The sequence below is a fragment of the Hemiscyllium ocellatum genome, chromosome 33 (genome assembly GCF_020745735.1).
Source record: "Hemiscyllium ocellatum isolate sHemOce1 chromosome 33, sHemOce1.pat.X.cur, whole genome shotgun sequence".
Lineage (NCBI taxonomy): Eukaryota > Metazoa > Chordata > Chondrichthyes > Orectolobiformes > Hemiscylliidae > Hemiscyllium > Hemiscyllium ocellatum.
Genome location: NC_083433.1, coordinates 13,522,788 through 13,653,467, shown reverse-complemented (window position 1 = coordinate 13,653,467; position 130,680 = coordinate 13,522,788). Strand labels below are relative to the sequence as shown.

The window sequence follows — 130,680 nt, the reverse complement described above, 5'->3', positions numbered from 1 at the left end:
TACCGTGATAGTGCAAACTTCAAAACTCTAATAGCTGTTCGTAGATTGAAAGTAGCTGCAATATCTCTGTCTGGAATAAACCTTGAAAGGACAAGCTTAAATGGGAACTGAAAGCAATTAGCAACATCTGGGGAAAAGAGTTGAAGCTGCATGAATAAAACAGTTTTGGCATCTGCTTGATAACTGACTGTTTCATTACCGCAAGGACAACAGATTGCCCTGCAAAAGAATCGAAGGAGTTAATCACAGGAACGTTGTGTCATCAAACAGACAGACAATGCCAGATGTAACAAGGAACAGAGAAGCTGCTTCTGATAAGAAGGCAGGCAGCAGATTTGCAATATTTTGGATAAAAGTTTCTAAAACATCACCAATAATGTCACCCCATTAACCTGAAGGACAAGAATTCAGTTTCAGGATTCCTCAACAGCAGCACTTCAAAGACCAACACTGCCCAAGGATCGAACCCTGACACTTCCAGAGACAGACGCTGTTGGGTGGAATCGTAGCTAAATTCCACCATTAATCAGGTAAAGCCAAGCTGAGTTGTGAGGCTTAACTTGCTCACTTGAGGGGTCTTATTTTGGTTACTACATTCAATAAAGTGTAAATCACTGTTTCAGTACTTGATTGTCAAGGAGATTTCGGAATAAATAGCTGAATTAAAGGTAACTTGTCATGATTTTTAAAATTCATTCACGGGATGAGGAGATCACTAGCTACGCCAGCATTTATTACCCATCCCTACTTGCCTAGAGGGCTGTTAAGTGTAAACCCCATTGCTGTGAGCCTGGAGTCACATGTCGGCCAGACCAGGTAAAGATGGCGCATTCCTCCCTTCAAGGACATTAGTGAAACTGATGTGCTTTTATCAACAAACAACAACAGATACACGGCCATCATTAAGCTCTTAATTCGAAATCTTTATTGAATTCAAATTCCACCATCTGCCGTGGTGGGATTCACACCCAGGTCCCCAGAACATTAGTTGAGTTTCTAGATTAATAGTTTGGCAATAATGCCACTAGGCAGTCACGTCCCTCAGGATTACCCAGTCTGGCCTTCGCGTGACTCCGGACATACAGCAATTTGGTTGACTTTAACTACCCTCTGGGCAGTTAGGGGTGTTTAATAAATGCCTATAGTCAGGGTAAATGTGGGGAATGGGCCTGGGTGGATTGCTCTTTGGGGAGTCAGTTAGGGCTTGTTGTGCCGAAGGGCCTGTTGCCACACTGTGGGGAATCTAATTTTAATTCTATGTAGCCACTCCTATGAAATAACTCCACAGAGGCCGGTATCCCGTTACCAAGTAACTCTTTATTTACATATGCACCGTACTTGACACTGATCCAGCTCCCTCAGAACCAGCTCTCAGAGTGAACAGAACCTCTGACACTCCTGCTTATTGTTTTTCTTTTTCTTTTTTTTTCTTCTTTTCTTCTTTTTTTAATATAATTAACCCCCACACTACCATCGAACTGTGGTAGTGCTTATTTTTCCCCAGCGCCCATGGTGTGTGTGTGCAGGTGTGAGACACAGTGAGAGACACAAAGTGCATGAATCTTTATTCAGTTTCCACCACCAGGAAGATAGGAAAACACCCGGTTGGCCAGTGACAAGCAGTGCCCTTCACATCAAAGGGCAATGCTGTGTGATCAAACAGTGAAGGGGAGGGCAGGGACTAAATCAAAATAGAGTTGGAGGGGGAGACATTCCTGTTTATATGTCAGCCAGGGGTCCCTGATTTGACCAGATTAACAACCCCAGTTGGGGAACTTTTGTCTATGAGTCCAGCTGACAGATCTTGTAACAATCCCTAACAGCTTACATCTCATGAACAAATATTGAAAAACAAACCTAACAAGAGACACCCCAGGTTTGAGAGCCACCAGGAAAATCATTTGGAACTGAGAAGCAACATCTTCCACCCGCAGTAAGGTGGGAATGTGGAACTAGCTGCCATAGAATTCTGAAGAACAGTTGCTGAACCCGAAATGTAAGGTTGGTTTTTGCTTGATAATCACAGAGGTAGTGAAGAGAAGTATTTAAGGGGAAGGTGGATTAAAATATGAGGGAGAAGGGATCACTGGCTGAAAAAGGGATTTTTTTTCTTGTGAAATTCAAAGTTCATTTCTTTCTAACTCTGGAACAGTGGGGGGAAAGGTGCATCGTCGCTGTTGCTACCTCAGTTATGATTATCTATTTTAGTACAGAGCAGGGCACAGATGTATTATGCTGGGTAATGCCCTTACTTAATATAAATCATAATGAGATAACAATAAGAAAAGTATTTTACAATTTTATTCAGTTTTAAAAGTTATTTGCTGATGACAGCAATGGATGGAAAAAAGGAAACGTTTAATTCTCCAAACACGATTCTGGTGAAATCTTCAACAACCACCAGAAACCATACTCAGAATGAATATCTAAAGCTGCAGAGATTCTTTTTATTTCAAAAAATACTTTATTTATAAAAATATTTTTATTTGCAAAGCAAGGCACTAAAACAGTTCCGTTCTGTACTGCAGTATTGAAGAAACAGACAAACATTGGAGTTTGACTTGATCCAACAAACAAACCAAAAGCATTTCTTATTTGTACAAGATCATATTTACACATATTTAAGGCATCATGAGGATCCGATCACTGAACAGACTCCCTTATGCCTTCAGCAGGAAGACTTCAGATGGTGGTCTTTCCCCATCGCGCCTTAGCGGCAGCTGCCCCAAGCTTCAGTGCATCCCTCAGCAGGTAGTCCCGGAATGTGTCAGTCTGTCAGGGTCAACTTCTTCCTCTGGAAGACCCACAAGTTTCGGTCAGACCAAAGGGGACCTTTCAATGCGTTGATGGTCATCCAGTCGATGAGAAAACTCAAAAAGGGATCATGCTATAAGGTTGAGTGAAAAAGAAGTTGATGGGAAGGGTGAGGGGAGTAACAAATTAAAAATACTATATATGAACACACGAAGCATTAGAAATAAGATGGATGAGCTTGAGGCTCTTTTGGAAATTCGCAGATACGATATTGTGGGAATAGCTGAGACATGGCTTCAAGTGGACAGGGCCTGGGAAATGAATATTCAAGGGTACATGTGCTATCATAAGGACAGACTGACGGGCAAAGGGGGTGGGGTGGCCATGTTGGTAAGGGATGATATTCAGTCCCTTGTGCAGGGGAACCTAGAATCAGGGGATGTAGAGTCAGTATGGATAGAGCTGAGAAATTCTAAGGGTAAAAAGACTCTCTTGGGAGTTATCTATAGGCCCCCAAACAGTAGTATGGATGTTGGATGAAAGTTGAATCAGGAGCTGAAATTGGCCTGTCACAAAGGTGTTACTACAGTTGTTATGGGGGATTTCAACATGCAGATAGACTGGGAGAATCAGGATGGTATTGAACCTCAACAAAGAGACTTTGTGGAGTGTCTCCGAGATGGATTCTTAGAATAGCTGGTGCTGGAGCCCACCAGGGAGAAGGCAATTCTGGATCTGGTATTGTGCAACGAACCAGAATTGATCAGGGACCTCGAAGTGAAGGAGCCATTGGGAAGTAGTGACCATAATATAATAAGCTTCAATCTGCAATTTGAGAGGGAGAGGGTACAAATGGAAGTGACAATATTTCTGTTGAATAAAGGGAACTATGGAGCTATGAGGGAGGACCTGGCCAAAGTTCAATGGTACAATACCTTAGCATGGATGACAGTGGAGGAACAATGGCAGATATATCTGCAGAAGATGCAGGATCAGTTCATTCCAAAAAGGAAAAAAGATCCTAGGAGGAGGCATGGGTGGCCGTAGCTGATGAGGGAAGTTAAGAAACATATAAAGTTAAAAGAGAAAAAGTATAACATAGCAAAGATAACTGGGAAGCTTTTAAAGAACAACAGAGGATTACTAAGAAGGAACTATACAGAGAAAAAATTAGGTATGAAGGTAAACTGGCCAAAAATATAAAGGAGGGTAGTAACAGCTTTTTTAGTTTTGTGAAAGGCAAAAAAATGGTTAAGACTAAAATTGGGCCCTTGAAGACAGAAACAGGGGAATATATTGCAGGGAACAAAGAAATGGCAGAAGAATTGAATTGGTACTTCAGATCTGTGTTCACTGGGAAAGACACAAGCAATCTCCCTGAGGTAACAGTGGCTGAAGGACCTGAACTTAAGGGAATTTATATTTGCCAGGAATTGGTGTTGGAGAGACTGTTAGGTCTGAAGGTTGATAAGTCCCCGGGGTCTGATGGTTTACATCCCAGGGTACTGAAGGAGGTGGCTCGAGAAATCATGAATGCGTTGGTGATTATTTTCCAGAGTTCGATAGATTCGGGATCAGTTCCTGCGGATTGGAGGGTGGCTAACGTTGCACCACTTTTTAAGAAAGGTGGGAGAGAGAAAGCAGGAAATTATAGACCAGTTAGTCTGACCTCAGTGGTGGGAAAAATGCTGGAGTGTATTATAAAGGATGAAATTACGACACATCTGGATAGTAGTAACAGAATAGATCAGAGTCAGCATGGATTTATGAAGGGGAAATCATGCTTGACTAATCTTCTGGAATTTTTTGAGGATGTAACTCTGAAGATGGACAAGGGAGATCCAGTAGATGTAGTGTACCTGGACTTTCAGAAAGCTTTTGATAAAGTCCCACATAGGAGGTTAGTGAGCAACATTAAGGCGCATGGTATTGGGGGCAAAGTACTGACTTGGATTGAAAGTTGGTTGGCTGACAGGAAACAAAGAGTAGTGATAAACGGCTCCATTTCAGAATGGCAGGCAGTGACCAGTGGGGTACCACAGGGATCAGTGCTGGGACCGCAGCTTTTTACAATATATATTAATGATATAGAAGATGGTATTAGTAATAACATTAGCAAATTTGCTGATGATACTAAGCTGGGTGGCAGGGTGAAATGTGAAGAGGATGTTAGGAGATTACAGGGTGAACTGGACAGCTTAGGTGAGTGGTCAGATGCATGGCAGATGCAGTTTAATGTGAATAAATGTATGGTTATCCACTGGTGGCAAGAACAGGGAGGCAGATAACTACCTAAATGGAATCAATTTAGGTAAAGGGGCAGTACAGAGAGATCTGGGTGTTCCTGTATACCAGTCAATGAAGGTAAGCATGCAGGTACAGCAGGTAGTGAAGAAGGCTAATAGCATGCTGACCTTCATAACAAGAGGGATTAGGTATAGAAACAAAGACTTGCTTCTGCAGCTGTATAGGGCCAAGGTGAGACCACACCTGGAGTATTGTGTGCAGTTCTGGTCTCCAAATTTGAGGAAAGACATTCTGGCTATTGAGGGAGTGCAGCGTAGGTTCACGGGGTCAAATCCTGGAATGGCGGGACTACCTTACGCTGAAAGACTGGAGCGACTGGGCTTGTATACCCTTGAGTTTAGAAGACTGAGAGGGAATCTGATTGAGATATATAAGATTATTAAAGGATTGGACCCTCTGGAGGCAGGAAACATGTTTCCGCTGATGGGTGAGTGCCGAACCAGAGGACACAGCTTAAAAATACAGGGTAGACCATTTAGGACAGAGATGAGGAGAAACTTCTTCACTCAGAGAGTGGTGGCTGTGTGGAATGCTCTGCCCCAAAGGGCAGTGGAGGCCCAGTCTCTGCATTCATTTAAGAAAGAGTTGGATAGAGCTCTCAAGGATAGTGGAATCAAGGGTTATGGAGATAAGGCAGGAACAAGATACTGATTAAGGATGATCAACCATGATCATATTGAGTGGTGGTGCAGGCTCGAAGGGCAGAATGGCCTACTCCTTCACCTATTGTCTATTGTCTATTGTCCCAGGGAACAGACCATTGAGCACAGAGTCCCATGTCATGGAGCTGCAGAGGAAATTTCAGTGAGAAAGTGGCATAATTTATCTGAGAGCCACTCAATACACACAGGCACTGACAACAGTATTTCATCCTGAAAGGAACAGTTCCACCAACTGACTGATGATTATATACACGTGTTGAGTCGCTAACATTACGTTTGAGGTAAGACTCAGTTGGTAGCAGTGTTGCCACAAAGTCAGACATTTGTGGTTCAAATATGATGGAGGTGCCAACCTGTTGCAACTGCCACCTTCAGATAAATTAATAACCAGATGCCCCATCTCCCCTCTTAGGGAGCTAGAAAAAATCCCATGCTATGATTGCAAACGAGAGCAGGAGTGTTAACTCAAGTGTTTTGGTAAATATTTATCTTTCATTGAACGGCAATGATGCCGATCATGTTGTAATCTCTTTAGCATCACAGGTTAAGAGCAGTTATGCCCACAGCTAGGGTACATGATCAGTATTGTCAACTGATGTTCACCTGGAACTTGACGCAGGTTCTTTTATTGACTGATATCTCTGTAAAGAGTAAAACAATCTTAACTGGTGTGAACAAACATCCTCATCTTTTGGAAGTATCCAGAACCCCAATTTTGCAATCACTAATTTGTTGCTTGTGAGAGTTTGCTGTGCACACATTGTCTGCTTGAGTTTCCTATATTGCAACAGCGACTGTGCCTTGAAAGGTATTTCATTGGTTGTAAGGGACTTTGAGGCATCCAAGTCTTGTGAAAGGCACTGCATAACTCACGGGGGGGATGCGGGTGCCGCTGGCTGGGCCTGCATTCATTGCCTGTCCTTAGTTGGTATTGAGAAGGTGCTTTCTCGATCCACTGCAGTTCCTTTGGTATGGCTACATCCACAATGTCGTTAAGGAGGGAATTCCAGGATTCTGACTCAAAGGAATGGCGATATATTTCCAAGTCAGGATGGTGAGTGGCTTGGAGGGGGGACAGTACGTATCTGCTGCCCTTGTCCTTCTCGCTAATGATTAGTTGTGTGTATTGAAGGTTGGTTGTGTCACCGTAGTGAGGAAGTTAGAAAGTCACAAGGGATCACATCCACTTTTACTTCTCCTTCAAGGTGCATGGGGACTCAACGGTTAAATATTTCACTGCTAAAAAGACTCACTACAGTCTCCATTGGAAGCCCTGTCCTGTTACAATATGGACAGAATATCTCAGTAGGGGGGAGGCTGACTGTATCACGGTAGAGGAGCCTATTTGAGCCACAGATGTGGATTCCCCTGTAGCCTCAGACAGAAGTATTTGCCCTTCCCAGACAAGCCTAATTCCCTTGGCCACAACCCTGTTAAACTGCCTCCTGCTCCCATTGTCTTATTTCCCCTTCGTATTAGCATAGGTCTATGAATCCCCCACATACAGCAGGCAAAGCCCTTCTGTCGTAATCTCTTCCCATCAACATATAATCATGGAAGAATATGATAATCAGTTCCTGTATCCATTCACACGTCATCATGGGACATTGACATTCATCTGGCTTTGTAAATTCATAACTGCTTACTTTAAACTATGTAATGACAATCGACCATGTGACTGATAAAACTTTTGTTTAATCCCTATAAAAAAATACTGTCTTTGTGTGTAGGGCAGAGATTCCTGGAGAAGTGTCACCACAAGTAGACACATTACTACTTTTGGGGATACTGAGAATCTCTCGCCGGCTGTCCAATGATAAAGCATCTACCGTTGTGCTGAAACTTGTGTCGTCTGGATTTGTGGAACAAAATATACATCAACAACAGCCTTACCAGAGCATAGGGGCTGCTCACTTATTAGAGACAGAAGCAACTGATGACAATCGAGCCTGAGGGCCACTGGACCTCAGACAAGGGAAGTAATTGAGAAGGAGAGCCCTTCATAGTACTATCAAACCAGTAATGGGAATTGAACCCACACTGTTGGCAGCATATGGCTCTGTAAGCCAACAGAGCTAAACAAATCCCTCTATTGAAGGTGTTGTCTTAGTAACTTTGGTGAATTTCTGCCATGCATCTTAAGGATGGTGCACACTGATGTTACTGAGAGACAAATAATCCCCATGTTTCCAAATAATTTCATACCTTTTTGTAGTCAGATGCAGCAGTAACGGGGTTGCAGTGTTTCCTGTATGATGAGAAATCTCACGGCAAATTTGGAAATACTCCCAAACTGTGGCAGCAAAGGTTGCATGGTTTTTAACAGGCTTTGGATCCTCCAACAAGATTGAAGTTGTGATCGACCTCATGTGTCTGCTGTCTTTTTGACTTGAGTGCCTTAAGAATTCCTCTCCCCTTTCCGCATGCGATGTGTTTGTTGTGTAACGTGTCTACTGAAATTCTGTACAGAGGTGGAAAAAAAGTAGTTCACGTGGTGTCACTCGCAAGACACGTACCGCAATCCCCACTACCTTAGCCAAGCAGAATTTTCGGAGACGTTGTGGCACAATGGGTAGTGTCCCTGGCCCCTAAGGCAGAAACTCCAGGTTCAAGTCCAACTCCAGGATTTGTATGAGCAAATGGGATAAGTGTCAGCCAGAGTGGTGACTGAGGAACTCATTGCCACAAAGTATGTTTAAGACAGCACGGTGTCACAGTGGTTAGCACTGCTGCCTCACAGCACCAGAGACCTGGGTTCAATTCCCACCTCAGGCAACTGTCTGTGTGGTGTTTGCACATTCTGCGTGGGTTTCCTCCCACAGTCCAAAAATGTGCAGGTTATGTGAATTGGCCATGCTAAATTGCCCATAGTGTTAGGTGAGGGGGTAAATGTAAGGGAATGGGTCTGGGTGGGTTGCTTTTCCGAGGGTCAGTGTGGACTTGTTGGGCCGAAGGGCCTGTTTCCACACTGTAAGGAATCCCGGCAGCATCAGGAGGAACAGGCAGGAGGCTGAGAGAACACAGCAAGCCAGGCAGCATCAGGAGGAACAGGCAGGAGGCTGAGAGAACACAGCAAGCCAGGCAGCATCAGGAGGAACAGGCAGGAGGCTGGAGGAACGCAGCAAGCCAGGCAGCATCAGGAGGGACAGGCAGGAGGCTGAGAGAACACAGCAAGCCAGGCAGCATCAGGAGGGACAGGCAGGAGGCTGAGAGAACACAGCAAGCCAGGCAGCATCAGGAGGGACAGGCAGGAGGCTGAGAGAACACAGCAAGCCAGGCAGCATCAGGAGGGACAGGCAGGAGGCTGGAGGAACGCAGCAAACCAGGCAGCATCAGGAGGGACAGGCAGGAGGCTGAGAGAACACAGCAAGCCAGGCAGCATCAAGTAGTGGAGAGGCCCTGAAGAAGGGGTACACCCGAAACGTTGACTTCTCCACCTCCTATGGTTGCCTGGCTTACTGTGTTCTTCCAGCCTCCTGCCTGTCTATTTATGATCAAATAGCGGAGCAGGCTTGATGGACTGAATGATCTAATTCTGCTCCTATATCTAACGGTCTTATGGAAACACAAACACCCCAGCCATGATTTTATTGAATAACCAAAACAGGCTTGAGGGGCCAAATGGTCTACTCCTATTTTTATAGCTTGTACGTGCACCAGCTGTGATGGTGGGACTACAATCATGGGTTTATTTATGGAGTATCAATGCTACCAGACTGTCTTGGTTAGATTTTAGCTCGTGCCATCTCTTTCAAGTGTGCAATATTCAGTTATGTAGAACCCATTTGAAGTCCTTGATTTGATTCCAATTTATAACTTGCTCTCAGATATTCTAAATATAAACCATTTGATTCTCACAGTCTGCCCTCAGACTTTTGCAGTTTTCTATATTTAAACCAGCCAAGCCCTTCAATTAGATTGTATTCTGAAATGTCTTTCTTGCATCTATTATTCTATATATAAATCACCAATTTCCTCTAGGTTATAGGCTTATAATCATTCCCAGATATTATCGCCAGCTCATACAGGTTTATTTTTCGTTTCATATTTTCTTGTGGGCAACCCTGACAAGTCCCGAACTGATCTTGAGAAGTTGGTGGTGCGTCATTTTCTTCAGTTGTCGTGGTTTATCTGGTGTCAGTGCACCACTGCATTCTCAGAGTGGGAGTTCCGGTACTCTGACCCAGTGACAGTGAAGGAACGGCGATATATTTCCAAGTCAGGACGGTGAGTGATTTGCAGGGGAATTTGCAGGGTGTGATGTTCCCATGTATTTGCTGCCTTTGTCCTTCCAAATGGAAGTGGTCGTGGGTTTGGGAAGTGCTGTCAGAGGAGCCTTGGCAACATCCTGCAGTGTACCTTGTAGATGGCATACACGGTTGCCACTGTGCACCAGTGAGTGGAGGGAGTGAGTGTCTAAGTTGGTGGCTGGGAGGCTGATTTCTCCTGGTTGGTAATGAGTCTCTTAAGTTTCAATGGAGCTGCACTCAGCCAGGCAAGTGAGGAGTGTTCCATCACACTCCTGACCTGTGCCTTGTAGATACTGGATAGGTTGTGGGGAGTCAGGAGGTGAGTTACTCGCTGCAGGATTCCTAGTCCCTGATCTGCTCTTGTACTCTTTGTTGGGATAATTTGAGATGATAGAATCTTTTTTACTGATGCTGATTTTCATTTAAGAGCTCTGGATAAATAAATAAAATCACAGAAAATTAGCAACAGGAACAGAGTAGACCATTCAGCCCATTGAGCCTGCTCTACTGTTCAACATGATCATGGTTGATCCATTACCCCAGCACCATACTCCTGCTCTCTCCCCATTCTCCTTGACACCTTTACCTTATAAAAATCTAATTCTTTCTTAAAATTATTCAGTGACGTTTCCGCCAATCTGTGACAGAGAATTGCACACGTTCACCACCGTCTGAGTGAAGAAATTTCTGCTCATCCGCCTTTATTGGTCGAAGCATTGAGTATGGGAGTTGGGGGTCATGTTACGGCTGTACAGGACATTGGTGAGGCCACTTTGAAATATTTCTTTCTATTCTGGTCTCTGTCCTATGGGAATGATGTTGTGAAACTTGAAAGGCTTCAGAAAAGATTTACAAGGATGTTGCCAGGGTTGGAGGGTTTGGGCTTTCGGGAGAGGCTGAACAGGCTGGGGCTGTTTTCCCTGGATCGTCGGAAGCTGAGAGGTGACCCTATAGAAATTTATAAAATCATGAGGGCCATGGATAGGATAAGTAGACAAGATCTTTTTCCTGGGGTAGGGGAGTCCAAAACTAGAGGGCATAGGTTTAAGGTGAGAGGGGAAAATTTAAAAGAGACCTAAAGAGCAATGTTTTCACATAGAGGGTGGTGCGTGTATGGAATGAGCTGCCAGAGGAAGTGGTGGAGGCTGGTACAATTACAGCATTTAAAAGGCATGATGATGGGTATATGATTAGGAAGGGTTTAGAGAGATATGGGCCAAATGCTGGCAAATGACACTTGATCATTTTGGGATATCTGGTCAACATAGATGAGGTGGACCAAAGGTTCTGTTTCCATGCTGTACATCTCTATGATTCAGTCTGAAATTACCCACACTGTCTCCTGAGACCAGGACCCCTTATAAATATAGATGCAATCTTTGGGTGTTACAATACCATCCAGACATGCGAAGAGTCTAATACCGTGCAGTGAACCAGACCCCGCTGTAGTATTCATCATACAGGAAGAATGTGAGTCTTGTGTGGCCTTACTTAATAAAATACAATAGAAATGTAGTATCAAGCTGTATCGTCAACATTAGATCAATAACAGTACAAAGCTAGTACCGTGACTGGTTAGCCCTACTTAAAGATGACTTGCATGTCTCAAAGGTGTATGCACGTGCTGACTGGGACAAATACTGGGAGTTATGATCTAAGGGGGTCAGGCCTGGGAAAGGATGAGTGGTGCAACACAGAAGATTGCGGACTCTTACTGCTGTTGGATATTGTACTGGAGGGCTTGCTGGAAGAGGGTAGAAAGAGTGAGAGATATCCCAAATGCATGGAAAGGAAGGAAGCCCTGCATTGTCACTGGGAGCAGATACTGACCTTAACCCTTTCAAAGCCCCACAGACTTGGATGTTGTGTTGTGTCAGAGGTTCAATGAACTCACCCCAGTGGTCAAGGTCACCGAAGACACCTTTAGATGCCCGGTAAGCTCAGAGAGTGTCCAAGCCACTATACCTTCCCCCAACAGCAACCTCTATCAATCAAGTCACATACTTGAAATTCATCCTCACATTCATTTTGGGAAAGCAACAAGTTTTGGGAAGACAGATTTCACTGGCTGAATCCTTTCACTGATTCAGTCAGGCACAATTGATATTTGTCTTGGTGTGTATCCTTGGAAACAGCCCGTTGAGAACAGAATTCTGTTTCAGGGAGCTACTAGGATGAACTTCAGTGAAAACTGCTTGACTTGATCAGAACATGGTTTTGTTCCTCTCTTTCTGATTTGCTTATCTTGATTCCCCTCAGCTACGTCTGCATTATTTGCTCTGATGACTCTGTACAACTGACCGTTCCACAGTAAAGATAAATAGACTGGTTCAACTACCTCAGAGTGTCCTAACACAGTGGAATTCATAAATCTGTAGCTTTACCACCCAGTTAAACAGCCAGATACAGTATCGGTTCAAAACATCATTTCAACCATCGGCCAGAGAATTAAAGGGGACACGTGTTCAGAGCGAAGTCAGATCATGCTTAAGAATAGGTGAGCTTTAAAGTAAGAAAATCAAAAACTCAAAGGGTCAGGCACCATCTTAAAGTGAGGTCAAAGGTTGGGGGAATTATACTTCCACCATAGCGAATGGTTTTCAGCTTCAGGTCCAGAAAGAAAGAAAGGTTTGCACTGAGCTAGTGCCTTGTATGACCTTAAGATGTCCCAAAACACTTTACAGCCAATGAAGCCATTTTTGAAATGGTGTAATCTATAAAACACATTGCATCTGATTTTCACACAGTGAACTGCCACAGAAGAACCACCATGATGGTGGCCAAGACACCTGGTTCAATGCTGTGGCCAAAGGCCAGAGGATATGGACCAGGACACAGGAATGGGAAGGGAGGAATATCCTGCAGTAGTGACTGTGGAATCTTTGATATTCATCTGGGGCAGACACGCACAGCCTCGGTTTAATGTCCTGTGACACCTCCTTTGGGAGAGCCACTTTGTGGTTTAGCTACCAATCACTCCCCCAACACTGAACACACCACAACCTCAACAGGACTCTCAGACTACCCCCAACCCCAAGATGGACCATTTATTTTATTGCTAAGTGTGGGATCTTGCTTTGTCTAAAGTCATCATCACATTAACCTAAACTGAAACAGCCACTAAGTCTCAAAAATAGATCATGTTACACACTTAGATGCTTTTGTGATGCTATATGTAAATGGTATAAATCGCTATGTTGTTTTCACATTAAAATGAAGTCACCATCGTCCCAAAGAACCAAAGGGCTGCTCCCTCATTACAGAGAGAGAGAGAGAGAGATGACTGGTAGTGATTTTATCAGGCCACAGACTAGGGCAGAGGTTGAGAAGCAGAGTCCTTCACGATAACCAAAGGGAGGTCAGTTAGTTGGTTTGCAATATGGTGTAATGCTAACAGCAGGGGTTCAATTCCCACACTGGCTGAGGGTACCATGAAGGATTGTACTTCTCAACCTCTCCCCTTGCCTGATGCATGGTAACCCTCAGGTTAAACCACCACTAATTGTCTCTCTCTAATGAGAGAGCAGGCCCATGATTTGGTTAGACTATAGTGACCTTACCATTTCATGTTACTTCCTCGTGGAACCAACTGTGGGTCCACCTACAGCACATGGACTATAGCAGTTCAAGCAAGTTGCTCCCCACTACCTTCTCAAGGGGCAATTAAAACTGAGAAACCATCTCACCTGAGATGTCACCTCCCATGGACAAGGTGAATAAAAAGACCTTTTACTAGTTTTACATGCCACTTTGTCATGCTGTTTGAAATAATGTTGTATTAACATCTGACATTGCTAATTATGTTCCCCTGATGTACTTCAGTGTCACCCCTCTCAGTGTGTCTCATTTGAAAACTAAGACATTCAAGGGGGTCGTCTTGAATCTGGCCAACGCGTTAAGCAGAGAAAATATTAATTCATAATATAATTCCATTGGAGAAGCCTATCAATTCTTAAACATGAGCAACTGGAAAACTATTGTGAGTTTTAAAGGATACACAGAGACAAAACAGCTCAAAGTTTCTTTGAGTGTTTTCCTCATGATCGTAGATCTTTAACACTAGAGATTAGCCTGGTTACTCATATCATCACTGCTCCCAGTATTAAACCTTTTCCTTCTTATATTTCAATGAGAACTCTGTGCAGTGTTCACTATTCAGTCTCACCCAAGTACTGCAGAAGTGGTACCATGATAACCTCTACCAGTATAGTTCACTGCTCTGTTGATCTGGGATGATTTGCCTTTAATCACTTTAACCCAAAGCTTTGACAAACCATCTATAAGTTGCTCCTTAAACCTCTTTGATGAAGCCTTTGGGAACCAGCATGCCCGATTTCAATAAGGCTTCTAAGAGGGATGACTCATGCTGAGATTTTACAGGACCTTGGCAAGGCTTCTTCTGGAGTTCTGTCTCCAGTTCTGATCACCCTAGGATAGGTATCATTAAGTTGGAGAGGACTCAGAAGAGATTAACCAGAATGTTTCTGGATGCGGAAGGTTTGAGTTATGAGAAGAGGCTGCGATTATTTCGCTGGAGCGTAGTGGGTTGAGGGGTGACCTTGTAGAAGTTTATCGAATCATGAGGAGTACAGATAAGGCAGGTGTCTTTTCCATAGGGTGGAGGATCTTAAGACTAGGGATATGTGTTTAAGGGGAGAGGACATTTTAAAAAGACATGAGGAGCAATTTTTTTTACACATAAGGTGGTTCATATGTGGAATGAACTTCCAGAAGAAGGGTGTCATAGAGTCATAGAGCACAGCATCGGTGCAACTCATTCAAGCTGACTATATTAATCTTGTCCCATTTGCCAGCATTTGGCCCATATCCCTCTAAACTCTTCCTAATCATATAGCCATCCAGGTGACTTTTAAATGTAGCAATTGTACCAGCCTCCACCACTTCCTCTGGCAGTTTATTTCATACACATACCACTCTCTGTGTGAAAATGCTTCCCCTAAAGTCCCTTTTCTATCTTACCCCCCCCCCCCCTCACTTTAAACCTATGCCCTAGTTTGGGGTTTCTCTACCCTGGGAAAACGACATTGTCTATTCACCCTATCCGTGCCCCTCATGATTTTATAAACCTGATGCTCCAGGGAAAACAGCCCCAGCCCATTCCATAAGTACATGAATAAGAAATGTATGGAGGATATGGAGGTAGGTGGGACTGGTTTAGTTTGGGATTATGGATGGCATGGACTGGTTGGACCGAAGGGTCTGTTTCCATGTTCTATGACTCTCTGATTCTAATAATGGTGCGATACAAATGAAAATTATTGCTGTTGCTGCTCTGAACCCAATGAACCAGTGATAAACCTTGGACTGTCTTCCAATCTCATTTCCTTAGCATGCAATAACTGATCCATCTCTTGCTATCTGACATCAGTGTTTAGCCCTGTCCTCCAGGAGTTAACAGCTGATTGACTGACGACAAATTGCTCCCATATTATAAAATATGCCTGTGTTCCCTCCACTCTATATACTCGGCAGACTGTTCCTAATGATCTTAGTTTGTTTCCGGCGATGTGATTAAAACCACATGTGGGTACACGTATGCTAAAGCACAGCTTGACTGCCTTAAAGGTAAGGACTGGTGACTTGTTTTTCAATCTTCAATCATCTATTTCTCTCCTGTATTTCTGTACGGAATTCGGAATGATGGGGCGCTACAGGGAATGTTTTGCAGACAGTTTGAGGTTTTTAATTTGCCGACACAGGACTTCGAGAGGAACAGTGGCCCAGTTTTTCTTCAGCTCAGTGCTCTCTCAGCTGAGAGACCTCAGCTGCATTAACCCCTTAACGGCTGCCGATGTATTGGTTTTCTGATCCACGCTGAAGTGAGGGGACTGCCCTGAAGTAAGAATGCATAAAAGCTGTTTGGACAGATAGGCAATGGTATCACGGCATTACATGAACCCGAGCAAACAGCAAAACTTGAAAACCACACTGAAAGTCTGAAATTGAAAGCGGTGGTGCTAATTTATTGCTGAGGACAATGTTGCAATGTTTGCTTGGGATTCTTTGGAAGAGTGTTCCCTGGAACTCAGTCAATCCCTAATGTGACAGAAGCTGTTTCCAGTGACACAGTGGCTGGTAACCAGAAGACAGAGATGTGAGGTTAATTGGCATAACAAAGACACCCAGAAGCATTTTTTATTGTTGTTATGATGGGGCACGCGTTGCCACTGCCTGTGAAGCACCGTCTGGACGATTGCACGCAAGCAACCGTCTGCTCATTTTACAACTTTGGATAGATTCTGATTGACGTTTCTTTGACGCCACCTTCCAAATCCATGACCTCCGGCCTTGAGAAGGAAAAGGGGCAGCAGATGAATAGGAATGTCACCAAGGTCCACCATCAAGCATGTGGTCAAGGCCCTACAGGCCATTCGGCCCCTTTAGCCTACCTCCATCATCAGTAACATCACGATTCTGGCCTCACATCGATATTTCTGCTTGTCCTTCTTCCATTGACTAATTCATTCACTTCCACTGGGTCATAATGCTGGATGTCTGTCCCTAGCTACAGGGTGGATTGTACCTGCCTCGCATGGACTGCAGTGGTTCAAGAAAGCAGGTCAAGTAGTGGAGGATGGTACAATTACAGCATTTAAAAGGATGGGTACATGAATAGGAAGGGTTTAGAGGGACAGGGGCCAAGTGCTGGCAAATGGGACTGGGTCTGATTGAGATATCTGATCAGTGTAGAGAAAATGGACTAAAGGGTCTGTTTCCTTGCTGTATGGCTCTGTGACTGTGTAACACCTCTCCATAGTAATTAGGGACAGGCAATGATTACTAGGTCTGCTAGTGATGCCCACATCCTGAGAATGAATTTTTAAAAATGTATATTTTGAGCCTAATTCTGGCAAGACTGAAGCACATTAATGAATCCACTTTTGTTCTTATCACAGTGTAATTTATTCATCACGGAATCATAGAATGGCCCAGGCCATTCAACTCATCATACCTGGACTTGTCTCTTTGAAAGAATAATCCAATTTGTCTACATTTTCCCCGTAGCCTTGTCAGTGACTCCCCCCTCAGATTTATTTGATCTGCTTTTAAACATTATTACTGCCGTAACGCTTTCAGGCAGTGCATTCCAGATCACACAACTCCTGTCCTTAAAAATATGCTTTCTCATGTCACTTGTGGGTTTTCTGTTTGGAAATTACCTCCCGGCTCTACCCACTGGTTACCAAATTTTCAGTCACTGGAAACATTTCTCATTATTTGCTCTCACCAAATCCTCATGATCTTGAACATCTCTATCAAATCTCCCCTTAACCCCTTCAGGATAAAGAGCACGTTTGAATTTGTCTCACCCCCTCCCCTCAATATCCGCAAATTCTCTCATTGCTGGTAGCATTCCAGTACATCCACCCTTTGTTTTCTTGAAAGCCTCAACCATCCTGATGTGCGGCGTTCAAAACTGGCCATTGGCTCCAAATGGGGCTGATTCAGACATTAATTAAGCTTTAGCTGCAATTCGTCTGCTTTTGAGATTCAGTGCCTCTTTCCAGATTTTCTGGGATAATGGATCAGCCAGTGTGTTTGGCAAGGCAACTCAGCTTCAGTCAGCAACTGTGATAAAGAAGCGAGGGGAGATTCCAACTGGCAATGTTTACCCATATGAAGCTCTTGGGACAGAAACTGTTATGTAATTGACCCAAGGCATTTGCAATTCTAACTGTACAAGGTCTTAAGACGTGGTGGATTCTTTGTCCTGCCTTCCCAGCAGACTGCCCCCACTCGTACATGCGTGTATGGCAGGCACCAGTGGACAAAATGCACAATGCAGTTTCAAAATGCCTCAGCCCTCGTCACTTTGCACAGCATCATCAGCAGATTTTCATCCAACCTGAATTTGTAACAAAGGTATCAATGCCTTTTAAATGCCATTACCCATGACAATTAGAGTAGGGCGGCATGGTGGCTCGGTGGTTAGCACTGCTGCCTTACAGCACTAGGGTTTGATCCCAGCCCCGGGCAACTGTCTGTGTGGAGTTTGCATATTCTAGCCTGTGTCTGCGTGGATTTGCTCTGATCTCCTCCCACGGTCCAAAGATGTGCAGGTTAGGTGAATTGGCCATGCTAAATTGCCCATAGTGCATTAGTCAGAGGGAAATAGATCTGTGTGGATTACTATTCAGAGGGCTGGTTAGGCCAAAGGGCCTGTTTCCGCACTGTAGGGAATCTAATCAAAAATCTAAGGTCCACTGAAATGGTGTCCCATTCATTAGGCCATAAGAGATGAATGTGATTTTAAAATTTGCGGCTGTTCTATAGAGCCCAAAGTGAAGATGGATTGTCTCTGTAAACTGATTATAGAAAGACTGTTCTGGATATAAGTCCATACTTACCAAGAAAATAGTCCCAGTTCTTGTACATGTGATATCTCAGGGGTACAGGTTCAGAGGAGATGTGAGGAAATACCTTTTTCACCCAGAGGGTGTTGGGAATCCAGAACTGACTGCTTGTAAGCATGGGAGAGTCAGAAACCTTATCACATTTGAGAAGTTCTTGTTTATTTATTCATCTGTGGGATGTGGGTGTTGCTGGCTGGGCCAGCATTTCCTGCCTATCCCTAGCTGTCTTCTTGAACCGTTGCAGACCATGTGCAGTGGTTGACCCACAATGCCATGAGGGAGGGAATTCCAGGATTTTGACCCAGAGACTATGAAGGATGGTGAGTGTCTTGGAGGGGAATTTGAAGGTGGTGGTGTTCCCATGTATCTGTTGCCTTTATCCTTCAAGTTGGAAGTGGTCATGGGTTTGGAAGGTGCTGTCTGAGGATCTTTGGTGAATCTCTGCAGTGCATCTTGTACATAGTACACCCTGCTGCTACTGAGGTGGTGAGGGAGTGAACTTAGATGTTCACTTGCACTGTTAAGCCATACAAGGCTATGCACTAAGTGCTTGAAAATGGGATTAGAATACCTAGTAGTATTCGAACGGTGCAAACAGGATTGGGGGAAGAACTTTTTTCTGTGCTGTAGATCTCTATGACTCTATAAATATGGCACTAGTTCCTCAGTCTCCAATCCAGGCTTAACCAATCAAACACAGTGAGCATCAATAGTAAACAGATTCACATAATCAAACACAGAACAATTGAAGAAATCAGGCAAAAATAGGGAAATATGAGTATGAATGGTTGAGGAACACTAACTGCATGTTGAATTTGCTCTAGAGAATGTATTTTTGACATGTACACTCTTGATTTGATTCCATTCCATTCTGAAGTCATATTCTTATCTCATCATCTTCTGATCCTTTACCCTGAGCTGTGTTCTAGGAAGCTTTTGCCCGTGATGGTTTCTCATTAACTTCTGCTGTCTGGGGAAAGGGCAGGTGAGGAATGCAATCAGATCAGCCATGATCCCAGTGAATGGTGGAGCATGTTTGAGGGGTTGAATGGCCTACTCCTGTTCCTTTTTCTTCCAGTCTTATTGAAATGGGAATCAAACCTTCGTTGTAGGTATTATTCTGAACCATACACTAGCCATCAAACCAACTGAGCGAACTGAATCCTTGATTTACATTCCACATACAAGCCTCAGAGGGAGCACAACGTAAATTCACCAGAACAAAGTGGAATAAGCCATGAGGACCTTTTGAACCTGATAGGGTTGTACTCCCCAAATTATAGCTGGTTGAAAGATAAGTTGATTGACGTTTTCAAGATATTAAAGTGTTAGAGAGGTTAGGGAGCGACTATTTCCACAGGTTAAAAAAAAACTAGAATGAGGGCACATAATCGAGAGCTAGACTTTTCGGGAGTGAATCTAAGGAACCTTTCTTTGAGGTAAAAGTGGTGGGAATTGGAGCTTATTTCATCACTTGGTAAGATTAATATTTAATTTTAAAACTGAAGTTGTTAGATTTTCTTCGCATGGATATGGGCCCAGACGCAGCTATATGGAGCTAGGTCACAGATAATCATAATTGCATTGAATGGCAGAACACATTCCACAGCTAAATGGTCTTTCCTGTTTCTCTTTGGAATCCCAGCAGAGATTGGGCCTTGCCCTTCCTTTGCCCCCTCCCCATGGGAAAGCAGATATGCACAAACACATTTGTTTGGTCACTTTGTTTTTGCATCTTTGAGCTAATCCAACGGCTTGCAAAAAGAACGTACAATATCCATGTCGTGCCCAAATTGATGGGGGACATGGGTGAATGGCAGTGGCAATGGATTGGCCGATGCATATGCAATATTACAAAATGCATGTTATGCTTCAGATGTAATTGCCCTGTTCAATTTTTATGAGGTCCTGAAGCTGTTTTATAGATTTCCTTTTTGCTACAGATGTTACTGAGCTCTCTAGTGCCTGGGATATCTCCTTACAGTACACACATGGACTTGATTTTCTGCCCATTCGCTATGAATTGAGCTGAGAATTTTCTAAGCCTCTTTCTCTTTACTAATTTCCACCATTAAAACCTGAAACTCATACCCTTTGAAAGATAGCTGGTGCAGTGGTAGACCTCTGCAAATCACTCTGGATTGGATACAACCAGGAACTAGAGCATTCGACTTATAACCAAGACCAAATGAAAGATCTCCAGTTGGCAAGATGGTGTTGACTGTCTCTAGGTGGCCTAATCTTCTTTCAGATGTAAATAGTAATGCTGGTATCAATAGGCATTGGCGCAGAGGGAGCTCTTGTAGTACAATGATAGTGTCCCTGCCTCTGACCTCAGAGGCCTGAGTTCAAGTCCCTCTCACTCCAGAGGTGTATAATAATATCTCTAAATGGGTTGATTAGGAAATTACGTAGAGATTGGTGCCCAGTCACCTCATCATCTCAAATTATTCATTCACATCCGAGGTTCAAATCTTACCCAAGGTTTAGTGCTCCCTATCAGCATAAACCCCATCAGCCCTATAGCTCTCATAGAGGTTTACAGCATGGAAACAGACCCTTCAGCCTAACTTGTCCATGTTGCCCAGTTTTTACATATTAATCTAGTCCCATTTGCCTGCGTTTGGTCCATATTCCTCCATATTTATCCCAAGCATGTACCTGCACAAATGATTCTCAAATAGCAAAATTGTACTCACCTCCACCACTACCTCAGGCAGCCCATTCCACCCTCTATGTGAAAAAAATTGTGTCTGGTCACTTTTGTTTCTCTCCCTTGTAGCCTTAAACCTATCGAGTCTAGTTTTAGACTTTCCTACCATGAGGAAAAGCTGTCAGTTATCCACCTCACCAATGCTTCTCAAGATTTTATACAACTCTAGAAGGTCACCCTTCAGTCGCCTATGCTCCTGGGTAAAAAGTCCCAGTCTATCCAGTCTCAAACCTTCCAGTCCAGCTCGCATCCTAGTAAATCTTTGCTGTCCTTTTTTAAGTTTAATAGTATCCTTTCTATAGTAGGGTGACCAGAACTGCACATAGTACTGTGGCATTATCTTGTACAGTTGCAACAAGATAACCCAACAACTATACTCAATGCTCTGACCAATGAAAGTAAGCATGCCAAAAGCCTTCTTCACCACCCTATCTACTTGTGATTCCACTTTCAAGGGGCTATGAACCTGTACCCTTGGATCTCTTTTTGTTTTATAACATTCCCCAGGCTCTACCATTTACTGTTTAAGTGCTGCCCTGGTTTGACCAATCAAAATGCAACCACATAGACTGTAGGGAAATAAATGGTGACATCTTGAAAACTGTCCATATTACACAGGGGGAAGTGCTGGATGTCTTGAAACGTATGAAGGTAGATAAATTCCCCAGCACCTGATCAGGTGTACCCTCAAACTCTGTGGGAAGCTAGGGAAATGATTGCTGGGCTCCTTGCTGAGATATTTATATCATCGACAGTCATAGGTGAGGTGCCAAAAGACTGGAGGTTCGCTAACGTGGTGCCACTATTTCAGAAAGGTGATAAAAACAAGCCAGGGAACTATATACCGGTGAGCCTGATGTCGGTGGTGGGCAAGTTGTTGGAGGGAATCCTGAGGGACAGGATTTTTACATGTATTTGGAAAGGAAAGGACTGATTAGGGATAGTGAACATGACTTTGTGCTTGGGAAATCATGTCTCACAAACTTGATTAAGTTTTTTGAAGAAGTAACAAAAAGGATTGATGAGAGGACATGATCTATATGGACTTCAACAAGGTGTTTGACAAGGTTCCCCATGGTAGACTGGTTATCAAGGTTAGATCTCATGGAATACAGAGAGAACTAGCCATTTGGATACAGAACTGGCTCAAAGGTAGAAGACAGAGGATAGTGATGGAGGGCTGTTTTCCAGACTGTAACCAGCTGTGTATGACAAGGATCAGTGTTAGGTCCACTCTTTTTTATTATTTATATTTGGATGTGAATGTAGGAGGTATAGTTAGTAAGTTTGTAGATGACACCAAAATTGGAGGTGTAGTGGACAGCTAAGAAGATTACCTCAGATTACAACAGGAGCTTGATCAGGTGGGCCAATGGGCTGAGGAGTCACAGATGGAGTTTAATTCAGATAAATGCGAGGTGCTGCATTTTGGGAAAGCAAATCAAAGCAGGAATTATACACTTAATGGTAAGGTCCTAAGGAGTGTTGCTGAACAAAGAGACCTTGGAGTGCAGATTCATTGCTCCTTGAAAGTAGAGTTGCAGGTAGATAAGGTAGTGAAGAAGGCTTTTGGTATGCTTTCTTTTAATAGTCAGAGCATTGAGTACAGGAGTTGGGAGGTCATGTTGCAGCTGTACAGGACATTGGTTAGGCCACTTTTGGAATATTGCGGGCAATTCTGGTCTCCTTCCTATCGGAGGGATGTTGTGAAACTTGAAAGGGTTCAGAAAAGATTTACAAGGATGTTGCCAGGGTTGGAGGGTTTGAGCTATAGGGGGAGGCTGGGGCTGTTTTCCCTGGAGCATCAGAGGCTGAGACTTGACCATAGAGAGGTTTATAAAATCATGAGGAGCATGGTTAGGGTAAATAGACAAAGTCTTCCCTGGGGTGGGGGAGTCCAGAGCGAGAGGACAGAGGTTTATGGTGAGAGGGGAAAGATAACAGAGACCTAAGGGGCAACTTTTTCATGCAGAGGGTGGTACGTGTGTGGAATGAGCTGCCAGAAGATGTGGTGGAGGCTGGTACAATTGCAACATTTAAAAGGCATTTGGATGGGCATATGAACAGGAAAGGTTTGGAGGGATATGGGCTGGATGCTGGCAGGTGGGACTAGATTGGGTTGGAATATCTGGTCGGCATGGACAGGTTGCACCGAAGGGTCTGTTTCTCTATGTCTCTATGACCTTGCATTATCTAAATTAAACTCATCCAGTTGACCAAAATCTCACTGTATTCCTAGATAACCTTCTTTACTGTCCACTACACCGCTAACCTTGATGTCATCTACAAACTTACCAACCATCCCTCTTAAATTCTCATCCAAATCATTTATATAAATGATGAATAGCACCATTTTCAGATTTCATACTGCATCCCAGAAGGACGGTCGGAGAGCTGACAGCTTGGACAATGAGGTAGGATTTAAAGAGTGTATTAAAGAAAGGAGAGAAAGAGGGAGAGAGAAAGATGGAGCAGCACATGAAGGAAATTCTCGAATTTACATGGAGGGAATTGAAAGCTCAGCTGCCAGTGTGGAAAGAAGAGAGTGTGCAAGAGGTCAGAATCGAAGGAGCATGGAGGTCTCAGAGGCTTTGAAGGAGTTGTTGAGGTAGTGTGTGAAATACATTCAATGTAATTTTGACTATATCAACAGAGATGATAGAGTAAGCTTTAAGATCCTTTCACACCACTTTCAATCTCATTGAAAACAATGAATGTCAATTCACCTTCCATTTCATAGAGTCATAGAGGTGTACAGCATGGAAACAGACCCTTCGGCCCAAATGATCCCACAAAATCAAAACACCAAACCACCCTCCCCCGCTCCCTTTGTTGTATAGAGAAGGCAGTTTTAACCAGTACACCCATTATACCGTCACACTGATAACACAGTTCCATCAAAGTCAATGCATCCGTTTATTAAGTGGGACAAATAACAGGCAATTTATTTGATGCTGCCTGTTTTGTGCAACCACCTGCTGCAAACATTTGTCCAGACCGTCCGCAGTTTGTTTCATTCGATCATTACTGACCAGGCTATTCTTGGTTGACCAGCTTCCCATCCTACATTATCCTCAAACTGAGTGATTCAGGCCAGCTAAGAGTCAACCAGATTAGCACCTCACACCTAGGCCAGATTGGGTAAGGTTATCCCTCCCTAATATTAATTGCTAGTTCCATGGTCACTATTACTGAGACCAACCTAAATTTTATGAACTGCAATTCAACATGTTTGGGTTTGAATCCTTTCCATCAGTGCAGGCCCCCAATGACTGTTCCAATGATATTGCCATAGCATCACCATCTACTCATGCTAGGATTGAGGTACCAATGTCCAGATGGTGTTGATGCCAAGATAAAGTCAACATCCAGATAGTGCCAAGACCAAGATAGTGCCGATGTTTAGATAGTGTTAATGCCAAGATAGAGTCAACATCTAGATAGTGCCAATGTCTCGATAGTGTTGGTGCCAAAATAGTGCCAATTCCTAAATAGCATCAATGCCAAGGTAGTAGCAATGTCCAGATGGTGTTTATGACAAGATAGAGTCAACATCCAGATAGTGCCAATGCCAAGATAGTGCCACTTTCTAGATAGTGTTGGTGCCAAAATAATGCCAACATCCAGATAGTGTCAGTGCCAAGATAGTATGTGTCCTAAGGTAATATTGCCAAATTTCCCATTTTCCTTCACTTTGAGAATAGACCCTCTGAACTTGACTCTGATTGACAACTACAAGTAAAATAAAAGTCTGCCATCTTTGCCTGGCTTCCTGCAATCCCCATCTCAAATCATTCAGAATCTTTTACCTGGTCTGAGCCTTTAAAAACAACGCCAGCTTTCGTAAGGGATAAGAAGACATATTTAACTGCTTATTTCTTCATTCACTGCTATACCCAGGCTGCATCCTTCCAAAGATGGTAATGAGCCACCCACAATGCATATGACATAGGTACCACCCACAGAGCCCTTCAGGAGTAGCCTGCAGGGTTTTAACTTGGCAACTTTGAAGGAACTATGTATTTCCAAGTCAGGATGATGTGAGACTCAGAGAGGAACCAACAGTTTGTGGTCTTCCCATGGATCTGCTGCCCTTGTTGTTCCAGTTGGCCAAAGTTGCGGGTTTGGAAGGTGCTGTCAAACGAGCCTGGGTGAGTTGGTGCAGTGCATCTTGTAGCTGGTACGCACTGCTGCCAATGTGCACCACCGTTGGAGGAGGAAGTGAGAGTTGAATGTGGTTAATGGGACTCCACTCAAGAGGGGCTGCTTTGTCCTGGATGGTGTCAAGCTCCTTGAGCGTTGTTGGAGCTGCCCCCATCCAGGGCAAGTCGGGAGTATTCCAATATACTGCTGACCTGTGCCTTGTAGATGGTGGACAGGCTCTGAGGAGTCAGGAGGTAGATCTGGCAAAGGGCTTACAAAGAATAAATGTGGTTATTATTGTTGCTGTGCTAAATTGCCCCACAAAAAGTAAAGTGGCAAAATATTTCATCTGTGCCAGCAGCAGGAGTAAAAATATACCTTTGCAATCTGTAGTTTCCTAAGTGGAGGCATCTATCCCTGATTGTAGTCCACAATGGGGAACATAAAACTACCTCACTGCAATAGCCAAAGGATCTGGTGAATTTATTGCAGTCTGCCTGACATTGGCCGTCTAAATAAATGTGTGGCACAGAGGTGCGCCCACCCCTCTAAGTGTTCTGCCTTGAATGTAGTGTGGCTATTCCTTTGGATTTTTCCTTATGTCAAACCAAAGCCATGAACAGTCTGCAACCATCTCCAAAGTGGCCAAAGTGATAGGTCAAAGGGCTGATCTGAGCCAAAGCACGCAGAGTTGCTCTTTCTTACTCATTTCTTGAGCACAATCTTGGCTCAAACCCCTTTTACAGTCAGTGCATACATATCCTGTTACAGCTCCAAGCGTTAAGAAACATGCAAGCCCAGCGTTTTCCAGTCGGAGAAATTTATTCCATCAGCTCCCTTCATCATCTGAAACCCGTGTTGACATTCCGTCTGGCTGCGGTGGGAAGTTTTATTTTAATTGCAATCCTTCTTTTTTCAGGATACTGTTTCAAAATCTCTAAAACAGGCAGCTTATCTCGGTCCACAACTATAATCCTGATTGACGAATTGAACCGGTTCTGGGACCCCTCTGTTTTGAGTGGGTGAGGCCCGAAATAATTTGGGATCCATTTCTTTATCTCAGTTCTGATTCCTGTCTGAATCCACCAATGTCCAAATGGTGGGCAGAAATGATAATCTATGGTGGCTCAGTGGTTAGCACTGCTACCTCACAGCACCAGGGACCCAGGGTTTGATTCCAGCCTTGGGCGACTGTCTATGTGGAATTTGCACGTGGTCTCCGTGTCTGTGTGGGTTTCCTCCCAGAGTCCCAAGATGTGCAGGTTAGAGTGGATTGGCCATGGGAAATTGCCCATAGTGTCCAGGGATGTGCAGGCTCAAAGGGTTAGCCATGGGGAATGCAGCGCGACAGAGGTGGGTCAGGGCGGGATGCCTGTAAAAGGGTGGGTGTAGACTCGATGGGCCAAATGGCCTGCTTCCACACTGTAGAGATTCTATAAATCTGGGCAGGACAATGCTGCTGTAAGATATCTATGACTCCAGGGGTGAAGGGGATGAGAGTTTATTCCCAATTCTGGATGGTGGGGAAGGACCAAGACAAGTGAGACCATAGTTTCCTGCTGTAGCCCAAACGTGAATTCAAAAAGTATTGCATTGGCCATAATCACAGGAGTAGGCTATTCAGCCTCTGAAGCTGCTGTACCACACATGTAGAATGTAGCTGATGTTCTAACTCATTGTCTTTGTTCCACACCTATCCCTACATCCTCTTGATGCCTTTCATATCCACCAATCCCTGTCCTGAAAATGTTCAATGAGTGAATCTTCACAGCTCTCTGAGGGAAAGCATTCCAATCAATCACTGCCCCCTGAATGAAGAGGTTCCTCCTCATTCTCACTCCCAAATGGCCAAGAATCATGGAAGATTCCTGACGAAGGGCTTATGCCCGAAACGCGACTCTCCTGCTGCTCAGATGCTGCCTGACCTCCTGTGCTTTTCCTGCGCCATGCTTTCCGATTCTGATCTCCGACATCTGCAGGCCTCACTTTCCCCAAGAATCATAGAAACCCGTACAGTCCAGGAACAGGCCATTCGGCCCATTGTGTCCACACCATCCCTCCGAAGAGCATCCCACCCCGACCCAGCCCCTACCCTATCCCTGCATTTCCCCATGGCTAACCTACTGAGCCCACACATCCCTGGGTACAACGGGGCAAGTTCCCATGACCAATCCACCTAACCTGTACATCTTTGGATTATGGGAGGAAATTCACGCAGACATGGGGACACCATGCAAACTCCACACAGACAGTCGTCCAAGGGTGGAATTGAATCCAGGATCCTGGCACTGTGGGGCAGCAGTGTGCCACCATGCTACCCTTGTCCAAGCAACCTTACTCTAGATCATGAAGTTACATATGGGCCTGGTATGGATGACACTCTACCTTTGCTAGAGGGGATCAATGATTCAGATGTGCCTGTATCAAGGACGATAGGTTTACTGTTTTTGTTTAGCTTTATTCATACAAGGGGTGTGGGCAAAATTTATTGCCCATTCCTAAAAGCCCAGAGGATAGCTCACAGGTAGCCTGTATGTCTGGAGTCATATGTGGACCAAGTAAGGACCTCAGATTTCCTCCTCAAAAGGACATTAGTGAACCAGATGGATTTTTGCGACAATGGTTGCATGGTCATTATCAGACTCCCTGTTCCAGAATTCTTATTGAATTCACATTCCACCAATTGCCAGAGGAGGATTTGAACCTGGATCCCCAAAGCATTTAGATTAACATCTGATCCATAATACCATCACCTCTCTTTCCCAGATTGTACTGACTGCATTGAAATTCCACGAGGTACTGTGGTGAGATTTAGAGTCATGTCCTCACATTATCATGCAATTCGTGACTACTAGTCCAGTGACATTACCATGACATCACCATCAACCCCTGCACTTTACACATCAGCTCCGTCTTTACAAATCTCAGTACAAATTCCAGTGGGACTCCTGTACTCTAATCCTCTTGCAATAAAAGCTCTTTGGGATGTTCAGAGATCCAGAGATTTGGGGTGGCACAGTGGCTCAATGGTTAGCACTGCTGCCTCACATCGCCACAGTCCTGGCTTGAATTCAAGCTGTGGGCATCTCTCTGTGTGGAGTTTACACATTCTCACTGTGTCTGGGTGGGTTTCCTCCCGCAGTCCAAAGATGTACAGGTTGGGGGGATCGACCATGCTCAATTGCCCCATTGTGTGCGGGGTAGCCACGGCGAATGCAGGTTTATGGGGATGGGGTGGGTCCAGATGGGATACTCCCTCCAGGGTTGGCACAGACTTGATTGACCAAATGGCCTCCACCTGCACTGTAAGGATCCTATGATGTTACTCCTTGCGTTTTACTTGGCTTGGTGCGAACCCTCTTAAGCTCAGAGTCAAGAGGTCAGAGGTTCAAGCTCCAGTCCAGAATGGAGGAGGAGTAGAGTTGAGGTACAAACTGGATCAGCCCTGATCTTATTGGGTGGTGGAGCAGGCTCAAAGGGCTGAGTAGCCTCCTCTTGTTTCTGAGATCATATGTTCAGAGTCAAGGCCAGTGCAAGGCTGAGAAAATGAAAGTGGTGGCTGGCCGTGGGTCCATCAGTCCCTAAGGGTGGTCTAAAGGATTCCCAGGCTGACCAACATTCATCTCCCGACTGGCTTCAGCACAAATTGTCGTTGAGCACTCTTCCTCTGCACTGGCCACGTTTCAGGAAGTGCCTGTTAACGTTGTCTTGCCTCGGAACCTCCCGAGATCGTGGGAAGAGGCTAAATCAACGCAAATCCTTCAACTCTTTCTTCATTGGTACTTACTGCCTAAGGAGGCCTGAGTTCAGCTTCCGTAAGATTGTCATGGAATCGTTTCCAGGCCTCCATTCCCCTTCCTCCACAAAGACACAGCTGGTTTTCATCTTACTGAGATAAAAAGCAGCTGGAAAAAGTTTACTTTGAGCTTAAAGATTTGATCTTTCTTTTTCTCCAAAGAGACACATAGTGTGGCCTGTAAGCTTCAGCAGACTCTGTTATCCCTCCTCCCACCACCCCCCTCCCCTTCAGGTCAAAGAATACCACTTCGCCAAAAAAAATATAAAACCAATTAGACAGAACAAGCTTGCTATTTTCAGCTGACTCTAAGGATTCTTTTCTCTCTCTCTCTCTCTCTCTCTCTCAAACTAACAAGAGCAGATTCTTAATTCTTGGAAAGACATTCCCACCGAAGGAGATAGATGTGTGAAGAACAGAGGCTGAGGGGAGAGAAGGAGTGAGGGACGGGAAGAAAGGAAGGGAGTTGGGAAGAAAATATAGGACTCTGCAGAGATTTGGAGCCAAGCAAATGAATGCATTGCTTTGACTCTCAGTTGTCTTCAGACTGGAAGTAGTGAAAATCGAGGGACTGAGTAGCAAGAGCCAAACAAAAGAACTGAACGCTTATTTTCTCTTGCAACAGGGTGGAGAGTAAAAAGAAATCGAGAGAAATAATCCCATTTCTTGAAAAAAAACATACTATTTTTCTGCTCGTGCTTGAGGGGGATTTATTCCAGAGAGCCTCAGTGGGTGAGTGTCTTCATTTATTTCTCTGCCTCCTGTCGTCTTTTCTACAGCTGATGTGTTGCTGGTTAAGGACTGAGTGACTCCAGGAGCTTCAGGCTCGAAGGGACCTGCAATCCATTGGTTAATCTTCCTCCCTGATTGAAGAGGAGGAGCTGCACAGGCCTCAGATGTGGTGATTGTGTGGGTGTTGGACTGGAGCAGGACAAATTCTCGGACAGACTTGGCAGCGGCAGCCCACAGCAACCAGTGACTGTCCGTTTTGTTTAGATTCTTTCGCTGAGATGTAGGCTTCAGTAGCTGGGCCAGCCTCGTCCTTAATTGCCTTTTGAGAAGGTGGTGGGATTCTGCCTTCCAGAACTGCTGCAGTCCACCTGCTGCTGTAGGTGAACTCATAATGCTGCTAGGATTAAGGGAAATCCAGTGACACTGAATGAACAGAGATACGTTTCTGAGTCAGAATGATGAGGGGGTCTTGCAGAGGGTGAATTCCAATGTAACTGCCACCCCTGTTTATTTTTATTTATTCATGTTTGTGGGAGTTGGGCATCACTGGCTGTGCCCAGCATTTATTGCCCATCCCTATTTGCCCTTGAGAAGGTGGTGGTGAGTTGCCTTCTTGAATCACTGCAGTCCACCTGCAGTGCATTGACCCACAATGCCATTCCAGTTGGTAAAGGTCAGAGATTTGGAAGGTGCTGTCTAAGGAGTCTTGGTGAGTTGCTACAATGCAACTTGTAGATGGTACATACTATGCACCAGGTGGTGAAAGGAGTGAATCTGGAAGTTGGTCAATGGGGTGCCAGTCAAGCGGGCTGCTTTGTCCTGGATGATGTTGAGCTTCTTAGGTGTTGTGGGAGTTGCACTCAACCAGGCAATTAGAGAACAATTATTAACTTCCTGATTTGTGTCTTGTTGATGGTGAACAGGTTTTGAGTATCAAGAGGTGAGTTAGTCACCACAGAATTCTCTGGCTACCCTTGTAACCACACGGTTCATCCAAATCAGTTTCTGGTCATCAGTAACCCCCAGGATGTTGATGGTGGGGGAATTCACCATTCAATGTCAAGGGTCAATGATTCTCCTATCAGAAGTGGTCATTACTTGGCAATAGTGTGGCACAAATATTATTTTCCACTTATTGTTCAGGTCTGATTTGATATTCAAGTCTTGCTGAATTTGCACATGGACTGTTTCATAGAGTTGTGACTTATGCAATCATCAATGAGCATCCCTACTTCTTATGATGGAGGGAAGGTCATTGCTGAAGCAGCTGAAGATGGTTGGGCCTAGGACACTGCCCTGAGGGACTCCTGCAGAGATGTCCTGGAGCTGAGATGACTGACCACCAACAACCATGACCATCTTCCTATGTGCCAGATATGCCTTCAACTAGAGAAGGTTTTCCCATTGACACCGGCTTTGCTAGGGCTCCTTGATACCACACTCAGTCAAGTGTTGCCTTGATGTCAATGGCAATCACTTTCATTCCCACTCTTGGGTGGAGCTCTTTCTCTATGGTTTGGATCAAGGCTGTAGTGAGATCAAGAAGTAAATGAACTTAGCAGAACCCAAATTAAGCATCACGGAGCAGGTTAATATTTAGTTAGTCCAGTTGATAGTTGATAATACCTTCCATCACTTTACTGTTGATGGAGAGTAGCCTAATGGGGCAGTAATTGGTCAGGTTGGATTTGTTCTGCTTTTTATGTACAAGATATCCCTGGGCAATTTTCCACATTGTCGGGTAGATGCCAGTGTTGTAACTGTACTGGAATAGCTTGGCTAGGGGAGTGGCAAGACCTGGAGGACAAATCTTCAGTGCCTTTGGCGGAATGTTGTCAGGGCCCCATAGCCTTAACAATATCAGGTGCCTCCAGCTAGTTCTTGATATCATGTGGAGTGAATCGAATTGGCCGAAGTCTCCGGAACTGTGACGGTTGGGACCACTGGAGCAGGTCAGGATGCATCATCCACTAGGCCCTTCTGGCTGACGATTGCTGTGAAAGCTTCAGCCTTATCTTTTGCACAGATGAGCTAGGCTCTTTCATCGTTGAGGATGGGCATATTTGAGGAACTTCCTCCACTAGTGAACTATTTGTTTACCCATTACCATTCACAACTGGATGTGGCAGAGCTTAGATCTGATCCTTGGTGTTTGGGATCGCTTAGCTCTGTCTGTCGCTTGCTGTTCATGTGGTTTGGCAAGTAGTCCTGTTTGGTAGCTTCACCAAGTTGACACCTCATTTTTAGGTATGCTTGGTGCTGCTCCTGCATGCCCTCCTGCACTCTCCATTGACCGAGGGTTGATTCCCCTGGCTTGGTGGTAATGGTTAAGTGGGGGATATGCCGGGCCATGAGGTTACAGATTGTGCTGGAGGACATTCTGCTGTTGTTGCTGGCCTACAGTGGCTCGTGGATGTCCAGTCTTGAGTTGCTAGATCAGTTTGAAGTGTGGCCCATTCAGCATGGTGTTAGAGCCACACAACACGAAGGAGGCTCTCCTCAATGAGAAAGTGAGTTTTGTTCTCCACAAGGATTGAACAGTTGTCACACTTGGCAATATTGTCATGGACAGATTCATCTGATTGGTGAGGATGAGGTTCAATATGGTTTTCCCTCTTGTTGGTTCCCTCACTACCTGCTGCAGACCCAGTCTCGCAGCTATGTCCTTTAGGACCCGACCAGCTCCATCAGTAGTGCTGCGGCTGAGCCACTCTTGCTGGTGGATAATTAAATCCCCCATCCATTCTACATCCTCGATATCCTCTCAACTCCTCCAAGTGGTATTCAACATGGAGGAGTACTGATCCATTAGCTGATGGACAATAGTATGGAGGAGGTTTCCTTGCTCATGATTGACCTGGTTCCCATGAGACTTCATGAGGCCTGGAGTTCTTGATGAAGACTCATAGAGCAAATCCCCTGCCCCTTGTCTGTACACTGCTGTCGGTGGGACAGGACACATGCCCAGGGATGGGGTATTTGGGACAGAGCCTGCGAGTATGACTGTGTCAGGGATGGGGATAGGAAAGAATTCTGCAGTGGATGACTCGCTAGTGACGGTCTAAATTAAAGAAAATGAATCACGCCACACAAACCTTGAGTTATTGACTGTTTATTCATCCATTCACGGGGAGAGATAGGTTAACCTAATGGTCACAAGTCGCTCTGTTGAGATACAGAAAGTTGCGTGATTATATAGGTTACAATCATTTAACAACGAGCAAACTGTTAATTGCAGTATAATGAGTAACTGGGCACTCTGCCCAGTCAGTAGCCTCAGTCACGTAGTGTCTGGTTAGGAGCTGATAAGCAAATGTTAGTACTACAATAGATTTTATAAAAGAAGAGATTCCCATGCTGGTGTGAGTACAGCTGCAAGGTCAGCCACCTCACTGGGCCTAGGTATGTACAAACTTAACAAGCACCCACTAATATGAGATTTAAAATGGATTCCAGGCTTTTAATATGTGACAAGGTAGCTGCTTTGGTTATAACAAATCTCCCACAATTCCTTCCTTTTTCTTCCTCCCAAATCAGAAGGGCAGTTCAGAGGAATTGGAAAAAGGAGGGACATAACCAGACCTGGGAGGGGCGGGGTTGTCGGGCGGTGGGGGTTCAGGGTCGTTCAGGTAACTGTCAGAAGAAGGGATATCAGAACTGAAAGACTCAACTAAGTCATCAACTGGTGGAGGAACATTAGAAGCAGGAAAACGTACAAAAGGGGAATTTGGCATCAGTATGAGTTCTCCTTCTACGGGGCATTGAAGCCTTAAAAGGTGAAGTGTGGGAATGGTAAAGGAAAGGGACAACATACCCAAGGTACCAGCTGCCAGTTCAGGAGACAGGCAGCCAGGGGTAGCCCCTCTGGGCATGAAACAGGAGAATTTGGCATCAGTAGTGACCCAATACGGATACAGCATTGTTTAAAGAAAATAATGATAAGGGAGAGCAAAACAAAAACAGCAATGAAAACCACGAGGCCCTGTAGAAGTGTAGAAGCCCAAGAGCCAAGCAAACTACCCAACCAAGTCCAAAGATCCCAATGTGGGGTAGTATCATGGAGAGAGGTAGCTTCCTTGTGAATGTGAGCAGCTATGATCATTTTCACTGGAGTCAGGGATGGAGGTGCAACAGTCGGAGCCGATAAGGGCACAAGTAGCCCCTTTCTTGGCCAAGCAATAGTCAAGAGCCATGCAATTCTGGAGGGCCACAGTGCGGGCAGCTACCATGTCCGTATTTAGAAGGACAAAAACCGAAGCAGTGGCATTGGCAATCTCTTCCAGAGTGATGGCGGCAATCCTCTGAAACTCAACCTCAAGTTGAAGGGCATAGGGAGGGGAGAGATTAGTTAAGAGGTGCTGAAAGGTAGTAAGAGTTCTCCTTCTATGGGCATTGAGGTCTAGAAAGGTGAAGCGTGGGAGTGGTAAAGGAAAGGGACAATATCGCCAAGATGGCAGCTGCCAGTCCAGGAGGCAATGCAGCCAGGGGTAGGCCCTCTGGCCACAAATGAAACAAGTGCCATTGAAAGCGAACCAATGATCGCATTGGATACCAATCCAAAAGGTGGTGAAAGAGGAATCAATGGTAGTCCTGTTGGGAACAGTGAGGATAAATATGGTGCCATCCATAGTGGATCAGAAATCAGATGTGGAAAGGAGGATGGATTGAAGGCATTTACTGACCCCAGGTCACCAATCCAAAGGATGTTTACTTTTAATACAAATACTTGCTAGGGGTGTAGTCATGGCCGTGACCTTGTTAAGGAAGAGAGATGGTTGGGTGGGGGGGGGGGGGGGGGGGGGGGGTGGTTGTGCGTGTTAGATTATAGCGCAGCTGGACCCAGCCTTCAAACCTGTCCTGTCCATCCTATATCTCACTGATTGCTAGCGGAAGCGAGTGTTGTCCCCATAAGTGGAGCAGGCACCTCTCAGCTTCAGGAAGGTAGGAGTGATACGAAAGGTCATGACAGCAGCTGAACGATGTTGCCACCACTCAGCAGTGTCCGGTTCATTAAAAGTTACAGCCCTCAAGGGAATTCCACCTTTTGAATGGAAAGGAATGTGTGCGCAAACCCAGCGGCCAGAGTGGCTGACCTTCTGTACATGATGTCATGTAGAAAAAGGTATGAAAATGCAATTCTTTCTCACTGGAGGCCACCATGTCATACTGAGGCCCTCAGTCAGAAAAGAGCAACATGAGAAAAATGAGCAAAAAGCAAAATAAAAACAGTGAGAACAATCAATCAGAGCCATCTGTGTCATGGGCTTTGCTGGTAACGGGAATCAATAGATTTCCCCCCTGGGGTGGTGCTCTCTTGAACTGCATGGCTTGAGTCCATCTGTTCTCCCCTCGATCTTGAGAGCAGTTGGGGTCACCAGAAGGACAAGGAATGGGCCTTTCCATCGAGGAGAGAGAGAGAGTTCTTTTCAAACGATTTAATCATAACATAGTCTCCTGGCTGGAAAGGATCAGTGGTTGGAACAGGAGTGGCTGCTTTGACAATGTCATGATTCTGAATGATAAGTTCTGAAAGGGCCTTAATATAATCAATCGAAGACTCCCGTGTCAGGAGGAGAGCCACATCAGACACTGGAGGCCTAGTCACAGTCGGCATTGGTCTGCCCGTTAAACTCTCAGAAGGAGTGAGGCCTGTTGTGCTGTTAACCTGATTCTGAATGGAATATAGAGCAAGGGGCAGTGCTTCAGGCCAGGGTAAGCCAGTATCCTGTGTTATCTTAGTAAGGACCGTTTTAAGGGTGGCATTCATCCTTTGCACCATAACCGAGGACTGTGGTTGGTAGAGAATACGATGTTGCCAGGAAATTCCCAGAGCCTTACAAATAGCCTTAACACCTGAGGAAGTGAAATGAGTGCCCCAATCACTGTCAATAGAGCCAGGGATGCCAAAGCCAGGATGACATCACTCATTAAACACTTAACAGCTGTCCTAGCATCATCCTTCTTAGTGGCGAAAGCCTCAACCCATTTGGAGAACACATCGACAATCGCCAGTCGGGAGTGGAAAGCCAGCCTTGCAGGCATGTGCGCAAAATCGATCTGCAGTTTCACAAAGGGGCTAGCAGGGACAGGAAGATGATCAAACTTGAGCCAGTAGCTGAGCGTTATTGTTCTGTAGGCGATTACAATGCACAAGCAGCAGGAGTGAAGCCAGGGGCATACCAAAAAATGTGTGACTGCATGGCCACAAGCCCCATTTACCAACATGGCCAACTCCATGAGCGAGGCAAAAGCGAGGACTGCAGATGTTGGAAACCATGAGGAAATGTAAATGAGACTTAGGGCGGACGATGAGGCCATCAGGAAGTGTAAGAAGATGAAGGGATTCAGATTCAGTGGCACCTCAACCAGCCCACTGAGCGCACTCAGACCTGCGCGCTGAGCGTCACAGATGCCTTTCCTAAGGTCAGGAACAATGGGAAACTGGCGTACCTTAGGGGGTATATAAAACCAGCTTATTTGGATTAGTAGCAGCCACCTGGGCAGCCATATCAATGAAGGCATTGCCACAGGCGACATTATCTCCAGCAGACCTGTGTGCAGCCCATTTGATGACAGCAACAGCTGAAGGGAGGAGAATGGTCTCCAAAAGATTATTAATAAGCTGACCGTGTTGTAAAGGTTTACCTGAAGAGGTGATGAAACTCCATATGCTTCCAGAAGGTGCCGAAAACATGCACCACTCTAAAAGCATAGTGGGAATCAGTGTAAATGTTAACAGACTTTCCACTAACTAAAAGACACGCCCGTGTAAGAGCAAAAAGCTCGATTACCTGTGCAGAAGTACCGGTAGGGAGCTGAAGATTCAAGGACCTTAGATGGTGTGCAGACAGCACAGTCTGCCAGTGTCAAATGGTCTGTAGGCCTGTAGGAGGAGCCATCTGTAAAAAGGACCAATCAGAATTGTGCAGAGAAGTCTCAGAATGGTCTGGGTGAGAGGGTAATGGCATCACTGATGACATTTAAACAATCATGGTCAGGAATCCCTAAGGATTCGGTGATAGGAAGAAGGGTACGGGATTCAAAGACTGGGAGGGTAGGATGACCTCATAGCCTGTACGCCTGGAAGCAGTGAAATGTTGGGTACCTGCAGAATTCAGCAACAGGGAGACCGAATGCGGAACAAAAACCGTGCATGGGTGATCCAGCACAAGGTGGGGAGACTTTTCAACCAGTACTGAGGCAGCTGCCACAGCTCGCAAACATGCCAGCATTCCCCTTCCAACAGGTGGCAACTGGACAGAGTAAAACGCTACAGGGCGCCGGAGATCCCTATGTATCTGGGTCAGAATTCCAGAAGCTTAACCCTCCTTCTCAGCAACATGTAGCCGAAACGGCTGTGAATAATCCGGAAGATCCGAAGCAGGTGCACAGCTCAGTGCAGAGTTCAAACGTTCAAAAGCCTGTGTCATTTCAGGGGTCCACTGTAGTTTCGATGGGTTCTTAGGCAAAGACACCTCTCTCAAAGACGCATCAATCTCACAAAGATCAGGAATCTAGTGCCTGCAGTAATTCACCATCCCCACAAATGGCATAAGTTCAGTATGTGTTGCGGGAGGAAGGAGATTTGCGATGGCCTTTAAGCGATCAGGAGCAAATGTCCTAGCAGTCACCCAAGTAATGAACAGTGGGCTGGCAGAGCAGCATGTTAGTCAAGGAAACCTTGTGGCCATCCTGTGCCAAACACTGAAGCAGGGCATCAGTACCTTGCCTGCAAGCATCAGATGTAGCGTAGGCAACGAGTAAATCCTCAGCGTATTGAACAAGGACACAGTTGCAAGGCATGTGGAGGGTCTCAAGGGTCCACTGAACAGCAGAAGCATAAACAATGGGGCCCTCCGTGTACGCTTGGGAAAGCCAAGTCCATGTGTACTGATGGCCACTGAAAGTAAAGGCAAAATGGTACTATCAGGGGACAATTTAATAGAGAAAAAGGCAGAGTAGAGGTCGACCACCCGAAAAACAAATGGCCCGAGGCAGGGGCATTAGTGAGAATAGCATTAGTGTCAGGGACTACAGAGGAGCAAGGAACAACAACAGAACTGACAGCCCACAGATCCTGGGAAAACCTCCACTTGTCAGGCTTGCCAGATTTAGGCCCGAGCAAAATAGAGGCATTGCAGGGGCTTTGCATTGGAACTAGAATGCTCTGGTCTAAAAGGGACGTTGTAACAGGCCCAATGCCCTCGGTAGCAGCGGGAGTGAGCGGATACTGACAGACCGACGGTAGGTGAGTGCCAGCTTTAAAGTAACAGTGTGTGGAGAGGCAGAAAGGACTAAACCCACATAGTTAGGGTGGAGGGCCTATACCACAGGTGGCAAATCGTCAAAAAGCTGCAGGCAACGTAGGAGAGTGCGACCAAGGGGTTCGGCGTAGTGAAGGTAGCGCTAATGGTAGAAGCAGGTGGGTGCAAGCAGAAACCATCCAGACTTAGCGCAGCAATATATAAGGATGACAAATCGCCAGGAACAAGGGGATCTCACAAACAGGGAAATAAACGAAGACACGCATGCATAGAGGATAAATCATCAAGCGACCAGGGGGTTTTCAGGACAAGGGGGACAAAAGGAGATGCCAGAGAGCGGAAAATCTGGGTGGTATAGAAGAAAGACAAACATCAGCAGAAAGTCCCTGAAAACGACCTAACAAAGGCCATATGAGGGTAATATCAGAATTCATATTTAGGTCACAGTCAGCAAGTGCAGAGTAACCGATCGGGAGCACAGAGTAACCGATCGGGAGAGCAGAGTAACCGATCGGGAGAGCAGAGTAACCGATCGAGAGATCAGAGTAACCGATCGGGAGCACAGAGTAACCGATCGGGAGAGCAGAGTAACCGATTGGGAGAGCAGAGTAACCGATTGGGAGTGCAGAGCCAGGCATCTGAACAAAAAAAGTCTCTAAAGGGGCGCCCCATCAAGAGGATCCAGCGCAGAAAAGAAAAGCGAGGGGACGAAGAGGCGACAGCAGCTGCGAAATAAGGGAATTTAAAAACAATGAAGCGGTTTGATGGCAGACTGCCAGCTACAAACGGCGGCCACTGGTGGGGGTAATGGTGGGGGCTCAGTCAGAGTCAGAGAGATACACAGCACGGAAACAGGCCCTTTGGTCCAACTCGTCCACGCCGACCAGATATCCCAACCTAATCTAGTCCCACTTGCCAGCACTTGACATATATCCCTTTTAATATGTGACAAGATGGCTGCTTTGGTTGTAATAGATCTTCCACAGTCAGGCTGTTGCTTGATTAATCTGTGAGACAGCTCTCCCAATTTTGGCACGGACTCCTGGACAATGGTAAGGAGGAATTTGCAGCCTTGAAGGTTCTGAATGTACTATTGTTTTTACAGTGTCTTGGTTGATGCCTTCATCGGTCCAATTTCATTCATCTCATGACTTAGATCCATCTGAAAGGCTTGGTAGGTCATTTCAGAGGGCACTGAAAGGTCAACCACATTGCAGTGGATCTGGAGGTCACAGAGCAGTTGAAGATTTCCTTTTTCTAAAATGTATTCATGATGTAGAGGGCAACGATCGCCAATAGCAGTTTCATGGTCACCATTAGACTCACTCTTCATTCCCAGTTCATTATTTTATTGACTGTGTGTAGGAGGAGTTAAATGGGCACCCAACAGATGCCAAAGATGAGGATGATTGAATGTAAACCCTGATGTCTTGCACAAGTGAGCACTCCAGTGTAGCTATTTCATTTTCCAATCAGCACGTCAAGACATCATACCAGTACGAAAAGTGATTTTCTGTCATTATGAATTAGAGTTATAGAGATGTGAAGCATGGAAACAGACCCTTCGGTCCAACCTGTCCATGCTGACCAGATATCTCAACCCAATCTAGTCCCACCTGCCAGCACCTGGCCCATATCCCTCCAAACCCTTCCTATTCATATACCCATCCAAATGCCTCTTAAATGTTGGAATTGTACTAACCTCCAACACTGCCTCTGGCAGCTCATTCCATACACATACCACCCTTTGCGTGAAAAAGTTGCCCCTTAGGTCTCTTTGACGTGAAGTTTTGGGTTTTTTCCCACAATACATTCTTTTTGTTTATTCACACATGAGATGTGGGTGTCACTAGCTTGGCCAGCGGTTATTGCCTGTCTGTAATTACCTGGAGGGTAGTTATATGTCAACTGTTTTGCAATGGGTCTGCAGTCATGTGTTGGCCAGATGAGTTAAGGATGGTATTTTCCCTCCCAAAAGGGAACAAGGTTTTTTTTTCCAAAAATTGGCAATGGGTTTATGGTCATCATTACTAATTTCAGACATTTATTGTATCTAAACTGCATGATCTACAATGACAGGATTTGAATCCATATCCCTGGAACATTACTTGAATCAATAGTTTAGCGATAATGCCACTAGGCTAACACCATCCCTTTACGAATTTATCTCAGACAGTTTGTGCCACATTTGCAGGTTGCTACAAACCATACATAAAATCCATATTAGCTCAAGGGCCTGGTCTATACTCCTCTACTGACTGCACCATTTCCATGGTAACAGAAAGGTCAGAAACCATTGGGAGGAATGTGCCAATCTTCCTCTCCCTAAATCTCCTCCAGTCACTGTGATAGCAGTTTTCCAGAGAGCTGGTAAGGGGATAAAGGATGGGGAGTTATAATAATAGGTGTCTGTGTCTATCAAACGTGACGCTTATTTGCCAGTGCATCCTGGGATACTGATGTGGGCATCACATGCAGAGCAGAAGATAGGAACACACAGTAGGCTATTTAGTCTGTCAGGCTAAATCTACTAGCCAATGTGATCATAGTTAATCCTGGGCTTCCCTCTCAGTCCTCATCACGCACTCCCGCAACCCCTCGATCTCCTGCTCTCCTAACCCCCACCCAGGTGACACAAACTCTCAGTGTGCTTGACAATGGAGCACCTACAACACTGTGAGGTTGAGAATTCCACAAGTTTATAACCTTTTGACTGAATTAACTTCTCCTCCTCACAGTCCAAATTGACCAGTCCTGTATTTCCGAGGGTGACCCTTGAACTTTATATTCCCCAGCTCACTGATATAATCTCTCAGGCATCAAAACAAGAAAGCCCTTTCACCATCTTTTACAACTCGGTAAGGCTATTTCTCTTTGGTCTCAACTACCATAAAATATAAACAGCATAAAAGTGACACTTCAGTTAAGACAAATACTGCAGATGCTGGAAATAGAGTCAAACAACACAGAAACAGACCCTTCAGTCCAATTCGTCCATGCCAACCAGACATTCCAATCTGACCCTGTCCCATTTGCCAGAATATGGCCCATATCCCTCTAAACCCTTCCTATTCATATATCCATCCAGGTGCCTTTTAAATGGTGTAATTGTACCAGCCTCCACCACTTCTTCTGGCAGCTCATTCCATACACTCACCGCCCTCTGAGTGAAAGAGTTACCCCTTAGGTCCCTTTTAAATCTTTTCCCTCTCATTCTAAACCTGTGTCCTCTAGTTTTGGACTCCCCTAGCCTGGGAAAAAAGACCTTGACTATTTATCCTATCCATTCCCCATCATGCTATTATAAACCACTCTGAGGTCATCCCTCAGCCTCCGATGCCCCAGAGAAAACGGCCCCAGCTATTCTGCCTCTTCCTGTAGCTCAAACCCTCCAACCCTTTTCTGCACCTTCTCAAGTTTAACAACAATGTTCTTATATCTGAAACAAATTGAATTTAGTCTAATTTAGTTTAATTTCACAAAATTAACTTAATGAAATTTGTGTTCTACAGCTGACCTTACCTCAATTGATAATTTAATGTGATCATTAATCCTAACAGGGATTGTGTAAGGGAGTATTTGCATTATTAAATTGATTTTTAGAGATTGATTGCAATGAACAGTCAACAATCAAGTAGATATTTAATCAGTATTGGAGGGGCCTGTCATGCCGCTGAGGTACTGTCCCTGTGCCTTAACCAGGAGGCCTGGGTTCAAGTCGCACATGCTCCTCAGGTGTGTCATGACATTTGGGACGACATGGTGGCTCAGTGTATAGCACTGCAGCCTTACAGCACCAGGGACCTGGGTTCAATTCCAGCCTCGGGTGACTGTCGGTGTGGGTTTCTTCCGGGTGCTCCAGTTTCCTCCCACAATCCAAAGTTGTGCGAGTCAGGTGGATTGGCCATGCTCAATTGGCGAAAGTGCTAGGTGCATTAGTCAGGGTAAATATAGGGGAATGGCTCTGGGTGGGTTATCCTTCGGAGGGTTGGTGTGGACCTGTTGGGCTAAAGGGCCTGCTTCCACACTGTAGGCTAATCTAATCTGTCTACTGGTTGATTAAAAATTACTTGAAAACAGGAAGTAAGGGCTTTTGTGCCTCTACCCTGGATCAGGGAACCCATGTACATGTGCCACATGCTCCAGAGGTGTGTGCCCATCTAGTGTAAGGGAAAAAAAAACTGTAAGAAAGGGGCCCTCTTGTGGCACAGAGGTAATATCCCTAAACCTGGAACTGGAGGCCTTGGGTTCAAGTCCAATCTGCTCCATAGGTGTGAAAAAATATCACCGAATAGGCTGATTAGAAAGATGGGTGAAATGAATAAATATAAGGGAGAGCACCTCTTATGGCACAGAGGTAGTGACCCTACCCCTTGTTTAGAGGCCCAAATTCTAGTCCCACCTTTTCTTGAGGTGTGTAATAACATCTCTAAACATGTTGACTAGTAAAACAACCCAAAGAAACCGAGACATATAAATAGAAAGCAGGAATCGTCAGCAATGCTTAGTCTGGAGGCTCACTGAAAATGTTGCTGCGCATGGTGACGAAACGTCTGAAAATGAACCTTCCAGCTCAGCGAGCAAACCTACATCCAGTGGCAAAGCCTCAACCTGAGCTACAAATCTTCTCAAAACTCGCTCGTAAAACAAGTTTCAAAAATCATGAGTAAAGAAATCAAGGTTTATGGGGAATAAAGCAGGAAAGTGGGGTTGAGGATTATCAGATCAGCCATGATCTCATTGAATGGCAAAGCAGAGTCAATGGGCTGAATGGCCTACTCCTGCTGCTACATTGTATGGTGTGACAATTCCATTATTGTGTCATGCGACAACCAGGATCATTGACAATGAACAAAATCAGTTTTTTTTTGGTTCTAACAATTCTACTGGGCGGCACGGTGGCACAGTGGTTAGCACTGCTGCCTCACAGCGCCTGTAGACCCGGGTTCAATTCCCGACTCAGGCGACTGACTGTGTGGAGTTTGCACGTTCTCCCCGTGTCTGCGTGGGTTTCCTCCGGGTGCTCCGGTTTCCTCCCACAGTCATAAAGATGTGCGGGTCAGGTGAATTGGTCAAGCTAAATTGCCCGTAGTGTTAGGTAAGGGGTAAATGTAGGGGTATGGGTGGGTGGCGCTTCGGCGGGTCGGTGTGGGCTTGTTGGGCCAAAGGGCCTGTTTCCACACTGTAAGTCTAATCTAATCTAATCTAATCTACTACACCAACAAAAAATGCTGACATTTGGACTGAAGGGTCTATTTCTGTGCTGGTCATCTCTATGACTCTGTGTTAGAGACGAGGGATCAAAAATCTGGAGGCTAAGATGAAAAAGGATAGGTCCGAGTGAACAAAAGTTTAGTCAGGGAGATGGAGAGTTTTGAAAGATGAAAGAAAGCAAGATGGACCTTCATCCTCTAGAGGTTGGATTTGTGGTGATTCAAAGCTAAGCTATCAATGGTCAGGTGCAACAAAGGTACAGACATCAGAATCAGTGGGCACTCAGATAACAGGAAGGTTTGTGGACCTCGAGGAAGTTTCAGAGATAGGGAGGAGGATGAAAACACAGAGAGTTTTAAATGTGAGGGTCAGAATGTTTCCTTGACAATGTTGGAAGTCTAAGGGCCACAAAGTCACCGTAGTCCCAGAGGACCACAGGCCTGCTCTCTCATTAGAAAGACGCAACGGGTGGTGGTTTAACCTGAGGGTGACCATGGCTCAGGTTCAGGCAGTGTTTGAGAAGGTGGTAACCTCAGCCCAGAACAGGAATTCAACCCGTGTTGGTGACTGGTGTAGATCAATGAGCACGGAACAAAATGCTTGGCTGAATCGTAGATGTGTTGAAGTTGAAGAAGATGAATGAATAATCTTCTGCCAGTGACTGTGAATCTTTTCAAACATTCAAATACTAAAATACTTTGGTGTGTCCTGGTGAGATGCTTTTTCTGATGTGAAGTCTACACTCTTGTGAGTGAACAATGAGACTTTGAATATTGTTATATGCAGAGGATGGTAAAGGGGGTATCTTACCCAGAGCCTTAATGACTTGGGCTCCAGTTCCATATAGTCTGATGTCACTAGGACCTAGCTCCTCCCACTCATGCTTAACAGCTGCGATTAGACTAAAGTTACCATTTCTTTTATTAACTCCTGGTGTTGCTATCTGGAGCAGTGTTTATTGCCTGTCCGTAGTTGCCTGTGGGAAGGTGGCGGTGAGCTGCCTTCTTGAACAGCTGCAATCCATGTGTTGTCGGTAAACTCACAAAGTCATTAGTGAGTGAAGTCCAGGATGTTAACCCAGTGACACTATCTCTTTATGTCAAGGTGTTATACACATGCAACTTTTTTTCTTCTTCCTGATATTCCCGTTGACTGGGGAGTCCAGAACCAGGAGGTCACAGTCTAAGAATGTGGGGTAGGACTGAGATAAGGAGAAATATCTTCACTCAGAGAGTGGTGGGCCTGTGGAATACTCTGTAACAGAAAGCAATTGAGGCCAAAACATTAAATCATTCTAAGAAGGTGTTAACTGTAATTCTTAGGGCTAAAGGGATTGAAGAGAGCAAGTTGTAACAGGGGACCGTGTAGGGCAATAAGCCATGATCAAATTGAATAATGGAGCAGGCTTAAAGGGCTGAATGGCCTTCGTCTGCTCCTACCTGCTATGTCTCTACGTTTATGCAAAGCTTTGGGAGAAAGCAAATTTGTTTGACAGTTTAAATCGTAAGAAACTCATCAAACTTGTGGATTCTAAAACTATTCTCTATTCCAAGAGCCAACAGAAATTCCATTTCAAAACATCTTCTGTTTATGAGCTGGACACTGCTTTCATCTCCACGCACATGGTGACATCAAATGGAATGATTTAAGGCCAGGAATTAAGTCAGATGCCAAGAGATTGACTCACTGTGAGTGCTAACCATGTCAGAGTACATCAAGTACGAGGAACCTAGGCCTCAGGCTCTTCCTGGTCTCTCTCAGCCAACCTGAAATCTTCAGGTCGATAGATGTTGAGTAGCATGATCGAAATGTCACCCACAAATCACAGCTACCACCAGCTGGAATCACAACATTGTCCAATAGCAAACCTTAATTAAATTCAGAGTCCAATAAAACAAATCTCCTGGGTGTCTAGATCGAAAAGAGGCATTCTGATACCAAAGACTGAATATAAGTTGATGAAGTTAAAAATCACACAACACCAGGTTATACTCCAACAGGTTAATTTGGAAGCACTAGCTTTCAGAGCTCTACAACCAGCTGATGATGGAGCGGTGCTCCGAAAGCTAGTGCTTCCAAATAAACCTGTTGGACTATAAGTTGGTGTTGTATGATTTTTAATTTTGTTCACCAATCCAACACCGGCACCTCCAAATTATAAGTTGATGTAGGTTCTGTTAGATGTCAAAAATATCTGCAACAATTATTTCACAATTTACCACATTGTTACCCCCTCCTGATAAAACAGTGGATATCCTTGGCTATCTATGAACTGTAGTCCTCAATAGCTTCATGCATGACCCACTAATATTCTCATTCATGGACCTTTTCATACAGTAAATTGTCCAAGAGATGACTTATAACTATGTGCTGCTCCTTTGTCAGATGAAGTGACTCTACCTGACGAAGGGGCAGCGCTCCGCAAGCTTGTGATTTCAAATAAACCTGTTGGACTATAATCTGGTGTCATGTGACTTCTGACTTTCTTCACCCCAGTCCAACTCCAGCACCTCCACCTTATGTTCACCGTCAATAAAGCATCGAGTAAACTGGACTTTATTAACAGGATGTGAAGTACTAAGGAGGAGATGGTGAACTTGTATAAGACACCAGGTTGTCCTCAGCAGTGGAAATGGGTGCACTCCTGGGTATCAGAACTTTGAGAAGGATGTGGAAGGAGGCATTGAGAGAGTGCAGATGAGAATGGTTTCAGGAACAGGAACGTCAGTGATGAGGAGAGATCAGAGAAGACTGTTCTCCTGGGAGAAGAGAAGGCTGAGAGGCAATCTGATCAAAGTGTTCAAGCTCATGAGGGATGAGGGTGAAGCATTTCCCACTCACGAAAGGGTAGAGAACAAGAGGATAAGTAGCTTGGCATGGTGGCTGAGTGGTTAGCACTGCTGCCTCAGTGCCAGAGGCCTGGGTTTGACTCCAGTCTCAGGTAACTGTCTGTGTGGAGCTTGCACATTCTCCCTTTGTCTGTGTGGGTCCCTTCTGTCCCAGAGATGTGCAGGTATCGTGGATTGGCCGGGATAAATTGCCCCATTGTGTCCAGGGATGTGCAGGCTAGGTGGATTGGCCATGGGAAGTGCTGGGCGATAGGATAGGGGCAGTGGTACTAGGTGGAATGCTCTTTGGAGGGTTGGTGCAGACTCAATGGGCTGAATGGATTCTAAGTCATTGGCAAAACGTGCAGAAGTACATGAGGAAAAAATATCTTTTCACAGCGGGTGGTTAGGGTACAGAATGAAATGCTGAGAGTGTGGTAAGGCAGGTTCAATTGAAATATTCAAAATAGAAATAGACTGTTATCTGAAAGGAAATGATGTGCAGGGTTATGGTGAGAAAGTTGAATGAAGGGAGAGTCAATGCAGACACAACAGCCTCCTTTTGTGCCATAATAATCCTATGACTTGCAGGGACTTGGCCATAATAGAGGATTATGGTCACAATATTTGGTTAGATATTGTAACTGTCACACCACCCCAATACCATAGAACATAGAACATAGAACATAGAAGGATACAGCGCAGTACAGGCCCTTCGGCCCTCGATGTTGCGCCGACCGAATCCTACCTAACCTATACTAGCCCAATAACTTCCAAATGCCTATCCAATGCCCGCTTAAATGACCGTAAAGAAGGAGAGTTCACCACTGATACAGGCAGGGCATTCCATGAACTCACAACCCGCTGTGTGAAGAATCTACCCCTAACATCTGTCCTATACCTACCACCCCTTAATTTAAAGCTATGTCCCCTAGTAACACCTGACTCCATTAGCGGTAAAAGGTCCTTAGTATCTACCCTATCTAAACCCCTAATCAGCTTATACACTTCTATCAGATCTCCCCTAAACCTTCTCTTCTCCAATGAGAACAGCCCCAAGTGCCTCAGCCTTTCCTCATAAGATTTTCCTACCATTCCAGGCAACATCCTGGTAAACCTCCTCTGCACTCGTTCTAAAGCTTCCACATCCTTCCTATAGTATGGCGACCAAAACTGCACACAATACTCCAGATGAGGCCTCACCAGAGTCCTATACAACTGCAACATGACCTCAGGACTCCGGAACTCAATTCCTCTGCCAATAAAGCCCAGTACACCATATGCCTTCCTCACAGCACTATTTACCTGGGTGGCAACTTTCAGAGATCTGTGTACATAGACACCAAGATCCCTCTGCTCATCCACACTACCAAGTAGCCTACCATTAGCCCAGTAATCCATCATCTTGTTATTCCTACCAAAGTGAACGACTTCGCACTTAGCTACATTGAATTCCATTTGCCACATTTCCGCCCAGCTCTGCAACTTATCTATATCCCGCTGTAACCTACCACTTCCTTCCTCACTATCCACAGCTCCACCGACTTTTGTGTCATCCGCAAACTTGCTCACCCAGCTTTCAAGTCCTTCCTCTAGATCATTTATAAAGATAACAAAAAGCAATGGTCCCAAAACAGATCCTTGTGGTACACCGCTAGTAACTGCGCTCCAAGATGAACATAATCCATCAACTACTACCCTCTGTCTCCTTCCAGCCAGCCAATTCCTAATCCAAACCTCTAATGTATCCTCAATGCCATACCTCCGAAGTTTTAGCATTAGCCTACCATGGGGAACCTTATCGAACGCCTTACTAAAATCCATATACACAACATCTACTGCTTTACCCTCATCCACTTCCTTAGTCACCTTCTCAAAGAACTCAATAAGGTTTGTGAGGCACGACCTGCCCTTCACAAAACCATGCTGGCTATCCCTGATCACGTTGTTCCTACCCAGATGTTCATAAATCTTATCCCTTACCATTCTCTCTAAGACTTTGCCCACCACTGAAGTCAGACTCACTGGCCTATAGTTACTAGGGCTATCCCTACTCCCTTTCTTGAACAATGGGACCACATTCGCTATCCTCCAGTCCTCTGGTACTATTCCCGTAGACAATGACGACATAAAAATCCAGGCCAATGGCTCTGCTATCTCCTCCCTAGCTTCCCATAGGATCCTGGGGTAAATGCCATCAGGCCCAGGAGACTTATCTATATTCATCCTTTCCAATATTCCCAAAACCTCCTCCCTGCATATTTCCAGGGCATCCATTCTAATTATTTGTGATTCCATATTCACATCAGCAACAGTGTCCTGTTCCTGAGTGAATACTGATGAAAAGTATTGATTTAATGTCTCTCCAATCTCCTCCGCCTCCACACACAACTTCCCACTACTATCCTTGACTGGACCGATACCTACCCTAGTCATCCTTTTATTCTTGACATACCTATAGAAAGCCTTTGGGTTTTCCCTAATCCTACCAGCTAAAGACTTTTCATGTCCCCTTCTCGCTTCTCTTAGCTCCCTCTTTAGCTCCTTCCTGGCTACCTTATAACTCTCAATCGCCCCAACTGAACCTTCACGCCTCATCTTTACATATGCCGCCTTCTTCCCTTTCACAAGGGACTCCAATTCCTTACTAAACCACGGCTGCCTCACAAGGCCCTTTACACCATGCCTGACTGGTACATACCTATCGAGGACACACAGTAGCTGCTCCTTGAACAATCCCCACATCTCATTAGTGTTCTTCTCTTGAAGCCTGTTTTTCCAATCCACACATCCTAAGTCATGCCTCACTGCATCATAATTTCCCTGCCCCCAGCTATAGCTCTTGCCCTGCGGCGCACGATTATCCCTCTCCATCACTAAAGTAAAAGTCACCGAGTTGTGGTCACTGTCCCCGAAGTGCTCACCTACCTCCAAGTCTAACACCTGGCCTGGTTCATTACCTAGAACCAAATCCAATATAGCCTCCCCTCTTGTTGGCCTGTCGACATATTGTGTCAGGAAACCCTCCTGCACACATTGGACAAACACCGACCCATCTAATGAACTCGAGCTATAGCTCTCCCAGTCAATATCTGGGAAGTTAAAGTCCCCCATAACAACCACCCTGCTACCTTCACTCTTTTCCTGAATCATCCTCGCAATATTATCCTCTACTTCTCTAGGACTATTAGGAGGCCTGTAGAAAACACCTAACAGGGTGACCTCACCTTTCCTATTTCTAACCTCAGCCCAAACTACCTCAGATGGCAAGTCCTCTTCCATCGTCCATTCCACTGCTGTGATACTGTCTTTGACAAGTAGTGCCACGCCTCCCCCTTTTTTACCCCCATGTCTGATCCTACTAAAACATTTGAACCCTGGAACATGCAACAGCCATTCTTGTCCCTGTTCTACCCACGTCTCTGTAATGGCCACAACATCGAAGTCCCAGGTACCAACCCACGCTGCAAGTTCACCTACCTTATTCCTTATACTTCTGGCATTGAAGTATACACACTTCAATCCACCTTTCTGGTTACAGGCACCCTCCTTAGAGATCGCTGCATTATTCCTAACCTCCCTACACTCAAGGTCCTGTACCCTAAAGCTACAGTCCTGGTTCCCATGCCCCCGCGGAGTTAGTTTAAACCCTCCCAAAGAGCACTAGCAAACCTCCCCCCAAGGATACTGGTGCCCCTCAGGTTCAGGTGTAGCCCATCCTTTTTATAGAGGTCCCACCTTCCCCAGAAAGGACCCCAGTTGTCCAGAAACCGGAATCCCTCCCTCCTGCACCATCCCTGTAGCCACGCATTTAACTGCTCTCTCTCCCTATTCCTCGACTCTCTATCACGTGGCACGGGTAACAAACCAGAGACTACAACTCTGTTTGTTCTAACTCGGAGCTTCCAACCTAGCTCCCTGAAAGCCTGTCTGACATCCTCACCCTTCTTCCTACCTATACCGTTGGTGCCAACGTGGACCACGATCTGGGGCTGCTCCCCCTCCCCCTTAAGGACCCGGAAAACACGATCAGCGACATCACGTACCCTTGCACCTGGGAGGCAACATACCAAACGTGAGTCCCTGTCGCCCCCACAAAACCGTCTGTCTGTACCCCTCACTATCGAGTCCCCAAGAACAATTGCTCTACCTTTCTCCACCCTACCCTTCTGAGCAACGGGGCCAGGCTCCGTGCCAGAGGCCTGAACCTCGTTGCTTGCCCCTGGTAAGTCATCCCCCCCACAAGTATCCAAAACGGTATACCATTCTTTTCCAACCATTCAGTTGGCCATTATTCACAGCAGCCTGAAGTAACAGGGTGCTCTCTTCTCTTATCCCTTTCAGTGCAATCGCCCTTCAATACTTCTGTGTCATGGAGTCAGAGAGTCCCACAGCACGGAGACAGCCCCTTTGGCCCACACTGACCAAAATGTCCATCCACACTAACCCCATTTCCCTGCACTTGGCCCATATCCTTCTAATCCTTTCTTATCCATGTATTTGTCCAAATGCCTTTTAAATGTTGTTCATGTACACACCTCAAACACTTCCACTGGCAGCTCATTCCATATGCGAAGCCCTCTGTGTAAAAACGTTGCCCCTCAGGTTCCCTTTTATTCTTTCCCCTCTCACCTTAAACTGATGCTGCCTAGTCCTCGATTCCCCAACCATGGGAAAAAGACTGAGTGCATTCACTCTGTCCATACCTCTCATGATCTTATATGCTTCTATAAACTTCTCCTCTGTCTCCTACACTTTAGAGAAAAAAGTCCTAGCTTGTCCAACCTCTCCCTATAACTCAGACCCTTGAGTCCTGGCAACATCCTTGTAAATTTCTTTGGTACTCTTTCCAGTTTAATAACATCCTTCCTATAGCAAAGTGATCAAATCTGAACACAATACTCCAAGTGTGGCCTCACTAATGTCCTGTACAACTGCAGGACATAACTTCCCAACTTCTATACTCACTGTCCTGACTAATGAAAGCCTGTGTACCAAAAGCCTTCTTCACTGCCCTGTCTAACCATGACTCCACTTTCAAAGAAGGGCTTATGCCCGAAACGTCGAATCTCCTGCTCCTTGGATGCTGCCTGACCTGCTGCGCTTTTCCAGCAACACATTTTCAGCTCTGATCTCCAGCATCTGCAGACCTCACTTTCTCCTCCACTTTCACCTGAACTGCAAGGTCCCTCTGTTCCATTGCACTCCTTAAGGCCCTACCATTCACCATGAAACTCCTACCGATCAAGCTGCCATTCAAGCAGCTCAAATGGGCCACCTATGTCAATATCAATTACCCGCAGCTATTCCTATATTCCATGACATGATTACACTTCCGACTCATTGGAAATTAGAAGAATGAGGGGGGATCTTACAGAAATGTATAAAATTTCGAAGGGAATATATAAGATAGAAGCAGAGAGGTTGTTTCTACTGGTGCGTGAAACTAGAGCGAGGGGGCATAGCCTCAAAATAAGAGGGAGCAGGTTTAGGACTGGGTTCAGGATGAGTTTCTTCACCCAAAGGGTTGTGAGTCTGTGGAATTCACTGCCCAGTGAAGCAGTTGAGGCTATCCACACTGAATGTTTTTAAGGCAAAGATAGATTGTTGAATATAAAGGAATTAAGGGTTAGGGTGAGTGGGCAGGTAGGTGGAGCTGAGTCAATGAAAAGATCAGCCATGATCTTATTGAATGGTGGAACGGGCTCGATGGGCCGGATGGCCTACTCCTGCTCCTAGTTCGGAATGTTCTCATGAAAATTATTGAACCCCATCTTGGAACTGCTTAATGGTTACATTCCCACAGCCCTATGGGAGAAAGCATTCCCAAGATTCACCACCTTTCGAGTGAAGAAATTTGTCCCCATCTCAGACTTAAGTGAATTGTCCCTTATTCCAACACTGGTGTGTTAGCCCAATATTATGCTCAGGTCTCTGCAGTGAGAGATCTGAGTCCACAGACTTTTGACATAGAAGTGAGTGTGCTATCCACAAAACCACAGCTGACACTGCAACATGCCACAGCCCATTATGGACACTTTGAGATAAGTGGCATTTGAATTTAGCACCAGTACAATTTCAGGGAAGTAGCCAGTTTCGTAACAGCAGGTGGATCAGAATCCTTTGGCTGTTTGCAATGGGCAGAGGACTGACCATTGACCATCAGCCAAACTTACAAAATCCAACGTCCAACCTGAGATTGGATTCTACAGTAGGACAGCACTTACTGATCAATCTTAAGTCTATAAGAATTAGATATACAACCAATTTAAGGTTATCTAATGGATTTGCAATGCGGCTCACTACACTTGCTAGAAGCTGCATATATCCATGTTCTAAGATTAGTAGTTGACAGTCAAAAGGAACATATCCATGAGCCTTTTATGAATTAAACAATTCCTGAGGGACAATAGTTCCCTGATGCTTTCTGTATGGCAACACCTCAACCAATTAGAATCTACTTACCAGTCAGCACCCTTTTCTCGTGCACAAAACATTTTTGCTCCTTTTGAAATTTGGCATTCTTGCATTTGTCCTGATGTCTGTGCAAGGTGGACGATTTGACTCAGGCGACAGACTGTGTGGAGTTTGCACATTCTCCCCGTGTCTGCGTGGGTTTCCTTCGGGTACTCCGGTTTCCTCCCACAGTCCAAAGATGTGTAGGTCAGGTGAATTGGCCACGCTAAATTGCCCGTAGTGTTAGGTAAGGGGTAAATGTAGGAGTATGGCTGGGTTGCGCTTCGGCGGGTCGGTGTGGACTTGTTGGGCCGAAGGGCCTGTTTCCACACTGTAAGTAATCTAATCTAATCTAATTTGACAGCATGCCTCTTTTTCCAGCAATATCTTGAGGTGAACACAGGATAGATTTTGTAACTTTAATTGCAGTCAGGTTGAAAATGTTGTGGAAAATGTAGTTTTGAGCTCCCAGCAGACTCACACTTGGTACATGTCCATCTCAGCTGTTCACACGATACCACCACACTGCAATAAATCCCACCTCAGCATCTTTCTTGGTTAGTGTTGTGCTGAAGATTAGGTCTTGTGGTAATTACTAGCTAAGTGAACTGGGGCAGATGAAAGGAAAGACTACTTAATTTGGCAGCAAGTGCAGAGATGTTAGCATTACACATCCGGCTAAATGGAAGACACATGGTGGTTATAATGCATTTAGTGTTTGGAATTCTGCGAATTAATAGTTTTCCTTTAAAATTGGAAGGCTCTTAATCATGTTGTGATTAGCATTTTTCATGTTCAACATTCTTTTGGTTTTGGCGAGTAAGATGACATCTCTTTGTGCTGTTTTGTTCCTGCTACAACAACAGCTCATGGAGATCTTGTGCCACAGTGGGTGGTGTCCATGCCTCTGTACCAGGACCTCCGGGTTTGAGTGAACTCCAGGGCCTGTGGGGCTAGGACAGTGCATTCATAATGCAGCCAAACAGGTTGAGTCTCAGACTGCAAATCTTCCTGGCAAGAATGGGAGAGATTCCTGGCCGACTGGGTGGAAAATGGAACCTCTGCCATCACTGTCCATAGCTCCAGACTGCAATGTGAATATCAAACCAACTCCGACTTCCTGCATGAACTGTAGCACACCGCAAAGCCAAAATCATTTGCTTCCCATCCTGGGATTGGAGGTGATGGCCTCGTGGTATTATCATGAAATCCCTACAGTGTGGAAGCAGGCCATTCGGTCAGTCGAGTCCACACTGATCCTCCAAAAGCAACCATCTCTGTAACTCTGCATTTGCTATGGCTAACCCACCTAGCCCACACATCCCTGGATACTATGGGGCAATTCAAAGTTTGTGCGAAGATTTGTAGCTCTGGTGCTTGTTGTAGTGGTTCTGTTCGCCGAGCTGGAAGTTTTTGTTGCAAACGTTTCGTCCCCTGGCTAGGTGACATCATCAGTGCTCTGGAGCCTCCTGCGAAGCGCTTCTTTGATGTTTCTTCCGGTATTTATAGTGGTCTGTCCTTGCCGCTTCCGGGTGTCAGTTTCAGCTGTCTGCTGTAGTGGTTGATATATTGGGCCCAGGTCGATGTGTTTGTTGATGGAGTTTGTGGATGAATGCCATGCCTCTAGGAATTCCCTGGCTGTTCTCTGTCTGGCTTGCCCTATGATAGTAGTGTTTTCCCAGTCTAATTCATGTTGCTTGTTGTCTGAGTGTGTGGCTACTGCAGTACACCAGAACGGCGAAAAGAGGAAGAGGAACACCTATACAAGGTATTTGCCAAAAACGAATACCCGCGCAACTTTATCAACAGATGCCTAAGAGATAGACAACGGAACGAGGACATGCCACAACCAAAAGGACTAGCCACACTACCATACATCAGGAGCGTTTCAGAACTGACAGCCAGACTACTGCGACCCCTAGGACTCATAACGGCACACAAACCAACAGCCATGCTCAGACAACAACTTACTAGAACAAAGGAGCCAATACCCAACATGAGCAAAACTAATGTAGTTTATAAAATACCATGCAAGGACTACACAAAACACTATATAGGACAAACTGGAAGACAGCTAACAATCCGCATACATGAACACCAACTAGCCACGAAACGACACGACCAGCTATCCCTAGTAGCCACACACTCAGACAACAAGCAACATGAATTCGACTGGGAAAACACTACTATCATAGGGCAAGCCAGACAGAGAACAGCCAGGGAATTTCTAGAGGCATGGCATTCATCCACAAACTCCATCAACAAACACATCGACCTGGACCCAATATACCAACCACTACAGCGGACAGCTGAAACTGACACCCGGAAGCGGCAAGGACAGACCACTATAAATACCGGAAGAAACATCAAAGAAGTGTTTCGCAGGAGGCTCCAGAGCACTGATGATGTCTCCTAGCCAGGGGACGAAACGTTTGCAACAAAAACTTCCAGCTCGGCGAACAGAACCACTACAACTATGGGGCAATTTTAGCACATCTGACCTGCACAGCTTTGGACGTGGGAGGAAACCAGAGGAAACCCACGCAGACACGGGGAGAATGAGCAAACACCACACAGACAGTCACTCAAGGCTGGGATTGATCCCAGGTCCCTGATGCTGTGAGGCAGCAGTGGTAACCACTGAGCCACCATGCCACTAAACTATTCATCCAGGAACCCAGGCAATGTTCTTGTGAAAGTGAGGACTACAGATGCTGGAGATCAGAGTCAAGCACTGGAAAAGCACAACAGATCAGGCAGCATCCGAGGAGCAGGAGAGTCAACATTTCAGGCATAAGCCCTTAATCAGAATGTTCTAGGGAGCTGGGTTCAAATCTGACCATGGGAATTTCAATCCAGTTTCCTTCAAAACAAAAGGCTAGAATAAAGAGTCTAATGGTGACTATGAAACTATTGATGGTCATCAGAAAAGCTCATGTGGTTCGTTAATGTCCTTTAGGGATGAAAATCTGCTATCTTTACCCAATGTGATCTACATATGATCCCAAGTCACAGCAACGTAATTGGCTGTTAATTGCCCTGTGGGTAATTAGGGATGGGCAAATAGTGCTGGCCTAGCCAGTGACACCACAGCAAATTACTGCAGATGCTGGAATCTGTACTGCAAACAACCAATGCAGGAAATCACAGCAGGTCAGACAGCATCAGCTCTGATGCAGAGTCATCTTAGACTTAAAACGCTAGCTTGCTCTCTCTCCATGGATGCTGCCTGACCCACTGTGATCTCCAGCATTGGTCAACGGGGGAAAAAACACACCCAAAGCCACCCTCACCCTGATGGCCACCTTTGTGTGTGACTACATCAATTTGTGCATGGATCCCCGGTACGAAAACACCAAGTGTCACTATGTACTGAGGTTCTACCTGTCCCCAGTGTTGTGAAGGATGGGCCTGGCCTCACTGCCGCAGAGCGCTCTGAGTAGTTGGACCGTTCCGTATCACCTGTCCTTCGTGGAGAAGTTTATTAAGAAAAATACCTTTGACCACAAATCCATCAGGAAGTGGTCAGCACGTAGTGTCCTTGAGACCCTTCGGGAAAAGGAGAGGCCGGATCCTATCGAGCGGTTCCCTGAGCAGACTGTCAAAGCCATTTGGCAGAATGCCTCATCGCCAGAACTTTCCAACAAGCACCAAGACATGGCTTGGCTGGTGTTGAGAAGGGCTCTACCTGTGAGATCCTTTATGCACGCCCGGACTGTCAGCCGCACCACACGCTGCCCTCGAAGCGGCTGCGGGGGGGAAGAGACTGTCACACACCTCCTTCTGGAATGTACCTATGCAAAGGAAGTCTGGAGAGGAATGCAGTGGTGTTTGTCGAGGTTCGTCCCAAGCAGCGCGGTGACGCAGGACTCCGTGCTCTACGGCCTGTTCCCCGGCACGCACACCAAGACAAACATCAACAGTGCCTGGAGGATCATCAACTCGGTCAAAGACGCTCTCTGGGTGGTCCGAAACCTGTTGATCTTCCAGCTGAAGGAGTTGACCCCGACTGAGTGTTGCGGACTGGCACATTACAAGGTCCAGGACAATGTGTTGAGGCACGCGCTGAAGCTTGGGGCAGCTGCCGCCAAGGCGCGATGGGGAAAGACCACCATGTAATATCTGCCTGTCTAAAGAAGAACAGGGGGCCCACTCAGTAATTGGGCTCCACTGACGCCTTAGCTAAATATATGGTTGGTAAACATACAGACTTGAATGATTAATTTCGATCTCTGTATGTAAAGAAATGGAACATATATGTATGTATAGCATGACCAATTGTACAGATCATCAAAATATTTTATGAATAAAGTATATTTTTGAAATAAAAAAGATCTTCAGCCTTGGTTATTTTTGGTGCTATCCACAACCTGTGAATGAACAAAACAAACGGCCAGCCTAGAATCGGATTGGAATTACTCTCTTCAGGGTGCTCCGAACCCTGGATCTTCTGATTACCCCAGATATTGTCATAGTTCCCAGGAGTGAGAACGGAAGCATTTATTCTGCGCATTTCCTTTCTCCTCCAAATATTCTTTATTCCCTGCATTCCGGCCTTCCTGACCTGGAGCTTAGTGTGCCATCAAATCCCATCAGCCATTTGAGGCCTGGAGTTAAAATGGCCGACTTGTAAATCCCTAGTTTCATCTTCCTCGATTCTGTCAGGTGAGGAATCCAAGATAACGTGAACAGGGACATCAATTCTCAATCTACATATCCGATCTGAAGTAGAGAAGAGATGTAGTATAGATTCAGAGTCAGTGTTAACATCAGAACATAAGTCAGACCTGACTGAAAGCAGGAATGGAAAAACAAGAGCATCGGAAATATTAGTGAACAGAATTCATGGTTTGAGAGAAGATCCTCATCTACAGAAAGGGAGAGAATTCTGGAGAATCTCAGCAGGTCTGGCAGCGTCTCTAGAGAGAGAAGCAGAGTTAACATTTCGAGTCTGGTACAACTCCTCTTCAGAACTGAAGAACTCTGAACATAATACTGGACTTGGAATGTTACCTCTGTTTCTCCATCCACAGACGCTGCCAGACCTGCTGGGATTTTCCACCATTCTCTGCGTTTCAGATTTCCAGCAGCTGTAACATTTTGCCTTCAGTCTTCCCTGAATTCAGGTAGGAAGCTGGGTGAGGAAAAGATTATTGGACAGCTCATGATGCCATCAGTGTTGTCATTGCTTTAACAACAGCCCTGACTGTCTCTTTGTGCGTTACAGTTAGTAATGGTGACTAGAAGACTTCTGGGGCACGTCCTTATCTTCATCTGTCTGACGCCCACAACTGGAGCCCCGTCCATTGAAAATATTGAGGAGGAGTCCTCCACCCAGGACAGATGCGTCCGGTGTTGTAATCCGCATGAATACCCCATGCATCCGACGACAACACCCAACCCAGTGCCAGGCCAGCACCACAGCGGATATTATCCACCATACCCAATGCCTCATATCCATCCGCACATCAATATCACCATTCTCAAAGGTAATAGCCAATTTTATGTTCATAGCTATGAGTCCTGGAACTAATTTGTAGATGTTTCCTTGGTTACGTGTGGCGAAAAAGTTACCTTTGATTTTCAGTAGTTTGTTTGAAAGCTGCTTCCATTAATATATTTCACGGGAGGGGTCTTGTGTATATTGTGACCCCGCCTCAGAGTTAGAAGGTCAGGGTTCAAATCCCACCCTTAGGCCTCTCAGCTTCAAAATGTGCCCCCTGGTCTTGAAATCCTAGGAAAAAGACAACCACTATCAACCCTAACTATACCCCTCATTATTTTATAAACCTCTATAACATGGCTCTCAACCTTTAATGCTCCGGTGAAAGATGTCTCAGCCTTTCTTTATAGCTCAAACCTTCCATACCCAGCAACATCCTGGTAAATCTCTTCTCTCTCTAAATCTCTTCCGGCTTGGCTCTCTCTCTCTTATTCCTGATGAAGGGCTTATGCTCGAAACGTCGAATTCTCTATTCCTGAGATGCTGCCTGACCTGCTGTGCTTTGACCAGCAACACATTTGCAGCTGTGATCTCCAGCATCTGCAGACCTCATTTTTTACTCGAAAATCTCTTCTGTACCTTCCCCAGCTTAATAGCATCCTTCCTATAACTGGACGACAGTTCAGCATGGACTGGTCGGGCCGAGTTGTCTGTTTCTGTGTTGGATGACCTGATGGACGAGGAAGATGTGCTCAGTGTTCCCTCTAATGTTCTTGCCAGAGGCGTGTCCTGCCATCCGTAGACAGCAGCGACTACCAGAACCAGGAGTCAAGGCTGCCATCGGGTGTGCCGTCACCATGGCTGGGTGCGTGTAGCTGTGCAGCTTCAAGGAAATGCTGGATCTCTTCATAATCGGGCCAGAGAGGATGAGAAACAACCTGCAAATACATCCAACACACCTCACAAGGCAGCAAGAGTCTCCATCTCAGTTACGCAAGGAGGAAGGCTCGCTATCCAGAGCTTCAGTCCATAACATACATGTTGCCATAGTGACCTGAACATCCTGTGAGCCTTCAGTAAAGGCAAAGTGGCCATCGTCTCACCAAACCATAGAACTTCTCCCTTAGAGAGAGCATTGGTGGTGGTTTAACCTGAGGGTCATCACACCTCAGGCAAAGTGCAGAGGTTGAGAAGGAGAGACCTTCATGCTAATCTCAGCTGGTGATGGGAATTGAACCCACACTGTTGGCATTACAGACCAGCCATCCAGCCTACTGAGCTAAGCCCACCCCCAGTAACATGTTACACAAGGAATGCAAGAATAAGGGGCTACAGGAGGGCAATTCACCCATTTAGTATGTGCCAGCTCTCTCCAGTTCATCTCCCATACCCACACCCTCTCACCACATCATCTCCCACCCTGTTCCTTCTCCATAGTCCTGCACTGTTATCTTTTCAATGCAGCACTTGAGATCCCACACACTCCAAGTTATACGGCCACAGTCAGTAGCGCTTTGAATTTTCCAATCTGTTTGGAATTGGCCTTACATTTTCATCACTGATGGAGACCCTGGTTTAAATTGACAAGTGCAAGAAAGTTAGGGTTAAACAGATCATTACGCTCCATTGAGGTCTATAATGGCATAGGGTAGTGTCCCTACCACTGAGCTAGGATGCCCGGGTTCAAGTGCCCATCCAGACATGTTATAATGTTTCTGAACAGTTTAATTTAAAAATAAACTAAATAAAAATCAGCCATGGCTCATTAGGGACTCTTGTGATGCAGTGGCAGTGTCCCTATATCTTAGCCAGAAGGCCTTGGTTCAAATCCCACCTTCTCTAGAGGTACGTAAATACATTCTTGAATAGGAAATATCAGCCTCAGCTCAGTTAAAGCATTGAATTATCATCAATGCCTTCCCCTGACCTCCCAGCTGAGTCCAAAGGTTATGAGTTCAATTCTGACTTTAGAAACGTTAGCCTGAAGTCTGACACAGACAGCGCAATACTGAGGGACTGCTGCACAGTTGGAAGGTGCTGTCGTTCAGGTGAGACATCAAGCTGAGCCCCTCCCAGTTGGAAACAAAGGATCATGTGACCCTATTTGTGGGAAAAAGCTGAAGAATTCTCCCTCCCTGTAGCAGCTATTCATCAACCAACATCATTAAAACAAATAATGAGACAGTGATCAAATTACCTGCTGGTGTTTTTGTGGCTACACCGCAGGAATTGATTTATTGCAAATTGCTTTAATATCCTGAGGGTGTGAAAGATGCTATGCAGTGTTTGTCCCAGTTATGCTCGAAACGTCGAATTCTCTATTCCTGAGATGCTGCCTGGCCTGCTGTGCTTTGACCAGCAACACATTTGCAGCTGTGATCTCCAGCATCTGCAGACCTCATTTTTTACCCCAGTTAATTACTGCTGTCCTCAGTGAACCACTCAGCACCTGAACTCAGAGACCCCCAACTACAGAAACACCATTCTATTTTCAATCTAATCATTCCTTGCTTTGACCTGTAGAGTTCTTGTGCCGGTGGGTTTACAACGGACTCTCGTTGTTACCTCACTGTTAGAGAACACGGTGGCTAAACTAGTTGAAATCTGTTTGTTTCCTGCAGCACAGGGATTAATAGAAACGTGAGTTTAAACGTAAAGCTGATTTCCCTCTTGTTGTACAAATGCAGATAGGAAAGCAGAGTTGGAAGAGATTTAATAATTATTACAGCGCTAGTTTGCCAATGTTCTGTCCTCTACTTGAACAGGGGAAGTTCAGCGTGGGTAATTTACTCAGGGCTTTCAAGATGAAAATAGCTGGCAAGACATCTTCCCTGCCCAATGGCTATCCCTCAACCAACATCATTAAGTCATCGGCTACAATTAAATTACTGACCCTGCTCAACCTCCTTCTCAGTGATCACCTTTACATCATCGAGGTCTCTACCATGAACCCCCCTCCCCCCCTACACACACACACACACACACACACACACCATCCCACAAAGTTACAGCTTGGACAACATTACACCAGTGAACATGACCGTCCCTCAGTATACCACTCCCACGACCACCCATCCCACCCCACACACCGTACCCCCACCATAATCATTGTCAAACTCACAGTGCTTTGGGGAAGCCAGCCAAATCATCATTTCTGATGTTGAAACAGTGGGTGCCGCTAGGCATTGTATTATTCTGAAAAATATTGGGGATTAGGAACATTGGAACTGAAGTAGACCATTCAGCCCATTGCGCTCTCCCATTCAGTTAGATGATGATCTACCTCAATGTCACTTTTCTGCACTGCCTCCTTTTTTGCCTCATTACAGTCAGTCTCCAGAAATTGTTCGATTTCCCTCTTAAACCAGCTCAATGACTGTGTTTCCATGGATCCTGGAGTGAAGAATTGCAAGGATTCACCAGCCCCTAACCATATTACCATGCACTTTGAGAATGCTGTATCACTGAGCTGCCACAATGAACAAAAACAAAGAACAAAGAAAATTTACAGCCCAGGAACAGGCCCTCCAAGCCTGAGCCAATCTAAATCTACTGTCTAAACCTGTAGCCCAATTCATAAGCATCTGTATCCCTCTACTCCCCACCTACTCATGCATCTGTCCAGACGCATTTTAAATGAATCGACCATGCCTGCCTCTACTACGTCCGCTGGCAACGCATTCCAGACACCTACCACCCTCTGTGTAAAGTATTTGCCGCATGTACACCCCCCATCCCCCAAACCTTTCACCTCTCACCTTGAAAGCATGACCTCTCGTTATTGAATCCTTCACCCTGGAAATAAATTTATCTCTATCTACTCTGTCTATACGCTTCATGATTTTGTAAACCTCAATCAGGTCCCCCCTCAATCTCCGTTTCTCCAATGAAAATAAACCTAACTTAGTCAACCTCTCTTCATAGCTAGCACTTTCCATACCAGGCAACGTCCTCGTAAACCTTCTCTGCACTCTCTCCAAAGCGTCCACATCCTTTTGGTAATGTGGCGACCAGAACTGTACACATCATTCCAAATGCGCCAACACTTTAACCCATACTTGTATTGCATGATTCTTGTATAGTGCGGGATAGCATAGGAAGGAAACTGACGCAATATAGAAAAAATGCCTGTACTGGTTGTACTGGACCTCCATTTTGAGGCATACAGGACCAGTCTGGCATTGACAGGTTTCGTTGGTTAAACCTCCTGGGATGTTTAAAACATTCTTGACCTAAACTCCTATTGAGCAGTGTAACTACTACAGCCTTCTGGGAACCACAAGACAAACGTCAACTCCTGAACAGGGATCAGTCAGGGTCGAGCAGAGTAGTGTGATGTTCTTTAGCTTTCTCAGTCAATAGCACAAGCTTTCAGCTTGTACCTGCAGACAAACCAAAACTTGTGGATGTTGACAATTAAAGGTGGCACAGTGGTTCAGTAGTTAGCACTGCTGCCTCACAGTTCAATTCCAGCCTTGTGCAACAGTCTGTGTGGAGTTTGCACATTCTCCCCCTGTGTCTGCATGGGTTTCCTCCCACCATCCAAAGATGTGTGTGTCAGCTCATGCTAAATGGAAAATAGTGTTAGGTGCATTAGTCAGAGGTACCTATAGGTTATTGGAATGGGTCAATGTGGACATGTTGGGCTGAAGAGCCTGTTTCCACAGTTTAGGGAATCTAATTAAATCATTTTTAGGTGAAGACAGCATGGCAAAATTTGAACATCCAATGGAGGTGAAATTAAGGAAGTTATTATATGGGATTTTGGAAGACTGGTCAACACTTGCTCGCCTTTCTCAATGAAAGAAGGCCCATGACTGAAGACACTAAGTATGGCCAGTTAGCCAGAATAGGCTTTATAGGCCAAAGCTTTTCCTATTTAAAGTGAGAGAATACCTACAGAACGAGGCCATTCAGCCCATTGAGACTTCACTGTACCTTCAAAGAGGATTCCACCCAGACCCAACCCCCTACCCTGTCCCTGTAACCTTGAATTCCCCATGGCTAACCCACTTAGTCTACATATCCTTAGACACTATGGACAATATAGCCTGACCCATCCACCTAATCCACATATGTTTGGATTGTGAGAGGAAACTGGAGCACCCAGAGGAAACCCACGCAGACACAGGGAAACTGTAGAATTGAGCCCAGGTCCCTGACACTCTGAGGCAGCAGTGCCAATCACTGAGCCACCGTACCACACTGCCACACTTTCTTCTGCCACTGGGCTACTCACTGTAACAACACTGGGAAGATTCGTTAGGATAGACAATTAAAAGGTATCTCCTTATTTTTTTCTTCTATTTTATCCTCAACTGAGGAGATTCTAATCTCCTGGTTATGTCTTTCTTACTTTCTCCTACCCCACACTCCCGCCTAACTGCGGCAGTGCTTGTGTTTCCCCCAGCACCCATGTTGTGTGTGTGCAGGTGTGAGACACAGTGAGAGACACAAGGTGTACAAATCTTGATTCGATTTCCACCACCAGGAAGAAAGGAAACACCCGACTGGCCAGTGACGAGCAGTGCCCTTCACATCAAAGGGCAATGCTGTGTGATCAAACAGTGAAGGGGAGGGCAGGGATTAAATCAAAATAGAGTTGGAGGGGAAAATAATGCACTCCACTCCCTGTGGGACCCACCTCTCCCTGAACAGCTAAAGGGAGTTGGTAGACACTGCATGCTCCTTCTCCAGAGATACCCTGGTTTGGACATAAGGATGTCCTTATATTTTTCTTACAAGGATGCAGATTTAATTGTAGCATTTTCAAGGGCAATTTAAGGAACCAGGAAAATGATGAATCAAAGTTTGGGAGAAGATTTGTAGCTCATTGTTGTGGTTCGGTTTGCCGAGCGAGCTGGGAATTTGTGTTTCTTCCCCTGTCTAGGTGACATCCTCAGTGTTTGGGAGCCTTCTGTGAAGCGCTTCTGTGATCTTTCATCCGGCATTTGTAGTGATTTGTATCTGCTGCTTCCGGTTGTCAGTTCCAGCTGTCCGCTGGAGTGGCCGGTATATTGGGTCCAGGTCGATGTGCTTATTGATTGAATCTGTGGATGAGTGCCATGCCTCTAGAAATTCCCTGGCTGTTCTCTCTTTGGCTTGTCCTATAATAGTAGTGTTGTCCCAGTCGAATTCATGTTGCTTGTCATCTGCGTGTGTGGCTACTAAGGATAGCTGGTCATGTCGCCAAAAACAGATACCGGCGCAAGTTCATCAACAGATGCCTAAGGGAAAGACAACGGAACGAGGACATGCCGCAACCCAAAGGACTAGCCACACTACCATACATCAAGAGCATTTCCGAACTGACAGCCAGACTACTGCGACCACTAGGACTCACAACAGCACACAAACCAACAGCCGTTCTCAGACAACAACTCACCAGAACGAAGGACCCTATACCCAGCATGAGCAAAACCAATGTAGTGTACAAATTCCATGCAAGGACTGCACAAAAAACTACATAGGACAAACAGGAAGACCGCTAACAATCCACGTCCATGAACACCAACTAGCCACGAAATGACATGACCAGCTATCCTTAGTAGCCACACACACAGATGACAAGCAACATGAATTCGACTGGGACAACACTACTATTATAGGACAAGCCAAACAGAGAACAGCCAGGGAATTCCTAGAGGCATGGCACTCATCCACAGATTCAATCAATAAGCACATCATCCTGGACCCAATATACCGGCCACTGCAGCAGACAGCTGGAACTGACAACCGGAAGCGGCAGAGACAAACCACTATAAATACCGGAGGAAAGATCACAGAAGCACTTCACAGGAGGCTCCCAAGCACTGAGGATGTCACCTAGACAGGGGACGAAACGTCTGCAACACAAATTCCCAGCTCGGCGAACAGAACCACAACAAATGATGAATCAATTTTTGCCTGTACATTCCAATTATTCATTAGGGAGAAATTATAGTCACTTGCAGGTATTCAATTGTCATGCTTTTGTTTTAAAGATAGGATGTCCTTATATAATGTTGTCATCATTACCAATTAATTAGCTTAGTTGGCTGGTCAGCTGTCAGAGAAATGTCGACATGTCGGTTCAATTCCCACACCAACTGAGGTCATCATGAGGGTCCCTCCTTCCCTGGGGTGTGCTGACGTTCAGGTTAAACTCAATACCAGTCGGGTCCCATGACAAACAGCCTTATGGCCCGCTATGATTTTTACTCTAGCATTAAAAACCACTGGCCTTCTCGAAAACACCTAAATGAGAAAAGATAATCAATTATAATCTCAAAGCTGTTCAAATGAAAGAACGGCTTGGATTGGTGTAGTGCCTTTCACAATCCCAGGATGCCCAAAGGTGCTTTACATCCGATGAGATACTGTTGAGATGTGGCCACAGTTGAAAAGAAGGAAACATGATGGACAATTTGTACACAGCAAGATCTCACAAATAGCCATGTCATAATGAGAGGATAGTGGGGTATTTTTATGGAAATCTATCAGGACAACACACAGAATTACTAAACTTTCTACAGCTTTCAGGAGTAGGCCATTCAGCCTCAGTGTCTATACTAGCTGTCGTAATGAGAAGTTCCCATAGTGCCACTCCCCCTATATTCTCCTTGCACATTCTTCCTTTTCAGATTCCCTCAAATGAATCTGGTTCCACCACATTTTCAGGTATTGCAGACCCTAACCATTCCCTGTGTGAAAATGTTTCTCCTTGTCTCACCATTGCTTCTTTTGTCAGTTACCTTGAACCTATACCTTCTGATTCTTTATCCACCTGCCAGTCTACACTTGTCCAGACACCTCATTCACTTTGAATGCCTCTATAGAATCCCTGTCCAACCTAATTTTCCCCAACATTCCAGCTTCTCCAATTTGTAACTAAACTTCCTTTGGCCTGGAAACTATTCTTGTAAATCCATGCAGGAAAAGGATGGACAGATGTTATTGAATAAAATCTATAATTTTAAATTTGGAGTTCAGGAACACAAGGATCTAAGTGTATATGTTCACATTATTCCCTCCAGGGAGCAGCGGCTCAATGGTGTTGTCACTGGGCTAGTAATACAGAGACCTAGGCTAAAGCTGTAGCGACTAACCTCACTGTTGCGTCGGGTGGTATCTAAGCTATTTTGAAAGGACTTGAGAAACCTACACAGAATTCCTTTTAAAATAGTTTAGATGCCACCCAATACCTTAGTGAGATTTGAACCCACATCCCAAGAGCATCCCACTACGAGCCCAATGATATTACCATTGTGTCACTGATCTCCTGGGGAAAAAAAACTCTCTGCTTCCTACCACCAAACCAAATTTGTATCCAATTTGCCAGCTCACTCTGGATTCCATGTGATCTAACCTTCCAGAGCAGCCTATCATGTGGAACTTATCAAAGGCCTTACTGAAATCCATATAGACAACATCTACCTTATCAACCTTCCTGGTCACTTCATCAGAGAACTCTAGCAAATTTGTAAGACATGATCACCCACTCACAAAGCCATATTGACTACTCCAAATCAAACTCTATCTTTCCAAATGTATGTATACCTTATCCCTCAGAATCTTCTCAATTAACTTAGATCCTTCTGTTCCTGCACTGCCATTTAAAATTATAGCCTTTATTCAATAACATCTGTCCATCCTTTTCCTACATCATAGATACAAGCAAAAATAAAATAGAAATCAGGAACAGGATTGAGCTACTCATCATCCACCCCTCCCCAACCTTTTTCATCTTTCATGAAGATTATGATTGATCTGGCATTAGCCTCAGCTCTGCACTCATACACATGCTCCGTTGACTCCCAAGTTAGTCAAGAGGCTATCGGAGAGTGGATGGTTGAGGACAATGAGTGGTCTTGGCCAAGAGGATAGTAGATTTAAAACAGAGATAAGGAGGATTGATCACTCTCAAAGAGTTGTGAAGCTGTGCAATTCGCTACGTGATGGACACTGAGTAACTTTGAGGACATGGACAAATTTTGAAATTGGCCATGGTGAAATAACTCCACCAAAGCCAGCAATCTGTCACTGAGTCACCCTCTATTTACACATAAATTGTACATTACGCTGACCCAGCCAGCACAGAACTGGCTGCCTGAGGTGAACAGAACTCCCATGATGCTCCTGTTTTTCTGTAAGCCCGCGCTCCCTGATTGGAGCAGATTAACAGCCCCAATCAAGGACCTCACACTCTATGAGGGCCACTTGGCTGACCTCGCTACCATCACGACACATGGGTTGAAGGGTTATAGGGAGCGAGGCCGACATGAGATCAGCCGTGATCATAATAAGTAGCAGAGCAGGCTTGAGGGCTGAATGGCCTATTCCTGCTCCTAGTTCTTACATTCTGTCTACCCAAAAAATATTCAGCTTCCACCGTTCTCTGGGGAAGAAAGTTCCAGAGACTCAATGAACATCTGAGAGAAAGATATTCCCCTCATCTCTGTTGAGTCCTAAATTTGTTCCTTTCACATCCTCCCGAGGTGGTAGTTGGGAATTTATTGCAAAGTCTGAAAGATAGATGTTCGTTTTTATGGGACGTTTGATGGGGTCAGATGGAAAATATTAATTTGCCAGTGTTATGTAATAAAGTACAGTGGGTGGTGGGAATATGCTGTTGTGCATAATGCTCTTTACAGGATAGCAGATTTGAAAAGGTCAGTAGGATTTACTTCAGAGTAGAATATGACTCAAGTTAAACACTAGGGCTGCTGTAAATTATAAGATGCCAACAGTAATCTCCATGTACTGTCATCGTCTGATCGAATTAGACAGATATTGCTTCCATGTTACACACCGCAGGCAGTAACTCTAGATGATTTATGTATAATGTACTCAGACAGAGATCAAGCTAACAAGGAGTATATTTACACTGGAGAAGATTTACTCCACTGATTCCTGGGATGAAGGGGGCTTGTCTGTCAAGGATAGGTTGAGCAGGTTGGAGTCTAGAAAGTGAGGTGATCTGTTGATTTGATTAATTGGTGTGATTAATTGTTGTCACATGTACCTGGGCGCAGTGAAAGGTTTTGCTTTGCGTGGAGTCCAGGCAACATACAGCACATTGGGTAATAGAACAGAGCAAGGAAAACAGTGCAGAGAAGGTGCTCAAACAGCGAGGTCAACATGAAATGTAAAATTTGAGAGCTCCATTCAGAAGTCTAAGAACAGCGAGGAAGAAGATGTTCTTGAACCTGATGGTACGTCATAGAATCATAGAATCCTACAGCACAGAGACAGTCTCTTCGGTCCAAACTGGTCCATGCTGTCCAAAATGTCCGTCCACGCTTACACCATTTCCCTGCACTTATTCGTCCAATCCTTTCCTATTGGTGTTTAACTTTGCCCAAATGCCTTTTAAATCAACCACTTCCACTGTCAGCTTATTCCATTTGTGTACCACCCTCTGTGGAAAAGAAAGTTGCCCCTCAGGTTCCCTTTTTTTTCTTTCCCCTCTGACCTTAAACTGATACCCTCTAGTCCTCGATTCCCTAACTCTGGGGAAAAGACTGAGTGCATTCACCCTATCCATGCCTCTCATACACTTCTATAAGATCCCCCCCCGACTTCAGTCTCCTACATTCTAGCTTGTCTAATCTCTCCAACTCGGATCCTTGAGTCCTGGCAACACCCTTGCAATTTTTTTCTGCACTCTTTCCAGTTGAATAACATCCTTCCTATAGCTGAACACAACACTCCAAGTGTGGCCTCAACACATCCTGTGTAACTGCAACATAATTTCCCAACTTCTATACTCACTGCCCTGACTGATGAAGGCCAGTGTGCCAAAGGCCTCCTTCACTGCCCCGTCTACCTGTGACTCCACTTTCAGAGAACCATGCACCTGAACTACAAGACCCCTCTGTTCCACTCACTCCTTAAGGCTCTACCATTCACCATGAAACCCCTACCTTGATTTGACTTTCCAAAATGCAAGATCTCACACTTATCTATATTAAACTCCATCTGCCATTTCTTGGCCTACTTCCCCAGCTGACCAAGGTCCTGCTGCAGTTTCTGATAACCTTCCTCATTGTCCACGATACCATCTATTTTCGTGTCATCAGCAAAATTATTGATCATGCCTTGTACATTCTCGTCCAAACCATTGATATAGATAACAACCAGCAATGTGCCCAGCACCAACCACCGAGGCACTCCACTCATCACAGGCCTCCAGTCCAACAAGCATCCTTCCACTATTACCCTCTGCTTCCTACCATCCAATTTGCCAGCTCGCTCTGGATTCCATGCAATTGAACCTTCCAGAGCAGCCTACCATGTGGAACTTATCAAAGGCTTTACTGAAATCCAAATAGACAATATCTACCGCCCTGCCTTCATCAATCTCCCTAGCCACTTCATCAAACAACTCTAACAAACTTGTGAGGCATGATCACCCACTCACAAGCCATACTGACTACTCCTAATCAAACCCTGTCTTTCCAAATGCATGTATATCTTATCTCTCGGAATCTCCTCAAGTAACTCACCCACCACAAATTTCAGGTTTACTCTAAAGTTCCCAGGCTTTCCTTTGCAGACCTTCTTGAATAATTCACTACCCTCCGGTCTTTTGGGTCCTCACCCACGGCTAACGCTGATGCAAAAATAGCAGCCCGGGCCCCCTCAATTTTTTTCTCTAGCCTCTTGCAGTGTTCTTGGATATACCTGGTCAGGACAAGGAGATTTATCCACCTTCATATGTTCTAACATATCCAACACCTCCTCTCCTGTCCCCAAGTTATCACCACTAACGCCCCAAGTTCCGAAGTCTTCATGCCTTTCCCCATGGTAAATACAGAGGAGAAATATTCATTGAGAACCTCACCCTCTCCTCACACAGACATGGCCAGTTTGGTCCTTGAGGCGTTCTATTCTCTCTTTAGTTATTGTTTTATCTTATTCTACTTAAAGTACCTCTTTGGGTTCACCCTAATCTTCTCAGCCAAGGCTATCTTGTGTGTTTAAGGTTTGAGTGAAACATATAAGATTCTGAGAGGGCTTAACGAAGTGGATGTTAGCTGTTAGCCCTCTGTGGGGTAAGAATGCAGAACAACAGTATTTTTTTTAGAATTAGAATACCTACAGTGTGGAAACAGGCCCTACAATTCCATACTGACCCTCTAAAGAGTAACCCACCTAGACCTATTCCCCTACCCTATATTTACTCTTGACTAATAACCTACACTATGGGCAATTTATCCAACAGCTGGTTTGAAGCACCCACACTTACACGGGCATAATACTGGTAGAGAAAGCAGCATGGCAAGCTGTACTGGCAGTCAGCACTGTTTGAACAGAAAGTGTTGGAAGTGTTATGCCCGACTGGAGATGTGATCACTCCAGCCCCCCCTCGCCCCCAATGCGTGAAATCACTTAAACAATAATGCAAGGCACCTGTTCTTTATGAATAAGACTTTAAAATGGACTTGGTGGCTCAACTCCAGTGGGTGTTTCCCCCAAGTCCGAAGTCTCCTGGCCAGGTTTGTTCAGGATCTGATGGTTAGTTACCAACTTCCCTCTCAGTGAGGTGAACTCCTCCCCCACCCCCATCCCCCTTCCCTCCCCCACCCACCCACCCCATCCCAGTAGCTTTCAGCCCCATTGAAAGAGAATGAGTGTTAGAAATGTAGGAACAGATGGCGGCTATTAAGCCCCTTCCATTAGATCACGGCAGATCTCCATCAGTCGGCCAGGGAGACCTGCTCCTGCCACTTCTACCAGTCTGGGTAAGGGTTATTTGAGCTAATTTTCTGCTGTCAATCCTACTTTGTCTGCGGCCTATTTGAGTGATTAGTACTTGAGAATACACCGCCATGGGGTAACTTCAGAAAAAACACTGCACTTAGGCAGCAGGAAGGTTTTTTTTTCAGAGTGAACAGAACCTCTGACCGTCCTGTTTTTTTTTAACCCCCACACTCCCGCCTAACTGTGGTAGTGCTTATTTTTCCCCCAGCACCCATGTTATGTGTGTGTGCAGGTGTGAGACACAGTGAGAGACAAGCAGGAAGGTTTATTGTGTGACAGCAACCGTACATTTGTTCAGGAATAATGACCAGGATCTTATGGAAGAAGGCCATTCAGCCCATTGAATCCACACCGATCCTCTGAAGAGTGTCTTACCCAGATCCACGCCTCTACACTATCCCTGCAATCCTGCCTTTCCCAAGGCTAACCCACCTAACATCCCGGGACACTGTGGGGCAATCTATCATGGCCAATCCACCCAACCCAGATGTCTTTGGACTGTGAGAGGAAACTGGAGGAAACCCATGCAGACACGGGGGAGAACGTGCAAACTCCTCACAGGCGGTCGCCCGAGGCTGGAATTGAACCCGGGTCCCCGGCGCTGTGGGGCAGCAGTGCTAACCACTGAGCCACCGTGCTGCACAAAATGGGCACAGAAGGGCTTGAACCTGCAATCATCCGTTAGCATCCCGATGAGCACCCAAGTCAGATGCTTCATCCATTCGGCCAAACGGTCCGCTCTGGCTCGAGCATCTTCCGCCACTGGATTCTGACCGTGTCATGTTTTGTTTTTAACGGTCACTTTCCAACCCAATCCCTCTATGCCTCCCTGCACCCTCCGCACCCCACACCCCCATCCTTCTCCCCATCCCCCTTCTCCCAGTCCAACGTGCCTGGGATATAGTCCGCTGTAAAAATGGAACTTTGACAATCTTCTCTTTCTTTCCAGGGGACAAAGGTGAAAAGGGTGAACGGGGGCCCCATGGGAAACATGGCAAGGAAGGCCCGATAGGAATCCAAGGCCCAATGGGGCATAAAGGAGAGCGGGGCCTGGCAGGAATCCCTGGTGACTCCTACAAGCAACACTACTCGGCCTTCTCTGTAGGCCGCAAGAAAGGATTGCACAGCAGTGACTACTACCAAACCTTGCTCTTTGACACGACCTTTGTGAACCTCTACGGCCACTTCAACATGTTCAAGGGCAAGTTCTACTGCTACATTCCCGGAATTTACTACTTCAATCTCAACATCCACACGTGGAACTTTAAGGAGACCTACCTTCACATCATGAAGAATGACCAGGACATGGTCATCTGCTACGCGCAGCCCAGTGACCGTAGCATCATGCAGAGCCAAAGCATCATGCTGGAGCTGCAAGAGAACGATGAGGTTTGGGTGCGCCTTTACAAGCGGGAGCGGGAAAACGCCGTCTACAGTGACGATGTCGACATTTACGTCACCTTCAATGGTTATTTGATAAAACCCAACCTGGACTGAGACACCCCTTCATTTCTTCCTTTCTCTTTCTCTTTCACGCTCTCTGTCTGTGGGGAAATATTGCCCATCAAAGGGAAGACCATTAAGTTATAAATGGGACCATCTCCTCAGCTAACCAATTTAAAAAGTCTTCATTTACCTACCTGGAATCACCCGTGTTCTTTCTCCTTAGCGAAAAAGCCACATTGGTGTCACAACAAAGGTATACTACTTTAAAGCAATGTCAAAAGACCAAATTGAATTCATAAATTTAGGTCCTACATCTTTCCTCTCTATGATAGACCCAGTGCCAAAAATCTACTGCATTAACATTTCACGTCTCCCATGGCAACGCAGACTGTGGATCTAATTTTTCATGTGAAACAGGGTTAGGTCCAAGGAGTGGGTGTGCAGACACAAACTAGGCCCCATTTCTCAAAATCAGAAATTCTCCCACAGTTTCCTTTCAATAAATAGGGGCTTGTGTCTGTGTAGCGCCTTTCATGACCTCAGGAATTTCCAAAGTGCTTTGCGGTGAATGGAGGACTTTGTAGGCGTCTGTTATAATGTAGGGACACAGCAGCACAGCAGGATCCCACAATGCCACAGAGGGCCTGTGGTGGGGACGAGAGCTACATGGCACAGATACTGGAGATTTGAATTTTAAAAAATAGAGAGTACTTTAGAAAACGCAGCAGGGCTGACAGTTTCTGTAAAGAGAGAAACAGTTAACATTTCGTGTCCAGTATGACCCTTCTTCAGAGTCCAATTTGACCATTCTGAGGAACTTCCTTTGTGAGTTGGTTAAGAGACAAATCCGCCTGGATACTCTTCCCGCTCAGTGAAGTGGTGCTATGATATCTTTCTCATTCTCCTGACAGATATGATACCATGTCCGAAAAAAACCGTCTTCGACAGTGCAGCACTCCCTCAGGTCTGACCAAACCTCAGTTCATATATTTTCACACCAGCTGAGTTACCATGAAGGACTCTTATTCTCAAACAAAAACCAAAACGACTGTGGATGCTGGAAATCAGAAACAAAACCAGAAGTTGATGGAGAAACTCAGCAAGCCTTTGCAGCATCTGTGGAGAGAGAAGCAGAGTTAACATTCGTAAACCAGTGACCCTTCATCACTGTGAACTCTGCTTTCTCTCTGCACAGGTGCTTCCAGACTTGCTGAGCTTCTCCAGCAATTTCTGTCTTTGTTGCCCCTTCTTAACCTTGCCTGGTGATCCTTAGGTTAAACCTTCATCAATCGTCACTCTAATGAGACTCTCTCTATGGCCCAGTCAGATCATGGTGACTTTACCTGTATATTCAAAATGGATGGTACTGAAGGGAAGATACATGTTGATGATAGCGTTGTTTATCAGCATGTTGAAATGCATGAGGTGTCTCCAACTCTCCATGTGGTATTGTACATTTTCCACATCTCAGAGCAGTGCAAGTTTCTAAAGTGAGTAACAGATTTATTCACTCAAGTTTTAAAATACCTTTGTGATCACAAGTGATCTGCACCCATGCTTACCTCACTGTCTGCTCATTTTGTTCTGAGTTCCCGCACAGACTTAACCAATTGAGTCAGAGAGCATGGATGATTTACCAGACTCGTGCAATCAAACATCAAACAATCGAGCGCTGCAGTTTGGACTTTAATAGAGTGGTATCACAAACATGTCAACCGATTGCTTTCCTTCAACCTCTGAGCTTCATGCTGGCTATTTTCTTTTTGCAGAGGTTGTGCCAACTGAAATGGCACTATATTATCAGTCAAAGTCAGCAATGGGCAGATACACGGAGTGCCAACCCCCCTGTGATGACTCTGTCTCTGCCCAAAAGAAAAATCTAATACATCTTTCATTGAATCATACAATCCCTCCAGTGGGGAATCAGGCCATCCAATCCACACCAACCCTCTGAACAGCATTCCATGCAGACCCATCCCCTACTCCTATAATCTTGCATTTCCCGTGGCTAATTTATCTAGCCTGCACATCGCTGGACACTATGGGCAATTTAGCGATGGCCTATCCACACTAAGCTGCACAGCTTTGGAAACCAGAGCCATGGATGGAAACCCATGCGGTCACAGGGAGAATGTGCTAACTCTACACAGTTGACCAAAGGTGTGCCAAACCCAAATCCTTGGCGCTGTGAGACAGCAGTGCTAACCACTGAGCCAACGTGCCACCCTTTCCAACCTACATATTACAAGTTGGCTAAGCCGGGCCTGCACCCAGTAATTTACAAGCATCCGCCCATCTCGAATCACCTCAACAATGATGGTTAACCTCCAGATGACCTTGGGATTTTCAATAGACCAACTGGAAAGTTTTCCAAAGCAGGAAATTAGTGTCCTGTATATACTTTTAATTCCTTTTCTTCTGAAATAGCTTGCCAATTAATGGCACCCACCACCACTTCCTGTGTTCTGACCTGCGTTCGGACTCAATGGGCACATGGAATGGGATTTCTCCAGCCATGTGGCATCATTTGGTCTACTCTATGTCTTTCTCTGTTGTCTGCAGAGTGGATGAGCTTTCAGAGTTTGTGGAAGTGGGTGATTGGAGGGGGGGGTGAGGGGTGGGGAGAGGTGTGGCGATACAGGGTCGGTGGTGCCAAAGTAGGAAAAGGGCCACAGGAGTCATTAGGTTGTTGTGGAATGGACGGACCTTTCTTTAAATCAGATGGAAACCGCCTGTCAAAGGGTGGAGGGGGGAGTTGCTGGTGGGTGATAAGGGTGTTGAAAGACATCCTCCATGTGGGTCAACTATAACGACAAATAAATCTTCGTTCCTTTCCATTGCTCTCCCTGACCTGCTCCTCACCTCAGGGAGTGGCAGATCCTCGAGTCGAACTCAATGGGATTTTACCATGACTTGGGACTGACTTTGATGGTCCTGCTGGGATGTTTTGCTTAAGGAATTGATCCAGAAACTCTGAGGTGGTTTGTGATGCGCAAGACTGTGGGGCGGCGTTGTCATTTCGGTGAGAGCTTTCGGTTAAGCTGAGGCCTGATCTTCCCGTTCAGGTGGATCCCATCGCACTGTTCAAACTGAAGAGATCTCCCTCATGCCTCGGCCAACATTTATCCCTCAACATGATCACTGGAACAGGTTCAGCCAATCACAGCTTTTCCTGGGAGCTTGCTGATGAAGGGCTTATGCTCGAAACGTCGAATTCCCTATTCCTGAGATGCTGCCTGGCCTGCTGTGCTTTGACCAGCAACACATTTTCAGCTTGCTGTGTGCAGATTCTTCAACGATGGCTACACTTTGAAAGGGCTTCACTGACTCTAAAGTGATTCGGTGGTGTACATCCCCGGGTGCTATACAATTGCAGGTTTTTTTGCAGCAGGCCAGCAGCTGTCCCCTGTTCTCAGGCTCAAAGGACAACCCCCACAGACCCTGACTGGCTTCACACAATGTCTCCAGCCGTACACTAGTGCAAACACGTTCTCCTGGTCCATGGCTGCTCTCTCCCTGCAGCTGCCCAAGAGACGCACAAGCAACGCTTTTCAAAGCAGGGAAACTGTGGGGATGCACCCCGATGGGAAATTTCTGCTCCTTCTCCCTCATCTGCCGACCTCAATGTGAGGGGCTAATGGTCCAGGGGAAGGAGTCACCTTCAGGGCTTCAAGCTTTACCCAAAGCCAAGGGAGAAAGTGGAGAGTCAGAGTCAGAGTCGAAAAGTGTGGCGCTGGAAAAGCACAGCAGGTCAGGCAGCATCCGAGGAGCCAGAGAATCAATGCTTCAGGCATGAACCCTTCATCTGGAAAATGATGAAGAGCTTATGCTCGAAATGTCGACTCTCCTGCTCCTCGGATGCTGCCTGACCGGCTGTGCTTTTCCAGCACCACACTTCTTGACTGGGAAAAAGATCTCATCGATTTACCCTATCCATGCCCCTCATGATTTTTTGAAGCCTCTACAAGGTCACCCCTCAGCCTCTGACACTCCAGGGAAAACAGGCTCTCCTGATGAAAAGCTTACGCTCAAAATGTCAAATCTCCTGCTCCTCAGATGCTGCCTGGCCAGCTGTGCTTTTCTAGCTCCACATCTTTTGACCAAAACCAACGGGGCCTACTGTCTGGTCTCTTAGTAACATGCTGTTCCCCTGGTGATAGCTAATATGGCTTCAAAACCAATGATGCAGTCAACCCTGCTGTCAACTCTCTTATTGACAGTACTTTGCCCTCATTATGGACACTGTCTTAATCATGTCACCAGATATTTGGCATCTAGCTGTCAAACTAACTGATACAGACAATCCTTCTGATAACACATTGCCATTCAGGAGTGTAAAGTCCCCATAAACCCATAGGGCTGATCTCTCGTTGGATGCTGCCTGAACTGCTGTGCTCTTCCAGCACCACTGATCCAGAATCTGGTTTCCAGCATCTGCAGTCATTGTTTTTACCTCTCATTGGAGGGAGAGAGTTGACTGTTGGTGGTTTAACCTGAGGGTCACCAATGGACAAGGTTAGGAAGGTGTGACCTTCATAATAACCCCAGCTGGTGCGGGAATTGAACCCACGCTGTTGGCATTACTCTGCGTCAGTCAGCTAGCGTCCAGCCAACTGCATTAACGAACCTATCCTGAAGTTTAGTTGTGTATTTTATATCTCTCAGAGTAATACAGAGATGACACTAGTTTGCAAGCATACAATAAGATTATTCACAAGTATTAAACTATTTCCACAAGCACAGAGTGTCTGCACTCAGGCCTGCAGGTCAGCTTCTGCATGCTTTCAGTGATATCTGTTTATTTTGCTCCAGTCCATACCTGGGTTTAATCATTCAAGTACAGTGAACGTGGATCAGTGACCAGACTGGCATCAAACAACTAAACACTACACACAGGGTAAGAAAGGTGCTCATTCCAACAACTGTTAATGAATGCCACGAAATAAGTCATAAAATGAGTTGTCAGGTCACCCCTACTGTCTGCCCACATTGACCTAGTGAACATAAGTTTTGATATGTATATATAAGTTGATAAAATCTGAAAATCCCTTTCTGCTGCTCTTTCTTCCTGTTAAGGTGCTTCTAAAAACCTACCTCTCCGATAAAATTTTTGTTCGCATGCCTGAACTTGGGCTTGGTGCTATATGACATTCGATAACACCCAGTTAGGGTGCATGACTATGTTAAAGGTGCTATGTAAATGCAGGTTGCTTGTTGTTGAGATGGGTTAAGGGTGAACCTCACTCCCCCCCTCCCCCCTAACCTCATGGTCAGAATCTCCCATCACAACGAGGCAGTCAGTTAACACATTATTCACAGGGCTGCTTGCAGATGGTCTGGGAGATGCAAGGCAGCAGAAGGCTGAGGCTATGGGAATGTACGTGGGGCCACACGAGTGGATACTTGGGGGAGGGGGGGGCTCAAGATTAAATGCACTAAATGAGGCATCTGTTCAGCCAGCCACAGAGCGTTTGTCTAAAGTAAAACAAAGAGCTGCAGATTCTGGAAATCTGCGATTCTGGCGGAGAAATTGCTGGGGGAGGGGAGAGCAATCAGAGTTAATGCTTTGGGTCCAGAGGCGCTTTTTCAGTACTGAGTTCTGGACCTGAAACATTAATTCTGTTTCTCTCTCCTCAGATGCTGCCAGACCTGCTGAGTTTCTCCAGCACTTTCTGCTTTAGTGGCAGAGTGTTTGCCAATGGGATCAGCAATGCGTCAGCGTGTAATCTCTCTCTGATTGCTTGGCAGGGGACATAGGGTGGCAGCTGAACAAGGGCTAATTTTTGTTTGCAAAATAGACCTGGTCGATTTGGTGACCTTCCTGTCAGTAACAAACCATCTCTTCCTTTCCGTTTACTTCACTGGCCAGGCCAGCATTTATTGCTCATCCCTCATTGCCCAGAGGGCAGTTAAGAGTTAACCCCATTGCTGTGGGTCTGGATTTATTTTTTTGATTTTTGATTTGGTTTATTATTGACACATGTACCTCAGTACAGTGAGAAGTTTTGTTTTGCATGCAGTACATACCATACAAAGCGTGTTATGGTAATAGAACAGAGAGGCTGCAGATTAACACTCAAACTTGAGAGGTCCATTCAGAAGTCTAATAACAGTAGGCAGGAAGCTGTTCTTGAATCTACATGGAGTCAAAGGTAGGCCAGACCGGGTAAGGGTGGCAGATTTTCTTCCCTCAAGAGCATTAATGGAGCAGAGGGGCTTTTTTTTTAATGACAATGGCATGGTCACCATTTTCCTTTATTGAATTCAAATGGCACCATCTGCTGAGCCCCAGAGATGTTGGTTTGGGAAGTCACTGGTTTATAAGCCCAATGACATTATGGCTACATCACCATCTCTGCCCTGTGTTCCCACTGTCCTTCAACAGCAGGTGGAATGATCCAGTTGGAAATCCCAGCCGTGAGTGCAGGTCGTTCTGCTATAACATGCGTTTCATTAACGTGGAGTTGCTGCAACGTGATTGATGATTTGGGAACACTGTTTCTAAAGTGCGAACTTTTAAAACATGTATTGGCTGTAACACGATTACAGCGGCAACACTTTAAGTTCTGTTTCTAAAATGCAATGTTTCTATAACATGGGATTGCACCAGAACGCAACCCTCGCGTTACAGAAGAACTACCCTGCATTCCCTTCATCTCTTACACTATACCTTCAGCTGTCTGGGACCCTGGCTCAGGAATGTCCTGCCTAAAGCCTTTTGCCTTTCTCTTTCTCTCTCTCTTTCCTCTTTTGAGATAATTCCTTAAACCTACCTCTTTGACCAAGCCTTTGGTCACATGGGTTAATGCTTTCTGCTTTAGCTCAGCGTCAATTTTTCTCTGTGACGTGCCTCGGTATTTTGTTTTGACCACATTAAAGGTGCTATATGAATACAAGTTGTGCTTGTTTTTTTTCAATCAGAACGCGTGCATATATGCTTAAGATAACTTGTCAAAATGAATCAGTGTCCATGATGTTCCCTCCGGGTGTTCCGGATTCCTCCCACAGTCCAAAGATGTGCAGGTTAGAGAGAACTGGCCATGCTAAATTGCCCCGTAGCATCTAAGGATGTGTAGGCTGGCCACAGGAAATGCAGGGGGACAGGGTAGGGGGATGGATCTGATGGGATACACTTCAGAGGATTGTGATGGAGAGAATGGCCTGTAGGAATTCTAAAACAGACACTGAATATATTTGCATGTTCGGGTCCAATTATTATTTGGCACTCTAGCTCCACCTTACCGTGCAACACTGTGGGAGGATTGACCGATACAGTTTCATGCCAGGAATCATCTTTGTATATTGAGAATATTGTTATTTCAGACTACCTCTCAGGAGGTAAACTCACTTATGTCAGAACAGATTTGCTTTGCATTAGCCACTATTAGGAGGACGTGTTTTCTGTGTCTGTCACGAAACTTTGTGGGGTGTACTTTGACATAACAGAGGCTGGAAAAGTGAACAGCAAAGCTTTTTGACAAATAATCACTCTCCGAAAGGTTAACCTGTCTATCCTCCTCATGTGCTGAAGCACCACCTGTGTATTTCAAATACTTTCTCCGCCCTGCTTCATATTCCAGTGCTTTCAGAGTTTTCTCCCTCATTAACTCTCTCCATTAGGCTCCTTCTGTCATCAGTTGCCATATTTGTGTGTACGAGTCGAGAGTGTGATGCTGTAAAAGCACAGCAGGTCAGGCAGCATCCGAGGAGCAGGAGAGTCGACATTTCAGGCAGAGGCCATTCGTCGGAACGTCGACTCTCCTGCTCCTCGGATGTTGTGCTTTTCCAGCGTCACCTTTTTCGACTCTGATTGTCTAGCATCTGCAGTCCTCACTTTCTCCATATCTGTCAGCACACCTACTTGAGACGTCAACACATTGAGAACCTTTGAAATTCAGAGCAGGAGTAGGCCATTTGGCCCTTGGAGCCTGTTCTACCACTCAATGCAACCACGATTGATCCTCTATCTCAATGCCAGTGTTCTGCTTTCTCCCCATTTGCCTTGATGTCTTTAGCATTAACAAATTTATAGAGTCATCCAGCACAGAAACAGACCCTTCGGCCCAGCCACTCCATACTAACCATAATCCCAAACTCGACTAGTCCCACCTACCTGCTCTTGGCCTAAATCCCTCCAAAGCTTTTTCATTCATGCACTTATCCAAATGTCTTTTAAACATTGTAACTGTACCAACATCCACCATTTCCTCTGGAAATTCATTCCACACAGGAACCATCCTCTGTGTAAAACATTTGCCCCTCACGTCTTTTTAAAATCTCTCCTCTCACCTTAAAAATGTGCCTCCTAGTCTTGAAATCCCCCATCCTAGGGAAAAGACACCGACTGTCAACTCTATCTATACCCCTTGTTATTTTATAAACTTCTATCAGGTCACCTCTCAACTTCCCACACTCCAGTGAAAATAGTCCCGGCCTATCCAGCCTTCCTTTATAACTCAAACCTTCCGTACCCGGCCACATCCTGGGAGATCTACTGTGTTCTTCAATATTTTCAGTGCCTTAGCCTACTGTGAAAGTGTAAACTTCAGAACTTTAATAACTGCTCATGGAAAGTTTAAATCACTGTTTCCATCCTTGATTGTTTGTGAGATTCTTCATAAGTAGCTGAATTAAAAGTAGCTTGTTGTAATTACCCACAAGACTGCACAGCTTTCTGTGGTAGGGAATGCTGGGAGAAAGTGAGGACTGCAGATGCTGGATATCAGAGTTGAAAGCATGGTGCTGGAAAAGCACAGCAGGTCAGGCAGCATCCGAGGAGCAGGAGAGTCGACATTTCAAGAATAAGCCCTTCATCCGGAATGTGGGAGGGAATGCCACAGGTTCACAGCTCTTCGACAGAAGAAATATTTTCTCGTCTCGTCTCACCTTTAGTTTTCATCCTTAGACCCTGTTGCTTGGTTCTAGGCTCTCCAATCCAGGGAAGTATCCTCTCTGCATCTCGTCTGTCCGGTTCTGTTTAGAATTTAATGCACAGAGGGTGTGAGTGTGTGCATGTGTGAATTGGTGAGTGGGAGAGTGTGTGTGTGCATGTGTGTGTGAGAGAGTGAGTGACAGTGTGAGTGAGTGACTGAGTGTGTGAGTGGATGAGTGTGTAAGTGTGTGAGTGTGTGTGGGTGAATGTGTGTGTGTGTGTGGGAGTGGATGGGTGTTTGAGAATGTGAGTCGGTGATTGTGTGTAGGGGTCAATGTGTGTGCATGAGTGTGTGAGGGTGAGTGGGTAAGAGGGTGTGTGAGTGGGTGAGTGTGAGTGTGTGAGTGGGTAAATGTGTAAGTGTGAGTGGGTGAGTGTGAGTGGGTAAGTATGTGAGTGGGTGAGTGTGTGAGAGTGTGTGTGAGTAAGGTGTGTGAGTGAGTGAGTGGGAGAGTGTGTGTGTGAGAGAGTGAATGACAGTGTGAGTGAGTGAGTGACTGAGTGTGTGAGTGGATGAATGAATGAGTGTGCAAGTGGGTGAGTGTGTGAGTGTGTGTGGGTGAGTGTGCATGTGTGTGAGTGGATGGGTGTGTGAGAGTGTGAGTCGGTGAGTGTGTGTGTGGGTCAATATGTGTAGATGAGTGTGAGTGTGTGATTGGATAAGTGTGTGAGAGTGTGAGTCAGTGAGGTTATGTGAGTGAGTGTGTGAGTGAGTGAGTGGGAGAGTGTGTGTGTGAGAGAGTGAGTGACAGTGTGAATGAGTGACTGAGTGTGTGTGTGTGAGTGGGTGAATAAGTGACTGAGTGGATGAGTGTATGAGAGGGTGAGTGAGTGTGTGAGTGGTTGAGTGAGTGAGTGGATGAGTGTGTGAGAGGGTGAGTGAGTGTATGAGTGGATGAGTGAGTGGATGAGTATGCGTGTGTGCAAGTGAGTGTGTAAGTGTGTGAGCAGGTGAGTGTGTGAATGCATGTGTGTGTGATTGGGTAAATTAATGAGAGTGTAAGTGTGTGAAAAGGTGAGTGGGAGTGGATTGAAATGGTATTCAGGCTGGGGCAGTTAAGGATACAGAGCAAATGAGACCAATAAAGGGTGACACCCCTCCGACAGGTTCAGTACAATCCTGTGGTGGTAAGACTTCCATGGGGTCCACTCTTGCACCTTACATTTCATCTCGATCAATCTGGAGAGATTTGAGCCAAATATGTTAATCATCAGCCCATTACAGAGAGATCTACTACCCTCTAGTGACTATAAGCAATGTCTTGCACCTCAGTCTGAACTTAGTATCTTTTTCCATTCTCTCCCTTTCCATTCATCTTTCCCTTCATCCACCCTTCCGTTCTTTGGCATTGGAGGCGGATTCATGGGGCTGATCCCTGGGAAGGAGGGTCTAACTTATCAGGAACACCTAAACAGGTTTGGCCTTGATTCATTAGAGTTGAGAAGAATGAGCAATGATCCAACTGAAACCTACTCCTGAGGGGGATTGATGTTTCTGCGAGTTAGGGACTCTCCAATTAGGGGGACACAGTTACAGAGTAAAAGGGACACTCATTTCAACCTGGGATGTGAAGGAATTTCTTCTGCCAGAGGATAGTGAATGTCTGGGATTCTCTACCCTCAGAGAGTTGTGGAGGCTAGATCAATGTAAGTATTTAAAGAGCAGGTTGGTAGGTTTTTGAAATATTGGGGAGTTGAGGGTTGGGAGAGCTGACAGGAAAGAAGAGATTGGGTCTGGGTCAGATCAGCCACCATCTTGCTGAATGACAGAGCAGGTCTGAGAGGCAAAAATGGTCTCCACCTCACCCCATTTCTTATGTTTCTCACTTTGTCTCTTCCTCCCTCTCTCAGAGTCCCACTCCCCATGTCTCTTCTTCCCCCTCCTTACTTTTCTTTTCCCATTTTCCTCACTGTCAGACCCTTATTCTCTCCCCTCAATTTTTTGATTCATTTCTTCCTCATCCCTCTGTCACTCTCTACCTTCCCTCTCTCATCATTACTCCACCAGCATTAGATTAGATTCCCAACAGTATGGAAACAGACCATTCTGCCCAAAAAGTCCACACTGACCCTCTGAAGACCAACCCACCCAGACCGATTCCCCTACATTTACCCCTGACTAATGCACCATGGGCAATTTAGCACAGCCAATTCACCTAACCTGCACATCTTTGGACTTTGGGAGGAAACCCACACAGACACGAGGAGAATGTGCAAAGTCCACACAGACAGTTGCCCGAGGTGGGAATCGACTCCAGGTTCCTAGTGCTGTGAGGTAGGAGTGCTAACCACTGAGCCACCACACCACCCATTCTGCCCTCATCCTCTCTCCCTCACTCTCCCTGCTCTCCATTGCTGTCTCTTTCTCGGCGTAAATCGACCTCTGTTATGTACCTCGGAGGACTGACTAGAAAATGATAGGGCAGGAAAAGAATGAGTTAGCCCTTCACCACACAGTAACGCTCTCTCAGGTTAGTGGAGAACAACTTGCTGGGATTGAATGAAACGTTGTGGGGTTGGTTTATCCTGAGGGAAGGCAGCTTCCTCTGTTGAGGTGGAATTGATTTGATAGACGTATCGCAGTTTACCATAGAAACACCAAAGTTGGTCGTCCTGAGGATGTATGTATCAACACCATCCACCTTGAGAAAGGGAGGACTGCAGTCGTTGGAGAGTCAAAGTCAATAAGTGTATTGCTGGAAAAGCACAGCGGTTCAGGCAGTATCCGAGGAGCAGGAGAGTCGACATTCTGAGCATAAGCTTCTCCTCGAAACATCGACTCTCCTGCTCCTCGGATGCTGCCTGACCGGCTGTGCTTTTCCAGCACCACACTTTTTGACCATGATTCAGACAGACAAAGTTGGACCAGCTAGCTCAGGTGTAGGTTGGGTAAGTGATACCTGTGATGCTTGCTATCTTTTCATGGTGGGTGAGTGTTGTACTAATTCACGGGGTGCAGGGTGGGGGGGATGTGTATTTCAACATATCGCAGCAACGCAATGCCTGAGAGTTTGACTGGCCCTGGGCAAGGTTCAGTTCTTCCTATATCTCACCAGAGAGCAGCCTACAGCCTGAGTAAAGGAGTGCGTGTAAGTTGACTTTGAGAAGGAAGGGTAAGCGATCTCCACATCCTGAGGTGTGAGTAGTGAGGAGTGCTTTAGGTGACTGTGTCTCAGAGCTTTGCCATCACACCATGGGCTTCCACGCTCCAACTTTTAATCTGGAGATGCATCCCCGAGAAGGCATGGACCGTAAGAAATAGGAACAGGAGTAGGCCATTCGGTCCCTCAAGCCTGCACCATCAATCAATAGGATCATGTCTGATCCAACATCCCTCAGGTCCACTTTCCTGCCCTTCCCCCTTTACCCTTGAGTCCCCGACTGATCAAGAATCTATCTCTCTCAGCCTTAAATATACACAAAGACTCTGGATCAGTGGTGCTGGAAGAGCACAGCAGTTCAGGCAGCATCCAACGAGCAGTGAAATCAACGTTTCGGGCAAAAGCCCTTCATCAGGAATAAAGGCAGTGAGAGATAAGCTAGAAGGGGGTGGGGTGGGGACAGAGTAGCATAGAGTACAATGGGTGAGTGGGAGAGGAGAGAAAGGTGATAGGTCAGGGAGGAGAGGGTGGAGTGGATAGGTGGAAAAGAAGATAGACAGGTTGGACCAATCCGGACAAGTCATGGGGACAGTGCTGAGCTGGACGTTTGGAACTAGGGTGAGGTGGGGGGAAGGGGAAATGAGGAAGCTGTTGAAGTCCACATTGATGCCCTGGGGTTGAAGTGTTCCGAGGGGGAAGATGAGGTGCTCTTCCTCCAGGCATCTGGTGGTGAGGGAGCGGTGGTGAAGGAGGCCCAGGACCTCCATGTCCTCGGCAAGGTGGGAGGGGGAGTTGAAATGTTGGGCCACGGGGCGGTGTGGTTGATTGGTGCAGGTATCTCGGAGATGTTACCTAAAGCGCTCTGCTAGGAGGTGCCCAGTCTCCCCAATGTAGAGGAGACCACATCGGGAGCAACGGATACAATAAATGATATTAGTGGATGTGCAGGTAAAACTTTGATGGATGTGGAAGGCTCCTTTAGGGCCTTGGATAGAGGTGAGGGAGGAGGTATGGGCACAGGTTTTACAGTTTCTGCGGTGGCAGGGGAAAGTGCCAGGATGGGAGGGTGGGTCGTAGGGAGGCATGGACCTGACCAGGTAGTCACAGAGGGAATGGTCTTTGCGGAAGGTGGAAAGGGGTGAGGAGGGAAATATATCCCTCGTGGTGGGGTCTTTTTGGAGGTGGCGGAAATGTCGGCGGATGATTTGGTTTATGCGAAGGTTGGTAGGGTGGAAGGTGAGCACTAGGGGCGTTCTGTCCTTGTTACGGTTGGAGGGGTGGGGTCTGAGGGCGGAGGTGCGGGATGTGGACGAGATGCATTGGAGGGCACCTTTAACCACGTGGGAAGGGAAATTGTGATCTCTAAAGAAGGAGGCCATCTGGTGTGTTCTGTGGTGGAACTGATCCTCCTGGGAGCAGATACGGCGGAGGCGGAGGAATTGGGAATACGAGATGGCATTTTTGCAAGAGATAAGGTGGGAAGAGGTGTAATCCAGGTAGTTGTGGGAGTCGGTGGGTTTGTTCTGCAGTCATTGTTTTTACCTACACAAAGACTCTGCCCCCGCCCCCTCCCCCCCCCACCCCCACAGCTCCCTGTGGCAAGGAGTTCCAAAGACTTATGACCCTCTGAGAGAAGAAATCCCCCCTCATCTTAGTCCTAAACTGGCACCTCTTTATTCTCAGATTATGCCCTCTGACCCTGGACTCTCCTGTGAGAGAGCATTTGCAAAGGACCGTGTGGGAAAAATGTCTTACTTAAACAATTCCTGAGCAGATAAACAGAAGACTTTATTCCTCTCATATCCCTCTTTCCCTACTCTGTCCCTCTTCTCTCCATCCAGCCTACTCTGTCACTGATGTCCTTCAGGGAAAGAAATCTACCATCCTTACCTGGTCTGGTCTACATGTGACTCCAGACCCACAGCAATGTGGTTGACTCTTAAGCTGCCCTCTGGGCAATTAGGGATGGGCAATAAATGCTGGCCTGGCCAGCGATGCCCACATTCCATGAATGAATTAGACAAGGGGTGCCATGGTGGCTCAGTGGTTAGCACTGTAGCCTCACAGCGCCCGGGACCCGGGTTCGATTCCCACCGTCGAGTGACTGTCTGTGTGGAGTTTGCACATCCTCCCCGTGTCTGCGTGGGTTTCCTTCGGGTGCTCTGGTTTCGTCACACAATCCAAAGGATGTGCAGGTCAGGTGGATTGGCCATGCTAAATTGCCCCATAGTGTTGGTTGTATTAGTCAGGGGTAAATATAGGTCTGGGTGGGTTACTCTTTGGAGGGGTGATTTGAGCTGAAGGGTCTGTTTCCATATTGTAAGGAATCTAATCAAGCAAAATCTCCTATACACCCTCCTGTTTTGTTGCCTTGCTCTGTCTCCACACCACCCCTTTATTCTCATTTTCTCTTTACATTTTTTGGCTTTAACCCACTGTTATAATTTCTCTTTCACTTGTCACTCCTTTGTTTTTCTTACCCTATTTCCTAATTTTTCCCTCATTTTATCTCTCTTTTCCCTTGACCCTCCTTCCTGGTGGAGTGGATACTGTGAACACGGGTTCCACCTGCTGGAGTTTCTCCAGCAATTTCGGTTTTGGTTTCAGATTTCCACAGTTCTTTGTTTTTATTAGCACTCTGACCCTGGTCTTTCTCGTCACCCCTCACACACTTTCCCATGACTGCTTGATAGTGGAGACCATTAGCTTGCTTACTTTGTTACAGAGCTGAGATACTTCTTTGGTAAATCACTGTGGCACCGCAACCATTGTATCCAGGACCTTTGAGTACAGATTATCTTCTCAAAAAATACTAGATACTTCTTTATTCTTTCATGGGTTGTGGGTATTATCAACATGGTGACTCAGTGGTTGGCACTACTGCCTCACAGTGTTAGGGATCCAGGTTCGGTCCCACCCTCAGATGAATGTCTGTGTGGAGTTTGCCTGTTCTCCTGTGTAGGTTTCCTCTGGGCACTCAGCTTTCCTCCCATGATCCAAAGATGTACGGATTAGATGGATTGGCCAATGGAAGTGCAGGGCTATAGGATAGTGAGGTGGGTCTCGGTATGATGCTCGTTGGTGTAATGCATGAACCCAACGGGCTGAATGGCCTGCTTCCACACTGTGGTGATTCTATCACCCATGTGACCATTGTTGATTTTTGTGAAAACCCATCTGATTCAGTGACGCCCTTTCGGAAAGAAATCCTTACCAGGTCTGACCTCCACGTGACTCCAGACTCACACGATGTGATTCACACTTTAAATGCCTTTGTAAATGGCCTATCAAGCTTCTCGTTTTGGGTAAGTTGAGTGGGTGAGCAAATGCATAGCAGATGCATTACAATGTGGAGAAACGTGTGAGGTCACCCCTGTTGGGTAGCTAAAACAGAAAGGCAGAGAATTATCTAAATGGTAAAAGATTGGGAAAAGCGGGAGGGAGGTGAGACAAGACATGGCCTTCCAGTTCTAGGAGAAAGCGAGATCAACGTCGAAGAATGTGGTGCTGGAAAAACACAGCCAGTCAGGCAGCATCCGAGGAGCAGGAATGTCGATGTTTCAGGCAAAAGCTGATGAAGTTTCCTGATGAAGAGCTTATGCTCGAAACGTCGATTCTTCTAGTCCCAGGGTCACTCGACTCTGAACATTAACTCTGCTTTTCTCCCCACTGCTGCCGTCAGACCTGCTGAGTTTCTCCAGTAATTTCCGGTTTTGTCCTTGTGCACCAGTCACTGAAAGAGAGCATTGCAGCCGGGAGTGAAGAGGGTGAATGGTCTGTGAGCCTTTGGATTCCGATACAGGAGCAGGGATGTGTTGCTGCTGTTGTGCACGGCCATGGTGAGGCCACGTTTGGAGTATTGTGTACAGGTTTACTCTCCTTACCTGAGGAAAGCTGCTCTGGCTATGGACAGATGGCATTGGAGGCTCACCAGACTGATTCCTGGGATGTCAGGACTATTGTATGAAGAGAGACTGGACCGGTTAGGATTATATTCATTGGAGTTTCGAAAAATGAGGGAGAGATCTAATAGAAATCTATAAAATTCTATCAGGAAACGGACCAGACTATAAATGCAGAAAATGCTGTATTGTTCTTTGTTCTTTGAAAGAAGCTCCTTATGACTGAAGAGTTCAAAACCAGAGGTCACAATTTTGGCGGCACGGTGGCACAGTGGTTAGCACTGCTGCCTTACAGCACCAGAGACCTGGATTCAATTCCTGACTCAGGCGACTGACTGTGTGGAGTTTGCACGTTCTCCCCGTGTCTGCGTGGGTTTCCTCCCACAGTCCAAAGATGTGTGGGCCAGGTGAATTGGCCACGCTAAATTGCCCATAGTGTTAGATATGGGGTAAATATATGGGTGTGTTGTGCGTCGGTGTGGACGTGTTGGGCCGAAGGGCCTGTTTTCACACTGTAAGTAATCTAATATAGGATACACCTTTTAGACTGAGATATTTCTTCAGCCAGAGAGCAGTGGAGCTGTGGAATTATCTCACACAGATCAAAACATTGAGTATTTTCAAGGAGTTGGATATAGTTCATGGGTTCAAAGGGTAGGGGGAGAAAATGGAGACAGGGGACTGAGTTTGGATGATCAGCCGTGATCCCATCGAATGGCCTGAGCAAGCTCGAAGGGCCAAATGGTCTCCTCCTGATCCTATTTTCAAAGTTTTGCATTTCAATTCTATCAAACCGTGACAATTTATTTTTTTTAAACTTCCCCATGAGATCCGCCATTCATTGGCCATCCCTAATTACGCAGAGGGCTGTTGAGAGTCAACCAGATTCTCGTGAGTCTGGAGTCACATGTAGGCCAGATCAAGTAAGGACAGCAGTTTCCTGCCCTCAGGGATGTTAGTGAACCAGATGGGGTTTTCCCCAACAATCGACAATGAGTTCATGGTCGTCATTCGAACCTGGACTGGATTGAATTCAAATTCCACCATATGCCATGGTAGGGTATGACGCCAGATCCCCAGAATAAAACTGAACAGACCACTGAAAATGATACCGGAACTACCAACCCTGTTGATCACATGGAGTCTTCCTTATTAGCAACTGAGGGAGCGTTTGTGGCAAAATTGTGAGGGTTGTCCTACAGGCAAGAGTAATCAGCAACAGGAAAGACACACCCAATGCTGCTCACATCCCCTGAAAGAATATAACTGAAAGAGCTTCCCTTTTAATTAAGGAAAGAGCTCATTGATGTAATTGGTTAAGGAGCTGCTTGTATATCTACACAGGCCGCTGGTACACCCAAGGGAGAGGGGAAGAGTGAGCACTCCCTTATCTGATGTTCTTCATAACAAAACATAGAACATAGAATGTAGAAAATTACAGCACAGAACAGGCCCTTTGGCCCATGATGTTGTGCCAAGATTTAGTCCTAATGTAAAGTATAATAACTTAACCAATGCACCCCTCAACTCACTGCTCTCCACGTGTATGTTCAGCAGTCGCTTAAATGTCCCCAGTGACTCTGCTTCCACCACCACCGCTGGCAATGCATTCCACGCAAATACAACTCTCTGCGTAAAGAATAAATTTATCAGGAAAGAATCCCTATAGTGTGGAAACAGGCCATGAGGCCCAAAATACCCACACCAACCCTCCAAAGAGTAACCCACCCAGACCCATTTTCCTACCACTCTACATTTGCCTCTGACCTACATAGCCCTGGACACTATGGGCAATTTAGCATGACCAATTCACCCTAACCTGCATATCTTTGGACTGTGGGAGGAGACCCACGCAGACACAGGGAGAATGTGCAAACCTCACACAGGCAGCCACCTGATGCTGGAATCGAACCGAGGTCCCTGGCGCTGTGAGGCAGCAGTGCTAACCACTGAGCCACCATGCTGCCCATGACTTTAGGAAAGCAACCAATCAGCATTTATATAGCAACTTCAACATAGCAGAATGTTTCAGGGCGCATCACAGGAGCTTTAGCAAAGAAAATTTGACACTGAATGAGATGTTGCAGAAGGTGAGCAGACAAAAGGGGAGAAGTTTGTAGTAATAGAATTAGAATTAGACTGAGGTTCATTGTCACATCTACACAAGGTACAAAAGAGCAGGAGTACATTGAAAAGTTTACAATGTCGGCAACACGTGGTGCCATCTTATGTACAAAGTACCTCGGTACAAATCTTAGTGTTTTAAGAAGGAGGGTGCAGTGAATTTGTTCAGTAATGGTCCCAGTTGGTTAAAGGCATGCTCAGTAATTCTGAGGCAATGAACATCAGGGATGTGCCAGAAATGGAGGGGCACAGAAATTTCTAAGCGTCTTAGAGCTGAGGGTTTTGAAAAGCTGGGTAAGAATTGAGAAATAGAGGCATGATGTTCCCGTGACAACTTGGGTCAGTTAGTGTGTGGATTAACTGCGTGGAGGCCTGGTCTTCTGTCACCAAGTCACCTTTCATTTACATGTCGGAAGAGCGTGGTGCTGGAAAAGCACAGCCAGTTGAGCAGCATCCAAGGAGCTGGAGAGTTGACTATTCGGGCATTAGCCCTTCCTCAGCCCTTACATATGCACAGTACATGGGCTCCGACCAACCTGCTCTGAGCCAATCCCTCGGGTGAGGAGACTCTCTGAGTCTTCTGTTTATTTTTATTTTATTAAACAATACAATACAGTTTACAAAACAGTTAACATTAACAGCTGTATACAGAGAAACAGCAATTTTACTAGGGAGAGGAGCAGCAAAGTCAGGCCCCAAACCATACAGTTCAACCAGTTTACAGATAAATGAGGACAAATCTCAAATCCCACTTTTAGTCATCACAAAAACAACTACATATAAGGCAGTCCAATTAGATTTTAAAAAAGAGTGAGTTTTATTTTTTTTCAAATGAGTCAGTCATCAATATAAAAGGAATAACAGTTAACAAACTGGCTATATAATCCAGCCAGTTCAGGAATTGGGTTTCCCCCAGTAAACCCAGAAATCAACAGCAACAGTACACACTAGCTGCAGCAAGCCAGCTCGGAGTCAGTGCTCAGCTGAGGAGACTCTCATCTCCTGGTTTTTTTTCTTCTCTTTAAGTCTCTTTATTAGGAAAAAAACAAATAAACACAGCAAAAAACAAAAAAGAAAACCGAAAGAACAAATGCCTTTCCTGGACAAGGGATAGTCTTCCATTTATTTACTGTTTTAAATCTGTATTTATTTTAAGCATAGGAATCTATTTCTAATGTTAAACATTCTCAGCTAAAGCCAGGATTATGCACATTTTTGTTTCCGTTAACAACTTTGAAGTTTTCGGCTTCATAAGTAGGGATTCGTCATTCCAATACCTGTGCTCTCTATGGTATTACTGTCTATTCTGGACTCTTGATCATCTATTTTCTTCAGTGTAAACTTAGCCGTAGTTAACATTTCTGCAAAGTGTATGGCTGTCTGAGTGTGAAGTGTCAAGGGCCCCCTTCCTACTCTGGAGACACATTTGCTAGCGCCATGAATATAATGATCTGATCCTGCAAGTATTGGTCCACACAACCACCATGAGGAAGATCCTTCAGCAGCAAGTCTTCAATTTATTTTTTTTTGGAGGTCTGACACTCCTGTATTTTTTTACCTTTTTTTCTTTTCTTTTTACCCACACACTACCACCAAACTGCGGTAGTGCTTATTTAAGTCTTCCATTTATCTTTTTTAAATTTTTTACAGAACCTCTGACACTCCTATTTATTTATTTTTTCTCTTTTTTTGTCTTTTTTCTTTTTTACTGTTTACACTCCTTTTTTTTTACCCCCACACTGCCGCCTAACTGCGGTAGTGCTTATTTACGTCTTCCATTTATACCTGTCAGCCAGGACTCTCTTATTGGCCCACGTTAACAAGCTCAGTCAGGGATTCCATAAATGAGATCCATCCAGCTGGCCAAACTCATTCCAATTACTATAGTGGGCCCATGGTTCATTTCATTGACCCAAAAAGAGAACGAGTTTGGTATTTAGTTTAACATTAGTTCCCTAGTTTAACATTACGGCTGACCTCAATAAAAGCGGGCAAGATTTGTGGGTGGCATGGTGGCACAGTGGTTAGCACTGCTGCCTCACAGCGCTAGAGACCTAGGTTCAATTCCCGACTCAGGCGACTGACTGTGTGGAGTTTGCACATTCTCCCCGTGTCTGCGTGGGTTTCCTCCGGGTGCTCCAGTTTCCTCCCACAGTCCAAAGATGTGCAGGCTAGGGTGAATTGGCCATGCTAAATTTCCCGTAGTGTTAGGTTAGGGAATGGGTGGGTTGCGCTTCGGTGGCTTGGTGTGGACTTGTTGGGCCGACGGGCCTGTTTCCACACTGTAAGTAATCTAATCTAATTTATGTGGGGACTGTGTCTCCAACAAATCAGCAGCTACGCCAATGCAACTTGTACTTTGCAGTACTCTGCCATCCTGTCCTCCATCTTGTTAATCTGATTCCAAGTCAGTTTGAGATGTATGATGTTGATAGTAGATACTTAAACTTCTCCTGACAATAGGTTAATATACAGACTGCAACATTATATCTGCCTGCTCCTTACCTTCCAACACAGTGTGTCAGCTGGCTCTCTTTAAGCTGTTTTGATAAATTATTCAAAATAAATTAATGAAAATAAATAATTAAAAGTCATTATAGGAAGGTTATTATTAAGGGGAGAGGGTTCAGAAGAGATTCACCTATGTTGCCGGGACTGGAGGATTTGAGTTTAAGGAGGGGCTGGATAGACTAGAATATTTTTGACTGGAGTGTAGGAGACTGACAGCTGACCCTATAACAATTTATAAAATCATGAAGTGTATAATTAAGGTATCTTTTCCCAAGGGTTGGAGATTTCAAGATTAGGGGACATATTTTTAAGGTGAGCTGACAAAGATTTAAAAAAGAGTCAGACACAATTCTTTTACACAGAGGGTGGTTCAAGTGTGGAATCAACTTCCAGAGAAAGTGATGAGTGCAGGCACGGTTTCAAAAATTAAAACACGTTTAGATCAGTTCATGGATAAGAACTGTTTGGAGGGATATGGGCCAAGTGCAGGCTGGTGGGACTACACACAGGTATGTTCGGGCGCGCGCGCACACACACACACATACATACACAGATACAAGCGCACACATACACAGATACACACACACAGATATACACATTCACACACATAGATACACACACACATACACAGATACACACATACACAAACAGATACACATATTCACACACACACATACACAGATACACACATACACATACAGATACACACATACACACAGATACACACACACATACACAGATATACACACACACACAGATATACATGCAGAGAAACACACAGATACACACACAGATACACACACACAGATACACGCATACACACTCACACAGATACACACACATACACAGACACACACACACTCACACAGATACACACACACACGGAGACACACATGCACATACTGACACACACACAGATATACACACGCATACACTCACTTACACACGGACATACACACATGCACACGCACGCACACAGACACACACACACACACACACACACACTTCCCAGCAGCCTGATGGATATGAAAAGATAATGACAAATAATTGGATGATTTTTTCCCCCTCCTGAGCCAACAGCTCCTCAAAGCTTGGGCCTGTGTCAAAGCTCAACAGAGGTTGAGTGGCGGGACCAGGGATCTTGCTGCTCCAGGGCACTCAATTGCACGTTGGGGAAGCCATTAATCTCAGCGTGGGCAAGGGAGCAATCGGACAAAGTCGAAAGAAATGTGATTTCTCTGATTGCTTTGGGGTTAATGCAGCAAACCTGAGTTAATAACCAAGCAAGCCCTGCACACTCAGCTGGCGTCAGCCTGATAAAGGACTGTGAGAGAGATTTGCAGCTTTAGCTCAAAGCTGCCCAGAGGACTCAAATAAATCTGAAACTGCCCCTCTTGGTATTATGGATCCAAATCAAACACAGGTTTAATATTTTATAAAGGTGAAATAAATACACCTCCAGATATTAATATTGGTTTTGCCTTCCTTTGGAGCACATTACCAAGATTGCACATCAAGTTTAATATGATTTATAGAGTTTGATTTAATAACATTCCTCAGAATTTCAGCTGCAGACTGAAGCTCATGTCTGGATTCCTTCTGAAGTGTTCATGTAATCAGCTGTTGCAAATAATCAGTTTGTAGGGGTGGGGGGTGGTTAGTTTAGTGAGGGCAAAGGCTGCTGAACAGTTGTCAGAGTGATTTGCCTTATCAGCCCCCTGCCACTGGATTCAATAATTCTCCCTCACATCACTTATTGACTGTGATTCTATAGACAGTGCCGAGCAGAAATGATCATTCAGCCCAATGGATCTATGCCAATATTTGTGTCTGACAAAGACGTCCTCCCTCTCTCCTCAACTCACTGTATCCCCACATCCTCTATTCCTTTCTTCATAGATTCATACAACACAGGAAAGGCCCTTTGGCCCATCAAGTCTGTATGGACATAACTACTACCTTCATTGCTCAGTCCTTCGAGTATAGGAATTGGGATATTATGTTGAGGTTGTGCAGGATGTTGTTGAGGCAGCTTCTGGAGTACTGTGTCCAGTTTTGGTCATCCTGTTATAGGAAATATACTGTTAAGTTGGAGAGGGTTCAGAAGAGATTTACCAGGATGTTGCCGGGTACGGAAGGTCTGAGTTATAAAGAAAGGCTGGATAGGCTGGGACTTTTTTTCACTGGAGTGTGGGAGGTTGAGAGGTGACCTTATCGAAGCTCATAAAATAATGGGAGTTATAGATAGAGTTAATGGGAATTGTCTTTTCCCTCGGGTGGGGGATTTCAAAATTAGGGGGCCACATTTTTAAGGTGAGAGGAGAGGTGTTTTAAACAGGACACGAGAGGAAAAGTCTTTACACAGAGGGTGGTTTGTTGTGGAATGTATAACCAGAGGAAGTGACGGATGTGGGTATAATTACAACATTTGGATAAGTACATGATGGAAAAGGTTTGGAGGGATATGGGCCAAGAGCAGGTGAGACTAGTTTAGTTTGGGATTATGGTCAGCATGGACAGGTTGGACCGAAGGGTCTGTTACCATGCTATATGACTTTATGACTAAAAGTGCACTAATCCTGCATTTGTCCCATATCCTTGAATGTTATGATATTTGAAGTGCTTATCCAAACATTTCCTAAATGTTTCCAGCTTCCACTACCTTCCCAGGCAGTACTTTCTAGAATTCTAACACCCACTGTGTAGAAATGTTTTCCCAAATCCCCTCTGAATCTCTTTCCCCCCTTATGCCCTCTCGTGATTAACCTCTCAACCAAGGGGAACTTCACCCTGTCCATACCCCTCATAACCTTCACACCTCAATCCTGTCCCCCCTCAGTCTTCTCTGCTCTAGAGAAAACAATCCAAGCCTATCCAGTCTCTCCTTCTCACTCAATTTCTCCATCCCAAACAATATCCTGGTGAGCCTTCTCTTGTGACTAGGTAAGGACCGTGTCTTCTTAACTGAGTGAATCATTTTAGCTGTGGACCAAAATGAGAAAATAATTCTTTGAGAAATCGAGGATGCACAATTGCTGCATGTTTTGAAAGCAATTGTTTACACAGCTTCTAGTTCTAGCAATGGTTGAACTGTAGCTTGCAGATGAGCTGGAGCTGAAGGGTTTTGTACAAATGAAGCTTTGATTAGATTAGATTACTTACAGTGTGGAAACAGGCCCTTTGGCCCAACAAGTTCACACCGACCCGCCGAAACGCAACCCACCCATACCCCTATATTTACCCCTTACCTAACACTACGAGCAATTTAGCATGGCCAATTCACCTGACCCGCACATCTTTGGACTGTGGGAGGAAACCGGAGCACACGGAGGAAACCCACGCAGACACAGGGAGAACGTGCAAACTCCACACAGTCAGTCGCCTGAGTCGGGAAATGAACCCAGGTCTCAGGCGCTGTGAGGCAGCAGTGCTAACCACTGTGCCACCGTGCCGCCCACTTGGCAACAAGGAGCTGATTGGCTAATAGACTACTGACCAGTTATTTGGTAGAAGTTTTCTGCCTCTCAGCAATTGGTTGTCAGGGTAGCTGAACATCTTGAGGCTGCAAAAATGATAGAGAGGAGTCTTTGGACCACCACTAGCTTGAGAGTTCTCTCTCTCTCTCTCTCTCCGTTTCTGCAGTAAGCCACTTTAAGCCCAAAATAAATCCTCATTTTTATTCCTGGAGTTGCTTTAAACCATTACCTTTAGTTGACTAATCAGAGATCCTTTGGAGCTGAATCAGCCACCCTGTGCCTGCTGCAAACTAGTGGCAGCATCCAGAGAAGGACAAATGAGGAGCAATCTTCTGGGCGGTGTGAGAGTAATAAGAATCATTTCTGCAACCCACATGAGCAGGAACCACTGAACTGTTTTCCCAGATTTTCCATCCATCCATAAACCATATGTGTTTTGTATCTCTGAGCAGCTTACAGAGGATCAGAGTTTTAACTCATGCCTACAATTTATAATTCAATTCAAAATCCAATTACCAAAACTAGAGGGGATAGGTTTAAGGTGAGAGGGGAAACATTGAAAGGGGCCAAAGCGGTGACATTTGTACACAGAGGGTAGTATGTGTATGGAATGAGCTGCCAGAGGAAGTGTTGGAGGCTGGTACAATTACAACATTTAAAAGGCATCTGGATGGGTATATGAATGGGGAGAGTTTGGAGGGATATGGGCCAAATACTGGCAAATGGGACTCAATTGGGTTAGGACATCTGGTTGGCATGACGAATTGGACTGAAGGGTCTGTTTCCATGCTGTACATCTCTATGACTCTCGGAAGGCTGGACGTGTCTACATCTATGTATGATGCTCCCCAAAAGTCAATGAGTCTGAGTTACAGTTATTCAAAGAGGAGCTGAATAAGGGAATGGAATTGTGAGTTGAAGCTCAAGGTGATGGGGAAAAGGCACAGGAAAGACAGGATGACACAATCACACATACTGAAGGAGGCCATTCAGTCCTCCAAGCCTGTGCTAGCTCTTTGAAAATTAATCTCACTTTTCCGCTCTGTCCCAATCTACCGAAAGGGATCAAATTCTCCGAAGGGAAGGAGAATTTTCCGAGAGAACTCATTATAAAAAGCATGTACCAACACCTCAAGATATATCTCATCGTGAGTCACTGTCCTTGAAAGAAAATAAGGCAGAGGGAAAGAAAGAAGGTTAACTAATTCATAGCAGCCGACAAAATTAGTCACCTCGTTATTTTAAACCCAGCAGCGGCACAGTCATGACAAATTGGGAATTATTCCTGACAAAGCAGCTCACTAAATCAACCCCTTAAGTACCAATTGAGATTAGCAGGGTAAAATGGCTGGCATTTTTATCTCTGTTACTGCATGTCCAAGGAATTCATTTCATGTATCATTTTACTGAAAAATGCAAGACAGAAACGCAGGCACTCGCTTCCTTTTCCATGGCTTTGATTCTGTTTCATTATTCTGAAGAAATCTGAATGGCCTCGACAGAGTAGATGTTGGGAAGATGTTTCCAGTGGTGGGAGAGACTAGGGCACAGCCTTAGAGTAAAGGGAAGACCTTTCAGAATGGAGATAAGGAGAAACCTCTTCATCCAGAGAGTGGGGAATCTATGGAATTCACTGCCACAGAAGGCTGTGGGGGCCAGGTCAGTGAGTATATTTAAGATGGAGATAGATAGTTTCTTGATTGTCAAGGGTTGCGGGGAGAAAGCAGGAGAATGGGGTTGAGAAACGTAGCCAAGGACCAGGAAAATCAACGTTTCAGGCAAAAGCCCTTCATCACATCCCTTGAGCTCCAGCACCTGCAGTCTTCACTTTTGCCTTGAGAAATGTCTCAGCCATGATTGAATGGTGGAGCAGACTCGATGGGCTGAATGGCCTAATTTCTCTTCCTATGTCTTATGGTCTTATGGTAAAAATTGTTGTGACACGTTTCACCTCATGTTGTCAGACAGAGTGAAATTATAACTACGCAGGTAGGTTGACACCCTTGCCTTCGGAAGAAGGAAAACTGAGTATGGAATGTTTTATTCACTCGTGGGATGTGGGCATTACTGTATCAGCATTTATTGCCCGTCCCTAGTTGCCCCTTGAGGAGGAGGGGGTGAGCTGCCTTCTTGAACCACTGCAGCCACGTGTTGTAGGTAGACCCACAAAGTCGTTAGGGAGGGAATTCCAGGATTTTGACCCAGCAACACTGAAGGAACAGTGATATTTTTTCAAGTCTAGATGGCGAATGGCTTGGAGGGGAATTTTCACTCCAACCCACACTCTCTCTCTCTCCCCGACTCTCTCCCCAACTCTTTCTAACCCACTCGCTTGCCATCTCTCCCAGTCTCTGTCTATCTACACCTCTCTCTCTGCCCTCACGCCCCACTCTCTCTCTCCCCCACTCTCTCTATCCCTCTCATTCACCACCTCTCTCACACTGTTTCTCTTTCCCTCTCCTCCCTTTTCTCTCCCCCATCTCTGTCTCTGCTCTCGCCACCTACTCTCTCTCCCCACTGTCTCTGAGTCACTGTACTCAGTAGTTATTGTCAAAGAATTGGTATGGTTAATCCTTTACTTCACAGAAATTCACCAAAGATCCTCAAACAAAACCTTTCAAACCCATGAGCATTACCATCTTGAAGGACAAGGGCAGCAGATACATGGGAATACTAAGTTAGCGTGGCACAGTGGTTATCACTGCTATCTCATAGTGCCAGTGTTTGATTCTACCCTCGGGCGACTGTCCGTGCGGAGTTTATGCATTCTCCCCGTGTCTGCGTGGGTTTTCTCTGGGTACTCCAGTTTCCTCCCACAGTCCAAAGATGTGCAGATTAGGTGGATTGGCCATGCTAAATTGCCCCATAGTGTTCAGGGATGTGCAGGCTAGGTGGGTTAGCTTGGGAAATGCAGGATTACAGGTAGGGGGCGAGGTAGGATGCTCTTCGAAGATTTGGTGTAGACTCGATGGGCTGAATGGGGTTCTGTATCTAAGTTCTCCTCCAACCTTCTCCATCATCCTGATGTGAATATATATCATGCATTAGGCACCATGCCAACATGATGTGAGGTAACATAGGGCCGAGATCTGATCAGAAAGGTTATCAGTGGAGCCCCAACCTACCATGGTCATTTCTAAATATCATTGGTAAAAGTTAGCCATTCACTTTAGCATTGTGTTCAGCCATCTTTTGTCTCAAGATCTTCAGAGTCCCAAACCCTACTCCTATGCAGTAGCCAACTAAAGAATTGTAAAAATATCAGAAAGATTTGGAAGCAATGCTTCTCTTGGTGGGAGGCTCTGACTCCTTGGACACAGATATAAGAAAGTCAAGGATCAATCCAAGAAAGATTTCAGGAGAAACCTTTTTCCATAAGAATTACTCCAAGGCAAGAATGATTGCATCTAATAGCTGGATGCACTCAAGAGGAGGAATGAATTTTGGTGAGAGGACAGAATGGTATTAGAGTGGGATCATGGACCAGGTGGGCCGAATGGTCTGAATCGCCAATGTTGACAATAAAAAAAGATATGCACTACAAGAGTTGAACAATTAACTTGAAACAGAATGCTGCTGTATTTCCTGTTAATTTGCATACTCCCCACTCCAGATGTCAAAAGCATTCAATTTAAAGTCTCATTAGTTGCAACAATTGCCTGAATAAGTTGTTGCTCATTTGCATCTTATCAAATTCTCATCTCTAATTGAAATTCCCCCGAAAATGATGCAGACGTCTGTGGTTGCTTAGCGACAGCATTCCAAGACATTCAGAGCCAGAGTTGCAAATTGACTGGGAAGGGGAGAGAAGGAGTGAAAAGCTAGGGAACTTTGGAATCTGAAAATGGGAGATCTCTCCCCCATAACATCTCACCCCTGCGACCCAATATTCTGTGGCAGCCTCTCTCACACGCAAAACACTCTAGAAGTTTCCAGTCACCATTTCAAGAGAAGAAAAGATTTCAGGAGACACTTTCAGTTGTACACGGAGGTGTTAGACTGAATATCCACATCATCAAAACATGGTTAAAGCAAAATGGGAGAGATGAGAAAAGAGAATGAGTCAAGGTTACTAAAGTGTTGTGTTTATTTTAAAAGAAACACAATTTAAAAGCATATGGGGTGAGAGTGAGATACTGACTAAGAACAGAGCTCTTTCTAACTTAGTGGAATAATTTTAAAAACTTCTTTTGTGCTGTACACCACTAAGATATCCACAGAGGAAATTACCGAAGAAAGAGATATGTTCAATGGGTTTTAGTGTGGGGGGAGAGAGGGGCCAGATGATGTATATGCGTGTGTATGTCTATGTATGTGTCGGTGTGCATGTTTGTGTATAGTATGTGTGTCTGTGTGTGTCTGTGTCTGTATGCTTGTGTGTATGAGTATGTGTGTCTCTGTGTGTCAGTGTGAGTGCATGTGTCTCTGTGTGTGCGTGTATGAGCATGTATCTGTGCATTTGCATACGCGTGTGTCAGTTTGTATGTGAGTGCATGAGTATGCGTGTGCCAGTGTGTGTCTCTTTGTGTGTGTCTCTTTGTGTGTGTCTCTCTTTGTGTGTGTCAGTGTGTGTGTCAGCGTGTGTGCACCTCTGTGTGAGTGTGTGTTTCAGTGAGTGCATGAATGTCAGTGTGTCTATGTGTCGCTCCGTGTGCATGTGTGTATGTGTGTGTGTCAGTGTGAGAGTGTGTGAGGCAGTGTGCGCGTGTCAGTGTGGCTATATGTGTGTGTCAGTGTCAGTGTGTGTGGGACAGTATATGTGTGTCAATGTGAGTGTGTGGGGCAGTGTGTGTGTGTCAGTGAGTGTGTGTCGGTGTGTGTGGGACAGTATGTGTGCGTCAATGTGAGTGTGTGGGGCAGAGAGTATGTGTCAGTGAAAGTGTGTGCGTCAGTGTGTGTGGGACAGTATGTGTGTGTCAATGTGAGTGTGTGGAGCAGAGAGTGTGTGTCAGTGTCAGTGTGTGTGGGACAGTATATGTGTGTCAATGTGAGTGTGTGGGGCAGTGTGTGTGTGTCAGTGAGTGTGTGTCAGTGTGTGTGGGACAGTATGTGTGCGTCAATGTGAGTGTGTGGGGCAGAGAGTATGTGTCAGTGAAAGTGTGTGTGTTGGTGTGTGTGGGACAGTATGTGTGCATCAATGTGAGTATGTGTGTCAGTGTGTGTGGGACAGTATGTGTGCATCAATGTGAGCGTGTGTGTCAGTGTGTGTGGGACAGTATGTGTGTGTCAATGTGAGTGTGTGGGGCAGTGTGTGTGTGTCAGTGAGAGTGTGTGTGTCAGTGTGTGTGGGACAGTATGTGTGCATCAATGTGAGTGTGTGTGTCAGTGTGTGTGGGACAGTACGTGTGTGTCAATGTGAGTGTGTGGGGCTGTGTGTGTGTGTCAGTGTGAGAGTGTGTGTGTCGGTGTGTGTGGGACAGTATGTGTGCACCAATGTGAGTGTGTGTGTCAGTGTGTGGGTGTGTCAGTGAGAGTGTGTGTGTCAGTGTGTGTGGGACAGTATGTGTGCATCAATGTGAGTGTGTGTGTGTCAGTGTGTGTGGGACAGTATGTGTGTGTCAGTGTGAGGCAGAGAGTGTGTTGTGTGAATTAGGTTCTGATCTACCCTCAAACAATAGTGAATGCCTTGACAGACTGGAATCTACCTCTCTTCCTTAGATTGGTGAGTAATGACCACCTCCACTGCCTGTTGAGGCTGAATTCCAGAGTCACCCAATCCTCTGTAAGAAACTAAATTCTCCTCATCTCTACCCTAAAGGGTGAAGCCTAATTTGTAAGCAGCTGTGTACTCCCCCATAAACAGGAAACTTGACATATGAGCTATTAGCTTGACCGAGAGCCACAGGCAGTGCTGCCTGTACCTGGGCTGGGACCGTTGATATGGCAACAGTGGGTGACATCACTCAATAACGCCCCCTGATGGTGGAGACTGGAAACAAACACATGGCTTTTTCCTGAAGTTAAGGTGCTCTCTGAAAACCGACTGTGGGTGCAGCCTCTCAGAACAATGGTAGGGTGTCTGATTGAAACATAGAGAATGCTACCAGGGTTGAATGGGTTAGAATGTTTTCCTGGTTAGGGAATGTAGGGACATAGGACATTTCTGGAACTGAGAAGTGCAATGGCGCCTAGACTCTAAGGGCAAGTAAGTAAAAGGTGCCAGAGTCCAACTGGACCATAGGGCTACTCTCTCTTTAGAGATGGATAGAGCTTCCAAGGATTGTGGAATCAAGGGTTATGGAGATAAGGCAGGAACAGGATACTGATTAAGAATGATCAGCCATGATCATATTGAATGGTGGTGCAGGCTCGAAGGGCAGAATGGCCTACTCCTGCCCCTATTGTTTATTGTCTATTGTCTATTGACTGGTTTAATCTAAGGGTTACCACATCTCTGGTGTGGTGAGAGGGAGGGAAGGACCGTCCTCCATGATAATCTCAAACGACACAGGAGTTGAACCCATGCTGTTGGCATCACTCTGTATCACCAACCAATTGCCGAGCTAACTAACACCCCCACCACCCCTCACAGAGGATAGTAAACATGCGGAATTCTCTACCATAGAAGGCTGTGGGGGCCAAGTCACTATAACATTGAAAGGCAATGGTCAAGTGATATTGTCCCTGAATGTAGTAATTCAGAAAATGAGGTAATGTTTTGGGTACCCAGGTTCGATGGTAGATTATGGAATTTGAATTCAATAATTATCTGGAATTGAGTTCAATGATGGCTACAAAACCATTGCCAATTATTGGGGAGAAAACTTATTTGGCTCACCAAAATTCTTTAGGGTGGCACAGTGGCTCAGTGCTACCTCACAGCGCTAGGGACCTGGGTTCGATTCCAGCCTTGGGCAGGGTGTCTGTGTGGAGTTTGCACATTCTCCCCATGTCTGCATGGGTTTTCTCCAAAGATGTGCAAGTCAGGGTGGATTGGCCAAACTAAATTGCCCATAGTGTTTAGGGATGAGTAGGCCAGGTGCATCAGTAAAGTAATAGGGTAAGAGAATGGGTCTTGGTGGGACACCTTGTGGAGGGTTGGCCTGTTTTCACACTTTAGGGATTCTGTGATGAAATCTGCAGTCCTTAGCTGGTCTGGTCTCCAAGTGATTCCAGACCTACAATAATGCAATTGACTCAACTGTCGTCTGGGCAATAAATGCTAGCCTAGCTGATGAATGAATGAAGCAAAGAAAAAAATTCCCAGCTCTGGCTGCAGAGTCTGGAACACAGGGGTCATGGTAGGGTTAGGGGGTCATAGCATCAAGGTAACAGGGTCGTAATGTCAGGATAAGGGGTGTGACAGAGTACATGCCTGTGAGGGTGTGCGCATGAGTGTAAGAGAGAACGTGTATGACAGAGGGTCTGTGTGAATGCGAGTATGATTGTGTGTATGTGCAGTTACATTCTATTTTGTTCAAAAAGCATACAATTCGTAGGCAGCCAGTCCATGTAATATTTTATAAATTCCTACTTTGGAAATAGAACCAGTCTGACTCCAGATTGGGATACAGACAGACTGTAACCTCAGACCTTTAATGCATTATCTGAGCTGAGATGTCATCTTTTTCTTATTACTGATAAAACCTTAAGTTATCTTGGGACTGTGACTTGAAAGAAGTTCTGGGATTTACACATTAATGAATCGAAACCTGCAATCCGCATTCTAACTGATTAAAGCTTTAACTGTAGTCTAGGTTTGTTCAATACATCGCATAAGTTGTACGACACTTTGATCTTTTATTGTGTCCTATGATCCTGCCCCACTAGCTACCTGATCAAGGAGCAGTGCTCTGAAAGCCAGTAGTTCCAAATAAACCTGTCGGATTATACCCTGGTGTTGTGCAATTTTTAACTTTATCCAGCCCAGTCCAACACCGGCTCCTCCACATCATGTTCTTTAGGGAAGGAAACTGCCATCCTTACCAGGTCTGGAATTTATGTGACTCCAGACCCACAGCAAGGTGGTTGACTCTTAGCTGCCGTCTGGGATGGGCAATAAGTGCTGGCTTAGCCAGCAATGCCCTCATCCTGTGAATGAATAAAAGAAAAGGTGCCAAGGGCATCTATGGAATAGACCAATCCAATATGGCAGCTGGTGTAGGAAGAGTAGGAGGTCCAAGCTCCCCAGGCAGTGAATCCCTGGTCAAATGGTCCCTCTGAGCCAGTCTGTAGACCAAAGATGTCGGCGCACAGAACACTTTCACCCCATGCGACTGGACATGTCAATTATTTGGGAAGCAGAAAGGCAGCCAGTGAGATCACCTCCCAACGCTGGATGCTGTAAGGGACACCTGGGTTTGCAAACGGTGTTTGAGAAATTGGCCCATAGGGAGTTTCTTGGAGGAACTAGTGGAGGAAATATGTCAGAATAGCTTGAGCAATGAGGGAATTTAGCTATGAGAGAATGTAGGAATAGAAGCAGGAGTAGGCCATTCAGCCCCTCAAGCCTGCTCTGATGTTCAATTAGATCAAGGCTGATCCTTCAGGCCAGCACCAATTGCAGTACTATCCTTGTATCTCTGGCTATCTTCAAAATCAAGTTATTCTCCTGAAAGTAAAGGAGAGATTTGATTGAAATCATAGAGTCACCAGGAATTGGATGAAGGGCTTATGCTCAGAACCTCAATTCTCCTGCTCCTCGGATGCTGCCTGACCGGCTGTGCTTTTCCAGCACCACACTCTCGACTCTGATCTCCAGCTTCTGCAGTCCTCACTTTGTCCTGCGATAAAGACCTTGTCTACCTTCTGAATATGCAGAGCTGCGCTGAGAAGTGGCAGATGGAGTTCAACATGGAGAAGTGTGAAGTGATTCACTTTAGAAGGCTGAATTTGAATGCAGACCACAGGGTTAAAGGCAGGATTCTTGGCAGTGTGGAGGGATCTTGGGGTCTACGTCCAACAATCTCTCAACGTTATCACCCAAGTTGATAGGATTGTTAAGAAGGCGTATGGTGTGTTGGCTTTCATTAGCAGGGGGACTGCGTTTAAGAGCCGTGAGGTTATGCTGCAGTTCTATAAAGCCCTGGTTTGACCACACTTGGAATATTGTGCTCAGTTCTAGTCATCTAATTATATGAAGGATGTGGAATGTTTAGGAAGGATGCAGAGGAGATTTACTAGGATGCTGCCTGGACTGGAGAGTGTGTCTTATGAAGAAAGGTTGAGAGAGCTAGGGCTTTTCTCATTGGAGCGAAGAACGATGAAGGGTGATTTGATAAAGGTGTTCAAGATGATGAGAGGCATAGATGGAGTGAATAGGCAGTGACCTTTTTCCCAGGGCGGAAATGGCCATCACAAGGGGGCATAATTTTAAGGTGATTGGAGGCTGGTTTAGGGGAAATGTCAGAGTTTGAGTCTTTACATAAAGAGTAGTGGATGTGTGAAATGTATTGCTAGTGTTGGTAGTAGAGTCAGATACATTAGGAATACTTAAGCCACTCCTGGATAGGCACATGAATGACAGTAAAATAGAGGGTACGTAGGTTAGTATAATCTTAAGGTAGGATGAAAGATCAGCACAATATCGAGGGCTGAAGGGCCTGTACTATGCTGTACTGTTCTATGTTCTATTCACCTTATCCATGCCCCTCACGATTTGATAAACCTCTATAAGGTCACCCCTCAGCCTCCGATGCTCCAGGGAAAACAGCCCCAGCCTATTCAGCCTCTCCTTATAGCTCAAACCCTCCAACCCTGGCAGCATGCTGGTAAATCTTTTCTGCACCTTCTCAACATCCTGTGACAGCGACAAATCAAATCAAATGAAGAGCGACCAGAATTGGATGCAGTAATCTAAAAGTGGCCTTACCAATGTCCTGTACAGCAGCGACATGTCATCCTATCTCCTGTACGCAATGCACTGACCAATGAAGCTGAAAAATGTGTTGCTGGAACAGCACAGCAGGTCAGGCAGCATCCAAGGAGCAGGAGAATCAACGTTTCGGGCATAAGCCTGAAGAAGGGCTTATGCCCGAAACGTCGATTCTCCTGCTCCTCAGATGCTGCCTGACCTGCTGCGCTTTTCCAGCAACACATTTTTCAGCTCTGATCTCCAGCATCTGCAGTCCTCACTTTCTCCTAACTGACCAATGAAGGCAAGCGTACCAAATGCCTTCTTCACCACCCTGTCTACCTGCAATTCCTCTTTCAACAAACTATGTGCCTGCACCCCTAGATCTCTCTGTTAGGCAACACCGTCCACATTGAAAACAACAACAGCATGATGAAGAATGGCTTTGAGATAATGAGCCATGGACTGGGGGAAGTGGCACAGATTTTTGGTGAGAGACACATCATGGAAGGATCAATGGATTGCTCTCCAGAAAACAGGCATCGACTCAATGGGCTGAATGGTCTTTTTCTCTGCCATCATGACCTTTTCAGTCGTTGGTGGAGGTTTAAAAACAGGAAACTGGAGCTGAAACCTCACCTCTCGTCCTCTTTGTGACAGTTAGTCACACCCCCGCTTCAGGAAACACTTCATCTTTTGTCAAGAAGTCTTCTAGGATTCTGTTTTAACCTCAAATAGAAACCTTCCTTCAATTCTCCTCACTGAAGGCATTGATTGAGTTCTCAGACAGATGCTGGTAGATCACACGCAACAGACTTGACTTTGAAAAGTTTAATCGATCACAAGAAAGGCAAAATTACATTGATAATTGTTATAAAACCATGAATAATCTACTGGCCGTGCAGGACAGGTATCCCTGTAGTACAGTACAAATACTGTGATACACCACACACACACATACAGTGATTCAGTTCTTCAAATCCTAATCTACAAAACAGTGTTGCAGACATCACCGGGTAACAAAACTCATAAAATGTATTTCGAAGGAATTTAAATGCACTGTGGATCATTGCCATCTCTTCCTCCATATAACTCTACCTCGGTTTCCCACTCCCCCTCCCAGGGGCTTGTAGCACCCAGGGGCTTGTGTGTGCTCAAACATTCTCCCCTCGTCTGCTCCCTCTAATCACTCCCCACCTCCCTCGCCCTCCCGAAGACTTGGACTTGACTGCTTCCAACAGTAGCTCCGTGATTGTGGAACTGTCCTCCAATGAGAGTCCGCCCCAGACTGGGCTAAGGCCTGCCCATTGGCTACCCGTCCACCTTCTTGATAGCCACTCGAGCTTGTGCCAAGAGACAAGATCTTGGCCGTTAAGCTACGACAAACCTTTGGCCACCAAGGCATTCCCTGACCTCGGGGCCACTGAGGCCAATGATGCCACTGCCTGAACCTCAACCCTTTGGAATGGGAAATGAGCCGAGGAAGTCTCTCCAAGTATATCCTCCTCAACTCCACGTTGGGCAGTATGGGTTTCCCTTCCAGAGCAACTGGTAGAGAAGGTTTGGTACGTTCAGAGTTATTCGACAACAGAAAGGCAAAAAAGCAACAGGGGGCGGTGAAGACGGTTAGCAGTGGTTTACAAGTCGCTGATCTCCAGAGTCCCGTTTTTGGTTGCGTTGGGTAAGACCTCGTTGGGCACTTTCTGCTCTGAGCTCTCGCCCAGCAGGTTTTCCCAGGCCGGGGCATTCTGGGCGATGTTGTTGATATGCTGCATCTCCATGTAGGTGCTGTCCGTCCCCCTGCTGCCCGGATTGTTGACGTCTACCCTGCGGCTGGAGCGGCACAGGATCTTGCGGAAGCCTTGCTTGAAGTTGTCCGACAGGAAACCGTAGATGATGGGGTTGGCGCAGCTGTTGGCATAAGAAAGCACCACCACGAAGAAGTAGAGGCCCACCAAGGCAGGCTCTGAGGGCATGCTGGACACCAGGTTGACGATGTTCATCACGTAGAACGGTAGCCAGCAGAAGACGAACACCGCCACCACGATGACCACCATCCAGGTCACCCGGCGCTCAGATTTCTTCCTCTTAGTGGAGGTGGCCTTCACCTTCTTGCCCGAGGACCGCAACTTGATGACGATGAGAAGGTAGCAGAGACAGATGACCAGCAGAGGACCGAAGAAGCCCAAGGTGGCCGTGTAAATGATGAAGGCAGTAGACCAGACGATAATGGGCTCCGGCCAGTTGATGTTGCAAGTGTGCATGCCTGTCTTCACGTCTGAGAAGATGACGACAGGGAGGACCACCACGAAGGAGACGGCCCAGACCATGGCGTTGATGACTTTGGCCACATGGGGCTTGCGCCATTTGATGGACTTCACAGGGTGGACCACTGCCAAGTACCTGTCGATGCTCATGACGGTCAGACAGAAGATACTGGTGAACTGGTTGATGCCATCCACCGTCATCACCAACCGGCACACGAGCGAGCCAAATGGCCAGTAGGACAAGGCATTCTGAATGGCGAGGAAGGGCAGACCAACCATGAAAAGTTCATCTGCTATGGCGAGGTTCAGGATGTACAGATTGGTGACGGATTCCATCTTGGCGTAACAGAGGATGACGTGGATGACCAGTGTGTTGCCGCTGAGTCCGATGGCACACACGGTGAAATATATGGCAGGGATGAGTATGGCCCCTCCGCTGCCATTAATTGACGGTTCCAAAGTGCTATTCGTGGACACGTTTTCAACAGAAAGGGTCGGAATGCTGTAATCTCTGGCACCTGCTGAAGGTGTCGCAAGGTCAGATAGACGTTTCTCCATTGCTCCCTGGGCGTGTTGCCTCTGACCGCAATGGGTTCCTGAAAAAGAAACCAAATTCATGTTAACCATTACACTCCCTACGTATTTCAGGCTGAGATGGCCCCTCATAATATTGTCATCAGACTGGTAATCCAGATAGCCTTCGCATGAGATATTGACATTGCCAACCATGCTAAGATTTATTGCTCATCTCTAATCGCTGTGGCAATAGTGGTGGTGAGCTGCTTTCTTGAACTGCTTAAGTCTAGGGACATCCTCAACACTGTCAGGGAGAGAGTTCCAAGATTTTGACCCAGCGACACTGAAGGAACAGGGATCTATTTCCAACTCAGGATGATGTCAGTCTTGAAGGGGAACTTTCTTTCCTTCATTCTTTTGCAGAATGTGGACATCATTGGCAAAGTCAACATTTTCAACCTAATTACCCTTGAATGAGTGGCTTGCTGGGGCCATTCATAGGGTGGGCAGGAATCAACCATATCTGCAGTCACATGTCGGCCAAACTTTTGTAAAGGGACATTAGTGACCTAGATGGGTTTCTAAATGATAATATATTACAGCGCCAGGGATCCGGGTTCGATTCCAGTCTCGGGCAACTGTCTGTGTGGAGTTTGCATGGGTTTCCTCCGGGTGGTCTGGTTTCCTCCCACAATCCAAAGATGTACAGGTTAGGGTGAATTGGCCATGCTCAATTGTCCCATGGTATCCATGAATTTGCAGGCTAAGTGGGCTAGCCATGGGAAATGCAGGGTTGTAGGGATAGGGTGGGGGCTGGGTCTGGGTGGGGTGGGCTTTGGAGGGTCAGTGTAGACTCGATGGGCTGAATGGTCTGCTTCCATGTTGTGGGGACTCTATGATGACTCTCTCTATGGACGGGAATTTAGCGTCACCAGGGTGAGAGGGAAAAAGAACAGATTTGAATTTGTATCATGCTTTTTTTTGATCACTGAACACCTCCAAGCCTTTACAACTGGTAAATCCTTTTTGAATTATATTTATAGTTGTCATGTCAGAAACATGGCAACCAATTTGTGTGCAGCAAGCTCCCACAAACAGCAAGGTGATAATGGTCAGACAGTCAGTCTTCAAGGTATCAATTGAGGGAGAAATCTTGGTCAAGGTAGAATAGTAAATTTAATCATAACTTTCAAAAGGGAGACACATAAGCACTTTTTTTCATGGGATAAGGGCATCACTAACTAAGCAGCATTTAATACCTATAAAATAAAATCCATACAGTGTGGAAATAGGCCATGTGGCCCAACAAGTCCACACAGACCGTCTGAATAGTATTCCATCCAGACCCATTCGCCTACCCTATTACTCTAATTTTCCTCCTGACTAATGCCTCTAGTCTACACATCCCTGAACGCTATGGGCAATTTATCATGGCCAATACACCCGAACCTGCACATCTTTGGATTGTGGGAGGAAACCGGAGTACCCGGAGAAAACCAAGCAGACACGGGGAGAATGTGCAAAGTCCACACAGGCAGTCACTGGAGGCTGGAATTGAACCAGTGGCTGCTAATCACTGAACCACCGTGCCACCTATCTCTAATTACCCAGAAGGCATTTCAGAGTCAACGACATTGCAGGTAAGGATAGTAGTGTCCTTCTCTAAAGGACATTAGTGAACCAGATGGGTTTTTCCAACAATCAACAATGGATTCACGGTCATCCCTAGATTCTTAATTTCCGATTTTCATTCATTGAATTCAAATTCCACCATCTGCCAAGGCGGGATTTGAACCCAGGTTGCCCCAGAACATTACCTGGAAGTCTGGATTAACAGTCCAGCGATTATACCACAAAGCCATAACCTCCCGCTAGGAGGAACGAATGGTAGAGATGGCAGTTTCATTCCCTAGAGGACATTTAGTGAACAATTGACAATGCTTACAAGGTCACCAACAATCTCTTTACTTCCAGATGTTTATTAAATTCAAATTTCACCAGCAGATACCATGAGACTTGAACCCATATCACTGGATGACCAAACTGTTTAGTGCTGTCTGGGCATGGAGTAGTGGGATTGATATGTTACCATGAAGAATTCTCCTTCTCAAGCTCTCCCCTCATCTGAGGCACAGCGACCCTCAGGTTAAACCACCATCATCTCTCTCTCTCTCTCTCTCTAATGGGAGAGCAGTCCAACAGCTCTCTGGAACAATAGAGACATCACTTTTATTTTCTCGGTCTGTGGAAGGTGTGAGAGGAAGAGACGGAGGAGGAAAAGGAGAGGGAGTTGTTAGCAGAGAATTTCAATTCCCTTTGAGGTTCAGTGACTCTTCATCCTGAGCATGTTTTGAGCTGTTGCAAAACAGCATAGCTTGGTGTTACAATCTTACAGCGAGAATATGGTTAGCATTCAGTATAACTCAGAAAGGACCAGGCATAAGAGGCAAAACTTCATATCCAGTTAATTGGCTTCTCTTCGGGCATGAGAAGAAATAGATATTAATATGCCATGAGAGGATGGATGGAGAAATAGATGAGAGAAAGACCATGAGGAAACAGTAGGCGCATACATGACACATTGTGTCATCTCTTTGCATCATACTCTCCATTCAATCTTCAGTTATAATTAACACCACTCTGCACTGATCTTCACAAAATAATTTTATGATCTCATTGCTTGTTATTAAAACATTGCTGTTCATCTCAGCTGAAGTGAAACTTGGTTTGTACAAAACCATTGCGACCAGCCAGGGAAAACATTTCCGAGGACATCTACGGGCTCCATTGATGATGGTGTGATAAGTATTTTGACAAGCTTGCCCAGGTAGATATATGCCAGTCTGCTTTGGCACCGCATACTCTGCATATTCTTATTTAATTCATTCGCAAGATTAGGGCCTTACTGGCAAGGCCAGCATTTCTTGAACTTCCCATTGGCCAGTTCTGAGTCAACCACCTTGCTCTGGGCCTGGAGTCACATGTCAGCCAGCTGTTTTCTTCTCTAAAGGAACCTGATGAGATCTTTCCAACATGGTCACCATTAGACACTTAATTCCAGATTCTTTTTCCTCCCCCCAATTCAGATTCCAGAATCCACCATGGCAGAATTTTAACTCAGTTCCCCAGAACTAAACCTGGGTGTGTGGACTCACAGTCCAGCGACACTACCACTATCCCAATTGTGCTTTGAAGAGTTGGCTCCATACTCAATGGGCTGTTCCCCAGGACACACACCAAGACAAACGTCAGCTACGCCTGGAGGACCATCACTTCAGACAAAGATTCTCTTTGGTCTGTTCAAAACGTATTGGCCTTCCAGAGTAAGGAGTTGACTCTGACTGAGTGTTGCAGACCGGCACATTCCAAGGTCCAGGACTACGTGCTGAGGGATGTGCTAAAGCCTGGGGCAGCTGCTGCCAAAGCACAGTGGGGAAAGACCACCGTCTGAGGTCTTTCAGCTGTGCGTGAATGGGGGTCTATTCAGTTACTGGATCCTCCGGATACCTCAAATACATGCAGCTATAATCTTGTACAGCTAAGAAATGCCTTTAGTTTGTTTGTTGGACAGAGTTAAATTCCAATGTTTATTTGTTTCTTCATATGCTACACTATAGAATCGGTCGGCATATGTAACTATGAATGTATATTGTTGTGGTTCTGTTCGCAGAGCTGGAAGTTTTTGTTGCAAATGTTTCGTCCCCTGGCTAGGAGACATCATCAGTGCTCTGGACCCTCCTGCGAGCTGGAAGTTCGGCGAACAGAACCACAACAACAAGCACCCGAGCTACAAATCTTTGCACAAACCTTGAATGAATGTATATAAAGATATTTTATGAATAAAATATAATTTTTGAAATAAAAACAATTAAACCTTCTGCTTCGATAGGGATTCTGGCTTTACTTTGGTAGCTTTGTTGATCTATTTTTATTTATATCTGAACTAGGAGGAGTAGGCCATTCAGCCCTCTAGAGAGTGCTCAATAAAGTCACAGCTGAGCTCATTACCTCCAAACCACATTCCTGTCTCTCCCTGATGACCTTTCACCCCTCTTGCTTAACACAAATCTACCCACTTCAACTGTAGGAATCTTCAAGGCCGCTGTAATCCCTGTCCTTTCAGAAACAGAGTTCCAGAGACTCGTGAGAGAAAACATTTCACCCCATCTCCAACTGAAATGGGTCACCAATGATTCTGAAACATTGTCCTCTAGTTCAAGATTGAGGGTTTTCCTTAAATGGCTCAATTTCCAGCGTCCGCAGTCCTTTTGGTTTTGATTTCCTCCAGCATTTGATCCTTCTATTTGCCTTGTGCTAAAATTGTTATAGGAAGGATATTATTAAAGCTGGAGAGGGTTCAGAAGAGATTTACCAGGATGTTGCCAGGAATGGAGGGTTGGAGTTATAAGGAGAGGCTGGATAGGCTGGGACTTTTCTCACTGGAGGGTAAGGGTTGAGAGGTGACCTTATGGAGGTTTACAAAGCCATGAAGGATACAGGTATATGAGGTGAATTGCAGGTGCTTTCACTCTAGGGTGGGGGTTCTCAAGACCGGGGGCATTATTTTAAGGTGAGAGGAGAAAGATTTAAAAAGGACAACTCAATGAGTGCCAGGGAAAATGGTAGACAAGCAGAAAGCTGGGAGAACACCATAAGCCAGGCAGCATCAGGAGGGACAGGCAGGAGGCTGGGAGAACACAGCAAGCCAGGCAGCATCAGGAGGGACAGGCAGGAGGCTGGGAGAACACAGCAAGCCAGGCAGCATCAGGAGGGACAGGCAGGAGGCTGGAGGAACACAGCAAGCCAGGCAGCATCAGGAGGGACAGGCAGGTGGCTGGCAGAACACAGTAACCCAGGCAGCATCAGGAGGGACAGGCAGGAGGCTGGAGGAACACAGCAAGCCAGGCAGCATCAGGAGGGACAGGCAAGACGCTGGAGGAACACAGCAAGCCAGGCAGCATCAGGAGGGACAGGCAGGAGGCTGGAGGAACACAGCAAACCAGGCAGCATCAGGAGGCACAGTCAGGACGCTGGGAGAACACAGCAAACCAGGCAGCATCAGGAGGGACAGACAAGAGGCTGGGAGAACACAGCAAGCCAGGCAGCATCAGGAGGAACAGGCAGGAGGCTGGAGGAACACAGCACACCAGGCAGCATCAGGAGGCGGAGAAGTCGACATTTCGGGTGTAACCCTTCTTCCTGGATTCAAGCAGCTGCAATTTTTCTTTTGTTTCTGGGGAAATGGTGGAGGCAGGTACAGTTAGAACATTCAAGGTTTGGAGGGATATGGGCTAGGAGCAGGCAGATGGGATCAGTTTAGTTTGGAATTATGGGTGGCATGGACTGGTTGGACTTTGGATCTGTTTCTGTGCTGCATGACTCTGTGATTCTATGACTCTTTGATTCTGTGACTCTATGGCTCTATGACTTTATGATTCTATGATTCTATGACTCTATGACCATGATTCTTTGACTCTATGACTCAATGACTCTGTGATTCTATGACTCTTTGATTCTATGGATCTATGATTCTATGACTATGACTCTATGACTCTATGGCACTTGATTCTATGACTCTGTGACTCTGTGATTCTATGATTCTATGATTCTACGACTCTATGTCTCTATGACTCTATGACTCTGTGATTCCATGTCTCTATGACTCTTTGATTCAATGACTATTACTCTCTGATTCTATGACTCTATGACTCTTTGGTTCTGTGATCCTATGACTCTGTGATTCCATGTCTCTATGATTCTATGACTCAATGACTCAATGATTCTATGACTATGACTCTATGATTCCATGACTCTATGATTCTATGACACAATGACTCTATGACTCTAAGGCACTATGAGTCTATGATTCAATGACTCTATGACTCTATGACTATGACTCTATGATTCCATGACTCTATGGCTGCAGGGCTGATTAAGGTAAAATAAGCTGAGGGATCTAGACAGGAAAGATAGGGTGAAGATTTTCCCTTAAAGGAAGGGTCAATACCCAGCAGGCAAGGGGTTATGTGTGTAGCAGGAGGTTTAGAGGGAGATTTAAGGAAGAATCCTTTCACCAGTGGGTGGTGGTTATTTAGAACTCAGTGCCTGAAAGGCAGATAGTGTCAGGAGCTAGTGAAACATTCTGGAAGCATTTTTAATTGTCTGAGGGAGGTATGAGCATCACTGGCAAGGCCAATATTTATTGCCCATCCCCAATTACCCAGCCATCAGTTAAGAGTCAACCACCTTGTTGTGAGTCTAATGTCACATGTAGCCCAGACTGGGTAAGGATGGCCAATTTCTTTCTCTAAAGGGCATGGGGGATCTGGACAGGGACAACAATTGGCCATGGTTAAATGGCTACCTTTAAGCTAGTGTGCATTCCTATTTTTAATGAATTGAACCTTCCTTCCCCACTGCCGTGGGATTTGAACCCAGGTCTGCAAAACTTCAATCTAGCCCTTCTGGATCACTAGCCTGGTGACATTTCCACTACCTCAACACCATCTCGCCCATTCAAGCCAATCCACCAGAGTAAATGAGGCTATGGGCCAAGTTCAGGGGTGTGTCGGTTAGGTGCTTTAGTCAGGGGGAAATATAGAGTAATAGGGTAGGGGAATGGGTCTGGGTGAGATACACTTCAGAATTGTTGGGCCAAAGGGCTTGGTTCCACATTGTAGGAATTCTAAGTGCTGGGAAGTGGGTCAAGAGTGAATCAGGCGAGAACTGTCTGTGACACAATGGGCCTCTGTAAAACCTTCAGACTCTCAGAAGCCAGCTCCACCATTTGCTTCTCCGGGGTATTTAGGGATGGACAGCCTCACCAGTGGGACCCATGTTCTTGGAGAGAATGCATTAAAGAAAACATAGCAGTGTAGCTTTGGAAATAAGTTTTCTTGGGGAATCGGCTAAACTGAGAGGGGACAGATTAGATTAGAGATTACTTACAGTGTGGAAACAGGCCCTTTGGCCCAACAAGTCCACACCAACCCGCCAAAGCGAAACCCACCCATTCCCCTACATTTACCTCTTTTTACCTAACACTACGGGCAATTTAGCGCGGCCAATTCACCTGACCCACACATCTTTGGACTGTGGGAGGAAACCGGAGCACCCGGAGGAAACCCACGCAGACACGGGGAGAATGTGCAAACTCCACACAGTCAGTCGCCCGAGTCAGGAATTGAACCCAGGTCTCTGGCGCTGTGAGGCAGCAGTGCTAACCACTGTGCCACCGTGCAGTGTGGAAACAGGCCCTTCGGCCCAACAAGTCCACACTGACCAGCCAAAGTGCAACCCACTCTCCTACATTTTTACCCCTTCACCTAACACTACAGGCAATTTATCATGGCCAATTCGCCTAACCTGCACATCTTTGGACTGTGGGAGGAAACCAGAGCACCCGGAGGCGACCCACGCAGACACAGGGAGAACGTGCAAACTCCACACAGTCGCCTGAGGCGGGAATTGAACCCAGGTCTCTGGTGCTGGGAGGCAGCAGTGCTAACCACTGTGCCACCGTGCCGCCGGACAGCTTGGCTAAAGGAACGTCTAGACAAACACAGCAACTTTTCCAAGGCAGTGCCTCAAGGGTTAATGGCCCAAATGCAGCTTATAAATGATGTAAATAGTGTTTGTGACTGCGATCTTGGGATTGACCTAAAAAGGGAGTGGTTCCTAATGCTTGCAAGCTCTCAGTGGTAAACAGTGTGAGTAGACTGTCAAGCGGAGGAGGGCATTGAAGTTTGTTAGCTCCCGTTGCTGAGCCTTGCCAAATTTCCCAGAGCTGTTCAGACTGAACCCGAAAGTCAGCAACAGCTGTGGGATTATTTATATTTGAATTCTGACACTAATTGAACTGAAACCCCAGATGTGGCTGCAGTGGGAGTTGAAGATCCCCTATTGCTCCCCACCCCAGAACGTTCACCTGGAGTCTCTGTCATACCAGCCCCAATGATATTACACCATCCTTGCCTACCTAGACCTGCTGGGGTGGGGGAGTGTCTACTTGTCCCATTGCACCTTCCCAATTAATGATTAGCTCCACTGGCTTCAGTAATGTGGCTTGAACAGATATCCAGTTGCCAACTCAATATCTGTTTGCAGATTACACAAATTAAAACTTCCTGTTTGGACAGCATGAGGAGAAGTAAACGCATATTGTGGTCAGTTCAAGGATGAGATATGCCTGGTTGCTAGGGAGTGTTGCTCGGCTGGTGGGGGACTGCGTGAAGGGCACTTTACTAATATCAACACAAACAATGGGCCAATGGGTCCTCAGAACCATAAATCAGAACAGTCCCCATTAAAATGGCAACGAATCCACGATCTTGGACGTGCTTCCACTCTAGATAAATGTCAGTCTTCAGATAATTATCGCACCAGCTCCTACACCCTCTCATGTGGTTGTCCAATAAAACCTTACCTTTGTGCTCTTCGTGACTGGGTTAGTGGCTATAATGTTGCAGTTGTGTAGATTGTGTGAGGAGACAACTTCAGGAGGAGAAATCTATATCCGACTATAACTTTCCACCTGTCTGATTCAGTTGCCTGGTTACCAGCTAATGGCATGATATCGGGACTCGTTCACACATCTGTTGAGAAACTACTTATTGGACAAGTGCCATTCCAGCCAAATTGTGGAAAGTCAAGACTGTGCAGGATAAAGGAGCCCTACTTACTCAGCAACCCCTTCCACCTCTGATGCTCAGTAGCGGCAGTATGTACCATCCACAAGATCATTGCATACCTACAGGTGAGGAAAGAGGCCATTCGGCCCAACCTTCTGAAGAGGGTCCCACCTTGACCCAGCACCCCCTCACCCACTCTATCCCCACATCCACCATGGCTAATCCATCAGCCTGCATACTACGGGGCAATTTTAGCATGGCTGATCTATCCTAAGCTGCACATCTTTGGACTGTGGGAGGAAACTGGAGCACCCGGAGGAAACCCACACAGACACGGGGAGAATGTGCAAACTCCACACAGACAGTTGCCCAAGGCTGGAATCGAGTCCCTGGTGCTGTGAGGCAGCCGCGCTAACACATCATGCACTGCAGTCATTCACTGAGGCTCCTTCACCAGCCAAACCCGGGACCATTTCCATCTATAAGGACAAGAGCAACTGATCCATGGGAACACCATTACCTACAAGCTCATGTCCAACTGACCTGGAAATATATCACTGCCCCTTTGGGGTCAAAACCCTGGAATCCCCTCCCTAATGGACGGGAGCTGCTACACACCAGGGACGACAGTGCTTTAAGAAGGCAGTCAACACCACCTCCTCAAGGGACAATAAGGGACAGGCAAAAATTGCTGGCCCAGTCAGTGACATCCACATCCCGTAAAAGAATAAAAATGATATTGGGCCTGAAACCTTTACACTATGTGATCAATCTCCCTCAAAGACTGTTATGATTTTGGAGCATGTTGGAGACGTGGTGGTGGGCTATGTGACCCATCAGCCAATCTCACCATTTTGTGACCTATTTGATTCGTTTGTGATCTCCGATCTGCTCCCTGGGCAAGCCAGTCTCCTTCAGGGTTGCTTTCAGGGCAGGGTGGGTGAGCATAGAGAAGACATTTCTGAAAATAGTGGCATGGTGACTCAGTGGTTAGCCCTGTTGCCTCACTGTGCCAGGGACCCAGGCTCGACCCCACCCTCGGGCACCTGTCTGGGTGGAATTTGCATGCTCTCACCGTGTGGGTTTCCTCCGGGTGCTCCAGTTTCATCCCACAGTCCAAAGATAGAACATAGAACATTACAGCACAGTACAGGCCCTTCAGCCCTCAATGTTGCCTCAAGCTGTGGAGCCAATCTAAAGCCAGTTATCCTACACTATTCCATTCGTGTCCATATGCCTATCCAGTGACCATTTAAATGCCTTTAAAGTTGGGGAGTATACTACTGTTGCAGGCAGGATGTTCCACATCACTACTACTCTCTGAGTAAAGAACTTACCTCTGATGTCTGTCCGATATCTATCACCCCACATTTTAAAGCTATGTCCTCTCGGGCTAGCCATCATCATCTGAGGAAAAAGGCTCTCACTGTCCACCCTATCTAACCCTCTGATTATCTTATATGTCTCAATTAAGTCACCTCTCAACCTTCCTCTCTCAAACGAAAACAGCCTCAAGTGCCTCAGGCTTTCCTTGTAAGACCCTCCCTCCATACCAAGCAACATCCTGGTAAATCTCCTCTGAACCCTTTCCAAAGCTTCCACATCCTTCCTATAATGCGGTGACCAGAACTGTACGCAATACTCCAAGTGTGGCTGCACCAGAGTTTTGTACAGCATGATTGCATGATTCAGAGACTCAATCCCTCTACTAATAAAAGCTAGCACACCATATGCCTTCTTAACAACCCTATCAACCTGGGTGGCAACTTTCAGGGATTTATGTACCTGGACACCGAGATCTCCTTGCTCATCTACACTACCAAGAATCTTACCATTAGCCCAGTACTCTCATTCCTGTTACTCCTTCCAAAGTGAATCACCTCACACCTTTCTGCATTAAACTCCATTTGCCACCTCTCAGCCTAGCTCTGCAGTTTATCTACGTCCTGGTGTAACCCACAACGTCCCTGGGCACTATCCACAGTTCTACCAACCTAGTGTCATCCGTAAATTTACCAACCCATCCTTCTATGCCCTCATCCAGGTCATTTATGAAAATAATAAACAACACTGAACCCCAAACAGATCCTTGTGGTACCCCACTAGTAACTGAACTCCAGGATAAATATTTCCCATTGACCACCACCCACTGTCTTCTTTCAGCTACCCAATTTCTGATCCAAACTGCTAAATCACCCTCAATCTCATGCCGCTGTATCTTGAGCAATAGCCGACCATGAGGAACTTTATCAAATGGCTTGTTGAAATCCACTTATCCTGCACATCCCTAGGCACGATGGGACAATTTCCCATGGCCAATCTCACCCTAAACGGAACATCCCTGAGCACGATGGAACAATTTCCCATGGCCAATCCCACCCTAACCTGCACATTCCTGGGCACGATGGGACAATTTCCCTTGGCCAATCCCACCCTAGCCTGCACATCCCTGGGCATGATGGGACAATTTCCCATGGCCAATCTCACCCCAAACGGAACATCCCTGGACACGATGGGACAATTTCCCATGGCCAATCCCACCCTAACCTGCACATCCCTGGCCACAATGGGACAATTTCCCATGGCCAATCCCACCCTAACCTGCACATCCCTGGCCACAATGGGACAATTTCCCATGGCCAATCCCACCATAGCCTGCTCATCCCTGGGCATGATGGGACAATTTCCCATGGCCAATCCCACCCTAACCTGCACATCCCTGGCCACGATGGGACAATTTCCCATGGCCAATCCCACCCTAGCCTGCTCATCCCTGGGTATGATGGGACAATTTCCCATGGCCAATCCCACCCTAAACGGAACATCCCTGGGCATGATGGGACAATTTCCCATGGCCAATCCCACCCTAACCTGCACATCCCTGGGCACGATGGGACAATTTCCCATGGCCAATCCCACCCTAACCTGCACATCCCTGGGCACGATGGGACAATTTCTCATGGCCAATCCCACCCTAAACGGAACATCCCTGGGCACGATGGGCCAATATCCCATGGCCAATCCCACCCTAACCTGCACATCCCTGGGCACAATGGGACAATTTCCCATGGCCAATCCCACCCTAACCTGCACATTCCTGGCCACGATGGGACATTTTCCCATGGCCAATCCCACCCTAACCTGCACATTCCTGGGCACGATGGGACATTTTCCCATGGCCAATCCCACCCTAACCTGCACATTCCTGGGCACGATGGGACAATTTCCCATGGCCAATCTCACCCTAACCTGCACATCCCTGAGCACGATGGGACAATTTCCCATGGCCAATCTCACCCTAACCTGCACATCTTTGAACTGTGGAAGAAAGCTGAAGCACCCGGAGGAAACCGATGCAGTCTCTGGGAGAACGTGCAAACAGATGGCCTAAGTTTGGAGTAAAAAGTGAGGTCTGCAGATGCTGGAGATCAGAGCTGAAAATGTGTTGCTGGTTAAAGCGCAGCAGGTCAGGCAGCATCCAAGGAACAGGAAATTCGACGTTTCGGGCACAAGCCCTTCATCAGGCCTAAGTTTGGAATCAAACCCAGATTCTTGGCACTGTGAGGCAGCAGTGCTAACCACTGAGCTACCAGACCACTTAAATTAGGAATGTTTTGCTACTTGAAAAATGACACGTTACATGTTTTTTTTGTACAAGACGGCGTTGCTTTTAGAGCCGTGAGATTGTTACATGACGGACACAGCGTGGCCACATGAATTGTTTATTTGAGGAAAAGCTGTCTGATGACAATCTTTAGATTGATTGAGTTACAGTTTGTTAGACTGTAACTGGAGTGGGATGGTCAGTGGGGGAGGGATTGGAGTTGGATGGTCAGTGGGGTGAGAGATTGGAGTGGGATGGTCAGTGGGTTAGGGGATTGAAGTGGGATGGTCAGTGGGGGAGGGGTTGGAGTAGGATGGTCAGTGGGGTGAGGGATTGAAGTGGGATGGTCAGTGGGGTGGGGGTTGGAGTGGGATGGTCAATGGGGGAGGGGTTGGAGTAGGATGGTCAGTGGGGTGAGGGATTGAAGTGGGATGGTCAGTCAGGTGGGGGTTGGAGTGGGATGGTCAGTGGGGGAGGGGTTGGAGTGGGACGGTCAGTGGGGTGGGGTTTAGAGTGGGATGGTCAGTCGGGGAGAGGTTGGAGTGGGATGGTGAGTGGGGTGAGGGATTGGAGTGGGATGGTCAGTGGGTTGGGGGTTGGAGTGGGATGGTCAGTGGGGTGAGGCGTTGGAGCAGGGTTGTCAGTGGAGTGGGGAATTGGAGTGGGATGGTCAGTGGGGTGGGGGATTGGAATGGGATGGTCAGTGGGGTGGGGGGTTGGAGTAGGGTGGTCAGTGGAATGGGGAATTGGAGTGGGATGGTCAGTGGGGTGGGGGATTGGAATGGGATGGTCAGTGGGGTGAGGGATTGGAGTGGGATGGTCAGTGGGGTGGGGGGTTGGAGTAGGGTGGTCAGTGGGGTGGGGGATTGGAGTGGGATGGTCAGTGGGGTGAGGGATTGGATGGGATGGTCAGTGGGGTGAGGGGTTGGAGTGGGATGGACAGAGGGATGGAGTCTGGAGTGGGGTGGGGAATTGGAGTGGGATGGTCAGTGAGATGAGAGATTGGAGTGCGATGGTCAGTGGGGTGAGGGGTTGGAGTAGGGTGGTCAGTGGGGTGAGGGATTGTAGTAGGATAGTCAGTGGAGAGGGGGGTTGGAGCAGAGTGGTCAGTGGAGTGGGGAATTGGAGTGGGATGGTCAGTGGGGTGGGGGATTGGAGTGGGATGGTCAGTGGGGTGGGGAATTGGAGTGGGATGGTCAGTGGGGTGGGGGGTTGGAGTAGGGTGGTCAGTGGGGTGGGGGATTGGAGTGGGATGGTCAGTGGGGTGAGGGATTGGATGGGATGGTCAGTGGGGTGGGGGATTGGAGTGGGATGGTCAGTGGGGTGGGGGGTTGGAGTAGGGTGGTCAGTGGAGTGGGGGATTGGAGTGGGATGGTCAGTGGGGTGAGGGATTGGATGTGATGGTCAGTGGGGAGAGGGGTTGGAGTGGGATGGACAGAGGGATGGAGTCTGGAGTGGGGTGGGGAATTGGAGTGGGATGGTCAGTAAGATGAGAGATTGGAGTGCGATGGTCAGTGGGGTGAGGGGTTGGAGTAGGGTGGTCAGTGGGGTGAGGGATTGTAGTAGGATAGTCAGTGGGGAGGGGGGTTGGAGCAGAGTGGTCAGTGGAGTGGGGAATTGGAGTGGAATGGTCAGTGGGGTGGGGGATTGGAGTGGGATGGTCAGTGGGATGGGGAATTGGAGTGGAATGGTCAGTGGGGTGGGGGATTGGAGTGGGATGGTCAGTGGGGTGAGGAATTGGAGTGGGATGGTCAGTGGGGTGGGGGGTTGGAGTAGGGTGGTCAGTGGGGTGGGGGATTGGAGTGGGATGGTCAGTGGGGTGAGGGATTGGATGGGATGGTCAGTGGGGTGGGGAATTGGAGTGGGATGGTCAGTGGGGTGGGGGGTTGGAGTAGGGTGGTCAGTGGGGTGGGGGATTGGAGTGGGATGGTCAGTGGGGTGAGGGATTGGATGGGATGGTCAGTGGGGTGAGGGGCTGGAGTGGGATGGACAGAGGGATGGAGTCTGGAGTGGGATGTTCAGTGGGGTGGGGAATTGGAGTGGGATGGTCAGTGAGATGAGGGATTGGAGTGCGATGGTCAGTGGGGTGAGGGGTTGGAGTAGGGTGGTCAGTGGGGTGAGGGATTGTAGTAGGATAGTCAGTGGGGAGGGGGATTGCAGTGGGATGGTCGGTGGTGTGTGGAATTGGAGTAGGATGGTCACTGAGATGAGGGATTGGAGGGGGATGGTCAGTGAGGTGGGGGATTGTAGTGGGATGGTCAGTGGGATGGGGAATTGGAGTGGGATGTTCAGTGGGGTGAGGGATTGGAGTGGGATGGTCATTTGGGTGGGGGGTTGGAGCAGGGTGGTCAGTGTGGTGAGAGATTGGAGTGGGATGGTCAGTGGGGTGGGGGATTGTAGTGGGATGGTCATTTGGGTGGGGGATTGGAGCAGGGTGGTCAGTGTGGTGAGAGATTGGAGTGGGATGGTCAGTGGGGTGGGGGATTGCAGTGGGATGGTCGGTGGTGTGTGGAATTGGAGTAGGATGGTCACTGAGATGATGGATTGGAGGGGGATGGTCAGTGAGGTGGGGGATTGTAGTGGGATGGTCAGTGGGATGGGGAATTGGAGTGGGATGTTCAGTGGGGTGAGGGATTGGAGTGGGATCGTCAGTGAGGTAGGGGTTGGAGTGGGGTGGTCAGTGGCGTGAGGGATTGGAGTGGGATGGTCAGTGGGGTGAGGAATTGGAGTAGGATGGTCAGTAGAGTGGGGGTTGGAGTGGGGTGTTCAACAGGGTGAGGGATTGTAGTGGGATGGTCAGTGGTGTGGGTGGTTGGAGCAGGGTGGTCAGTGGGGTGAGGGATTGGAGTGGGATGGTCAGTGGGGTGGAGGTTAGAGTACGGAGGACAGTGGGGTGAGGGAATGGAGTGGGATGGTCAGTGGGGTGGGTGTTGGAGTGGAATGGTCAGTGGGGTGGGGAATTGGAGTGGGATGGCCATTAAGGTGGGGTGATTGGTACAGGGTGGTCAGTGGGGTGGACATCCATTAACCTATCCCTGTAATTGTGCATTTCCACCTAGCCTACCCATCTTTGGACTGTGGGAGGAAACCAGAGCACCGAAAGGAAACCCACACAGTCACCTGAGGGTGGAATCAATCAGTTCCTGGCACTGTGAGGCAGCAGTGCTAACCCTCGAGCCAACATGTCATCCAATGTTGGACATTGTTAGGCTCCTCTTGCCGCAAACATACGTAAATATGAGCATTGTGTAAGAGAGGTCTATGGTTAATTTGGGATAGATTCAAAATTTGACGTTTTGTTTGTTTGATATAATATGCAACTATGTGGAACCGAACTGCTTTTGTGTCAATGTAAATATACAAAGAGATTTTTCTGTGAATAAACCATACTTTTGAGATTGAAAAAATAGAAAAACTCAGCCAGTCAGAGGTGAAGTGAATCATCAACTACAGTACAGGCTAAAGTGCCGGACAAATGAAAGTTCTGAAAAAGTCATACGTGACTCATAGTGTTAATTCTGCTTACCGATGCTGAATTTGATTCCCTACATTATGGAAACAGGCCCTTCGGCCCAACAAGGCAAAATTGAGGACTACAGATGCTGGAAATCAGAGTCAAGATTAGAGTGGTGCTGGAAAAGCACAGCAGGTCAGGCAGCATCCGAGGAACAAGAAAATCGACATTTCGGGCAAGTCCACAGTGACCCTCCAAAGCGTAACCCACCCATTCCCTACATTTACGCCTGACTTTTTTTAATTTCAGAAATATACTTTATTCATAAAATTATTTGGATTTCTATACAATTGGTCATGTCATTTTTGTGCACACATTACGTCACTTTACATACAGACATCGAAATTTATTTTTCCTATATACAAATCTGTACATTTACTATGCAGCTCTTCTGCTGAGGTGTCAGCAGAGCCCAAATGACTGCGTGGGCTCCCAGTTCTTCTTAGACAGGCAGATGTTACACGGTGGTCTTTCCCCACCGCGCCTTGGCGACAGCTGCCCCAAGCTTCAGCGCGTCCCTCAACACGTAGTCCTGGACCTTGGAATGTGCCAGTCTGTAACACTCAGTCGGGGTCAACTCCTTCAACTGGAAGATCAATGGGTTTCGGACCACCCACAGAGCGTCCTTCACCGAGTTGATGATCCTCCAGGCACTGTTGATGTTCATCTCGGTGCGCGTCCCGGGGAACAGACTGTAGAGCACGGAGTCCTGCGTCACGGCGCTGCTTGGGACGAACCTCGACAAACACCACTGCATTCCTCTCCAGACTTCTTCTGCAGAGACACATTCCAGAAGGAGGTGTGTGACTGTCTCGTTCCTCCCCGCAGCCGCTTCGAGAGCAGCGTGCGGTGTGGCTGAGAGTCCGGGCGTGCATAAAGGATCTCACAGGTAATGCCCTTCTCACCACCAGCCAAGCCATGTCTCGGTGCTTGTTGGAAAATTCTGGCGATGAGGCATTAGATTAGATTAGATTAGTTAACGTGTGGAAACAGGCCCTTCGGCCCAAAAAGTCCACACCGACCCGCCGAAGCGCAATCCACCCATTCCCCTACATCTACCCCTTTTACCTAACACTTAGGGCAATTTAGCATGGCCAATTCACCTGACCTGCACATCTTTGGACTGTGGGAGGAAACCGGAGCACCCGGAGGAAACCCACGCAGACACAGGGAGAACGCGCAAACTCCACACAGTCAGTCACCTGAGTTGGGAATTGAACCCGGCTCTCTGGCACTGTGAGGCAGCAATGCTAACCACTGCGCCACTGACAAATGACTTTGACAATCTGCTCAGCAAACCGCTTGATAGGATCCGCCCTCTCCTTTTCCCGAAGGGTCCCAAGGCCACTACGTGCTGACCACTTCCGATGGACTTGTGGTCAAAGGTGTTTTTCTTCATAAACTTCTCCACAAAAGGACAATCTGACTAAAATGCACCTAACCCTATTTATTAGTTTCAGAGAACTGACACCTGATCTTCCACTTTGCAGACCTTATAACCTTCAGATTTATTATGGAGTTTAATAATTTCAGAGCATGAACACCTCCTTCATTGGCTATACATTACCCCAAGTCCTGCCCATCAATGAGTTACCTGCAGTCCCTTGCACCATAATCACACACAACTTAGCTTCAAGCAAGTAAAGATAACCAGACCACCTTATCTCAGTTTAAATAAACATACCCTTTTATTATACAGGAACCGGATAAGCCAGTATTACATGAAACATCAGTGAGAATCAGAATGGCCCTTGAGGAGTTGTTAGTCCCTCAGGGGTGGGAGCCAGCTAATCACAAGCTCATATACTCCATTCATCACGTTCTGTAACTCCTGAAAGGAGTAACAGGCAAGGATATACCTCACTGATGTAACCATTCATTCTACGCGGCTCCAGACCCAGGACAGTCAACACATTGTTCAGTCACGGTGATCCGCCCTACACCCTGCATGCTCTATGTTTGCCTATCTGTTCTTATATATGTATTTTCTTAGCTTTAAGTCCCAAATTCATTGAAATATTTTCCTTTAAATGTCAATTGTTCCCCGTCGATGTGATTATCCCATAATTCCCGGCGATGCTCATCTGCATATCCCGCGAAAGGGGCGGAGTCAGGGAGGTCCTGAAATTGAGTGAAAGAGATGAGCTAATAATATAAATCATCTTCTTTAAAACCAACACTGCCAAAGCATTAAGTATGCCTCTCTGAGCTGAAAATGCTGCATGTATACATACAACAATCTCATGGCTTCCAATTTGTACACAGCAAGATCCCACAAAGCTGCCACGTGATACTGACTAGATTAATCTGCCTTGAGGAAGGTTTCTTGGGGTATGTTTTGGGCAGCACTCTGAGGGGATAACTCCTGCTCCTCCTTCAATACTGATGCACAGCCTACAATACCCCTCTGAGGGGACAGTTGGGAACCCAAAAGTCAGTGTGTCATAGAACATAGAACATAGAACAATACAGCGCAGAACAGGCCCTTCAGCCTCCATGTTGCACCGACCTGTGAACTATTCTCAGCTCGTTTCTGCTACACTATCCCAAAATCATCCATGTGCTTATCTAAGGACTTTTTAAATCTCCCTAATGAGGCTGAGTTGACTACATTAGCAGGTAGTGCATTCCACTCCCTTACCACTCTCTGAGTAAAGATTTGAAAGAAAAAGTCAGAAGTCACACATCACCAAGTCCAACAGACTTATTTGAAATCACAAGCTTTCACCTGATGAAGGGGCAGCGGTCCAAAAACTTCTGATACTGAATAAAGCTCTTGAAGTATAACCTGGAGTCATGAGATTTCTGATTTTGTCCACCCCAGTCCAACACCGGCACCTTGACATCATGGTCAGTTCAAAGGGGGAGCAAGTGACAATGCAGCATTCCCTTATTTCTCTGTGGGATGGGGAGAGGGGCTAGATTACAACCACATGGGGCTAAGTGACTCTCTGAATGAGAGGCTAGAGTAGGGTAACATTACGTGCTTTAGGTGGCTTTGCACAGGTTGTGTGTTCAGATGGGAAGTGGGAGTTCGGACAGAGTGAGTGTTACTGGAAAGACTATGTTCGGTGGAATGATTGTTTTGGGATGTGTGTGTTTGAGGGAGTGTGTGCATGGGGGAGTCTGTGAGGGAGTGAGTGTTGGAGTGAGTGAGCGTTAGAGGGATGTGTGTGTTTGAGGGAGTGAGTGAGGGAGTGAGTGTTTGAGGGAGTGAGTGTTTGAGGGAGTGAGTGTTTGAGGGATTGTGTATGTTTGAGGAAGTGAATATTGAAGGGAGTGAGTGTTTGAGAGATTGTATGTGTTTGAGGGAGTGGATGATGGAGGGAGTGAGTGTTTGAGGGATTTTGCGTGTTTGAGGGATTTTGTGTGTTTGAGGGAGCGTGTGTTTGAGGGATTGTGTGTGTTCGAGGGAGCGAGTGTTTGATGGATTGTGTGTGTTTAAGGAAGTGAGTGTTGGAGGGAGTGAGTGTTTGAGGAATTGTGTGTGTTTGAGGGATTTTGTGTGTTTGAGGGATTTTGTGTGTTTGACGGAGTGAGTGTTGGAGGGAGTGAGTGTTGGAGAGAGGGATTGTGTGTGTTTGGGGGATCTTTGTGTTTGGATGTTTGGTGAATGTTTCTTGATCAGATCTTTTTTAGACATCCTGTGATGTTTCTCCAGGGTTGCAAACAGTGACACAGTGATGCTCAATTCTCAGAGAATGCAGAACAATCCTGGAGAATTGGAACACACTCCTCCCCTATATCTGCCCCTTGTTGACACAGGTATAGTCACAGAGAAGTCCGGCCAGCTCCAATGTGTGACTGCAAACCACCAACAATTGTAAAGGAGGGAGAGCTAGCAAAAGTGTTCGCGTGGCTGGTGGTGAGAAGGGTACTACCAGTGAGATCCTTCATGTTCACCAGACTCTCTGTATCACCCCCACTCCCCTCAAAGTGGCTATGGGGTGAATAAGACTGTCACACATTTCCCGCTGGAATGTGACTTCGCGGAGGAAGTCTGGAGAGAGATGCAGTGGTTTGTTTTGAGGTTCATGCTGAGCAGCTCCATGAAGTGGGACTCTGGTCTGTACGGTCTGTTCCCCAGGATGCACACCAAGACAAACATCGAATGCGCCCGGAAGACCATCAACTCAGTGAAAGGCCCTCCTTGATCTGCCCGAAACGTGTTGGTCTTCTAGAGCAAGGAGTTGACCCTGACTGAGTGTTACAGACTGACACATTCCAAGGTCCAGGACTATGTGCTGAGCGACATACTGAAGCCAGGGGCAACTTCCCGCCAAGGCACAGTGGGGAAAGATCACTGTCTGAGGTCATCCTGCCAAAGTTAAAGGTGTAAAAAGTGAGGTCTGCAGATGCTGGAGATCAGAGCTGAAAACGTGTTGCTGGTTAAAGCGCAGCAGGTCAGGCAGCATCCAAGGAACAGGAAATTCGACGTTTTGGGCACAAGTCCTTCATCAGGAATGAGGAAAGTGTGTCCAGCAGGCTAAGATAAAACGTAGGGAGGAGGGACTTGGGGGAGGGGCGATGGAGATGTGATAGGTGGAAGGAGGTCAAGGTGAGGGTGATAGGCCGGAGTGGGATGGGGCGGAGAGGTCAGGAAGAAAATTGCAGGTTAGGAGGGTGGTGCTGAGTTCAAGGGAATCGACTGAGACAAGGTGGGGGGAGGGGAAATGAGGAAACTGGAGAAATCTGAGTTCATCCCTTGTGGTTGGAGGGTTCCCTGGTGGAAGATGAGGCGCTCTTCCTCCAACTGTCATGTTGTTATGTTCTGGCGATGGAGGAGTCCAAGGACCTGCATGTCCTTGGTGCAGTGGGAGGGAGAGTTAAAGTGTTGAGCCATGGGGTGGTTGGGTTGGTTGCTCCAGGCGTCCCAGAGGTGTTACCTGAAGCGTTCCGCAAGTAGGCGGCCCGTCTCCCCAATATAGAGGAGGCCACATCGGGTGCAGCGGATGCAATAGACGATGCGTGTGGAGGTGCAGGTGAACTTGTGGCGGATATGGAAGGATCCCTTGGGGCCTTGGAGAGAGGTAAGGGAGGAGGTGTGGGCGCAAGTTTTGCATTTCCTGCGGTTGCAGGGGAAGGTGCCGGGATTGGAGGTTGGGTTGGTGGGGGGTGTGGACCTGACGAGGGAGTCACGAAGAGAGTGGTCTTTGCGGAACGCTGATAGGGGAGGGGAGGGAAGTTAAGTTAAAGGTGGTCCATTCAGTTATCAGACCCTGCCGAAGACTCAAATACATGTAACTATACTCTTGTTCAGGTAGAAATGCCTTTGGTTTGTTTGTTGGATTGAGTGAAACTCCAATGTTTATTTAAAAACCAAAAGAACTGTGGATGCTGTAAATCAGAAGCAAAAACAGAAATTGCTGGAAAAGCTCAGCAGGCCTGGCAGCATCTGTGGAGAGAAAACAGAGTTATTGTTTCAGGTCAAGTGATTCTTCCTCAGCAACCTGGACTCAGTTGTGAGGAAGGAGCCGAAACGTTAACTCTGACTTCTCTCCACAGATGCTGCCAGACCTGCTGAGTGTTTCCAGGAATCTCTGTTTCTGCTTCCAATGTTTGTTTCTTTCTTCATATGCTGGTGTACAGACCAAACTGTTTCAGAGACTACGTATGTACATAAAGATATTTTTCATGAACAACATTTACCTTGGAAATAAAGAAAAGCTCCGAAAGTACTCCCCTACAGTTGCATTAAGCAACAAAGGAGGAACTGACAGCATGGAACACCATTTTGTGAGGACACAAACAAGTGATGGACTCAATGTATTCCAACATGTAAAAAGTCTCCCCATCCCTCTAGCCCATCGATAAGCAAACTCAGGGAGATGGGATATCAAATGACCCTTTTAAAACTATTAGCTGTACAGTTTTGTGTGCTATTGTCGGGTTTGATGCTATGGAATCAGCCCCTAAAAGATCACAAGGCCAGAAACATAGGAGCAAAACTTAGGCCAATCAGCCCGATGAATTTGCTCTGCCATTCAATCATGGCTGTTAAATTTCTCAACCCCATTGTCCCACTTTCTCCCCGTAACCCTTGATCACTTTGATACTCAAGAACCTGTCTATCTCTGTCTTAAATAAATTCAATGACCTGACCTCCACAGCCTTCTGTGGTAATGAATTCCATAGATTCCCCAACCTCTGGCTGAAGATGTTTCTCCTTATCTCCATTCTAAA

At 46.1% G+C, this 130,680-nt stretch overlaps 2 protein-coding genes and 1 non-coding gene across 5 annotated transcripts; 1 reads left to right on the top strand and 2 right to left on the bottom strand.

Moving 5' to 3' along the window:
* The first annotated feature begins 15,395 nt into the window (after positions 1-15,395).
* On the top strand, positions 15,396-74,738 carry LOC132831157 (complement C1q tumor necrosis factor-related protein 1-like). Of its 3 annotated transcripts, XM_060849163.1 has the most exons (4): positions 15,400-15,559; positions 29,626-29,732; positions 57,722-57,983; positions 71,631-74,738. In XM_060849163.1, exons 3-4 carry the CDS (start codon positions 57,728-57,730, stop codon positions 72,176-72,178), a joined length of 804 nt encoding a protein of 267 aa, XP_060705146.1. In that variant the 5' UTR covers positions 15,400-15,559; positions 29,626-29,732; positions 57,722-57,727; the 3' UTR covers positions 72,179-74,738. The 3 variants fall into 3 exon arrangements, with proteins under 3 accessions (XP_060705145.1, XP_060705146.1, XP_060705147.1); XM_060849162.1 differs by lacking the exon at positions 29,626-29,732 and having other exon boundaries at positions 15,396-15,559; XM_060849164.1 differs by lacking the exon at positions 15,400-15,559 and having other exon boundaries at positions 29,371-29,732.
* A 32,865-nt stretch (positions 74,739-107,603) lies between these two features.
* LOC132831217 (somatostatin receptor type 5-like) lies at positions 107,604-108,791 on the bottom strand. The gene has a single exon (XM_060849228.1). It carries the CDS (start codon positions 108,789-108,791, stop codon positions 107,604-107,606), a length of 1,188 nt encoding a protein of 395 aa, XP_060705211.1.
* Positions 108,792-126,235: 17,444 nt separating this feature from the next.
* Positions 126,236-126,367, bottom strand: LOC132831962 (U8 small nucleolar RNA). The gene has a single exon (XR_009646890.1). It is a non-coding gene; the product is annotated as a U8 small nucleolar RNA (small nucleolar RNA).
* Between the last annotated feature and the right edge of the window lie 4,313 nt (positions 126,368-130,680).

What these genes read in the sequence shown, in the direction of transcription:
- LOC132831157 (XM_060849162.1), top strand. Translation starts at nt 15,530, where the DNA reads ATGCTAAAGCACAGCTTGACTGCCTTAAAG. An exon ending in ACAGCTTGACTGCCTTAAAG is followed by an intron (nt 15,560 to 57,721) that starts GTAAGGACTGGT and finishes TGTGCGTTACAG; the next exon opens with TTAGTAATGGTGACTAGAAG. An exon ending in CAATATCACCATTCTCAAAG is followed by an intron (nt 57,984 to 71,630) that starts GTAATAGCCAAT and finishes CTTTCTTTCCAG; the next exon opens with GGGACAAAGGTGAAAAGGGT.
- LOC132831217 (XM_060849228.1), bottom strand. Translation starts at nt 108,791, where the DNA reads ATGGAGAAACGTCTATCTGACCTTGCGACACCTTCAGCAGGTGCCAGA.